The 144,179-nt window shown below is 40.4% G+C and overlaps 4 protein-coding genes across 12 annotated transcripts in view; 1 reads left to right on the top strand and 3 right to left on the bottom strand.

Annotated features, from left to right (window-relative positions):
• utp4 (UTP4 small subunit processome component) overlaps positions 1–1,901 on the top strand; it is a 15,400-nt gene extending 13,499 nt beyond the window's left edge. For both annotated transcript variants that reach the window (XM_039808915.1, XM_039808916.1), the window contains exons 14-17: positions 1–45; positions 324–509; positions 620–730; positions 1,582–1,901. The exon at positions 1–45 is cut by the window's left edge and continues 51 nt beyond it. In XM_039808915.1, the coding sequence (XP_039664849.1) occupies positions 1–45; positions 324–509; positions 620–730; positions 1,582–1,698 (459 nt within the window). In that variant the 3' untranslated portion in view covers positions 1,699–1,901. The remainder of the gene's footprint in view (positions 46–323; positions 510–619; positions 731–1,581) is intronic.
• Positions 1,902–12,550: 10,649 nt separating this feature from the next.
• LOC120564384 (interleukin-17F-like) lies at positions 12,551–17,733 on the bottom strand. 2 transcript variants are annotated; one of them, XM_039809292.1, is made up of 3 exons: positions 17,672–17,733; positions 17,340–17,563; positions 12,551–13,329 (listed from the first exon to the last, which is right to left on the bottom strand). In XM_039809292.1, exons 1-3 carry the CDS (start codon positions 17,684–17,686, stop codon positions 13,080–13,082), a joined length of 489 nt encoding a protein of 162 aa, XP_039665226.1. In that variant the 5' UTR covers positions 17,687–17,733; the 3' UTR covers positions 12,551–13,079. The 2 variants fall into 2 exon arrangements, with proteins under 2 accessions (XP_039665226.1, XP_039665225.1); XM_039809291.1 differs by having other exon boundaries at positions 17,340–17,717.
• Positions 17,734–41,413: 23,680 nt separating this feature from the next.
• LOC120564644 (interleukin-17C-like) lies at positions 41,414–44,203 on the bottom strand. Of its 2 annotated transcripts, XM_039809803.1 has the most exons (3): positions 44,142–44,203; positions 43,810–44,033; positions 41,414–42,094 (listed from the first exon to the last, which is right to left on the bottom strand). In XM_039809803.1, the coding sequence occupies exons 1-3, from the start codon at positions 44,154–44,156 to the stop codon at positions 41,845–41,847; spliced, it is 489 nt and encodes a 162-aa protein (XP_039665737.1). In that variant the 5' UTR covers positions 44,157–44,203; the 3' UTR covers positions 41,414–41,844. The 2 variants fall into 2 exon arrangements, with proteins under 2 accessions (XP_039665737.1, XP_039665736.1); XM_039809802.1 differs by having other exon boundaries at positions 43,810–44,187.
• Positions 44,204–64,982: 20,779 nt separating this feature from the next.
• zc3h18 (zinc finger CCCH-type containing 18) lies at positions 64,983–121,319 on the bottom strand. Of its 6 annotated transcripts, none has more exons than XM_039808302.1 (20): positions 121,257–121,319; positions 117,741–118,750; positions 110,402–110,486; positions 106,888–107,036; positions 106,276–106,371; positions 103,676–103,818; positions 101,325–101,354; positions 100,776–100,890; positions 100,248–100,516; positions 93,252–93,434; positions 83,718–83,843; positions 80,764–80,856; positions 80,136–80,414; positions 74,875–74,979; positions 73,477–73,485; positions 73,073–73,284; positions 71,674–71,891; positions 70,933–71,032; positions 70,211–70,307; positions 64,983–66,253 (listed from the first exon to the last, which is right to left on the bottom strand). In XM_039808302.1, the coding sequence occupies exons 2-20, from the start codon at positions 118,737–118,739 to the stop codon at positions 66,019–66,021; spliced, it is 3,543 nt and encodes a 1,180-aa protein (XP_039664236.1). In that variant the 5' UTR covers positions 118,740–118,750; positions 121,257–121,319; the 3' UTR covers positions 64,983–66,018. The 6 variants fall into 6 exon arrangements, with proteins under 6 accessions (XP_039664236.1, XP_039664235.1, XP_039664237.1 ...); XM_039808301.1 differs by lacking the exon at positions 121,257–121,319 and adding an exon at positions 121,086–121,250; XM_039808303.1 differs by lacking the exon at positions 121,257–121,319 and adding an exon at positions 121,086–121,250 and having other exon boundaries at positions 70,933–71,029.
• Positions 121,320–144,179: the final 22,860 nt, after the last annotated feature.

The raw sequence follows: 144,179 nt of genomic DNA, 5'->3' as shown, positions 1-144,179 counted from the left end.
AACCCAACAACCAGCAACCTTGTCGCGGTGCATGCTGACCAGCAGGTAAACACTGCACCAGGTTTTTTCAGACTCTTGTTATCCTATATTAAACTGTAAATCATCTGCTCGACGAGTACAACGTAAAGTTTCTCAGAGATAATATTGAGATGGAGGCACTCTACAGGTCTCATTACATTGGTGTGTGTGTGTGTGTGTGTGTGTGTGTGTGTGTGTGTGTGTGTGTGTGTGTGTGTGTGTGTGTGTGTGTGTGTGTGTGTGTGTGTGTGTGTGTGTGTGTGTGTGTGTGTGTGTGTGTGTGTGTGTGTGTGTGTGTGTGTCAGATCTTTGAGTTCTCTCTGGTGCAGAAGGAGTACACGGAGTGGAGTCGGAAGCTGCAGAAACAAGGACTGCACTCTCTGTGGTTGGAGAGGGACACACCCATCACCCGCGTCGCCTTCAATCCTAAAAATCCAGCTCACATCATTCTGCACGACATGTTCATGTTCTGTATCATTGACCAGAGTCTGGTATGTGAGCAGTTAAGCTGACACTTGTCTGCCAATGTCAATACTAAACCAGTGAAAGAAGGATGGTGATATGGGTATTGATATATTTGTGTCTTTGTTTACACATGCAGCCCCTCCCTGAAGCAAAGACTCCATTCTACAATCAGATGACACTGAGGAGTCTTCCTGAGCCACAGAGGCTCGTACACAGCCACGCCTTCAAGATATGCAAGAATTTCCAGGTACCATTATACTGAGCACAGTGGAGCTCTACTTTAACTGCTGCACTGCTTCTAAGCTGTGATTATGATTTTTGAGTTTTTATTTACCTCGAACAATCGACATACTGTAAAAGAAGAAAAAAAAAAAGAAATCAGAGATACCACAGAACTCACTTATTATTTTTAGTGTAGAGTTTCCGGTGATCTAAGTGTTTAGTAATATTGTTGAAGGTCTAAAACTCGTGAACATGTCCTGTCTCAGGTTTTTAATTGATCAGGTCAGACTCAATATGAAAGTAGGGGCGTAACGATACATCGATCTGGATCGATATATCGATTCAACGATCCAATATTATCAAAATACAAAGTAAAAATAGTGAAACATGTCATCTTAAAGATGCGCATATATTTTGAAATTCCCACTTCATATGTATTTTTTCATTATTAAAGAGTAGTTTGTTTTTATGTCTAGAAGAGCTTAGTAATGAAACCGTCAAATCATATTTTAGTTGAGATATATATATATATATATATATATATATATATATATATATATATATATATATATTAATATATATAAATAAATAAATAAATGTAACTGATTGTGTCAAAAGGGCTTATGGTATCATCTTGTATTGATCGCAGGCCCCCTAGTTGCAGACCAGTAAAAATGGTATCCTTTGATATATGTCCTGATAAAATGTGATTTACACCCCTATGTGAAGGTACACAGTATTAAATTCTCATTATCAAGCCAGTATAGACCCTGTTAACTACACTCGGATACAAGTTTATTTTTTGTAAGCGAACATACTTAATTTTCCCAATAATCTTACTGACGTTATTTGTTCTCCTAATATTTGGTCCTACAGCATCTCATGTGTGTGAGTTTATTGGAGGACCATTCTCTGGTCGTAGTGGAGCGGCCCCTGCTGAACATCACGTCTCAGCTGCCTGCACCTGTCCGGCAGAAGAAGTTTGCTACATAAATGAAATGGAGGTGTCTCAGCCGGAACGTTCATGTCAGAGGAAAGGATTGTTACCGCACTGTAACTCTTGCATCTAAAATCATTTTCAACAAGTGTTAATGTGTCACCCCTTTGTAAAATAATGCTTTGATAAAGTAATAAATTACACAAATTACAAAGTGTGTGGGTGTGGGTGGGTTCCAACACTTTCATGTTTCTTAAGGTAAAATCATATCTACAGTGTTTTTTTTCATCCACAACAAAGAAATTAACTGACATTTTGTTTCAGTTAAATTACAAATCATGGAGTCAACATGAACCCACAAATAGAAGTGGAAGTGAAAAGGATGTCAGTCATCCCACCAGTTGAAAAAACCTTTGTCAAAACAAATCCCATTGCTGTAACTTTAGCTCAACACTATTGCAGGTTTGTTTGGACAAATGTGTAGTAGTGGTGCAATGCCTATACGAAGCATTCACCCCCTTGGATGTTTCAGTCTTTTGCTGCTTTTATGCATGAAATCATGGTCAATATAATTTGGCTTTTTTTGACAAGAATTAAAAAAAAAAAACTCTTTAATATCAAAGTGAAAATGGATGTCAATGTCAATTAAATAAAAATATATAAAGTAAAGAAGATGATTGCATAAATATTCACTCACTTTAAAGTGACTGACCTAATTCAACAGAAGTCCAGCTAGTTGTTGCCAACAGTGTCACAATTAGTGAAATGGAGTTCAGCTGATGTGTGTCAAGTGATTGTAGTTTTAAAAAAAACACCTGTGCCTGGGAGGTCCAGTCTCTGGTTCATCAGTATTCCTACTACAATTGCAACATGAAGAAAAAAAGAACACTCCATGCAACTCAGAGTAAAGATCATTGAAAAGTACAAGTCAGGAGATGGCTACAAAAAGATTTCCAACTCACTGGACATCCCACGGACTTCAGTTAAATCCATCATTCAGAAATGGATGGAGTATGGCACTTGTTTAAATCTGCCTAGAGCTGGCCTTCCTAACAAACTCAGTGACCGGGCAAGAAGAATACTGGTGAGGGAGTCCTCCAAGACACGTACGACCACTCTGAAGGAGTTAAAAGTGTCAGTGGCTCAGATGGGAGAGACTGTACATACAACTGTTGCCTGGGTTCTTCACCAGTTGAAGCTGTATGTGCAAAAAAAAAAAAAAAGCTCATCTGGAATTCGCCCAAAGGCATGTGCTAGACTCAAAGGTTAATTGGAAGAAGGTTCTTTGGTCTGATGGGACAACAATTTAGCCTTTTGGCCATCAGACTAGACGCTATGTTTGGCACACTGCACGTCACCACAAACACCATCTCCACCGTGAAGCATGGCGGTGGCAGCATCATGCTCTGGGGATGCTTCGCAGCAGGCCCTGGAAGGCTTGTAAAGGTAGAGGGGAACATGAATGCAGAAAAATATCGCCAAATCCTGGAGGATAATCTGACTCATTCTGCAAGAGAACTACAACTTGGGAGAAGATTTGTTTTCCAGCAAGACAACAACCCCAAGCATACAGCAAAAGCTACACTGAAATGGTTCAAATACAAGGTGAATGTTCTGGAGTGGCCAAGTCAAAGCCCAGATCTCAATCCAATCGAGAATTTGTGGCTGGACTTGAAAAGAGCCGTTCACGCTCGATCCCCGAGCAACCTGACAGAGCTTGAGCTGTTTTGCAAGGAAGAATGGAGAAAAAATAGCAGTGTCCAGATGTGCCAGCCTGATTGAAACTAGAGATTGTCCGATACCATTTTTTGCTTCCTGATACTGATTCCGATACCTGAAATTGCGTATCAGCCGATACTGAGTACCGATCCGATACCAGTGTGTCATATATTTTATTATGTTTTAACAACTGTATACAGCTATCCCTGTATGGATGTGATATGATTTCTATCTTTGTTGTCGGTCTGGCTCAGGTTAAACTCTTTGTGAAACATGAACAAACACAAACAATGAATGCCACAGAACTTTCTTTTACTATCCAGTTTGACAGTCAGTTATAACGGAAAAAGAACATAAATAAACTACTTTAACGTAGATTTTCTGCAGGGCTTTATTACGTGGTATCGGATCGGTGCATAAACTCCAGTACTTCCCGATACCAATACCAGCGTTTTAGGCAGTATCGGAGCCGATACCGATACTGGTATCGGTATCGGAACATCTCTAATTGAAACATATCCACACAGACTCAGTGCTGTAATTGCAGTCAAAGGTGCATCTACTAAATAGTGACCTGAAGGGGATGAATATTTATGCAATCATCTTCTTTACCTTTATATATTTTTAATTAATTGACATTGGTTTGTAAAAATCTTCACTTTGATATTAAAGAGGGTTTTTTTGCAAATTCTTGTCAAAAAAGCCAAATTATATTGACCATGCTTTCATGTATAAAAGAAACAAAAGGGTGAAACATCCAAGGGGGTGAATACTTTTTATAGGCATTGTATATCCTGTGATGATGCACATCAAAAAGCTGCCAGTGAGTGTGTGGCCACACAGGAAAAAAATCGCATGTTATGTGCTCCATGTTATATGTGCTCCCAATGTGTTGCACTTAAATCACAGTGAATCTTAAAATATGAATATTATGTCTGTAACTAAGTTATGACTCAGAGAAGGAATTACATTTTTGATAAACTTGCAGCAATTGGGGGCGTGTTTATGTACCTTAACTGGCTCCATGCTGTCTTTCAAAGCCACTGCTGCAGCTGCCTGTTGGTGAGCAGACCATATCAGTGGGCCCAACTACAATAACTAACTTTGCGTTGTTTTCTGGCATGCACCTATCCCTTTCACCTCACACAGTATCTTTGTTTCATGTCTCTACCTCCACACGGAACGTAAAAAAGGAAACTTAAACTTAAGGTATTGCATTTATTTGTTTGACACACATAGAAATGTAGTCATTTATTTATTCAGAACTCTCAGAAATAAAACAATATAACCATTATCAATTTTGTTTTAGAACACTCAGAAGAAGAAAAAATATACATTTGTTTTATTAGTTTCAGGCCACTTATTACTGTACAATTTCAACCTTATTTACTTTTAGATGTTTTTTATCGATTTGTTTGTGTGTTTATTTTCAGAACATAAAAAATACTCAAAGAAATACAATACTGTTTTAACTTAAGAGGACATGAGCAATTGAAAACACACACACACACACACACACACACACACACACACACACACACACACACACACACACACACACACACACACACACACACACACACACACACACACACACACAAAACAACTCCCGGCTGTGTCAGACTATGCCAGTTCTGATCTTGTTTGAAATACAGGTTTGTAAATCCCACGGACTGAGATCTAAAAATAGCCGGATTTCTTCATCTTCTTCTTCTTCTTCTTCTTATTATTATTCATCCTCTCATGGTTTTAGTGCCAGCGGAATTTCCAGCAGAGGTTTATATAGCTGGCCCCATAACATTGCCAAGCATCCTTTGTAAGTGATTAGGTGTCAGCTATTATTAGCAAACCTTTGTGGCTATATGTCAATGGCACTGAAAGCTTAAGAAAGTCTTTGTTGTCGTCTTTGTATAGATTCTGCTGTGATGCGCTCCACGGTCATTGTTTGATTAGATTGTTGACTCTCTCTCTCTCTCTCTCTCTCTCTCTCTCTCTCTCTCTCTCTCTCTCTCTCTCTCTCTCTCACACACACACTCTCTTAAATCCACTTGATGTAACAAAAAACAAATTAAAATTTTTTTTTGTATGTATAAACATGTTTCACAAGCCTTATTTTATTTTACTTTATGTAATTTACATGTAATTATTTAAATTTTCAGAACAGAACATTTCATTGGCATGGGATGTTCTGTTGCTTAAAAAAGAAAGAAAAATAATAAGTTCTAAAAAATAATAGTTATTTAGTCTTTTATTTCCACTCACTGTATAAGGGTTTTTACTCTGAATTAATTTAATGTGGAAACATGGTTAAACATAATGGATAACAAAAAAACACCAGGAACTGCACACATACATGATACTTGTGTACCTGAATCTATTGCCCCATGCATGCTGGGATGCTTTCCAACTCATACGCAATCATAACAACTGCCTGTCCTGAATGGTTTCAACTCCCTACTCATTTTTCCTTTATTTCAACATAAGAGTGCACTGTTCTCCCAGTCCCTTTGGCATTCACTAAATGTTTCTACAATTATGCCACCAAACTGTGATCAGAAAACAAAACTTAACTTGAATCTCTGTTTAGAATTCATGTGATCACACATTTAAAAACATGTATGGGTGTCTTTTCAAAGTCTCAAAATAAGTGATTGATAAGTGCAATCTTTGAAATTATTTCGGAACATTATTTCACAAGCTGAAAACCATCCGCACCCTTTTGATTACAGTCGGTAGCAGACCTCTGTGTCTGACACAACTGTGGTTTCCATTTATCTCTGCTACAGGTGCTGTGAAGACAGGAGAGAGCACTGTTGAGTCTAATACCATTTCATACGAATCAATCAATCAGGCTTGGATATGTGGCTAGTAGAGCTTTTCAGCAGGTGGGGGAGTTTGTTGTTACAGTTTTTCTCGATTGCTAAGACACATTTCTTGAAACCCTCACCCATTTTCTCAAAACTGAAAACCAAATTCTCAAACTATATTCACAAAACACCTGACTCTGCAGGCAAAATCAAACAATGCTTTCAGATCATACACACAGCCAGTCAATAACTAAACACTACAGGGCATTTTTTTTATTTCATACAGAAAATACATTTTGCAATGAAAACAAAAAGTATATCACAACTTGTACAGTGAATATCTTTTACGCTGCAAGTACTACAATTTTGGATGTCTGTATATTGGGCACTTGTAGAACAATAAAGTAGTTCAACTGCAAAAGGCCAAAGAACAAAGAAAACGAAATGAAAAGCACATTGCTCAACATGCAATGCTCCTGTGCCACCTGTGCACTCTGAACTGGCTTATATTCTCAACAATTGGTTTGATCACCTCAGTAGAAACGTGTGTAGAATTTTGAGTCATCGTGTGTAGACGATGACAACTGTGCTGTGGTTGTATTTAATTTTATTTTTGCTGCCCGTGTTAACCATTTTGCAACACAAGTGCATCACAGTGTGAAATGTGTTTTAGCGAGAGAGAATGGCCCAATCCCAAAGTGAGCCCTGAGGACTAAGGACTAAGGACTCACAGACTTAATTGATCTCAGGTACTAAGTGAGTGAGTGTGTGAGGCCACATGGACTCAGATAGGTAGAAATGGGATCGGGACAGCACTTCACGAGATCACATGTTACCTTGGCGACGTTTAATAACAAAGATGTTGCTGACACTTGCCGGTTTGGGAATTTTCATTTTAAGTTTGTTGCTTTCCACACGGCCAAGGCCCAGGAGACGGCTACCTGATTCCAAACTCTTGTTTTACAAGCTGGACAACAGGTTGGTCCGTTCCGTGGTCGTGTGTCGTGCTGTTGTTTACCTTCGTAATTTCCGGATTTCCCTATCGTCTCCGCGGTAAACGTCACAACGCTTTGAACTGTGGGTAATTCCCTTTGGTAAAGTCTGCATCGATGCAGACTCACGGAAAGGGCTCGGTAAGTGTGCACTCAAACCCTCACGCCCTTTGAAATTCCACATTGGGACAACCCTAAGCCCTTACGAATTTCGCGAGAACGCGCACCAAAGTCCGTGAGTCTGTGAGTCCGGACTTTGGGATTGGGCCAATGTGTTTTGAAAGAACAAATGGGTTTAGGCCACTGAGCATTTGGTTCAGAGAATGGGGTTTAGTATTTTAGCAATATAGAAAAACTGTTAAGTAAAGTTTTAGTTAGAATTTCATTAAGTATAGCAGCTTTACAAAGCTTTACACTAACTGACAACATAACCTGCACTCCATTATTCAATTCAATTTCAATTAAATTTTATTTATAGCATCAAATCATAACAAGAGTTATCTCAAGACACTTTACAGATAGAGTAGGTCTAGACCACACTATAATTTACAACGACCCAACAATTCCAATAATTCCTGCAAAAGCAAGAATTTAGTGCAACAGTGGCAAGGAAAAACTTTCTTTAGGCAGAAACCTCGGACAGACCCAGGCTCTTGGTGGGCGGTTGTCTGATGGTGCCGGTTGGAGGTACGATAAACAGCGGCAGTTATAGTTACAATAAAGATAATGGAACTATGACTAGAAGTTTTTATATATATATATATATATATAATCTATGCACAAAAAGTAAGGACATTTTTGTTTGGGAGATTATTTCTTTGTTGTAACAATGATTCTTGCCAATAAATCTTACACTATTGGAAAGCCTGACTATTTCCCTTTTAAATGATGTCACATTTGTAAGGAACATGCATTTGTGGAATGAGCAGCAGAGCGGAGTATGTGGGTTGCGCCCATGAAAACTTTAGCAAATCGTCTCTGTCAATGCTAAACAGCTTTTCTTTGCTGTTGCTATTGACTCTTGTTTTGAGCTTCTGGTACCCCCAGGTGCTGACAATCAGGTACCTGATTCTGCAACCAGTGGCAATCCCATATCTCCACAGTCTGGGACCAAACTCTATCCTCCAAGATGACAACGCTCGTCCCCACAGAGCAGGGTTTATCAGAGACTATCTCCAGAATTTGGGAGTGGAGAGGATGGAATGGCCTGCCAGCAGTCCTGACCTCAACCCCATTGAACACTTGTGGGATCAGCTTTGGCGTGCTGTTCGTGCCATAGTGACCAGCACAATCACGTTGGCTGACTTGCGACAAATCCTGGTTGAAGAATGGGATGCCATCCCACAGCAGTGTGTGACCAGGCTGGTGACCAGCATGAGGAGGAGGTGCCAGGCTGTTGTGGCTGTGTATGGTTCTTCCACACGCTACTGAGGCTGCTGTTTGTTAAATGAATAAATTGTGAAATTGCCAATATGTCTTGTTACTTTAGACTTCAATCACCCAATCCACCAAACAACACCAAACAAGAGTCAAAGAAAAACTGTTTCTTACAAATGTGCCACCATTTAAAAGGGAAATAATCAGGCTTTCCAATGGTATACGATTTATTGCCAAGAAGCATTGTTACAACAAAGTAATAATCTACCAAACACAAATTTCCTTACTTTTTGTGCATAGTATATATATATATATATATATATATATATATATATATATATATATATATATATATATATATATATATTTAAGTTGTGATTTCACACTATTCTGAAAACCCAGATTTGTAAATATTTGCCTTTTCAAACTTTGATTTTAATTTCAATATTGTAAAAACAAATTCCTTAGATTAATAAGACATAAGAGGATATAGATCAGATGGTCCTTTATTACAAAAACAACATAAACTGAAGGAAGAATATTTTTGTTCCCAAAAAATTAACAAAAACATACATCCGACGCTGTTGACGAAGATCTGACGGTGTTGACGAAAAACTGACGGTGTTGACAAAAAATGTGTGCATTGCTGATTATTAAACAAATGTGCTCTTTAAACAATACTACTAAAACTACTCCTTGTTATTAGAGTATTGAACTTACTGGAAAGCAAACTATAATAAACATATTGCACGTACAGTTCCAACTATTATGAATTACACCGTTTCCAACTATCAAAAAAACAATAACGGAAACCAGGGGCCCTCCTCCCCCTCTGTTTTCATCTATCTCCCCTACACCACTTCCTGCTCTCCTTTTTCTCATCCACCTCTTCCTTTCCTCCTTTGGAATGGAAATTGATTTATTTGAAACGGGGACAATGCACAAATAAACATTAAACTTGTTAAACAAGAGAATATGTCTTGGGCCAGGTTATAGCAACAATTGCTAATTTCCACCTGTAGTCCCTGTAGTCCCTTTGTAAGTAGTCATTTACTTTAAAGTGGCGTGTGTGTGTGTGTGTGTGTGTGTGTGTGTGTGTTGGATGTGTGATTGCCCTGCACTGCCTACTTTATACTGGGTGTGATCTTACATTGACATTCCTTGATAACAATACTGCAACACATAATCTGTAGCTTAGAATCAGGTTCAATTAGCTTACTTAAGATTTAATTTTTGTCTAACCTGCGCTTATGCCTTGAGCAGCAGGCGTCGGACATGCTCACGCTCTATGAAGTCCATCACATCAGGAGCTATGTTGTAGATCTCTCGTGTTCTTAATTGGACTGGTGATGCATTTCCCATTAGTTTCACTATGATGTCTTCAACTGGGCAGAGACAGAAATCCTTTGTGAGAAGCTTTGGCTGATACTTTGCTGTTGGACCATGGGGTTGCAGAAACTCAACTTTCACATCTTGATGCTCAGTATCAACAGCAATGGTCTTGGTCTTGTGGTAGCCATGCTGGTTCAGTATGCCTTCAATATTGAATAAATCCCCAACAGTGTCACCAGCACTGCTAGAACTCTGTGTGGCATTCATCTGGTCTCTAATCTGAGCTGGTGTTAACTTGCGATTTCTGAGGCTGGTGACTCGGATGAACTTATCCTCAGCAGCAGAGGTGACTCTTGGTCTTCCTTTCCTGGGGCGGTCCTCATGTGAGCCAGTTTCGTTGTAGCGCTTGATGGTTTTTGCGACTGCACTTGAGGACACATTCAAAGTTTTCGCAATTTTCCGGACTGACTGACCTTTATTTGTTAAAGTAATGATGGCCACTCGTTTCTCTTTACTTAGCTGATTGGTTCTTGCCATAATATGAATTCTAACAGTTGTCCAGTAGGGCTGTCGGCTGTGTATCAACCTGACTTCTGCACAACACAACTGATGGTCCCAACCCCATTAATAAGGGAAAAAATTCCACTAATTAACCCTGACAAGGCACACCTGTGAAGTGAAAACCATTTCAGGTGACTACCTCATGAAGCTCATTGAGAGAACACCAAGGGTTTGCAGAGTTATCAAAAAAAAAGCAAAGGGTGGCTACTTTGAGGAATCTAAAATATAAGACATGTTTTCAGTTATGTCACACTTTTTTGTTAAGTACATAATTCCATATGTGTTCATTCATAGTTGTGATGCCTTCAGTGAGAATCTACAATGTAAATAGTCATGAAAATAAATAAAACGCATTGAATGAGAAGGTGTGTCCAAACTTTTGGCCTGTACTGTATACATATTAGAATTTTTTTCAATATCCATGTGTGAACACTTGTGGGATCAGCTTTGACGTGCTGTTCATGCCAGAGTGACCAGCACAACCACTGTGTTCACTGTTTTTGAACATTTTAATATTGTATATTTAATTGAGATCTCTCTACATAGTGTGAAATATAATTCCTTACCCCAATGATGCTACATGATTACCTAATCAACATCAGATGCGTAAAAAGGGTGTGGCCTATATAGTATCTGTGGATGTGTCTGCCTTTGATTGTTGCCCTTGGTTTGCGTTTCTTTTCTATATTACAAGACAGACGCCCCAACACAAGCCAACAATGCAGGATCTGTCTGAAAAGGAGCGGGATGAAGCCGAAGGTTGTTATTTTTCCCACCCCTCATTCCACTTTAAATAGTTCCTGTATATATTAAATAATTTGTACATGTATGTATCATATATTTTATATTATATATTCATAGCAAGACAACAAATATACTGTATCCTGTACAATCAGTATAATAACCCACCCTCACAGTCATCTCTCTTCAAATTTTTAAACTTTTTTTGTTTGCACAATGTTCTAGCAACTGATCCAAACCATTTATTCAATATTGCTATGGCCTTGACATGGTCTATGTGAGACTTCAAACTATTTTTCAAATTTTCCCAGCTAGTGTTATTTAGAGGGGTGGTATCTTTATAAGCCTTTTCTTGGCTTCTAACCTCCCCTTCACAATGTTTTACAAGCTATATTGCTTTTTTAATAACGTGTGAATAAACTGAACAAGATGCCTCATCCTCAGGAGCAGGCTTGCTCTTGTAAAAAAAGACTTGTATTTAGTGAGCTATTGGCTGACTAATGCTGTTACTGTACCTGCAGAGTTTGTTATTCTTGAAGAAGATTAATCGTGATTAGTATATTATATATTATAGTCTCTATTGTGTATTTACAGTGTGACTTACACATTGTGGTTGTACAATAACAAGTTCCCACCACAATTTAAAATAGTGGAAATTTAGGGATGTAAGCTGTATGTATTTATTTTATTTTTTTTCATGGATTTTTGACTTGGAGTGATTTTATTGAGGAAAACATACTGTAGGATGATGTTTGTTAGCCACCTAGACTTATGCATCTTTGGAAGCTTTACTGTAAGTCAAGGACCACAATAGAAATGTCTTGGACTTAGTTATGTAATCTGTCATTTTCATAGAGTGTGACTAGATGATGTCCTTCTCGTAATGTTAAACTTCAACTTAACTAAAATCTTAATTTTTTTATATCGTTCTTAGACTATACACACTCACACCAACCTACGAGGTTACTGGACAATTACCTGGAACCTACACATGCTGAATAAATATGTCTCACCCCACAGAGAAAATCATGCTTCTCTAACCAGCTACCAACCTAAGATCATTTTAAATAATCAAATTAACAAAACTCACTGACCATCAGTAAACCTGTCTTTTGGACCTTTGTCCAGTTAGAAATGCAGCCTTGCATGTTCCAATATCAAGCTTTGAAAATAAAAAAAAAAACAGAAGAATTTGTTTTCTTTCAAATATGTTTTCTTTATTTTGCTTTAAAGAAGCTGAACATTTAGTCTTCATCAGACTTATTAAGTCCCACTGGGACAAAAACCTGCAAGATATCATCAGATAACATAAATAAATATAAAGTTTTCCTCATTCACTCATAAGCATTCTAAAGCATTAAAATGCCCAAACATTTCACACACAAAACAAACAAACCAAATAAATAGATAATTATTAAAATATTATTGGCAGTTAAATTATTATTTTACAAAACTATACAATAGCTATTGACCTCGATGGCGAGGCCATCAATATGAAAATGCCCAGTTTACATAATAGCTGCACGCAGACCTGTAAACCTGTCATAATTAAGAGCAGGCAGCCTATAAAGACCTACAAAACACACATTAATAGATCTATTGATTATGATGTCATCCATTATGACAATAAATAAGCCAACAAAAACGAGCTCATGTACCTTTTGACTTTTTAAGCCTCGTAAATTATCCCAGGGGTGTCGGCTGTGTATTAAGGTGTGGCACTGTCATGAGTCCAAGTTAAACTCAGAGAATCAGAGAGCATGCTGGGCCATTGTTCCCTCTGCACCGATATATGTAGGACCTGACACCCCCTGAGTTAGACGTTCTAAAGAACTTGATGCATTTTAAAACAAACACAACATGAATTGTAGTGTGCCAATGTGACAGCAGGTCTGGATTGGATCCCTTCTAGGAGGACCTATTGGCTCTGACGCAGGTACAGCCCACAGCTACCTTAACAGTAACTGGCTTCAAATGGTATTTCTTCCCACTGTCGCAGGGCTCCTTCTTGAGAAACACCCTGCTCTGGGTTACGGGGTGTGAGTTGTAGTCGTGGCTCTCCATTGGGGGGCTTTTGTTCTGGATCAGGACGCATCCTGAACAGAGGCACTGAGCCTCGGCATAGGTGGAAGGAAAGTGATCCTTCTTTGTTACAAGTCTGAAAAGGAACAGGATGAGGCAGTGAGCAACTTATCCAAACACAGTGAGGAGATGTGACATCCAATAAGATTTTGCAGTTTTTTCCCTGAGGTTTGTGGAAGTATAGGGGCCTTCTCTCAAGAAAATGTTACATTTTTCAAAGAATTTTAAACCATTATTATTTTTAGAGAAAATCCTGCACACTGACCATTACACAAGCAATAATTTATTTAGAAGAAATGCGTAATGGTCAGTGTGCGGGATTTTCTCTTAAAATTTTGATCTGCTACTTTTGATCATATCCTACGCACCTGCCCGACAAAAGAGGTGTGCAAAAAAGCTTTCCTACGTTAAACCATGCTTTGCGGGGGGGCAGGGGGAGCACTGCCCCCCCTGGTAGCTGAAACGGGTAATTGCATTGTTTCAAAAATGAGTGGAATAATTACTTCTGACATAACCAGATATTTTATAAATACTTTAAAAACACAAAACAACTAAATGGGGATAGATAATACATCTGATTTCATATACTGCTTTAGTAAAAATAATATTTTTTCAGGGCTCTGCCTCTCACCTGAGACCATTGTCGACGCATATGCAGGACGCAAAAAACAATAATTTGTTGCACTAGTCGGGACATCTTACCGCGCCAACGTTACAATAAAGGTTGCCCAAATGCCATGTATATAATTTTGCTATCAGCTTACTAATTGAATGCGCGTTTTGTGTAGATTTGGACTTTGATAAGTTTTATTCCACTTTGTTTAAACGGCGAAGTTCACCTCGTTCACCTGTTTGGAGCTGCTGGTGAATGTGACGCGCGTATAGGCCTTGCTGGATACACCGGGACTCTGTTTGTGGATCTACTGATCGCTGTGGATGACTTGTTTTCATGTCATTGTATTACGGCAAAATACTGATCTTATTTCTTAACGTGTCTTAACGTTTTATGGTGCGATTGCGCTTGGTTTCTGCGTTTGGAGAGGTATCTCAACAGACTGGAGGTCCAACACTGATTGTTCACTGTTAGCCTACATGTTAGTTGAATTTAAGTGTCGGGGCATTCTGCCACCGTCTATTGTGCTCCAACACAGCCGTGCCCACTGGCGTCAGTTTGGTTTGAAATGTGCTGGGGACAGAGACGCATTCGGAGGTACATTTCCAGAAGTGCTGGGTACAATGACGCATACGTTTTTTTCTCTTTCGCGGAGGTCAGGTTTAATGTACGTAAACAATGACCAATGATTACCAAATTTCTCTCTAATATTGCTCCTCATAACCACGGAAAACTGTCAAAAAATAGAACCCAAAGTCCAATTATTATGGACGTTATCTGACATTTAGCGTTTCTGCTTCACATTTTCAGCAGGGCAGCGGAGCAGCTGTTGGTTGACTCCCAATGGTTCTCATGGGCTTTATAAGTCCTAACATGAAAAAGCTTAACGTGGTTTAATGTAGATAAACAACGATCAATCATCACCACATTTCTGGTTAGATTTTTTGACAGTTTTCAGTGGTTATGAGGAGCAATATGAGCGAAATTTGGTGATCATTGTTTAGGTACAAGCTTTTTCCTCGCCATAGCCTATCAAGTTCTTTTGACAGGCATAAGTGTTCATTTCAAGATATGGCCATGATAAATTTGGTAATCGTTGTTGAGGTACATTAAACCACGTTAAGCTTTTTCACGTTAAGCAGAACAGACAGCGTTGTGAACAGAGAAGCGTGCAGCCAGCGCAGCAGCAGAGCGGCTGTGTCTGTGCCTGCCCTGTGGGGACAGAGATTGTTGTGGATTTTTTGCATCTGTCGCTCAAGAATTATATGTGTTATGGACTTCTTTTTTTAACTAAATTGAGCTCGAGGTTTTAAATTGTTACAATGTAAATTCAAATCTGCTTAAAAAAATAAACATATGTTTATTTAGCATGTTTGTTTTGTCCATATGTGATCGTGCTGTGTTCCCCAGGTCTCAGTTGCTACAATGAGTTTTTTTTTTTTTTGCCCCCCCTGGCTCGAATGTCAAACTCCGCCTATGCGTTAAACCATTATTATTAACATATCTGAGTAAATATGCAATGTTTACATCATTTTTGGACCAATATTATTACCATATATGTGTCTAAAACTTTGGAAAAGCTAGAGTAGCTAATAAATAAACGACATTCGGAAAAGCTTTAAGACAAAACTTGCTTAAGAAATCCACCAACTACAATCATATCTGAGAAGTAATTAAGTTAGTATTGATGCTCACATTGATTTTACATTATTTTGGCTTAGGTGGTGCCCTAACAGCTTGGGTGCTGCGCCTAAGCCTTATAATGGTAAGGGAAAACACTGATACGCTTTCATGAAAATGCAATGAATTTCAATGTTAAAATACTTAATTTTCTACACCAAAAAATACATTAAAAAATGTTTTTATGTATTTTTTGGAGATACCAGGTTTTTACAACTGCACATTGTTTGTTGACACATTTAAAAAGCAGCTGAAGACTCACCTATTTAAACATGACTTTTGTGTTTGTAATTTTGTTTGTTTTTAAGATTTTTATTTTTATTTTCATTATTTTATCTCTTTTTTTGCTTGTTTATTTTACAGTTATTGGGTCTCATTTTAAAGCATTTCTTCTCATGTGAAACCCTTTTTGACATTCTATGTAAAAGGCACTATATTAAATAAATGTATTATATTATTATTATTATTATTATTATGTTCAAACCTAAAATAAAACCTGCACATTAAATCCCAATGATTTATGGCAATATTCTGAGTATAGCAAGAGTATATAGAGTTCATTTAAAACATTTTTGTTGATTTATGTTACTGTTTTTTTTACATTTATTGTTTATTTATGTACAGTAGGCCTATGCACTATTCCCCAAGGTAAATTCCTTGTATTACTTACGTGGCAATAAATCCTTTTCTGAATCTGATTCTAATTTCTCTTTGGCATGGCCGTAATCCAGATTAGGGCTGCAACTAACGATTATTTTCATTGTCGAATGAACTGTAGAATATTTTCTTGATTAAACGATTAGCCTAGTTGTTTGGTTTTATAAAATGGTGAAAAATGTACATCAGTGTTTCCCAAAAGCCCAAGATGATGTCCTGAAATGTCTTGTTTTGTCCACAACTCAAAGATATTCAGTTTAATGTCACAGAGGAGTGAAGAAACTAGAAAATAGTCACATTTAAGAAGCTGGAATCACAAAATTTCAAATATTTACAGGATGCAAAATTTATTTGAATATAGCTAATCCACTGAGTCACTTGCGCCCCCCTAAAAAGAGTCTAAAATCGCCAATGGTTGCTGCCCTACAAAAGTTTACTCACAAACTTTGCTAACCTTTTGGCTTTATGGTTACTGGACTATTAGACTTTAGAAAGCTTAGGGCCGCTGCAAGTAAACAAGAAACAAACTCTCCCGTCAACCACAAACAGACAATTACTAAAGTGCAACAGTGAAGCAATTCACGGTATTCCCAGCGGATAGGCTATGTGGCAACACAGCTGTAGTCAGACGGGGTGGGGCGCATATTAGCGCGTCATCAGCGCTCAGAGCCTAGTGACCAAGTGCACCTCACCATAAAGACTAATTAATAAGCTGCACCGACGCAAATGTTGTGCAAATATTAATTTCATCATTTCACAGAAGCTTAGGATGCTGAGTGATACCTGATCTGTGGCTGCACCATTCCATCACATGCAAACTCTTGCTTGAGCCTATCACGTTAGAAAGGTTTTCTCCTAACCTGACATATTTTGGGAGGCCTATGAAAACTTTAAGAACGTTTAGGAAATTTCCCAAGACAATCGGATTTTTTTTTTAACTTATTCTGAGCGAGTTCAAGTTCTTATCCAGGAAGCAAAATCACGGCAGCATCCGAGGTGAAATTTCATCATAGTTCCCTAAAAGCCTACGGGTTGAGAAGCATTTCCCCTCCTGTGCTGTGGGGCCTATCTGAAAAGGTTTTTATTTATTTATTTTTTAATCAAATAACTGTGGAATGCGACAGGATGCTACTTACACGTATCTCCAGGGGGACAGGGACCTGTCGTGGAGGTGCTGAGGCGACTGCTGAGGGAAATGCTCCACGGGGCAAGAGGCAGGTGAGTCAGGGGCCGCGGTAGCCGGAGGCTCCGCAGGCTGCGGGTAGCGGTTCATCAGCTTCTCTGCTGCCTTCTGCAGCTCGCGGTCGTCTTCATAGCACTTCGTCCACACGGGCACGAGCAAAAGCCCAAAGATGAGAATCTGTGGATGGGGCGGACAGAAAGTCAGAAGGCAGCTGAAGTGATGGAGAGAGCAAAGGAGAGAGCAGCCGGTAGCAGCAGCTGTCCTGTCTCTCCGTGTGTCACTCACCTGCTTCATGTACATCCTCGGTTTCTTCTTTGTGTCTGACTGACTGTTTACGAGGGAATCTCTTTTGGTATTCACTTGCAATCATCCTCACCGGTCTACTATTTATTGAGTCGGTGCACTTGGGGAAAACCACGGCATGAAGAAAAGGAACCTTTTTTTTTAGTTCCTGACTTCCTCTTTGTAAGTGAAAGTACAGTAGGTGTGAGGGATACTGCATGTGTTGTCATAGGAAGGTATCAGACCGAGGGCAAGCCTGGAATTTTCTGCACACACACACGCGCACGCACACACACACACACACACACACACACACACACACACACACACACACACACACACACACACACACACACACACACAACCATAGAGTGCAGAGAGGCTGATTGCATACAGGAAATATGCTGTGAAACACACTCTGATGAAACCAGAGACTGTTGCTCACAGTCTACTTTAAGAAAGCCCTCTTGATCTGAGAACCAGCATGAGGCAATAATCGTCATAACATCTCTACCAACTACCCTAAGACTTTCATTGGCTGTATCGTTTGTAACCTCTCAGGCGTAGATTTCAGTGGGGATGCCGAGGATATGTCCCCCTAATATTTAGAAGAGGTTGATTTGTCCCCCTCAAAACAATGAAAGACAACCCACTTCCCAAAAGAACTCAAAATAACAATTTATGGGGCTCAAAACATGTATGTACCTGTATGTTTCCCAATGATTTCAGACACCCCTGCAGCGAATTTGTTTTGTCCGCAGGTTGGGTAAAGTAGACATATATTGCATGCAAATAATATTCATAAATATAAAAATCAAAATCACTTAATGAAACAATGTAGCCTACTTGTGTATACCCATGGCCCACCAAACTGACTTCAGATCAGCAGTAATTTATTTTATATTTATAAAAAATTTCCACAGAAGATATTGTAGTTACTGTGTGTGATTACCATATTTACATGAGTGATACAGATCTGAGAATTCTTCAGAAGGACGCACATACAGACACAACAATCTACTTTTAAAAGGGGCCCCAAGGGGTCTTGGGGCCTGTAAGAGCAGCTTAATCCCTTATGTGAAAAATAAACATGTGATTTCTTGTCATTTTATGTAGATTCAAACTTTGGAGCTTATGGCTTTAACAAGGTCTAATTCTCTGTTGTTGAGATGTGATGATGATTCATAAAAAAAGACATCAAGAAATGTGATGTTTTGATATGTCTTGAATGTGATGTTTTGAATGTCTTAAACTATACAGAAGAATAATTAATAAAATAATAATAATTTCCTTTACATAAATAAATAGAGATATTAAATGAGATAATAAATATAGACATTTGCAGCATAAATTGATGCGGAAAGGATTTGTTGCATAAAAATACGCCTGGTTATAATGCCCCCATGTAGAAACAAAACCTATGCCATTGATTGTAATGCTCAGGACTCCGCCGCACGGCTTGCTAGCTAGCTGGATGGACACAGTGGCTGAAGTTTAACCGGCAAACCGTTTTTTATAGTGCGTTCTATTTACCTCGGAACTCGGAAGCCGGAGCTGGGAATGACGTCACACCCGAGTTGACCGCGTTCCTTTTAAAGAAGTTGGATTTCACAGTGGGGTTTGCTCAATTCAGGTTAGCCATTGTTAGCAATACCAGTTGATAACAACGCATTAGGCTGTTTTTTGTGCATACAAACAGCGTAACATGGCCATAGATAGAAGATGGACTAAGAATGATTTAATGATGAAAGAAGTGCTAATAAACTGCATATTACTACAGCTTTCACTACTGTTGATGCACCGAGCAGCCATGTTGGATTTTGAGGTTGGCTTGCTCGAGGTACTGTGAGGCTACATTTACATTGCTACGTTTTGGCTACGTGAGAGTTTGAGCCAAAAGCGTTTTTTTTTTAGCTCCAATAGAAGAACTTATCTGCGTTTAAACTAACAAGCCCAAACCGCATATCTCATCAACAACTAGTATACTCCCCCTGTTGCTGGTAGTTGCCATGGTAACGTTAGTAACTTTAGTCTCAGAGAACGAGATGTCATGACCAAATCAGGCGGTGAAACATTGCTCGGATTACATTGCTCGGATTACATTACTCGGAAAATTCTGACTTCCGAGTACAATTGGAACGCACCATTGTTACCCTAGCATACAGGCTAATAATGAAAGTTAAAAGAGTGCCCAAAACAAAAAAAGACTGGTAGCGAAAACTAGCTAGTTAGCTTTTAACTGGGGGTAACGTTAACGCCGGGGGTCCCTCTACTCAGTCTTTCCTTTCTCCTACTTTATTCTTTTAACTCTTAATCGCTTCTCTGCCCCTCCCATTCTCTGAACCTGACCTATAAGCGGAACTACGGGCTCCCATGAACTCTCCAATAGTTTCTCCCATGTTAGTTCTGCAGGGTCACTACAGTATTTATGGTCTGTGTTTTATATGATATAGGCCCTAGCTGTCGGGTGTATAGTCTCCTCAATTACTGAAGATAGACACAAAGGTTGATGATGTTGTGTGAATCTTTTCAACGTCCTATTTCCAACACTTTCATGTTTCATAAGGTAAAATCATATCTACAGATTGTTTTTTCATCCAAAACAAAGAAGAAATGAACTGACATATTTTGTTTCAGTTCAATTACAAATCATGGAGTCAACATGAACCCACAAGTGGAAGTGAAAAGGATGTCAGTCATCCCACCAGTTGAAAAAAACTTGTCAAAACAAATCCCATTGCTGTAACTTTAGCTCAGGATGACAGATTTTTAATAGCTGTTTGCAATAATCTAATTTTGTTCATAAGCGAAGGACTGCTTTACAAAAACACGGATGCAAATCAGCATTAGCGCATACTGTGGTTTCATTTTGTTTTTGTTGTGGTTGTCATTTAACCTTTTCAAACATGAGTATCTAGTTGGCTATCACATGCCCATGTCCTGTGGTTGTTTCAGATTACAGTCACACTCCTTATGAACACTATAGCAGGTTTGTTTGGACAAGTTTGTAGCTTAGCCACAGAGTGACAATTATCTCTCATAGTTGGCTAATGTTCCAGTGATGAGGCAAGGCAAGGCAAGGCAAGGCAAGGCAAGGCAAGGCAAGGCAAGGCAAGGCAAGGCAAGGCAAGGCAAGGCAGCTTTATTTGTATAGCACATTTCAGCAACGAGGCAATTCAAAGTGCTTTACATAAAAACGATAAAAAAAAGAAGTAAAATAGATAAAATAGGAGAATACATTTTAAACAATTATTTAAATTAAGGCAACATCAAAAAGAAAGGTCTTGATTTAAAAGAACTGAGAATTGCAGCGGACTTGCAGTTATACGGAAGTTTGTTCCAGATATGTGGAGCATAAAATCTGAACGTTGCTTCCCCCTGCTTAGTTCTGACTCTGGGGACAGTTAGCAACCCTGTCCCAGACGACCTGAGAGGTCTGGGTGCTCAAGGTCAAGGTCAAGGTAACTTTATTATCCCCGAGGGGCAATTAATTGTACAGCCAGCAGACACACATAAAGACAACAACAACAGCGAAACATAAAATACCCACAATATCTAAACCACAATAGTAAAATGCATACATTTAAAACAATTCCGTCAAATTGTTTAAAATGGAAATAGAAGTCGGGATAAAAGAGTTTCTGAGTCTATTGGACCTGCATCTAGGCATGGAGTACCTACGGCCTGAGGGAAGTAACTTAAACTGGCAGGACAAGGGGTGGCTAGGGTCAGCTGCAATGGATCGGGCCTTTTTTGCCACTCTGTTGGAGTAGATGTGGTAGAGAGTGGGGAGGTTGATGCCTGCAATCTTGCCACATGTCCTAACGATACTCTCTAGTCGTTTTTGGTTTTTCATGGACAGAGAACCAAACCAGCAAATAAAACAGAAGGTTAAAACAGACTCAATAAAACAGGAATAAAACATTCTCATAAACGTGGGGTCAATGTTGAAATTCCTCAGTTTTCGATAAAAGTACATACGCTGATGGGCTTTGGGCTTTGCTTCATAGTTTACTAGCAGATCAGAAATGTATTTTGGAAAAAATTTGGAAGTTTGGAATATAGTCCCCAGGCGATAAGGTTATGTCATTTTGTGTGTCGTTCGTTATAACTGTGGTAACTTATTTTGTTGTTTTCCATATTTTGAGCCAGTGGAAGCATGTAGATGTTAAACAGAAGAGGCCCCAGAACGGAGCCTTGGTGAACTCTGCACGTCATATTTGTATGGTCAGATGTATAATCAGGGACGGACTGGGACTAAAAAACAGCCCTGGACTTTCTCCCAAATAGGCCCATCATCCGGCCATTCGCACGTAGCCGTGCACGACAAACACTAGCCAGAATGTCCTGATACTATGCCACAATACTGTAGCCTATCAGACAAGGTATTCACAGCAAGTAACATCGCAAAACCAATGATGATAACTGTTGGGTTGTGTTTATTAATGAAGCCTCAGCCTTCAATGCCATTACATCTGCATTGAAAATAAAATACAAATAATGAAATGTCACTGGCTACAGAAACCCCAAATTACACAAACTTGTAATTATAAAACAGTACAGAGTATTACTGACAACACTTTCAGAGATAAAGTAGGCTACTTGCTGTACCTGAACATGGGGATTAGATTAGTGTAGTTTTAGGTCTATACCAAAACTACACTGACAGTGTTAGTTACTATATACTATAACTATTCAAATATAAATATATATAACATGTGTTGCTTTGTGTTAAAGGATTAGCATTGAATAACCTATTTAATATTTTTTCATTTTATTTAACACTTTTGATTCATATTAAGGCTGTGAAATGATGAAAATGACTAGCCCTATCAATGTTGTCTGTGAAGCTTTCACAACCAACCACCAGGTCTTTGCCAGTTCCACAATAGTAAACGCAAATATGAAAGACAAGGAAAAACTTCACTCTGATGGAAGACAGACAGAAAGTGCAAGCTAGGATGTTTTGGTTAAACTTTTGGTTACATTTGGTGAATTATTTAGCCCCCTTCCTATGGGATTAGTTTTGTGACTTTAATTCCAAGCAAAACTTCTCAAGTATCAAACAAAAAACACTAACTCAAGCAAAAAAACTGTCACCTCAAAGGTAAAACTTAAAACTTGCAAACAAAACATTTGTGTAGTTGTAAACTATTGGTCTTTTATTTGTTTGATATTATGTCCTTTTGTTTACAGTTCCCTCTGCTTCTTTCTCAATGATCAGTCTTTTGCTCTCTCCATCACGATTGCAGTCATGCTCTTAGCTTTCTCGTTTGCGCTCCCTGACTTTTTGCTTGCGATTCTGACACAAACATCTCGCGTGGGCGGGTCTTACAGGGGTGCGTCCCCATTGGCTAATGAGACTTAAGGGGAAAGTTTGAGTGACAGCTCAGCCTCAGTGCAGGTAAACTAACGTTAGAGACTCAGAGTCTGGTCTGGAGGACACACAAGCCACTCCACAGGGGATTCCTACAAGATTAATAAAGTGTAAGTATTATTAATATATATATATTATCTGTGATCTACGTTGCAAGCATGGTTACTAGACATTTGTTGTTTCGTTGTGTTAAGTGACTAGCTAGCTAGCTAGTAAAGCTTTTTTAAGTTAGCATTTAACATTAGCTATAGGCTGCTAACGTTATCTAAAACTTGTAGCTAGCCACCGGCTACCTTACTGAGCTAATAATTTACCATGGGAATCATGTATTCTTCGTGAGGCCTTACTCAATGGAGCTGTATTAATTATCGTCTTCTCTCTGTAGAGACCTGCAGGACCCGAGCAGAGCTACGATGCTCTCCCATGTAACCTAAAGGTTAGTAACGTAGCCATATTATGGTCTATTAGGAAAAATTATTATCCAGCTAACTACTAATTGTTGTGGTTGCTATTGGCCTGATAATACACAATGCTAGGGTATTGGTTAAGTTGTACAATGTAGAAGCTGTGAATGTAATATATATAGGGTTCGACACATACATTAGATAATGTTCCATCTGTACACACTGTTCTTTCTTTGCACTACCTTAAGATGGCAGATAACGGACGTATTTTTTGTATTTTTTAGCGCTGTAAATGTCAACAATATTTAGAATTAATGCATAGTGTTACTACTGTCCAAACTATGTACTTTAACTAACACACCAGGCCCTTGACAAATACTTTGCTTAGTGATCCTTATGGTTTGATGTGATGTGCATGTGTCCTGGTGGCTGGCCATATCTTACTTTACACATGTAGTCAACGTGGAGGTAGGAATCTAGAAAGTGTGATCAATAATATTCCAGAAATAAGTGTTCCAGTAGTGTTCAGAAAGCTAGAAAAATGTTTCTAGAGTGCATTACAATTATTTATTATTGAGCTAATTTCAAACACATTTTTATCATCCAATAAGGTACTTCAAGCTTTACAATAAGAAGTCAAGGAAGTGAAGGACTACAGCCACATCCCAGCCCTTCAGAGAACTGTCCTGCAGAAAAGGCTGTCGTCCAGACTAGAGCGGTGGGCCATCAGTGAGCTCAGGAGACCAGATGATCCCAGGCGTCCAGGAGTTGTGTGATATTCCTGCACCACCCTCAGAAGTGTTGTTGCAGACACAAGTCAGCAGAGAAATACAGCTTGCCTTAGGTGAAACTGAATATGTGAAATATATACATAACCCAATTACTCAGTATGTTTGTGTATTGTTGGTGATGAAAAACTGACCCTGACCTGTGATGTACTGCAAATAATGACTGACACTGAGTTCCAGCTTCTTCTACCACCGGAGCCCCAGCTAAATATGTTCAAATATCCATTATGTATGTGAAGTTTTATATTGGACTAAAAATAAAGCATTATAATAGTCTCAACCTTATTTCCTGTTTTATATAATGAACCAAACAGACAAGGGTGAATGTAAAAAAATGTTTTATATATTATGTGCATTTTAAAATATAATTACAGTAAGAAAATGTAAACACAAATTAAATTACAGGACAGTATACTGTAGTAGCATATATATTGACATACAATGGACTAAGAAACTACAAGTACACCAATGAAAACTTAAGAAAAAGGTTATTGTAAGTGTTAACTGAGTATCTGAGCAAAATATGATCAATACATACACTATTGGTCTATACCCTGGCTGTTTGAAGCCTTCGCACAGGTGTTTCCTCCACAGAGAGCCGAAGGCTCCTCTCCCTCTGCTGCTCCACGTCCTCCTGGTTGGTCTGCCTGCTGCCTGATGTGAGCTGTGATAGAAAATTATAACAAAGTTTCTTACACAAATCAAATGGTAACAAAGTTCTTACTGATAACTGAGGCTTCCAAGGTTGTGTGATTTACAATTAAAATAACTTGCTTTTAAGTAGCCATTAGCAAATGTGTAGCCTTTAAAAACACTATGAACATTTTCCTTATGCTGACCTGCTTGCAAATGCAACAGAAGACATGTAATTAGAGTTAGGATAGCCAGTCTTTGTCATAACTAGGAAAGTACAGATGAGCACAAAACTATAAAGATGAACCAGTTAAGCAGTGCTAACACTGCATTTGTACTGTACAGTATGTGTCAACCTCTAGATATAATACATTACATTCACAGCTTCTATTGTACAACTTAACCAATACCCTAGCATTGTGTATTATCAGGCCAATAGCAACCACAACAATTAGTAGTTAGCTGGATAATAATTTTTCCTAATAGACCATAATATAGCTACGTTACTAACCTTTAGGTTACCTGGGAGAGCATCGTAGCTCTGCTCGGGTCCTGCAGGTCTATACAGAGAGAAGACGATAATTAATACAGCTCCATTGAGTAAGGCCTCACGAAGAATACATGATTCCCATGGTAAATTATTAGCTCAGTAAGATAGCCGGTGGCTACAAGTTTTAGATAACGTTAGCAGTAGCCTATAGCTAATGTTAAATGCTAACTTGAAAAAGCTTTACTAGCTAGCTAGCTAGTCACTTAACACAACGAAACAACAAATGTCTAGTAACCATGCTTGCAACGTAGATCACAGATAATATATATATTAATAATACTTACACTTTATTAATCTTGTAGGAATCCCCTGTGGAGTGGCTTGTGTGTCCTCCAGACCAGACTCTGAGTCTCTAACGTTAGTTTACCTGCACTGAGGCTGAGCTGTCACTCAGACTTTCCCCTTAAGTCTCATTAGCCAATGGGGAGCACCCCCTGTAAGACCCGCCCCCGAGATGTTTGTGTCAGAATCGCAAGCAAAAAGTCAGGGAGCGCAAACGAGAAAGCTAAGAGCATGACTGCAAACGTGATGGAGAGAGCAAAAGACTGATCATTGAGAAAGAAGCAGAGGGAACTGTAAACAAAAGGACAAAATATCAAACAAATAAAAGACCAATAGTTTACAACTACACATGATGTCTTCCCGTTTAATTTAATACCATAATCTTCATCCTAGTAGCAAAAGTGAGCTCACTACAACCTCTCATATACAACCAAGTGAAATCGCGGTCAACCCGTGATTCATTTCTAACGCGTTTAATGTTTCAAATTAACCTAACAAAAATTATTAAACACGTTAAGTTTGACAGCACTAAATGGCACGATTATTTTCATAATCATGATGCACATGTTGAGCTGACCCTGCAATTCGCTAAGATAGGGATAAAGACAGCCTACAATGTTTCCTGCTCCTGGCACAATTAACTCACGTCTAATGATGTAGGCTGACTCTTCTTCTTCAGTTTTATGTTTACACGTAGCATATAAGTGATTGTATTTGTGCTCCCTGCTGTTGGCTGTTAATATCGCTTTAATAGACTTTGTTTTTTGTGCCGACGACCGTCGGTTGGACGGCTGTTCTGGACTTTTCCAGAACGCACAGATTGTCAGTCTGTCCCTGTGTATAATTACCTATAGATACAAAGTAGTCCCTATTCTTTAAATAGGATTCAAACCAGTTTAGTACTGAGCCAGAAAGGCCAACCCAGTTTTCCAATCGGTCTAGTAGCCTAATATGTCATGGTCGACTGTGTCAAATGCAGCACTGAGATCAAGTAATACTAAGACTGAAATTTTGCCACAGCCTGTGTTTAAGTTGATGTCATTAAAGACTTTAACAAGAGCCGTCTCAGTGCTGTGGTATGGCCGAAAACCCGACTGGAAGGCATCAAAACCATTGTTTAGTGACAAGCAAAGGTTGAGGTGTTGAAAAAACGCTTTTTTCAGGGCCTGTGGGAAGATAACTGAGAGAAGAGACGTGTTTACAATCTGTGTAAGATCAGAAGACAAACAATTTGAAACATTTTTGAAAAGGCCCGTTGGTAAAATATCAAGGCAACAGGAGGTTTTCAGATGTTGTATAATGTCATCCAGGATTTTATGGTTGATCATATGAAATTGTGTCATATTGGAATTTATTTTGCCTGGACACTATGACAACACATATCCTGTACTTGATATGGAGACACTGACAGTTTGTCTAATTTTCTGAATTTTGTCTTTTTTGCCACCTGCGTTCAACTTTTCAACACTCTCTTTTTTCTGTCATCACTCGTATGACATTTCTCCATGGAGATCTTTTCTTACCAGAGACAGCTTTGACCTTAGTGGGAGCAATGGCATCAATAACATTTGTGATTTTACAGTTGAAATTGTCTACAAGCTCAGTGACTGAGACCCCAGAGAGGGCGGGTGTGGAGGAGAAAAGCTGAATGAATGTTTCACTGGTGATTTCAGTGATATAACGTTTTCTGATTAACTCTGTTTGGACACCTTTGTGCACAGAGATAGTGCCGTTCAAGAAAACACAGGAATGATCAGAGAGAGCAGCATCAGTCACCACAACCTTGGAAATGTTTAGACCCTTGGAGATAATCAAGTCCAGAGTGTGCCCCTTATTTATGGAGGACTAAAAATGACAGAAGGAAAAATAAATAAAGAAATAAATAAATAAATGGAGAAATATAGTGAAAATAAATACATTTTCGTAACATAAATGGCTATTTCTGTATTTTCACATGTATTTATTTATTTATGCATTTCTATATGTATTTATTTATGTATTTATACATTTATTTATATATTTATGTATTTATGTATTTATGTATTTATATATTTATTTATTTATTTATTTCTACATTTCTTTATTTCTGTATTTCCACATTTATTTATTTCTGTATTTCCACATTTCTACATTTATTTATTTCTGTATTTCCACATTTATTTTTCCCTGCGCCTGTATGCTAATTGAGTGGTGGGTGCCAACATCAGTCTGAAGAAGGATTGGTTAGCTGGGGGCCGTGTCGCTAACCAGACAGAAGCAAACGATCCATCTATCCATCTCTGGACGCAGGCTACCTATGAATGCTGCAGCTAGTGTGTAATACGGTGTAATACAATCTATGGTAATGAGTCGGGCGGTGCTTAAAGAGCAATGTGCAGGTTGAATTCATAACTGAATTAATACGTAATGTTGTCTGAAGAGGTCTTTTAAAAACACATAAGTAGAAATCGCTATGTTACACAAACCCTAAAGCAGAAATTTTGATGAAAGGGTGCCCATTTTTAAGCTAGGCTCTGAAATAGCCTTTCCCGCTAGCAACGCGTCATATGACGTAGGAAGAGGCAAACAATAGGTTGTGCTCCCGCTTGCTTCTCACTCTACAGTGGTGAGAGAGGGCAAGATATAGAGGAAGTTTATGTAAGTCATAATGGTAAATTATTGTGTTTGTGCTGGTTGCACAAAGTCCAGTCTGTCAGGAAATCGTGTACATCATTTTCCTTGTAGGAAAAGCAAGGTTTTTCGTTTTTGGGTGCGTTTTGTGCATGTGAAGTGAGCAGACTTCACTGCCGCGTCTGTCACCACACACTCGGTCGTTTGTGGCGCTCATTTCACTCTGGAGAGTTATAGACCTGGAGATTTGTTGGAGTCTCGGATGGGATTTTGGAGTAAGGACAATGTGAGGCTGATTACCGATGCTGTTCCCTCGGTGCACTCGATGGAATCAAGTCCACCACCATCAAAGACTGGAGGACCAAGTGCTAGCACTTGCAGAAATTCCATGCACTGAAAAAGAGCTCTTATCAGAGTAAGTCTTACTTTTAATTCTTGTAACTCTTAATTTGGCTGATTTCGTAATGTTTTAGTCTAATAATTTCAGAATAAAGAAGTGATTTGAGCGTGTATGTATTGGGCAATCCACCATCTAACTAGTAACATACATGTTAACTTGGCTATTGCATTAGCAAACATTTGGTAGCTGATGATTTGATGACAGGAGTAGCTAAAATTGCGTCTGAAATCATTCCCTCATCTGGATTAAAAATGGGCTGACTGCAAATTCCTAGCATCAGGGCTTCAGTATACAGAGAGAGGGAGAGAGAGACTGAGCTTTAGAACAGGTTTCCGTAATTGTCTGCCTTGACATCAATGCAGTTTGCATTAAGCTAGCTATGAGCTGTTGGCAGCTAGCTAGCACAAACACCCCTGTTTTCCCCGCATTTTATTAAACTATTGTTATGATAATCTCTAAAAGACGTGATCGTTCGATTTCTGAGGACGAAGGAGAGGCTGGGGTCGAATTGAAAGTTAAGCAAAAGGTTTAATAAAACAACACGAAAACGACAGTCAAAACACAATAAAACATAAAACACTGCCAGCAGCAGACTGCAGACATGCTTCCCCTTGTGGGGACACAGATTGCAGCCATGCGACATGACAAAACAATACGCTGTAAATAGCGGAGTTCAACTTGCTTCCCTTGCGGGGTCACAGATTGAAGTCCCGAATCTTTCTCCTGATCCCACATTTATTCCTCTCTCTCAGGTTAAGGACACACCTCTCAATTTCAAGTTTACTACAGGTCACAGACAAAGGTCAATTATCATGGTAATGCTGATTATATTCAAGTTTACAGAGATACACATTTTCTTTGTTCTAAACAAGTCTGGCCCAACAGGGGGTGGCTCCCCCAAAACAGATACAATAGATCTCCATGTGTGGAGACAAGGAGCTTTCTCCTGTATGCTAAATGACTGATATGACCTCTTCTGATTCTCTAGAAGCTAGAGAAGGTGTGAGCCAGACAAATGCTGATTAGTGTAGTTACTTGGTTAGATTTAGCTGCAGGCCCCATTAAACAATGTTTTCAAAACATAAGTATGGTTTTAACTTTTTACAACCTAACACTATCTATGAGCTGTTGCCAGGCAGCTAGCAAGCACAAATACCCCCGATTTTGAAGAGACAGAGGGCTTCTCTCTACAGGATCCTGGACCATTAGTGCTTCATCGTGGGTCACAGTGCAACATCAGATGTCTGCAATGCTCATCAGGTAGTGTAACTTGTATCTATCATTAGCTGTATATGACACATAAACATTTACAAATTACTTCTAATGGTAGGAAGAAGACATTTCATACTGGACTGTATTAGGTTGTGCATGTGTTGTGACTACTCTCTTTTTATTTTTTATTTTTTCACCTAGCAGTTTTCCTAGGACTAGGGTGGCCCCTAAATCATGGCTGCAGCTGTCGCCGTGGTCCTGCTACACCCTGCTACGCTGTGCAGTTCCCTGCTACGTCCTGTAACGCCCTGCTACGCCATGAACTACTGCAACTACTATTTATAGTCGTAGTTCAATTATCTTTATTGTGACTATTATTGCCACTGTTCTTCACACCCCCGACCGGCACCGTAAGACACCGCCTACCAAGAGCCTGGGTCTGTCCCAGGTTTCTTCCTGAGAGGGAGGTTTTCCTCGCCACTGTCACACTGAATGCTTGCTCTTGGGGGAATTACTAAAATTGTTGGGTCCCTGTAAATTATATTGTTGTTATATTGTTATGATGTATTAAAGTTGATAAAGATGAGACTTTATTGATCTGGTGGTGAAATTCACAAGCTACCTGCCAAGTCAAACTTCTAAAAGTAATGCAAAAGTAGTGTAAAGCATTACAATTCAGAGACAGTAATATTGTAATATAACTAATTACTCTGAAATGACAGTAACTAGTAATCTATAATGAAATGCATTTTGGAAGTAACTTGCCCAACGCTCCTAGTTACTATCAATGAAATTATGAATACATTTTATACAACAAGACACTTTGTGATTGTGTTCAATTTGTGAAAACAAAATATATTTATTGATTGCCTCCCTTCCTCTGGAAACTCCTGATTGCGGCCACAACACAAGCTGGTATTGCCTTCCTGATCTCCCTGCCCAGAAACCCATATGTCTATCGGACCACCAGCCTGTAGGCTGTGTATCAGAATTGCCTAGAGAATGATAGGGGTGCAATGTTGATATTGATAATCCTGTTAACATAGTCAATATGATCAAGAGTGAGAGACTTATTGGATCTAACATTTTCAGTTATTCTATTCCATAAAGGTATGTATGCACATCAGAGTTTAAAAATCTGCTAATCCCTCAGCATCAATAATGCACATTAGATTAGATTAGATTATACTTTATTGTCATTGTGCAGAATACAAGTACAAAGACAACAAAATGCAGTTTGCGTCCAACCAGAAGTGAAAAAAATCAATTATGTATAACTAAGTGTAAGTAATGAACAACATGTACAGATATGTGCAATGTAGTAGGAGTAACATAGTAAGAATATAGATATATGCAGGGTATTAACAGAATATATTATGAGAAAAACGGAATAAATATGGATATTCAGTATGAACCACATAGACAGATATGTGCAGTGTGGTAACAGTACCATTGTAGTGCAGAAACGGTAACGTAAGAATAAGTGTACTGTATGTGCAGGAGGAATAGTATGAAGTGCAGTAGAATATGGCTATATATAAGTAGTTACAGTTTGTATATTAATTATTTTGATACAGTTTGTTATTTGTGTAGAAAACTGACGACTATAATAGAAGTGTATAATAATATAATAGTGTTATAAATTACTCTCATCTAAACATACTCTGGTCTGTTGGCTTGGAGAGGGCCATACTCCTGCCTGAAGTTGAGGTATGCTACCTGCAGCGAGAACGGTTTGAGGCAGCAGGCATCAAAGCCGGGATGGAGCGTCAGGCAGGTAATGTCCGTGGCCGGGACTAAACCCTCAACTAGTGCCCAGTAGGCATCCACCTCTCGACAACACATGCTGTCCACCGCCAACGCCATAGCCTCACAATGTCCGCAGAAGCACCCAGCCAAAAAAACAATTATGTGCTAGTGCTAACCTGCTTCTCTTAATACATCCATGGCTTGGATGGACTCCACAGTCCTTGTCTCAGCGTTAAAATCTTAGGTTGTAGAATATCACAAGACAAAACGTTGCTGGCTTAAATTAAGACAATCTACATGTATGTTTAATCTAAAACAAGGTCGAAAGTATGTTTGCTAAAGCAGATTTATTGTATAACACCGATGTACTAGCCTAGATGAACCAGCATTAGCCACCGTACTACACAGTAACTCACCAAGTCACTTGCCCTATTCGCCACTGGTTCGCCACTCTACTTCTCTCTTCTGCCCATTGTTCCTCCCCCTGATCTCCCCCTAATCTCCCCTTGACCTCTATCTCGCCTAGGAGGCTCATAATTAGGCCTGTGGGCCATCATAGGCATGCTCGCCAACGTTGGAGAGCTCGGTTTCTTCATCCACGTCCATTGTAATTTGAGCATGGACTTGACCAGACTCCCTGGCGTTACGTCACTTCCAGTCAGTGATAGATAGATGCGGATATTATTTTATCACAATTTTATCTCAGATATCGTTTATGGCAGTTATATATTCCTCCAGTTTTTTGAAAATCTAGTTGTTTATCATTAATATGCACTATGCTGTATAGGGGTGTTCAACCTGCACATAAGCAGCATTACCGAGTAGGCTTCCTTGTACCAGTGAAATCAAGGCAGTAGTAGTAGATTCGATCACATCGCTCTAACCAATCCTTCTTCAGACTGATGCTGGCACCCCCCACTCAATTAGCATACAGGCGCAGGGAAAAATAAATGTGGAAATACAGAAATAAATAAATGTAGAAATGTGGAAATACAGAAATAAATAAATGTAGAAATGTGGAAATACAGAAATAAATAAATGTAGATATAAATAAATGTATAAATACATAAATAAATACATATAGAAATGCATAAATAAATAAATACATGTAAAAATACAGAAATAGCTATTTATGTTACCAAAATGTATTTATTTTCACTATATTTCTGCATTTATTTATTTATTTCTACTTTTATTTATTTATTTTTCCTTCTGTCATTTTTAGTCCTCCATACATATTATGTGTGGGCTCCGTCACATGCTGAGTCAGTCCATAGTTCTCAAAAACACAACACAGTTCTTTAGTCCCTGGGGGTTGTCAACATGAATGTTAAAATCACCAGCAATAATTACAGTCAAAGTTAATACAGATCATAGACAGCAGTTCAGTAAAGTCATCAAAGAAAGCTGCACAGTATCTAGGTGGTCTGTAGATATTTAGAAATATAGCTCGAGGGGAGGACCTTAGCTGAAGAGCCACATATTCAAAAGAAGCAACATTTCCATAAGATATTGGAGTACATTGGAATGAGTCATTAAACAAAATGGCGACTCCACCTCCTTTTCTATTCACTCTATTCTCACTCAAAAAAAAAGTAAAACTGAAGTTAGGGGGAGCTGATTCGATGAGAACAGCAGCACTGTTATTCTGGTCTAGCCAGGTTTCAGTTAAAAACATAAAATCAAGATTGTGATAAAAGCCAATTAGCACTGTAACAGAAATGTCACATCTTTAAAATTATCTTTAATTTATTTAAATTTTCCCATGTTTTACAAGAAGCACAAAAGATAGCACTTCCATCACATTTTGGGAGGGCGTTTCTTTGCTGCCATAGAGCAGACATAAACCCAGACTGTGTGTGCGGAATAAGAAGCAGCAGGGAAGGCGATAAGGGCTGGATGGGATGGGGGAAGAGATGATTATTTTCAACCGCTTTCTGACAAAGCATCATGTAGACAGCATCTGTCCGCGAGGGGTTACCAGGCTATGTGGCAGATATGATCTGTGGTGCACTTACAGGACTCCCATGGTGAACATATGGTGTCTTCTGACCACATTTCTCTACCATAAGCTGTTTTAAAGACCGGTGTCTGAGAGGTTTTCGGAGGATTGATGTTGCTCGATACATAGATATATTTACATACATAGCTGAGTAAGACAATTTCTTTTACTGTGTGTGCGTGCGTAAGAGGACATGAGTAATTGAAAACATACACACACACTCACAAAACAGCTCCCGGCTGAGTCAGACTATGCCCATTCTAATGAAGTAATACATCTTGTTTGAAATACAGGTTGTAAATCCCACAGACTGAGATCCAAAAATAGCAGGATTTCTTCATCTTCTTCTTCTTATTATTATTAATCCTCTCATGATTTTAGTGTCGGCAGAGGTTTGTATAGCTGGCCCCATAACATTGCCAAACATCCTTTGTAAGTGATTAGGTGTCAGCTATTATTAGCAAACTTTTGTGGTTATATGTCAATGGCACTGACGCTTAACAAAGTCTTTGTTGTCATCTTTTTCTAGATTCTGCTGTGATACCCTCCACGGTCTCATTGTTTGAGTAGATTGTTGACTGATTTGATTAGATTGTTGAGTCAAGAACAAGATCAAGATTAACTTTATTGTCCCACAATGTGGGAAATTTGTCTTAGGCACTCAACCCATGCTGCAGCCATACTATAACCATTTTCTCTGAGAGGACAGTCTTGAACTCTTTTTCTCTCTCCCATTGTCTCATCTGTATTGGTTTTTCTCACCTTTCGAGATTTTTGTACTGCTGCTTACTCTTACTGCCCTTTCCTTCCTTGCCATGGCTCCTTTCTGGAGCCATATTTTAGCAAACATGCCTAACTTCTCATGTGAAAGCCTTACTGTCAATATTGATTTATTATCATTATTATTATTTCCAATGGTTTAGTTATTTTTTCTTCTAACTACAGGTAGTTATAGTTTGAGATGGCTGTGAGTCACCCTCACAGTCATCTCTCTTCACCATCATATCCTTTCAATAAGGTGTTTTCATACAAATGTTTAAACCTTTTTATGTTTGTACAATGTTCTAGCAACTGGTCCAAACCCCCAGAAATCACACCTTGTCTAGTCACTCTCCTCTAATTCTTGTGATGCTGAGGTTAGGACTGATACTTGTGCTGCTGCATTTTTCCATAGATCTATAGTCGATGATTTGGCTTTGTTAATCCTTGCTGTAGAGAGCTAAAGCATAACTATGTCTAGAAAATACGCCAACCACTGTTTTATACAAAGCGAGTGGGGGGGAGCCAGTGTTTTCTGTCTCCCAAGCAGCTGTAATTCAGAGTCATCATTAAGTAACAAAACAATCGGGTCAGTAGGAATTCAACATCCTATCACATCAGATATTACTGATGTTGTTTTATTCCAGAACTCATGCACCTGTTCACACTCCCAGACCATGTGCAGGAAAGTTCCAGTTTGTTCAGGTTGACAGAACGTGCAATAGGGAGTGGGAATGACTTTAGAGACGTATCTCTTCTGAGGAGTCCAGTATGTTGAAGTGGATCTGCTGGTGATATGGGTTCTTGGAACAATGGAAAATGTTGTCCCAAACTGTCTCCCAATTAACTGCGTTCACCCCAGGGCTCAGCCCTCGCTCCCATTTCCTTGCTATTGGGAGTTCTCCTATGGATACTTGCATCAGTTTAGTATAGATCTTGGACGCTAATCCTCTCACAGGAAAATCAACAAACCATTTAATAACTGGGTGCGGCTCAAAAGTGTTTACCCATGGCACTCCATAACATTTTAGGGCTGCTCTTAAAGTGATGGTTCGGAGTAATTCACCCTAGGGTCCTTTGCACCATGACCTCGAGCCAAACACCCCCCCAGAAGCTTTTTTCACCTGGGTCTAACATTGGGCGAGTTAGCGTAGAGTAGCGTTAGCCGCTGAATAGCTTAGCGCGGGGCTAATGGACCCACGTTTGTATCTCTTAAATGACCCCACTAATAATGCCCGAAATGATACCAAAGGTCTACACTAGTATATATAGGTTATGCACTCATAAAACGATGGATTGGAAAGTTTGTAAGTACACCAGAAGTTTATGTAAATAACACTTGCCTGCTGGCTTCTGCTCTCTGCTGTTGTTGTTGCTTTAAGTGCAGATACAAGAAGAAGTATGTCCTGGGGACCTAAAAACTAGCTCTTAAGTCTTCAAAACTCAACATACCTTTCTCATTGAATAGCTGTTTTACAGTATAAATGCCTCTGTCACTCCACTGCTTACAAGCAAAGGGTTTGTTACAAGACATTAAGTGTGTATTGTGCCAAATGGGGGTGTCCAGATGCCACTTATTGGTGTAGCATAGTTGCTCCTCCACCTGTTTAAAGTTAGTCAATGTGTTGGTGATAATACGGCCATAGGCTAGCATACACTTTTTTGGACACACCTGCAAAGGCAAGGTCTTGCAGTCTTAGACTTCCAGTGAGGTTTTTGCTCTATTTCTCTCCATGGGACTGTAGATGAGGGGTCCATCCACACTCTGAGGGCCCGTAGCTGAAAGGCTCTGTGATACACTTTAAGTTTAGGGGGGCCAAGCCTCCCGTGTTTGAGGTACGTTGCAGGGTAGGGAATTTTATCCTAGGTTGTTTATTATTCCAAATATATTGCCGAATTAAGGTATCATGTTTCTTCCAGAAATGTATTGGTGGGGGTAAGGGGATCATTGTACTTAAGAAATTCACACGAGGAACTATGTTAATTTTAACAACAGCAATCCTGGAGCGTACTGATGCCGGCAGCGCAGACCAATTGGCCAGATCCCTTTGAACACTACTTAATATAGTTTTATAGTTGTCCTGGAAAACTTGCTGTAGAAATGGCTGTATGGTGATGCCCAAATATGTAATTATGCTTAGTGTTGGTATTGTAACACTAATGATTGATGCCACATGCCTCTTGTTCAATAAAAGAAGGTTAGATTTATTCCAGTTTATTTTATAGCTGGAGATTGAGCCAAATTCGTTGAAAATTTTAAAAATTATTGGAATAGAGACCTCAAGATCAGCAATGTACAACAAAATATCGTCTGCAAATAATGTTAAACTGCTACTGGATTTAATCTGGATATTACAGATTTTATTTTGCCTTATGGCTTGGGCTAATGGTTCAAGAGAGACTGCAAATAGCATGGGGGAGAGCGGACATCCCTATCGCGAGCCCCGCTTAATGGCAAACGGCTGAGAGGGCAATCCATTGGTTGAGACTATAGCTGTTGGATTCACATATAAAGTACGCACCATGTCAATGAATTTGTCCCCCAAACCAAGCCTCTCCATTACTTGCCACAAGTAGTTCCACTCTAGGCGGTCAAAAGCCTTTTCCGCGTCCACTGATAAAACTGCTGCCGTTGTTGGAAGGTTTTTGGCTTCTTCTATTACATGAAATAGTCTGTGTACATTTTCTGCAGCCATGACGCTTGGGTATAAAACCTGATTGGTCGGGGTGGACTAGCTTCCCGATAAAGCGCTCTAAGTGGAGAGCCAGGACTTTGGAATAAAGCTTAATATCAGTCCCGATGAGGCTGATGGCCTGTAATTTGAGCAATCCGTAGGATCTTTGCCCTTCTTCGGCATTACGGAAATAAGGGCGGTGTTAGTTTGTTGGTGGAAAGTACCCTTCTCTATGGCTGAAGTTAAAGCTTGTAAAATGGTAGATCCTAATGTGTCAAAATACTGTAGAAGAAGTTCTGATGGAATTCCATCCAACTCTGGTGTTTTTCCTTTTTTAACTGTTTTTAATGCTGATTTAAGTTCCTCTAAGGTTATCGGTTAACCCAGTTCTTCTGCCTCTTCTGGGTCAAGAAGAGGCAGGTTTAGTTCTTTTAGGAACTTCTGGCACTGTGTCGGATCTGGGTTGCACGAGGACTCATACAACTTTGAGTAAAAGGATTGAAAAGTGGCGCTGATATCCTTAGGATTTGTTGCGATACCTTGGTCTGTGCGGATGCTGTTGATAGTAGCTCTGGATTTGCTTTGTTTTAATTTCAGAGCAAGCAATTTGCTTGGTTTACAGCCATTAAAATAGTAATTTTGCCTCACTCTGTGCATTATGAACTCAGTTCTCCTTCTTAGCAGATCATTCAGCGCTGTTCGACTTGTGACTAGAAGAGTTTGTGTAGATTTAGAAAAACAAGTCTACAACGATTTACAGCGTTCTTCCAACTCCGCTATCCTTGCCTCTCTTTTCCTCTTGAAATTGAATGCGAAAGAGAATGTAAAATCTCTAATAAATCCTTTGGTTGCCCTTTATATGCAGGGTCAGAAACTGAGTCGGTATTAATTGATATAAATTCAGCCAGTTTGATTCTAAATTCTGTATCAAAAGCTGTGTTCTGGAGAAGGGAATTATTAAATTGCCATCTCCTAGATCTTTCTCCTAACATATCACAACGCATTGTGATCAAACAGAATCGCTGGTTCTATTGTTATCGTGGGGGACATTGTCTTAAGCTCACTGGAGCACACCATATAATCAATGCGGGAGTGGGTGAGGTGGCATGTGGAAAAGAAGGTGTAATCCTTGCTAGCAGGATTGTGCATCCTCCATATATCTGTAAAAAGGTGGGATTCCACAAGTGCTTTAAACATGTCCGATATGCGTTTTTGAGCTTTCATGTGATTGACCCCTGATCTATCCTGATTTATATCAAGTACTGCATTCATGTCTTCCCCTATGATTAGTGAATATTCGTTGAGAGAGAGCAATTCATTGGTTAGGCATGGGAAAAGACTTTCATCATATGTAGCCGGTGCATATACTAAAACAAAGGCTAATTTCCTACTCCTTATCGTGGTACATATATAAGATATCCTGCCTGATAAGTCTTTACTGCTTTTGTCTACGGTGAGTGCGCATATCCGCGACAGCAACACAGTGGAGCCCTTGGTTTTGGTGTCGTCACTAGATGAGGCAGCACCCTTAAAGTATTTACAATTTACATCTCCTTTATGTGAATGTGAATGTCTATGTTTCTCCTTCTTAAATAGTCCAGGAATTTAGCTTTTTTGATCGGCCCGTTTAGCCCCTGGATGTTGACTGAAAGGATTGAGAGCTCAGCCATCTTCAAAATTTACACACATACGTGTCTCGAGTACCCTACCGGATTTTGCCAACAAATCTGTAGCGAAGGGTGAACTGTTAGCTCTGAGCAAGGTGTGACAAAAACATAAAAAGTAAAATAAATCCCCTAACGCAGACCCTATCCCCTATCTGTAAGATAACGCAGTTTGCGCAAAACTCCAGCTCAAAACTGCACTTCCTGTCTTAAGTCACAGCTTAAATTGAAACAGGTCTAGTGAATTCATATGTTAAACATGAAGAATATTATAAACACCATAGAACTAGGTCTCAACCAGTTGTTAAGTTCTGAAGTAGGCCATGTAAGAAACAATATTTGGAATAAGCTGTGTGTAAAACACACCAATCTAGTTGGACCAATAAGCAGACTACGAGCTGAACAGACAACATCCCTCATGTTCTTTCAGTCCAGCTAAATGTTAACAAATATAGACTGTAAACTGACCAGCCAGTATTTATCATGTTTTTTTCAGCCTGATTAAATGTCCAAAAAAGCATACTGTAGACTGAGTAGCCAGCATTCATCATTTGTTACAGTCAGGTTAGATGTCCCTTCAAAGGTTGGTTCCAAAACCTATACACAGCGTCCTCCAGTCAAACTCGGTACAGTAGCACAAATACCGTTAGTACAACGGTGCGGAGTCCTCCAGTCGCGGATTCAGCGTGTAGTTCGCGTTGACTCCCTTCAGGCACCCGCAGCTGCCGGATCGTGAATGTGTCGCAGTCAGATTGCCCCGGCTCACATACCATAATTTCCTGCATCTCAGGTTCTGCCTCGAAGTGTTGCTGTGAGGCATTAATTTCCTCCAACTGCGTTGTAGATCACTGATTCAAGCACACTTAGCTTGTTAGTTCACATCAGTTGCTCCATTAGCTAACGTTCCATTAGCCGCCGCCATGCTAACAAATTTCTCTGAACGAGCAAATACAGCGAGACCCGCTTTTTCGTGCCTGCAGGCGTTTCACTGCGTCACTGTGATAACAGACAAAGCGGTTTGGTGTCGAAGAAAAGGTAAAAGACCTGGTTATTTAATAAAATACAAAGGTGAGTGTGGGAGCCTCTGACTCTTGCAACCATAGTGGTAGCTGGTCACGTGATTCCCCCCCCACCCCCCCGTATTTTCAGCTTTTTAAACTTTAGTTCTTCTCTCAGATAACACCCACCCTGCCTTTCCATAAAAACATTTAGTTCTTGCTTTGAACATGATTTGTGTTGTCTTAAACTTAACCAGATCAATGAACTACACAATATGTGACTATAAGAATAATGGATTTGTCTGTTCCAGGTATCCAACTTTATTGATGATTCTGATTGCTCTCTTTTGTAATGTGCATGACGACTGAGAATGCAGTGATTAATTTTCTAAAAATATAGATCTTGATTTATTCAATATTGCTATGGCCTTGACATGGTCTATGTGAGGCTTCAAACTATTTTTCTAATTTTCCCAGCTAGTGTTATTTAGAGGGGTGGTATCTTTATAAGCCTTTTCTTGGCTCCTAACCTCCCCTTCACAATGTTTTACAAGCTATATTGCTTTTTTAATAATGTGTGAATAAACTGAAAAAGATGCCTCATCCTCAGGAGCAGGCTTGCTCTTGCAAAAAAGACTTGTATTTAGTGAGCTACTGGCTGACTAATGCTGTTACTGTACCTGCAGAGTTTGTTATTCTTAAAGATGATTAATCGTGATTAATATATTATATATTACAGTCTCTACTTTATTGTGTAGTTACAGTGTGACTTACACATTGTGGATGTAAAATAACAAGTACCCACCACAATTTAAAATAGGGTCAAATTATAAGAAAAGAAAAGAAATTTAGGGATGGAAGCTTTGTGTATAAATATTTTTTTTTTGATGGATTTTTGAGAGTGATTTTATTGAGGAAAACATAGTGTAGGATGATGTCTGCTAGCCACCTAGACTTATGCATCTTTGGAAGCTTTACTGTAAGTCAAGGATCACAATAGAAATGTCTTGGATTTTGTTATGTAGTCTTTTCATAGTGTGTGACTAGATGATGTCCTTCTCGTAATGTTAAACTACAACTTAACTAAAATGTTAATTTTTTTGTATCGTTTTTAGACTACACACACACACCAACCTACAAGGTTACTGGACAATTATACCTGGAACCTACAAATCCTGAATAAATATGTCTCAACCCACAGAGAAAGTCATGCTTCTCTAACCAGCTACCAACCTATAATCAAATTAACAAAACTCACTGACCATCAGTAAACCTGTCTTTTGGACATTTGTCCAGTTGGAAATGCAGCCTTGCATGTTCCAATATCAAGCTTTGAATATAAAAAAACAGAAGAATTTGTTTTCTTTCAAATATGTTTTCTTTATTTTGCTTCAAAGAAGCTGAACATTTAGTCTTCATCAGACATATTAAGTCCCACTGGGACAAAAACCTGCAAGATATCATCAGATAACATAAATAAATATAAAGTTTTCCTCATTCACTCATAAGCATTCTAAAGCATTCAAATGCCCAAACATAACAAAAAAAAAAACCAAAACAAATAAATAGATAATTATTCAAATATTATTAGCGGTTAAATTATTATTTTACAAAACTATACAATAGCTATTGACATCGATGGCGAGGCCATCAATATGAAAATGCCCAGTTTACATAATAGCTGCACTTGGCAGACCTGTAAAACTGTCATAATTAAGAGCAGGCGGCCTATAAAGACCTACAAAACACACATTAATAGATCTATTGATTATGATGTTATCCATTATGACAATAAATAAGCCTACAAAAACAGGCTCATGTACCTTTTGACTTTTGAAGCCTCGTAAATTATCCCAGGGGTGTCGGCTGTGTATTAAGGTGTGGCACTGTCATGAGTCCAAGTTAAACTCAGAGAATCAGAGAGCATGCTGGGCCATTGTTCCCTCTGCACCGATATATGTAGGACCTGACACCCCCTGAGTTAGACGTTCTAAAGAACTTGATGCATTTTAAAACAAACACAACATGAATAGTAGTGTGCCAATGTGACAGCAGGTCTGGATTGGATCCCTTCTAGTAGGAGATACTGGCTCTGACGCAGGTACAGCCCACAGCTACCTTAACAGTAATTGGCTTCAAATGGTATTTCTTCCCACTGTTGCAGGGCTCCTTCTTGAGAAACACCCTGCTCTGGGTTACGCGGTGTGAGTTGTAGTCGTGGCTCTCTATCGGGTGGTTGTTGTTCTGGATCAGGATGCATCCTGAACAGAGGCACTGAGCCTCGGCATAGGTGGAAGGAAAGTGATCCTTCTTTGTTACAAGTCTGAAAAGGAACAGGATGAGGCAGTGAGCAGCTTATCCAAACACAGTGAGGAGATGTGACATCCAATAAGATTTTGCAGTTTTTTCCCTGAGGTTTGTGGAAGACTTAGTATTTGGCGGGGGGTATAGGGGCCTTCTCGCAAGAAAATGTTACATTTTTCAAAGAATTTTAAACCATTATTATTAACATATCTGAGTAAATATGCAATGTTTACATCATTTTGGACCATATTATTACCATATATGTGTCTAAAACTTTGGAAAAGCTAGAGTAGCTAATAAATAAATGACGTTCAGAAAAGCTTTAAGACAAAACTTGCTTAAGTTGTAATTGGTGGATTTCACCAACTACAATCATATCTGAGAAAAGTCATTTAGTTAGTATTAATGCTCACATTGATTTTACATTATTTCGGCTTAGGTGGTGCCCTAACAGCTTGGGTGCTGCGCCTAAGCCTTATAATGGTAAGGGAAAACACTGATACGCTTTCATGAAAATGAAACAAATTTCAATATGAAAATACTTCTGTTTCTACACCAAAAAATACATAAAAAAATATTTTTTCAGAGATACCAGGTCTTTACAACTGCACATTGTTTGTTGACACAAGCAGCTGAAGACTCACCTATCTAAACATGTCTTTTGTGTCGTGTTTGTAATTTTTTTTGTTTTTAAGTTTTTTATTTTCATTTTCATTATTTTATCTCTTTTTTGCTTGTTCATTTTACTGTTATTGGGTCTTATTTAAAAAAAAAATTATCTTGTGAAGCACTTTGTGACATTGTATGTAAAAGGCACTATATTACATACATTTATTATTATATTATTATTTGTATTATTAATTATTATTATTATTAACTTTTTTATTTTATTTATGAACTTTTTTTAACTCAAACTCAACAAAATAATAGTAGAGCAGACCAGGGATGGTTGTAACACTTTTAGCAATTTTCCCAATAAATCAAGAACCATTTACACTACAATAGCCAATTTGCTATATTACACACTTCACTGTGTCACCTACTGAAAAAAAAAATGCATTTAAGTTGTTTTATGAAATAGTTACAGGATGCAAAATTCAATTCCCGGTATTACCAGCGGATAGGCTATGTGGCAACACAGCTGTAGTCATTGGATATAGCGTAGCTACAGGGGACTTTCCCTTTTTTTTTTTTTTTTTTTTTTAAGAGACGGGGTGGGGCGCATATTAGCGTGTCATCAGCGCTCAGAGCCTACAGACCAAGTGCACCTCACCGTAAAGCCTAATTAATAAGGTGAAAATGATGCACGGAAGCAAATATTGTGCAAATATTCATTTTCCCCAGTTACTTCATCATTTCACAGAAGCTTAGGATGCTGAGTGATACCTGATCTGTGGCTGCACCATTCCATCACATGCAAACTCTTGCTTGAGCCTATCACCTTAGAAAGGTTTTCTCCTAACCTGACATATTTTGGGAGGCCTATGAAAACTTTAAGATGTGATGTCCTTGTGATAGGGGATTTTTTTTTTTAGCTTATTCTGAGAGAGTTCAAGTTCTTATCCAGGAAGCAAAATCACGGCAGCATCCGAGGTGAAATTTCATCATAGTTCCCTAAAAGCCTACGGGTTGAGAATCATTTCCCCTCCTGTGCTGTGGGGCCTGTCTGAAAAGTTTTTTTATTTATTTATTTTTTAATCAAATAACTGTGGAATGCGACAGGATGCTACTTACACGTATCTCCAGGGGGACAGGGACCTGTCGTGGAGGTGCTGAGGCGACTGCTGAGGGAAATGCTCCACGGGGCAAGAGGCAGGTGAGTCAGGGGCCGCGGTAGCCGGAGGCTCCGCAGGCTGCGGGTAGCGGTTCATCAGCTTCTCTGCTGCCTTCTGCAGCTCGCGGTCGTCTTCATAGCACTTCGTCCACACGGGCACGAGCAAAAGCCCAAAGATGAGAATCTGTGGATGGGGCGGACAGAAAGTCAGAAGGCAGCTGAAGTGATGGAGAGAGCAAAGGAGAGAGCAGCCGGTAGCAGCAGCTGTCCTGTCTCTCCGTGTGTCACTCACCTGCTTCATGTACATCCTCGGTTTCTTCTTTGTGTCTGACTGACTGTTTACGAGGGAATCTCTTTTGGTATTCACTTGCAATCATCCTCACCGGTCTACTATTTATTGAGTCGGTGCACCTGGGAAAAACCACGGCATGAGGAAATGGAAACGTTTTTTTTAGTTCCTCACTTCCTCTTTCTAAGTAAAAGTACAGTAGGTGTGAGGGATACTGCATGTGTTGTCATAGGAAGGTATCAGACCGAGGGCAGGCCAGGAATTTTCTGCACACACGCACACGCGCGCGCGCGCGCATACACACACACACACACACACACACACACTGAATCAGAGAGTGCTGAGAGGCTGACGTCATACAGGAAATATGCTGTGAAACACACTGTGATGAAACCAGAGACTGTTGCTCACAGTCTACTTTAAGAATGCCCTCTTGACCTGAGAACCAGCATGAGGCAATAATCGTCATAACATCTCTACAAGTCTTTCATTGGCTGTATCGTTTGTAACCTCTCAGGCGTAGATTTCAGTGGGGATGCCGAGGATATGTCCCCCTAATATATAGAAGAGGTTAATTAGTAGACATATATTGCATGCAAATAATATTCATAAATATAAAACCAAAATCACTTAATGAAATAATGTAGCCTACTTGTGTATACCCATGCCCCACCAAACTGACTTCAGATCAGCAGTAATTTATTTTATATTTATAAACATTTCCACAGAAGATATTGTAGTTACTGTTTGTGATTACCATATTTACATGAGTGATACAGATCTGAGAATTCTTCAGAAGGACACATACAGACACAACAATCTACTTTTAAAAGGACAGTATGGGGCCTGTAAGAGCAGCTTAATCCCTTATGTGAAAAATAAAGATGTCATTTCTTGTCATTTTATGTAGATTCAAATTTTGGTGCTTATGGATTTAACAAGGTCTAATTCTCTGTTGTTGAGATGTACACAATTCATAAAAAAAAAAAATCCAGAAATGTGATGTTTTGATATGTAGAAAGTCTTAAACTATACATGAGAATAATTAATACAATGGTTAAATAATAATAATTTCCTTTACATAAATAAAGACATTTGCAGCATAAATTGATGCGGAAAGGATTTGTTGCATAAAAATACGCCAGAATGCAGGAAAGGAAGTGTCAAAATGTTCTGCGGGTATAACGCCCCGCCCCCCATGATGTCAGTCATCCCACAAGTTTAAAAACAACTGTCAAAACAAATACCATTGCTGTAACTTTAGCACAGGATGACATATTTTTAATACCTGTTTGCAATAATCTAATTTTGTTCATAAACAAAGGACTGCTTTACAAAAACACGGAGGCTAATGAGCATCAGCGCATACTGTGGTCTCATTTTGTTTTGCTAACCTTTTCAAACATGAGTAACTTGTTGGCTATCACATGCCCATGTCCTTATTGCCATTAAAAACCTCCACATTGGGGATGTTTCCTGTGGTTGTTTCAGATTACAGTCACACTCCTTACTAACACTATTGCAGGTTTGTTTGGACAAATTTGTAGCTTAGCCACAGAGTGACAATTATCTTTCATAGTTGGCTGATATTCCAGTGATGAATCCTAATAAAAGCCAATTAGCACTGTAAAGGAAATGTCACATCTTTAAAATGATCTTTAATTTATAAAGAAAATGTTCCTGCTACTCTGCTGTACGTGTTTCCCCGTGTTTTACAAGAAGCACAATGGATAGCACTTCCATCACATTTTGGGAGGGCGTTTCTTTGCTGCCATAGAGCAGACATAAATCCAGACTGTGTGTGCGGAATAAGAAGCGGCAGGGAAGGCGATAAGGTCTGGATGGGATGGGGGAAGAGATGATTATTTTGAACCGCTTTCTGACAAAGCATCATGGAGACAGCATCTGTCAGCGAGGGGTTACCAGGCTATGTGGCAGATATGATCTGTGGTGCACTTGACCACCATCAACACACACATTCAAAATTGCAAACATATGGTGTCTTCTGACCACATTCTCTACCATAAGCTGTTTTAAAGACCGGTGTCTGAGAAGTTTTTGGAGGATTGATGTGTTCGATAGATAGATATATTTAGATACATCGCTGAGTAAGACCATTTCTTTTACTATTTGTGTATGCGGGGAGGGAGGGGGGGATTATTTTCAGAACATAATAAATACTCATGAAGAAATACAATACAGTTTTAACTTAAGAGGACATGAGTAATTGAAAACAAACCCACACACACACACACACAAAACAGCTCCCGGCTGTGTCAGACTATGCCAGTTCTGATGATGTAATACATCTTGTTTGGAAAACAGGTTTGGATTATACAATACAGGTTAGCAGGATTTGTTCTTCTTCTTCTTCTTCTTCTTCTTCTTCTTCTTCTTCTTCTTCTTCTTCTTCTTCTTATAATAATAATAATAATTATTATTCATCCTCTCATGGTTTTAGTGCCAGCAGAATTTCCAGCAGAGGTTTGTATAGCTGGCCCCGTAACATTGCCAAACATCCTTTGTAAGTGATTAGGTGTCAGCTATTATTAGCAAACCTTTGTGGTTATGTGTCAATGGCACTGACGCTTAACAAAGTCTTTGTTGTCGTCTTTGTATAGATTCTGCTGTGACGCGCTCCACGGTCTCATTGTTTAGGTAGAATGATTAAATTGTTGACTTTCACCTCACCCATGTGACGACTCCAAACTGAGGATTACAACTCTCTCTCTCTCTCTCTCTCTCTCTCTCTCTCTCTCTCTCTCTCTCTCTCTCTCTCTCTTACATCCACTTGATGTAACAAAAAACAAATAACATGTGCATGTGCATATATGTATTAACATGTTTCACAATCCTTATTTAATTTTACTTTATTTTATTTTATGTAATTTCTTTGATTTTCTCTTTATTTACTTACATGGAATTATTAAAATCTTTCTCCCAGGTCCATTGTCAGGGAATGTTCTGTTGCTTAAAAAAGAAAGAAAAATAAACAGTTAAAAAAATGTATATAAATGTAAATAGTTATTTGTTCTGGATCAACGGATCAACGGATGTACATTTCCAGAATAATTGTCGGATGTTCCCCACCTTCCGCTCTCTGTGTGTGTTGCCGTTCTCAAACTCTGTTGGCTTCAGGAAACAACAACCTATCAAGCTAGCAAGCTACATGCTTTTGAAAAAAAATTTGGATCGAAGGCAGGCGTGCTTGGCTCTGAAAATTATTGTAAAGATTTACAAAGAATATATTTATGGCATTTACGGCTAAACGCCGACCTGTCAATCATATCATGTCTGCAGGACAGAGGCTTAGCAATGCTAACCATGGCACTGTGTACATTAAAATAGCTGTGAACTTGTTTTTGGGTGTTGTCCATGTTTTCATTTTAAACTTAAACCTCTCACTACTGTGTGTTTTCGGTCCGTGTACTTGGCGGCCAACGGATTTTCGTTTTGAAAGGAAAAAAACAAAAACGATAAAAACGGCCAGTTTCCCAATTACCATTAGTAAATAGGAAAAAAAAACGGAAAACAACCCATTATTTGTTTTTTGTTTTGATATTAAAAAACGGAAAACGAAAAACTATCTCGTTAACCGATTGTCTTTGATGTGTTTGTAGATGGAACTCGGAAATTAAAATGTGTGTATAAATCTTATTCCTCATTCATTTTTTTCGTGACCTGGAAGCGATTGGCTGGAACACTGTTTGTTATGGTTCGTGGGGCAGGTTGGCGCAGTTTGTTTTTGTTGCCGTTTGTGGAGCCTGGGCTGTCTTCAGAGACCGCGTTTTTTTACAGTGTGTTTAGGGGACATGCAGCTAGCGGAAAAATGTTGTAGCCTAAAATACACGTCACATCACTTAGAGCACCTTTAAGTAAAAGTACTGTTACTTTGTTGTTTACTCAAGTACAAGTAAAATTACTAGTAAAAGTAGCTAATTTAAAATGTACTGAGTAAGTTACTTAGTTACTTTTTTAACCTCCAAAAATCACATTTATATTGATTTTATATCTTATTTATACTTATTATAGCCCTGTTTGTTTGACAGATATTGTTGTATTAAATCGGAGTCTTTTGCGATTTGATAAGGGAAAGCCATATCATGGTTTCAATTTTAGTTTGTTTGACAGCTACTTTGCCAAAGCAATGGCGCAAAACCTTTAGAGACCTTTTATGTGAAAATGAGAAGTTTTGAAAATGTTTTCGCTTCATTATTATTATTATTATTAGACTATGATGGTTGTCTTGTTGTGTAGACTCATTTTTGATGAATGAGAGCGGTCAGCGCTAATCTCCTGTGACCACTTCATAATAAAAGTCAACTTGTGTTTCGCCACAAGTCCCTGCTGAGCACACCACCTCCGCACACTCCTCTCAGAAAACCCCCGTATCGTTCCAAACTGTGAACCCAACGCAGCTGCTATATCCCCACAAGACATCCCATTCTTTCGGTTTTGTAATATAAAACTAGCACATTATTTATTAATGGTAATCGGGAAACTGGGCGTTTTTCGTTTTCGTTTTTTTCCTTTCAAAATGAAAATCCGTTGGCCACCAAGTACACGGACCGTTTTCACTTCATATAACTGCTTGATTATGGTTTGGCAATGATTGTGGTCATGGTTAAAAAGGGAAAAAAAACAATATTGACAGTCGGTAGGAAACAGCACACAAACAGTAATTTTGGTTACATATCCAATCACCTCAACTTCCCCCTATGGACTTTGTGGCTCTATAACAATGTCCCACTACTTCCTCTTTTGCTTTCGATGGGCAAGAGCCATTTTGAATTGCAAAATGTGTGTAAAGCAGAAAATGTGTTTAGACTTTTGGAGACTTGAGAAGATGATTTTCTCTCTGTGTGTCAGTTTAAATAATTGTGCTTTGGATGTCATTTTACAGTTTTTTACAATCACTTTGGCACTAATTTCAGAACCTCAATGTCATTTTTCAAAACTCTAGACACAAAACTCACAACCAATGATCAAAATACACATTTTTTCAAAACTCTAACACTTGTTTCAATTGCTTGGATACAATACACATAAACCAAAGATCATGTGTTCATTTAACAAAGATCACCTGTTCAGTATGACACAACTTAACATCAAAGTACTACTATTTCAAAAAGCAATTCACACATTACATTTCAGATGATTGTCTATTCATATCATTACAACGATCTAACTATTAATCGATACAACTGGTCAAAATGATAAGTAACTGTTGCATTACTCTTAATGCATAGTTGTATGGAAACAGACAAACAATATTCCATGTTTAGATCATGAAAGTTTCCAGATAACGAGATTAATTGTCACCAATTAGCGTGGAGCATGAGCCAATTAGACTACATGATCTGTGGATGTAATATTTCATCATCATTATTTACAGTTTTTTACAATCACTTTGGCACTAATTTCAGAACCTTGACGTCATTTTTCAAAACTCTAGACACAAAACTCACAACCAATGATCAAAATGCAAATTTTTCAAAACTCTAACACTTTTTTCAATTGCTTGGATACAATACACATAAACCAAAGATCATTTGTTCATTTAACAAAGATCAGCTGTTCAATATGACACAACTTAACATCAAAGTACTACTATTTCAAAAAGCAATTCACACATTACATTTCAGATGGTTGTCTATTCATTTCATTACAATCATCTAACTATCAATTGATACAACTGCTCAAAATGATAAGTAACTGTTGCATTACTCTTACAGTTTTTTTCGATTGCTAAACGACAATGGGCACAACTGGAGTCACATGTGCAAAACTCTAACTACAGTCTGCACAGCAGCAGTTCATGTGGACCAAACTCTAGTTTGTTTTTCATTGCTTGAACTCAGTTTTCAAAACTCTACACACTTATCCCATGACTTTAACCACAATGTGCACAACACTGTAGATTTACAGCACTTTGTTCAAATGCTAACACACTGCTGTCAAAACTGTAAACCACACATTCAAAACAGAATAGATTTCAGTCTGGTGCCTATCAAACACTGCTGATTGCAATTTTAGCTGAAAGCCTAAGCAAGTGTCTTATTTTAGACTAGTTAGTGAACATATACAGTATTTATACAGAGAAAGCTCAGAAAGTCTTTTTTTGTATACAAACACCAAACAAGAATGAAACAATTCTACACTGTACTGTTTGAGAGAAACGGGTAAAAGAGCAAAGATACCAATATGTCCAGGTAAGATGTCTGAGGTTATGTACACAGCTATAAAAAAAGTGAAAAACACTATATCTTTACAATAGTAAAACTGCGTTCTTACTGTTTTTCAGAAAGTAATGGAGGTGAAAGCAATAGAAACACCACATTCATTTGTATTTAGAGATGATGCAGACATCCAATGTGATGAAGAAAACCTGCCACATGATGCTGGAGAGAGGCAGGATTAGTCACACTATTCGTTGGTACTGTTATGTACCTTTAGTTTTTTTTTTTTTTTTCAGTAATTCCATAAATTACTAGAGACAAAATACTTTATTGAAGAAAACTGCTGATTTTCATTCCTTCTTGTTTAACTTATGTAAAAATTGGTATGCTATACAATCTATATTTTTTCCTTAAATAAACTGTTGAGTAGTGTCAAGTCACTCAAATTGTTCAAACTGTAAAGATGAGAAAGTTTGTAATTTCTGTATTGGTGTTTGATGCTAGTGTTTTTACCCTCAGTGTGTTCTGAGTGACAGTGTGTGTTATCTCAGTGAGGCCTGTGCATACTGTTTGAGACATGTGTTACAGTTTTTTACTGTAAAAAACAGTAAAATATATATATATATATACTAAAAAACAGTACTGTAAACATTTTGTTACAGTACTGCACTGTATGCATGCAGGCCCTTGGAATTGCTTGTCCAATTCTGCCAACTCCTTACTGATGATTGAGATATATAATTTATATATACTATATATAAACTACTGTATATATATATATATATATTTGTTCTCAATCGACTTACCTGAATAAATAAAGGTTAAATATATATTTAACCTTTATTTATCCAGGTAAGTCGATTGAGAACAAATTCTCATTTGCAATGACGACCTGTCACATTCACACAGTTCCACATTCATACCTTTAACCTTTATTTATGTGTGTATGTATGTATATATATATATATATATATATATATATATATATATATATATATATATATATAAATTATATACTGCGACCCACATTGGTCTGTAGTATTCTCTCTACTACTGCAGTACTTTTACAGGGATGTATTTACATGTAGTACCATAATGAAACATGTATCACCTATTTTGTACTACAATATTTAATGATTGTAAGAACGATGACACAGTGAAACTATGGGTAGCTTGTGTGTGGGTGATCTAAAGTAATGTTTCAATGGTATTTCACAATAAATTAGTTTTTTGAACCAATGATTGTGCAAGTGCAAGATTTCTTTAAAGGGGTGATAGAATGCAAAACTGATTTTACCCTGTCATAGTTGAATAACGACAGTTCGGTGGGTAAATAGGACATACATAGAAGCTCAAAATCCCATTGACACCCCTTTACTATGAAAATCTCATATTTTGAAACTGCCGCTGAAAATGGGCGAATCTCAACAAAGCTGGAAGTTGACGTCAACCTCCCAAGACCAGTAACTTTGTCACGCCCATGGGTGTATTAAGAGAACATTCACGCCCCAACATTTACATGCTACAGGCATTACATTACAGGCTAACACAACTGACCTGAGATCAGGTAGTCTTCTGAATCTAGGTCACGCAGATCTCTGCTATTCCATTACAAAATTCACTTCTGAAACTTTTTTATGCAAGAAATCAACTATGTAAAGCTCAAATATGGGCCGCTTTACGAAAATGGATGGCTAATTGCAAATTTTGTCCGACTGTGTGTCGGAGTTCAGCGGCCGGTGCTGCCTGTGTTGTTGCCTCGCCGCCTGGCCTGCCTTCCTTCACAGACCCCGGCCTGCTATGAGGTACTTGGAGCTCCATCACGGCTGGCAGCCCACAGCACTCCATACCCGCGCAAAGTCACCGTCTGTTGGGCTAAAGGACAACCAAACGCCGCTGCTCTGACAGAGCTCCAGGGCCTGCAACTCCTCTCTTCCTGCTAGCTAAATGCCCGGTGTATGTGAGTGAGAGCATGGTCAGCGAGCTTGTTACGCCAGCAATCTCTTACCACAGTTCCAGTTAATCTTTTAATGTGTGTAATTATAATGTGTGGAGTTATTTAAACAAACGATTGGGGAAATAAACGCCGCGTGTCCGCAAGTCTCATTGATCGAGCCTGCAGCTGGATGTAGCTCTATCAATGAGAGCTAGCCAGCCTCCTCTTAGAATTCCTCTGAAATTCACAAATATTCATTAACTTGAAATCGGACACCGTTGTTAGCTTTATAATACTAGATGTTGTATACGTGGCGTGACGAAATTCAAACTGTAAATATACTCGAATTACGCCGAAAATGAAGCTAACTATCCGTGATTTGCTACAAATGTAGCTACACATCACGGGCTACATCCAGCTGCAGGCTCTATCAATGAGACTCGCGGACAAGTGGTGTTTATTTCCCCAATCGTTTGTTTAAATAACTCAACACATTATAATTACACACATTAAAAGATGAACTTGAACTGTGGTAAGAGATTGTTGGCATAACAAGCTCGCTGACCGCGCACTCGCTCAAATACACGAGCCATTTAGCTAGCAGTAAGAGGGGAGTTGCAGGCCCTGGAGCTCTGTCAGGGCAGCAGCGTTTGGTTGTCCATTAGCGCAAAAAAACAGTGACTTTGCGCGGGTATGGAGTGCTGTGGGCTGCCGTGACGGAGCTCCAAGTACCTCATAGCAGGCCGGGGTCTGTGAAGGAAGGCAGGCCGGGTGGCGAGGCAGCAACACAGGCAGCACCGGCCGCTGAACTCCGACACACAGTCTTACCAAATTTGCAATTGGCCATCAATTTACGTAAAACGGCCCATATTTGAGCTTTATATAGTTGATTTCTCGCAAAAAAATAATATCAGAAGTGAATAAAATATCATTCGGGCAATTTTCAGCCCAACCAATGTTACATACCCTATTAGGAGACCTTAAGGAACAGTGTAAAATACCCTATATAATCATTCTATCACCCCTTTAAAGATATGAATGCACAATGCAATGTTTTGAACATTGGACAGCCTGTGTTACAAGTGATGACCGTTGTGAGTTTTGTGACTAGAGTTTTGAAAAATTAGGTCAAGGTTCTGAAATTACTAGCAAAGTGATTGATAAAAACTGTATATGTACTATATATATACATATGCTATATACTGCTCAGTGGCCAGCAGATCAGACTGGGGTTGTACTGAGCATCTTCCAGGTATGAATGTGGAACTGTGTGAATGTGACAGGTTGTCGTTGCAAATGAGAGTTTGTTCTCAATCAACTTACCTGGTTAAATAAAGGTTAAATATATATATATATATACTCGTACCACATTGGTCTGTAGTATTCTCTCTACTACTGCAGTACTTTTACAGGGATGTATTTATCTGTAGTACCATAATGAAACATGTATCACCTATGTTGTACTACAATATTTAATGATTGTACAAACGATGACACAGTGAAACTATGGGAAGCTTGTTTGTGGGAGATCTAAAGTAACGTTTCAATGGTATTTCACCATAAATTAGTTTTTTGAACCAATGATTGTGCAAGTACAAGATTTATTTAAAGATATGAATGCACAGTGCGATGTTTTCAACATTGGACAGCCTGTGTTACAAGTGATGACCGTGTTGAGTTTTGTGTTTTGAAAAATGACATCAAGGTTCTGAAATTAGTAGCAAAGTGATTGTAAAAAACTGTAGTGTGTTAGCAATTGGAAAAAAAACTGTAATACAATACATAATTTAAAAGGCAACATAGCCTACAAGGACTGGTAGAGGGGCAGTGAAATGTCCATGTGGGTCTCTAAATCAGAGAATGTGTGTGTGTGTGTGTGTGTGTGTGTGTGTGTGTTGTATGTGTGTGTGTGTGTGTGTGTGTGTGTTTGTGTATGTAAGTATGTGTGTCTGTGTGTGTGTGGGAGGAGGGACCATATTTCCCTGATATTGGCTTCTCTTCACTGGTTACCAGTCAAATATAGAATTGATTTAATGTAATGTTACTTGTTCTTAAGAATTTACATGGATTAGCCCCTTTATATATTGCTGATCTCCTTACTTTACTTTTTTTATTACTCCCCTTAGATCGTCTAATCAGTTCTTTTTAGCTATTGCACAGTCTCGGATGAAAAGAAAGGTTGATCGTGCCTTTTCAGTTGTGGCCCTGAGATTGTGGAATAAACTTCCCATTCTCATCAGGTCCTCAACACATATTTATTCTTTGGCGTTCGACTCAGTTTAGGGGCATTTTTACTAAAGTGTGTTGTTTGAATCATGTTTTTTATTTTATTCTTTGTTTTTATAATATAATATAACTTTGTACAGCACTTTGTTCAGTTTAGGTTGGTTTTAAATGTGCTTTATACATAAATTGACTGTGTTGAATTGTGTGTGTGTGTGTGTGTGTGTGTGTGTGTGTGTGTGTGTGTGTGTGTGTCAAATACAAAAAACTAAAATGAAAGACATTCGTACATTCTTGTCACATTATGCCACGTTGGTAATTGAATTCAAAGTATATATAGAAGTTGTCATGAACGCTGCTCTGCTCATCTGACAGTACGGTGGTCGACAGGGGCAAACGCACTGCAACTTAATGAAACACATGCAAACAGACAAAACAGAAGCAAATTAAGAAAACATCTTCATAAATTTGACAACACATGCATTTACACAGCATTTAGCAAACGCGCTGCAAATACACATAACACAAGCAAATACACAAATGCACTGCAAATACACAAACAATGCAAAAAAGAAAAGCACACAATCCCCGAAAACAAATGACTGCATATTACACAACGGAAGTTCTCCAGGCCTCTAGGGGGAGCGCTAAGTGGAACAGCTTGATTTTCGACCCCACGGGGAGAGAGCGCTCTGCCTTTTTATTACCACGAGTTCACAGACACGTCTCTGCTGATTATCACCTGTGACCTGAGCCAACAAACTAGAGACACAGCCACCAAACGAGAGAAAACATATCTCAAACATAGACTTAATATTTACAGTCTGTGATCTCAAAGCAGTTGCACACCGTTTCACAACGGTGCACACTGATTGAACGTGCCCCGTCTCTCTCTCATTCTTTCTCTCTTTCTCTCTCTCTCTCTCTCTCTCTCTCTCTCTCTTCCAATTAGCGCTTCCCGTAGAGGCCTGGAGAACTTCCGTTGTGTAATCTGGATGCAGCGTTTTTTTGGGGGGATTGTGTGCTTTTCTTTTTGCATCGTTTCTGTTTTCGGAGTTTGCGTGCTATTCTTTTAGCATTGGTTCTTTAATTGCAGCATGTTTGTGTATTTGGTTATGTTGTGTGTATTTGCAGAGCATTTGCTAAATGCTGAGCATGTGTTGTCAAATTAATGAAGATGTTTTCTTAATTTGCCTGTGTTTTGTCTATTTGCATGTGTTTCATTAAGTTGCAGTGCGTTTGCCCCTGTCGGCCACTGTGACAGGGATCATAAAACACAGCAAATGTATGTATTGTATGCCAACATGGCATCATGACTTTGCGTAAATATATACGCCACTTTCATAAAGCCAAATGGCGTGTTATTTAATGCCATTTTCAGCTATCCACGTGTATGATACACGCTGGATACAGCTGATGTAAACAGACCCACCACGTGACCTCGCCACGTTGCGCGTTATCACGAGAACGCGACGTACTATCGCGAGAACAACGTCACACGCCTGTTAAGAAAAAAAAAATGGTTGAGTTTAGGAAAAGAACACTCGCTACGGCGGAAATGGACTCGCAATATAGGCCAATGGCGGACGATTTGCGTTGATATACACGCAAAAATGCGATTATGCGTCTTGATAACACGCAAAAACGGAATACAAATTGGCGTGTCATACATACGCCAATTCATGAGATCAGTCTGTACATGCAAACAATGGACAGCTAACGCAGCTCTGTCGCATGTCATATTTAAATGACGTTGCTTGCCTCAACTCCTCTCTCCTCCCACCTCTTCCTCGATTCCTCCGCATGAAACCTGTTTAAGACGCCAGGAGAGGAGGTGAGGAGAGGAATCGGGATGCATAATCTGGGAATTGGAAGAGGCTCCATGTCTACATGACTTAAATGCAGTTAGTTGCTGCCACGTAATTGGCTGATTAGATATTGCCGTTAACGACAAGTCCTTCAAACCATACGATGATATGAGTCGTTTATTCCTACCCTCTAATATGACCCGCAGGAGCATTTAAAAAAAAATACAAGGAAATACAACCTTATATCTAAACAAGGTGAACACGGTTTGAAACATGTCATTAAGGTTTTGAAACAGTCACAGTTTGGTTATGTTTAGGCACCAACACTAATCAGTTAAGTTTAGAAATGCACGGGATGCAGAACGTTAGTTAGCTCCGTTTATTCCATAAAGTTAAAAATAATCTTCCTGTTTACTTTTATTTTATTAACAGGACTCAAACCCTGGTCTCCTGGGTGAAAGTGAAAGCTAAAGCTTACATCTACAGCGTAGCAGTGGACAGCCCCCTGGCTGTCACAGTGTACGTGTGTTTGTGTGCAGTGGGATAGTTTGTCAATACAATTCCAGAGAGGAATGTCCTGTATCAACATAAGTGAGTTAGGGGCATTCATGGCTAACTTTCCACTGGTCAGTCCCTTCGGAGTGTACTGAACAGTGTGAAGCCTCTGCAGACACATTTGTCTTTTTGTATGCAGAGCAGGGACTTCTGGGAAACTGCTGGCAGGTAATGACAGGTAAGCCAATGAGACATTACCAATCAAAGGAGTAAAAGAGCACTGATATGTTTCAGTTTGCTCCACATATTAAAGCTAATGTGACTACTGCCTAGGACTGGCTGACATGTTCAGAAACAAACTTTTAAAAGACAACCTGCCTCCAAAATGTGAATATAGCCATGAATATTATGCAAATACAACTTCTGGTTTATCAAACTTTGAAAACCACCTTTAGGGATCATGTCAGCAAACATATCAGACTAGTCCGTATATTTTAGTTGTGTTGCCAGATTTCCCTCTGTTCAGAAAGTCTGTCTTGAGAAATATCTGGTAAGCTCATATAAATAAAATAAAATTGAATTAAATTGACAGACTATACAGACAAGAGGCAAGACACAAGGATACCGTTCACACAAGAAGGAGAGATGGTCAAAAATCACACCAAGATTACGCAGACTAGACCGAGAACATGAGGATAAGGCACCAAGGTTCTGCCTGATCGCTGACTGAAAGTTATCAGGGGCAAAAATCAAGACTTCAGTTTTGTCTGCATTTAACTGCTGAAAATTGTTTTCCATCCAGTTCCTAATTGCATTTAAATAGTTGTTCAGTACAGAACGTTAATGTGCCTCATCAGGTTTAAATAAAAAATACAACCGGATGTCATCAGCATACAAATTATATTATTGTCTAAAACTACTGATAATCTATCCTTGTTGCATCATGTATATAGAGAATAAAATGGGTCCCAAAATCGATCCGTGGGGGACACCACAGGCCAAACAGCAGTGTCCGACACAAACTCACCTACAAAGAAAAAGTCCTATCTGTGAGATAGGAGGTGAACCACTCCAATGCAGTCCCTGAAATGTCCAGATGATTTAGCATGTGCATTAGAATATGGTGATCAACACTATGCTGCACTAAGGTCCAAAAGACCAAGACTGAACAATCTCCAGCATCTGCAGCCATTAAAACATCATTAAAGTGATGGTTCGGAGTAATTCACCCTAGGGTCCTTTGCACCATGACCTCAAGCCAAACACCCCCCCAGAAGCTTTTTTCACCTGGGTCTAACATTGGGAGAGTATGAGTATAAGCGTTTTCAGCTGAATATTAGGCGCTAATGGACCCACTTTTGTATCTGTAGTTACTTCCACTAATAGCTCGAAATGATAACAACGTCTACAAGTAGTACAAATAGGTTATGCTTCTAAAACTGCATTGGAAAGTTTGTCAGTACACCAGAAGTTTATGTAAATAACACTTGCCTGCTGGCTTCTGCTCTCTGCTGTTGTTGCGTTATAAGACGAGTGCTTAGGGCCCATCTACAAATACAACAACCGAAAAGAGATGCAACAAAAATATTTTTAATTTAACTTTTTTTTTAGTAAGTGCTGTAGTATAACTAGCAGGAGATAAGTAATAATTTAGGTAAGTTTGGAGACATTACCTTATTTAATCATTAAATTAATAAATTTTTTTGTTGTATCTCTTTCGGTGTAGTAATTTGTAGACGGCCCTAAGCACTCGTCTAACTGCAGGTAGCAGCAGCAGCAGCAACAGAGAGCTGAAGAGAGCAGGCAAGTGTTCATAAACTTCTGGTGTACTTACAAACTTTCCAATCCATCGTTTTATGAGAGCATAACCTATTTGTACTACTTGTAGACGTTTGGTATCATTTCGGGCATTATTAGTGGGGTAACTTACAAGATACAATCGTGGGTCCATTAGCCCCTGCGCTAAGCTATTCAGCTGATAACGCTACTCTAGCTAACTCTCCCAATGTTAGACCCAGGTGAAAAAAGCTTCTGAGGGGGTGTTTGGCTCGAGGTCATGGTGCAAAGGACCCTAGGGTGAATTACTCCGAACCATCACTTTAAAGACCTTAAGGAGAGCTGTTTCCGTGAAATTCAGTTTATGGTAATGAGATTGAAATTTAACACCCTGCGCATTTCCAGTATTGAACAAGTTGCTTTTCAGCAACCTTTTCTAAACCTTTTTGAAAAGAAAGTGAGTTTAGAAATAGGCCTCTAGTTCTCTCAGGGTGGGTCCAGGTTGGGTTTCAATAGAGGATGAACAATGGCCTGCTTAAAATAACACACCCTTATAAAAGAGAGTGGTTTGAAATATTGATTGTGCATGTTTAGGAAGGCTTTAATATCATCTATGGACACAGTATAAAAGAAGTTTAAAATGGATGGATTTTCTTGCTGCAAGATATAAGATTAGAGAAGTAAGAATATCTCTCAGCCTTCACCATGACATTAAGGGTACTCATATATTCTCTGAGATGCAGTCCGTGTAGCTTTCCACATGTGTTCAGTCATTTGATATTTGCACTTTAAACACCGGATAGTTTCATTTATCCATGCAGATTTTTGGAGGGGATCTTTCAATGTTAAAGAGCAGCCACTTTATCCAGTACTAAAGAGCAGTGATTGTTACATGATTGGACTACAGTGTCAACATTTTCATCATTTGAAACAATATTGCTGTCAAACACCATAAAAGAAAAATTGAGAGCCACAGCCTCGTTTATGAAACGGTCAATTTAATTTACATTTAAACAGATACATAAAGCCTTGGAGCCAAAAGATTCAATATCTACAACTACCTGTATACAAAAAATGTCCAGAGTGTGCCAGAGTGTAGAGTCAAATATATAGTTTATATATGTAGTATATAATTTGAGGCACCATGGAATCAAAATCGTATGCTTCCGTAGCTAGCCAGCGCTCCGTAGCTGGTGCGGGCCAACACTGTAACTTCTGTTAGCAGTCCCTCGGCAGGCCCCAAGCCTGTTAATTAATCCTAAACCTACACTAAACTTTTAAGTTTGAAAGCCTTATTCTTAATCTTCTACATCCAAACATTACAGCCAATTATATTTGTTGTTGTTTACCCAGCTCCAGGTCCGTATTCTGAATGGCATCGAAATTTATGATTTAATAGTATTTCCACAGAATCCTTTATTATCAGACCATTCTTTAATAACTTTAGAATTCTTACTACCCGACTATACGAAATTAGATAAAAGCGTCTACACTAGATGCCTATCTGACAGTCCTAGAGCTAAATTTAAGGAAGAAATTCCAACAGCATTTAACTCAATGTCGTGCCTTAATATAACAGAGGACTCTTATGTTAACTTTAGTCAATCCCAAATTGATAATTTTGTAGAGGGTGCTACGACCTCGCTATGGACGACTTTAGACTCTGTTGCTCCCATCAAAAAGAAGATGATGAAGCAAAGTAAACTAGCACCTAGTACCCATGGTTAACACTTCATTACTAGATATGATCAATATGTCTTTATTAACAGGTTATGTACCGCAGTCATTTAAAGTAGCTGTGATAAAACCTCTTCTGAAAAAACCTGCCCTTGATCCTGAGGTCTTAGCCAACTATAGACCTATATCTAATCTCCCCGTTCTCTCCAAGATCCTTGAGAAGGTAGTCGCTAATCTGTTATGTGATTTTCTACGTAGCAATAGTTTATTTGAGGACTCAGTCAGGATTTAGAATGCATCATAGCACAGAGACGGCACTGGTGAGAATTACTAACGACCTAACTGCTTCAGAAAAAGGACTTGTCTCCGTACTTGTCTTACTAGATCTTAGTGCTGCACTATTGACCATACCATCCTGTTACAGAGCCTGGAACATTTAGTTGGCCTTAAAGGAATCACACTAAGCTGGTTTAAATCCTATTTATCTGATCAATCTCAATTTGTTAAAGGTCCCATGACATGGTGCTCTTTGGATGCTTTTATATAGACCTTAGTGGTCCCCTAATACTATATCTGAAGTCTCTTTCCCGAAATTCAGCCTTGGTGCAGAATTACAGCCACTAGAGCCAGTCCCACAATGAGCTTTCCTTAGGATGTGCCATTTTTGTGTCTCTAGCTATTGAGGAGGAGAGAGGGCGGGGCAAGGTGGAGGGTGGGGGTGTGGCCTTGACTAACTGCCACTTTTCTCGTTTGAAAGCCATGATGTCTCTCTCCCATGGGTTGGCCAAATTCTCTGGGCAGGCAAAGCAGAGAAAGGGGAGGTAACCTTGCTTGTTATGACCTCATAACAAGCAAGATTCCAGAACGGCTCATCTGAGCTTTCATTTTCTCAAAGGCAGAGCAGGATACCCAGGGCTCGGTTTACACCTATCACCATTTCAAGCCAATTGGGGACTATAGGCAGGCTGGAGGAATGCATATTAATGTAAAAAAACCTCATAAAGTGAAATTTTCATGCCATGGGACCTTTAATGTTAACGATAAGGCACGCTAAAGTTAGCCATGGCGTTCTACAAGGCTCAGTGCTTGGACCAATTCTATTCACCTTATATATGCTTCCTCTAGGCAATATTATTAGGAAACAATTAACTTTCACTGTTTTGTAGATGACACCCAATTATACATATCAATCAAGCTAAACTTCAAGCATGCATTAAAGATATAAAATCATGGATGACCTACAATTTTCTGATGTTAAACTCTGAAGACAAAACTGAAGTTATTGTGCGCCCAGCACCTAAACACCTCCAAACCTCATTATCTAAATATATAGCTACTCTGGATGGTATTGCCCTGGCCTCCAGCACTACTGTCAGAAATCTAGGAGTTATTTTTGATCAGGATATATCCTTTAACGCCCACTTAAAACAAACCTCAAGAACAGCCTTTTTTCACCTTCGTAATGTTGCCAAAATTAGGCACATCCTGTCTCAAAACGATACTGAAAAACTAGTCCATGCATTTGTTACTTGCAGGCTGGACTACTGTAATTCCTTACTATCAGGTTGCTCAAATAAGTCTCTCCAGCTGATCCAGAATGCTGCAGCGCGTGTTCTGACAAGAACTAAGAAAAGAGATCATATTTCTCCTGTATTAGCTTCTCTGCATTGGCTTATTGTAAAATCCAGGATTGAATTTAAAATCCTTCGCCTGACCTACAAAGCTCTAAATGGTCAAGCACCACCATATCTTGAAGAGCTCATAGTACCTTATTGTCCTAGTAGAGCACTGCGCTCCCAGAATGCAGAGTTACTTGTGGTTCGTAGAGTCTCTAAAAGTAGAATGGGAGCCAGAGCCTACAGCTATCAGGCTCCTCTCCTGTGGAACCAACTCCCTGTCTGGGTTCAAGAGGCAGACACCGTCACCACATTTAAGAGTAAACTTAAAACTCTCCTCTTTGATAAAGCTTATAGTTATGGAGTGAGGAGTTGCAGTGTTCGCCTAGACCGGTGGGAGAGGGTGTATTTCTACAGACACGGCACCCCTTCTCTTTCTCTGCTTCTCTTCATAGTCGTCAGATTCATCTACCAACCCCTATGGAACTGGCTCGGGTTTGCTTTGCACCAACTCTTAATTATGCTGTTATAGTTTTAGACTGCTGGGGGACTTCCTTTGACACACTGAGCTCCTCTCTCCTCTCTCTTTCTATCTGTGTGCATCCATGTCCCAGAAATGCTTGTTAATAACTTAGCTCTGGGGAGCTTATTATTTGTAAATTATAGAGTGTGGTCTTGACCTACTCTATCTGTAAAGTGTCTTGAGACAACTCTTGTTATGATACTATAAATAAAATTTAATTGAAATATTTGTTGCTTAAAATCAAAGGACTATGAGATATTCAGAGGCAGTATTACATGTGATGTCATCAATGTAAATATTAAAATCCCCAACCACTAGACCCTTGTCCAGCTTTATAATAGATGATAAAAGGTCTGCAAAATCTGATAAAAAGGGGCCTCTTGACACTTGCAATTTAAAAGAAGAGTAAAGTTCTGTGTTTTCCAGCTGCCATGTAAACTTGTTTCTAAAAACAACGACAAGTCCACCTCCATGGCCCATTAGCCTGGGTGTACTGATAAAAGAACAACATGCAAGACAAAGCTTGATCAGGTGAGAATAATTCATATAATATATAATAATCTAGAAGTGCAGAATAGTTTTTTTCTCAGACCACTTGAAGTACAATATGCTGAAAGATTATTATGTATTTTTTGCTTAATGACACCAAAAATAAAGTGCCTACCAAAGGTTTAAGTGATAATGACTTTTACTTATGATGGAGTATGTTTACATTGTTGTATTAGTACATATTAAAATGTAAAATGATAGCCTGATACTGTACTGCACTATCTCTGTGTAATGCCTTGACATTTCAGAATTATAAATTAAGCCATTGGATAAAATTGTATTATCAAATTTTAAATGGTCACACTGCAGCTGCTCTGTCTACGTTGGTTCCAAAACCCAGTTCAAGGTCCGAGCGCATTACGAGATCTGCTACAAATAGACTTTTGCCTTTACCGGCTTTTAGAAACTGTTATGGACAGAGATCTTTTTTCTATGTGCTCACTAAAGCCTGGAATGACATTCCACAGCACATTAGAACTTTAACATAAATAAGACTATTTAAATTAACATTTGCTCGCTATCTAATGTAGAGGTATACCTGTGACCATTGAGTCAGCTTTATGGCTTTGCCCTGTTGCTCATTCTTTTGGTCTGTCTGTTTGTTACTGTTTTGTCTAGGAGTTTTTGTTGTGTATGTGGTGTTTATGTTCTGCAGAGCAGGAACCTGCTGAAAATCTGTTTTATACTGAGTCAGGCCCGATTGTCTTTAATCTTTTCCTGTTTAAAAAAATAAAATAAAATAAAATTAAAAATACCTGAAATTAACATCCAACCACGCACCAAATTCAGATGAATTCTGCCATTGGCAGGTGAAACTGTCAATCTACCTGCCATGTTGGCAGGTAGCCAATGAGAATTGAGTGATTCATTGTTTTTTGCCACTGTTCTTTCACATTTCAACCAAGTCCTCAATTTCCTTGGATTTGAGCTAAAAAAATGTGTATTTATATTTATTTCATTAAAGGCAATTAAATGCGTATTATTAGCAAGTTGAAGAACAATGCTCATGCATGTCCTGTATTACACCTTCATGAGGCAAAATAATTGGCTTGTAAAAAGCCTGTGTGGCTAGTGGTTTTTAAAAAAAACAGTTACCTTCAATTACAGGCTCTGTCCAGGACACTCCAAATGGTCAACAGTGCATATTTGCATGTCACAGTTACCAAAGTTGAACTCCACACAAAAACACTGCATGGATCACTAAGTCTATGTCAGAGACTCTACTGTTTGGGGAGATTCCATTAAATTGACTGATTTTTGTACGCAATTTGTTGATTTCTTTACACACACAGCCTGATTATAGTATTGTATCCTACCGTAGTCTTTTTGAAAGGGCTATTTAAATTTTTAATAATATATAGTTAATAGAAAATGTGGTTGAACTGGTTACAGCTGGCTGACACCTTCATGGTGTGATGCACAACATATGACTAATATACATTTATGTATCATTGACTGGGTGAGGTGAAAAGGTTTCCACACACTTTGACTCAAAACTTGGAATGGTTCAGAATTCTTACATTTCAGTGTGCAATAAATGTGATACATCTTTCCGCTGGTAATGGTGTGCTCTTACAGGGAGGTTTATACAGTCATGTCAAACTTATGGAAAAATAAGCAAATTTGTGGCTTAGATAAAAGGTCACAGGGAAGGATTCCTACATGCAAAATGGGATGGGGATGTCTATCAAATGGGATGGGAATGTTTGTTTATCAAATTCATGACATTTTTTATCTAAACCCCAAATGTGAACCTTTTGGTGATGCAAAAGGAAAGGTTAGGGGATCACTAAGTCATTAGGATTCTTCGCCTGGAGATATTCCACTAAAAAACTGTGTGAGTGGGAGTTATTTTAGTCTGGCCAAAGTGGTGATAGACCTCAATCACACTTTCATGTCTAAGCTGTCCTGTCTACAGTAAACTTACTTAAACATATTCTTTTTAGTAAATATTTTCCACATTCTTAATTTATCTACATGCATCCAGAAACATGTGCAACAGTACATTTTTAAAAACCACCTTTGTCTTGCACAACAGCAGAGAAAAAACAGGCAACAGACCTTCGCTTTATCAAAATAGTTTATTTAGAAGGCTTTTGTCACAAAAGCAAGACATATCTTGTCTCTAAATGTCCCGTTCTACCTCTCACACTCCAACTAAAAATGTGACACAAATAAAACATCAGTTTATCACTTAAGAGCTAATAAGAAAACAAAATGCTGTAGATAAAAAAAAAAGAGCAATACTTCACATCACTGTTGTCTATAATCATAAGCTTGAAACAAGTTGATGACTTGCTATTATTGTACAAGGTGTGACAGTAAACACTGCCCTAAAACAGAGAAGAAGTCAATGGTTGGTGAACATTGGCCCCCTTTGAACAAAGCTTGGGCTCGTGATCGCTTACAGGGGCTGAATACAAATGCTCAAGAATTTGTAGATTTATACAAAGCGCTGTGAAGCCCTGTAGGCTGTCAGTACACTGTAGAGCTGACCCAACAGTCACACCACTCCACAAGAAAATATGTGACTACAAGACAATAAAGGGGAGCAGAGAAAGAAAGACAGAAGTAGTAGATTCAATGTGTATAAATCTGTTATCACACCAGATGAGGAAGATGCTTCCTTTTGACTGAAGGAACAGAGTGAGCAGCAAGTGATCAAGTGCTCCTTACTACCCTTCTGTTTCTATACTGCAAAGTCTACACAAAGTACACTCCATTCCTGAGATGTCCCTACCTCACCAAATGCCCAAATGCTTTCTCCTGTTTTTCATTGATGAGGCAAACTGTGGACATTCAAATACTTTTAAGGGGAGCTAAAGTCGGGCATATGGGAGTTAACAACACTCTAGAATGGAGCAGAGCCAAACCTCTCTGAGGGCAAACAATCAGAAGATGGTTTTTCGTGGCCGCCACTTCCTGTTTACTTACACAATGGCCTTTATACATGAACCATACAACATTTTTACATGTCCATTGAAGGCAGGGGAAAAACGCTCAATCCCATGGCCCTCACTGTTGCCCTGGCGCACAAAGCCAGACAGGCAGGCAGGCAGACTGGCAGGCAGGCGAACAGGCGAAGAGCGGGCTTCCGTTTATTTTGCAGGGATCTTTGCTCGTTTTCGGGCAATGGCGTCCTCCACAGCCTTCAGCTGTTTCAGCAGCTCCTCACGGCGGGACAGTGTGTTGCTGGGTTTGTTGGAGCCCGAGCCAGAGCCTGAGCTGGAGCCTGAGCCGGCAGCCGAAGTGGAGCCCGGGGCGGCTGGCTTGCCTGATGGCGCAACAGGGCCTTTTCCAGATGTCTTGGGTGGTGGTGACAGAGGACGTTTTCTGTGGAAGAGAAGCTAGAGTTAGGATCACATTTTTACTCCTATCAGTTCATAAAGGCAGATAGCATGACTCGATTTAGGACTAAAAAAGGAAATAGCCAATTATAACCATTATAACTGTGGAACCAGCTCCCAGTCTGTGTTCGTGAGGCAGACACCGTCACCTCATTTAACAGTAAACTTAAAACTCTCCTCTTTGATAAAGCTTATAGTTAGGGAGTGAGGAGTTGCAGCGTTCGCCTAGACCAGCGGTGGAGGGTGTATAGCTCCAGACACGGCACCCCTTCTCTTCTCTGCTTCTCTTCATAGTTGTCAGATTCATCTACCGACCCTTATAGAACTGACTCAGGTTTGTCCTGCATTGGGCTGGGCACTGAACGTCGATACTTTGATGGCACCAAAAAAAATCCTATGAGTATCCAAAAATTATATATCTTTCGGTGCCAAATTTCGGTTCGAAAAGCGTCTGAGCGCAAGCTTATCCGTCCTCTCTGCATATTGACACAGAGCGCATCGCCGACCGACACGCGCGCGCAGAGGTGCGGACGTAGTAAACTATGAGTTATGGCGATGCCGATAAAGTGGTTTCAAGTGTGGTTACAGTTTTTCAAAACTTCACACAGATAGCGTTTGCTTTAGCGTTAGTGTATGATATTAATGGCGAGCCGAAAGCGGTCGCATGCTGTTGTTTTACACTTCCTCTGAGAGAAGCAGGCACAACAGTGGTTTCTGTGCCCTGATGACTGACTGACAGGCTGAGGTTGTAAGGAAAGGCAACTTTACTTATACAGCACCTTTCAGCTAGCCTAGAAATCTAGACGCACCCTACCGGCAGCAAATGTAATTTGCAGCCAGGGTAAGTCTAGCAACTCTCCGTTGGCTTGCGAGCTGGAAAAACCAAATTCTGGTCAGGCCAACCACATCGTGTATAGAGTCGGTGGGCGGGCTTAACATAAGGACGACAGAGTTGCAACGGTTCACGTGAATTCCCTGCTACTTGAAAACAAAGAAGATGGCTGCTGCTGCTGGCGAACAGCGGTCTTTGGAATCAGCTTTGGCCGCGAGTTTTGCCGACCAGATACGGCAAAAGTTTAATCTATCAACTAGCGTTGCTCTGGTTGGCTATGAGTGCAGAAGGAATTTGAAAGACAACCGTTCATCCCGCCCCCCAGATTGAGCCCTGCGAATGGTGAATTCCCAGACCCAACATCTTGATGTGGGTCTGGCTTGTCAGGCTACCTTTCAGCAACAAGGCATTCAATGACATTCCTTTGCACTTAAGTTAGTTCTTCATTAGTTCAATGTTGACAACAGGGCAGTCACCAAGTTTACTGTTAAAGGTTTGTGTCATTATGCAGTTTGCTCTAAAAAGTCTTTGTTCTTTACATTCCTGAGCATTTTAGTTAGTTCAATATAGCCTGTACACAATGTAATTTGTTTATTTGTTTATTATTTATAATATGTTCATGTTGTGTCAAAAAGGTTTCTCTTTTTTTGTTAATTTTTAAAGTTGGGATGGATACCAATCCTAAGTAGTTTTATTAATGTTAATCTAAGTGAGCAGTGTTAAGAGAATTGGTTTTTTTTGGTGTTTAATGTATTTTTGTTGATGTTGAAATGGATTTTAAAACATATGGTATCGAAAAAAGTATCATTAAGGGAACCGCAATCGAAAAAAAAGTTTGGTATGTTTCACTAAATCGATAAGATTTCCCCCCCCCCTTTTTGGGGGGGGGGGTTTTTTTTTTTTGGGTTGCCTTGGTTGCAGCTGTAGCCGTGGTCCTGCTCTGCGGCATGCTATGACCTGCTACACCCTGCTACGCCCTGCAGTGCCCTGCTACACCATGAAATACTACAACTACTATTTCTAGTCATAGTTCCATTATCTTTATTGTGACTATTACTGCCACTGCTCATCACACCCACAACCGGCACGGTCAGACACCGCCTACCAAGAAGCCTGGGTCTGTCCAAGGTTTCTCCCTAAAAGGAAGTTTTTCCTCGCCACTGTCGCACTAAATGCTTGCTCTTGGGGGAATTACTGGAATTGTTGGGTCTTTGTATATTATAGTGTGAGTGAGTGAGTGTGGTCTAGACCTACTCGATCTGTAAAGTGTCTTGAGATAACTCTTGTTATGATTTGATACTATAAATAAAATTGAATTAAATGCAGCAACAACAAAAAAATAACTGTTAACATCAAATTTGGCTGCAAAAGTATGGCACAGCTGAAAATACCAGCGCCGTCGTTCCGCATGCACAGCAATACGTTGAGCCGTAATTGTTTTTTTTCAACCTGGATCCTATTTTACGGTTTTGTGCCTAAGCCAAAGTGATGGGAACAACAATCACTGACATCAGTCCAGTATCAAGCAAGACCGCTGCTGTCGAAATTGTACAATGTAGTTATTCTGCAATTGAGCACATTCAGTTTACGTTACAATTTTACAATTTACGTTCAGAAAAGTGCTTGTTTTGCCACTGACAGGCTCACAATATTATTCTAAGTATCTGACAACATTATGGAAAGCATTTCTGAGGAGGTTAACCTTTCTGTTTAGGAGTAAGATCCTTTTTTAAAGATAAAAACATCCGCAAAATTGCGTTCGCTAAAGCCACCAGACTCAATGTAAATAAACAGTAGTTTTAGCAATGTAAAATACACTTCATTCAAAGTCGACAGAAAGAAAATAAAACTATGAAAAGCCCTTTTGGGTCGTCTTTCCACTCTTCCAACAATAACTCTAGTTTTGGTTGAAATAAACAGTTTACAGATTTACATGTGAAAATATGTGGGCCGTATACACACAGTAAAAGGTATTGTTTTTTTAAATGGAGTTTGTTGGGTTTAGGTTTACCTTAGTGTTAATATACGTGTACCAATACCTGAGTATGAGCGCTTGTGGTTGTATATATGCTAGGGATGCATTATGTTTTATGTTTGTATTGGCCGAGTGCTTGTAACCAATAACAATCTACCTGTCCTCACTCTAATTTTTTATTTCCTTTTTGTTACATGTTTGTATTTGTGATGCTTTGCTTTCCCAAATATGTATAGTGTGCTTTGCTGTATATTGGTTGTCTAAATGATAATGTTGCACTTTTGCCTGTTTATTTGCATTTGGAAAAAAATGTATTTCCAAAAAAAAAGAAAAAAAGAGAGAGACTTCAAACTAGCAATTGAGACCATTAACTCATTATGAAAATGTTTACTGAGGTAATAAATCAAGGGAGAAGTAGGCTCATTTTCCCATATAAGCTTCTACCCAATTGGACTTTTGCAACCAGTGGAGTCGCCCACTGCTGGACACTAGATAGAATGCATTAACTTTTATGACCCGGAAGCTAAGTCCAGTACTTTCCCACAGAACTGACACAAACAATCTCCTGTTGCGTGCTAGGTAAACTCTGGACTATACTGGAACTTGATTCCTCAGACAGTTTGTGGAGTTCATATGTGAAAATGGCTTTATTAACAAGATGACAAATGCTGCCAACTACCACGGAACCTAATATGACTCGAAATTATGACAATAGTCTGTCTTCCCTCCATCCCCGGGATCTTAATGGAACCCATTTTCAGTGAAGCCCTATTACAAAGCACCTCTTTCATACTGGGAAATTTGTGAAAGAGCCAGTGCGTATTATTATTACGCAAAGGTGGTGTAATATTTGTGTGCTTCAACTTCTGTGCCTTGTTCCTCATTTGGGCTAAACACTAAGTTGTCAAGCAAACTTCATGCTCTGAAAACTCCCAAATTAACATGATCACTGTTGACGATATGGATGATGTGTCAGAAATAAAAGTCAACTTAAGAATTTCCGCACTCGAGCTTAAACACCCTTTTTTAAATTAGTTTTTTGTTGTTGCTACTTTTGACTGCTGATGTTGTATAATAAAATGTTAAAAATAAAGATGACAGTCCTACAGCAATAACATGCTTAAGGTTGCACAAACCTGTCTCCTTGGGGGGGCATGGGTCGGGGCCCTTGGCCTCTGGGCCGATCCATTCGAGGAGAGAGTGGGGGTCGGCCAAGAATCCTCTTATCACGGCCTGAAAAACACCAGTTTCAGGGTTATTGAGGCTGTTAATACTAAAGTGTTTTAACAGCTGTAAATCTCTTTAACAGCTGTTTCACTTTTCATGAAATGTCTTAGCTTCCACATTGGGCGAGGTATATTTGTAGATGGATATGTGTGAACATGAAGTAATGAAATCATGGAGACGTCTGTGACTTTTTTTATTTATTGGTGCAGCTCCCTGTAACCCCTTATGAGCCACTTAATGTTGCGGATTCATTTTTGGCCATTTAATTAATTGACTAATTGTTTTAGCTATACTTGCTGGTACACTATTTCCCAATATATACAGTACATTAAGCAAAAATGCAGAAATACAATGGTTTCAGCTTCCAGCTTAGTTTTAAATGTAGTATATTAAATATATTTGGGTTTTAGACAGTTGGTTGGACTAAACAAGCTATTATTTAGGATTTTCCCACCTTTTGAAACTATATTCTGCGTGACATAACCGGCAGACTAATTGATCTTGAAATATTCGTTAGTGCTATCTCAATTATGTCATTAATCAACATGAAATGCATTGGTTGCAGTGCTGAATGTTAACATTTGTGTTAGAGTGAACAGTTGTGGATGCCATTTGTCAACATGTTTCTCACCTCTGTCTGGAGACATGGCCATTCTCTTGCTGGCGGGGGAACCTGGCCTGTCTTTGTCTGAAGGCAGGTACCTCTTCCTGTTTCCCCTATCGCCCTGCTGCTGGAAAACGACAATGATAATAAGGAGTGACATTTAAGGAATGTAATTCAAGAAGCGAGGTCTGAGTCCAACTGATTTTTTTTCACATCAGAGTGCAAAAAAAGTCAAGTACAATTTCAAGTCATTTGCAGGTAGAATTACCTGGTGCTTTTCAGAGAAAATATGTTTTATCTTGTTTGTGTGATCCATACAAAAACCAAAGTGTAAAACAAGGGTTTCTACAGGTTTCACCAAGTCAAATTTAAGACCTGTTAAGACCTTTTTAAGACTATTATGAATGAAATGTAAGACCTATATCAAGACATCATAAAAGAAGTCAGAGAAACAATTCCCCAATTTCCTCATCGGAATTATAGGACTGGTGTCTAGATTGGCTGTAATATAAGTTGCATGTTGGTCTCATTTGTAGTCGTAATACAGCAAATTATATTTGGACTAGCGAAAGCAAGAACTACAACACCACAGAACTAAAAAAAAAAAAAACATTCTAAAGCGTCGTGGGAAAATTTCAATAAGCATTAGTGGTAGCGTTACATTTACGTGGTTTACTATTTCTTGCCTAGGAGCAGTGGCTTCCTAAATATGACTCTTGACAAGACAGAAACAGACCCTTTAAAATTGGAAAGAGAAGCAATAGAAACCTTATTGAGGAGGGTGAGTTTGATGTCTTTATGGGAACCTGAACCCCCGTAGCTTCCTGGGGGCCCCATGTTTCCAGGTGGGGGATGTACAGGGTGGCCACCCCTGCTACCAGGTCCTGATCTGGGCATGGGGTTTGCTCCTCTAGGTGGGGCACCAGATGGGTCGATCTTCCTACGGTCCTCCCTGAAGGGTTCATCTTTCTTTGAAGGTCTCTCTGCTATGAGGACAGAAGACATAAGAACTGACCAACCATGCAATGCTAATCATCTAACTATAAAGCAAGGAATCTGTTAATATGATCTACTTCATACTCAGTGGGTGTATTGTTGGGGACCCAATGACTTGCTTTGTGTCGAATTTGGTGCAATTTGGCCAGATAGTGTCACTATAGATCGAATCACGTGACGTTGCGCCAACACAAAAATCCCTTTTGGGTAGACTTCTGGCCGTTATTTAAATAACGGCGATACGCGCAATCTGGAAACTTGTTTGTTTCTGCTGTGCTTATTTTCTGTACTATGTTGCTTTGCTCATGACTTTGATAAACCAAATGTAGCATTAGGAAAAGCAACATATCCCTGTCGGTCAGACGTTTTATCAAACGGATGTTTTATACTAAAAGCCTTCTAGTCATGCAATGGGCATAAGCCCTAACTTTTCTGATAGGCTTTTACTTTGAAATATCTACAGCTGAGTTTAGTTGAGAGTAGCTCATCAACGATCATAAAAAAACACTGGAAAAGCCACTGGAATTAATTGGTGAATGAAAGTGAATGAAAAAAAGAGAGAAAAACAGCAGCACAGTGGTGACCAGTATGACAAGACACTGTTTTCTTATTAAATTAGTGCTATGGAAATACAGTACATTAAGCTGAATTAACCACAAGAACAGAAACATGGCCCATGCAGTTACACAAACCCAGACACTTTGAGCTACACAAGGTCGCGTTAACACTTTTTTTGCATCCTGTAGTGTATTACTTGAAAATCGTAATGCAACGTGAGCGCGAGTGCTGCAATTGGAGCGTTGCCGCTAGGGGTGCTATACCATGAAGCAACCCTTCCGTTTGGGTTAACTTCTGCTCAAAACTACCATCGCTGACCAGTTTACAAAAGAAACTTCATTCAGACAAATCCTTCTTAATCCCATCGTATGTTTTCTTTTTTTCTAGGTTGCGCGTTTGTGCCAGGTGTTGTGATTTGCGTTTGCATTCTTGCGTGGACCATGTTTCTGCCCTAGGAGCCAATGGGGTACAGGTAATTCAAGCCGCCTCCATGTTTTGTATCCCAGCCTTTACTTGTTTGTGGTGGCTATTATTTGAGACTTGGCCTTGAATACCGGTTTATTTGAGAATGTATGATTTGTGCTCTGTGTATCAGCCTGCTGCCCACACTAACCCCTGTTCTTGTCTCTGTCTCTGCCATGTGGAGGCCGGTCCCGCACGGCCCCTCGCTCCTTGCGAGGGTGATTTGGTGTGGGCGAGCGGGAGCTGGCAGAGGACACCGGACTGGCCAGGTCAGCATACATGTCATCTGAGTCGGCGCTACGCACTGAGCTGCTGCTGGACGATGCCGATGACACCGATGACACGCTGCTCACACTCAGCGACCTGCGGCAAGAGACAACAGGTTGACCGTGAGCTGCTGATTCTCAGTCACACAGGGAAGATAACTGAGGCACTGCTGACTGGGTGCTGTCAGCACAGTTGTATGTACACTGCACAACACGCCCACATGTCTGCACTCACACTACACATGCATGCACGCACACGCACGCACACCCTTAATAACAACTAGCATACCTGGATTTCCTGGAGGGTTGCCCAGAAGAGACAGCACATGTAAGCAAAGAACACAGAATGAAAAATATTAGGCTGTGTAATTTCAATAACCCATTCTACGGTATATACATTTAAAACCTTTATATTTTATATTTAGCTTGCAGACTTACACAGTGACTTAAGATGAATGCAACAGATCATTAGGTACAATCTGAAAACTCAAACTCGTATGAGCAGCTTGTTACTAAAATAGCTGGTCAACCTTAAAGGTCTGTCCACCTTAAGTGAGAAAAAGACACAGAAACTTGACTTCTTTCTTGAGGAGTTGGAGCATTTAATCACCGAAAAATAGCCTAAACTGTACACACACTGCCTTGCCATGTTTACAGCTATAGCGTTGCTACTAACTTCCTTGTCATCGCCACACACTCTCTTACAACACTGACCAAGGATTCTTCTATTCCACTTCTGTGTGTGGCAGACATCAAAATTCTACACAGACTACTTTTATCAAAGCTACGGCTGTTGAAGATGTTTCCTACAGTCTACCCCCTACGTGACTATAGAATATATGTTCAGGAAATGTCCTAGACTCTGTAATTATTGGGTCAATATTTTCCAAACTCTGTCTAAAGTTCTTAAAGTACAACTCAAAACCATTTACTGTAAAAAGTTCAATTCTCACTCTTTTTGATTTGTTTTTCTGCCAAAACAATCACAAGCCACAGACCACAAACTTATCAAACATTACAATATAAAGTACACCAGACCGATTCATTTATATGTAAAGTTTTTCAAGAATAGTCTTATAAAGATCCAGGGTCCTTTATCTCCACGTCCTATTTATAGAGGGCTGATGCAGCCCGTTCCATTGACAGTATATCCATGAAGTCCTTTTACCAATTGTCGATGCTAAAGCAATTGGGTTTATGAATTTTCCAATTCATCATAATTATTCGCTTAACTGACAAAGCGATGATACGCTGAATAAGTGTTGACTATATATTTTCTACCCTACTGCCTAGAAGGCAGATTAGCGGGCCGAGTGGTATTTTCACATTCAGAGTCGAAGACAATCTAGAGAAAACCTCTTTCCAAAAACCCTTCACTGAGAGCCACATTATGTGTATCCTGCCTCAACACAACCATGCCAACATAAATGTGAGCGGGCTTTGTCCATTTTCATTGCTGCTTAGGGTTATATAAGCACTGTGTAAACATTTAATTGGAAGAATTTTGTAGCTTACTTATTTAGATAAAGCTGAGTCTTAATGTTGATACCAAGATATCTCATACCTTGTTTCAACCCCCGCCAGCCCCCCCAAAAAAATGCAATATATGGTCGACAACATCTCTTTAAAAAGGATGTTTTTGGCAAACTGCAGTGCTGTTGACAGTGAGGATGTTCACAGCAAGTACCTGGATTTTCTGGATCCGGAGCGTGAGTTGGAGGAGGATCTGGATCTGGAGCTAGAACCAGTAAAACTGCTACCACTTCCACTAACACTGCCACTGACAGTTCGCCTGGAAGACACAGACACATAAGTGAGAACACAACAAGTAGTTTTTTATGAAAACTATAAAAATCAAGTTGTCCTACTGGTTCCACCAGCCCATTGCAGTAGCCCTGACCAATCACTAATACCCCTTTCACACCAATGGCTCAATCAGGGTTGTACCCAGGTCGACTGTGTGTTTGAATGGGTTAACCCTCCTCGATCTACTCAGCTTCGGGACCCAGGTAGCGAGGTGAGTTTGATCAGGGTAGTCGATTTCAATGTTCAATCGCGCACAACCTGGGTCGCTAACAGCCGGGTCGGGACAAATTATGTGATTGGTACGAAATGACAGTGGGGCAGTCGTCACAGGTCACCGCCTATGTTCAACGTACACTTTGAAAAAAAATTAAAAACAACCGTTTTGTCTCAGTGCTTTATGCTGGGTTTTGACTGTATAAAACTAAGATGTTCACAGGCAGCTTCAACAAAAGCAGAGCGGTTCAATTCATTTCTGAACGGTCCGCTGGCAGTGGGTGCCCGGATAGTCACTAGTCTGCCTTTTGCAGAGTGGTAGTGGTAAAAACCCAGCGTCAGAACGTAAACGTATGAAAATAAGTTTTGTTTAATTCTCTCTGCACTGCCGCTCTTAGTCCCCTCTATTGGCACGAGACACGTCTCCAGCATGCAGTTCAGTGCGGCTGATGGGTAGCACGAATCTTTCGCTTATGAGCAGTTCCTAGTGCTAGTTCCACTAAAAGTCAAACTTTGGACAATGATCATACAGCCCACCCAATCTAAAACCTACATTGGGCTCTTGAACAGAAAAAACACACAGCAAGCAAACCCACCAGACTCCATTTAAATAAATATAAAATAGTAATAATATTATAAATAGATGAAAGATGTCAGAAAGATGAAGAAAAAAAAACAGCTGCTTAAAGAACACAATCCAAATCTTTATCACATTGCTGAAAAATTGATGTCTGTTAAAACTTCTGCCTTAAGTATACTAAACTATACAACTTAAAAAACACAAACACACACAGTAAAGTTTAGTATACTTTAGGTAGAAGAAATTATGAAAGACTGCACTACAAAACATCAACGTGAAATCCAAAAACAAAAGAACAGGATCTTCAAATTGTCAACAGATGGCTGACAAATCGGTACCTGTTGAAAGTTTTCCCTTAAATATTTTACTACTGGATAACAATCCAAGATACAGCCACAAACCACAGGTATCGCTGCACCTGTACAGGCATGAGTGCGGGGGTGGGGAAGCCCTCGTATAGTATTCGGGATGTCAATCCGGGGAGCAAATGTGATGAAATTACTGCTCTTCTAGGTAGATGACACGTGAAGATACTGGGAAAATAGGTCAGTGGTATATCCTGCGATGATGCGCATCAAAACGCCTCCAGTGTGTGGCCACACAGGAAGAAATGGGTGCAGGTGCATTGACATGTTATGTGCTGCCAATGTGTTGCACTTAAATCACAGTGAATCTTAAAACATGTATGTCTGTAACTGAGGTATGACAAAGAGAAGGAATTACATTTTTGTCAAACTTGCAGCAATTGGGGGCGTGTTTATGTACCTTAACTGGCACCATGGTGTGTTTCAAAGCCACTGCTGCAGCTGCCTGTTGGTGAGCAGACCATATCAGCGGGGCCAACTACAATAACTAACTTTGCGTTGTTTTCTGGCATGCACCTATCCCTTTCACCTCACACAGTATCTTTGCTTCATGTCTCTACCTCCACATGGAACAAATTTGATGCTGGATCAGGGAGGTTGGAGTTAAGACGCTGGGCAGCCCTGGTGACAAAGGTTGCCCTTCTCCTCTGTGTACCGCATCCTGGGCAGCATAGTCTGCTTCCAAAGCGACCAAGCTGAACCTAATTAAATGTATCACATTGCAGGGCTTTTTTTTTTTTACTAGTAGCACTGTAGTCCCCCAACTGTAAATTTTAGGGGCACAGGGAGAAAAGTTAGGGCCGCACACCTTAAATCGACATGCAATGCAATTTTTAACTTTTTCCCCCATTTTAACTGTATTACTGATAAATGCTTTAGTAATAAATACAGAAACTACAATATGCTGTAATATTTTAGTTCACAGTCACATTTTAATTGTTTAAAAGCTGTTCTAGGGACAGGCATTGGAAATTAGCAATAGCAATAAATGCTGTGATGCTGTATATTGGAGATTTGTTGCACAAATGTCTATGTCTAAGCATCTGTCCCTATTCAAATAAACATGAAATGAATTGAATGGTGCTTAACAAATTCAGAAATGTAAACAAAGAATTATTATTGTCAATGTGCTGTATTTTTGCTTCTGCCTCATACAGGCGTTCCCTCCCTCCTCTCTGTCTTTTTTTGTTAACACTGAAATAGCAATCATACCTAAAGTGATTAAACGTCCACACGAGTGTAAATCACATACATGCGTTACCCACGCACTTGACTACTCACGAACCTGCCCCCTCCTACACACATTGGCCAACTCTGGCAGACTCGCTCTCCACATTTTTCTACATGAAATAAAATAAAAAGTTAACAGTCAGCAAATTTGCATGTCACACGTGTGCAACCAGTTGTAAAAAATACTCGCTCAGTCTTAAAAAAATTTGCGCAAAATGTGTTGCAGCCTGGAGCCCTGCATTGCTGCTCACATTACTAGTTGTGTCAATCTTAAGTGTGATTTATAGGGTTTGGTACCGGTTTCCTACGCAAACGGTGGTAGGTTTGATAACAAACGGTAGTATTCGGACCGGATTAGAGCGCAAATTTCGGTTCCTGATTTTGGTTCCGACTGAAATATTTTCCCTCTGTCGCTCCGGACAGCAGCAGACTCTTTTTTTCCTTTGTCCCTTTTCTGCCAAGTGGCGCACGTGCCCGCTCGCGGTGTGAAGCGTGTGTCTGCGCTATTCTCGGACATGCACTCTACAATCACTGCTGATAGACTGCTTTTTGTACACGCTCCGAAAGGGACATACAAATATCACACTTTCTCCGTAGTCTACCGTTAGCTACATCGTAAATGTAGGCTACTTTTAAAATGCCATATTTTCACTCTAGGCTCACCAAAACGGACGTAAAAGCATATTAACCATTCACTACATGTGTTCGCTAGTAAACATATTACATTTGCTCTGCTAGTGTATCTTTCAGGACAAGACCGTGTAGCCTGGTGGTGGGGGAGGCAGGACAGCGTCCCCAAATTGTCTGCCCTTTCAAACTCATACCTGTGTGTACAGGCCTCTTCGACACCATCTGAGAGAGGTTTCTCCTGTGCAGGACATGCCATAAATCAGGAGAGGTGTAGTATCTTGCCAGAGAAGGCAAATATGGTCATTTTTCTGCAAAAGAACCGCTAAAGTTTGAAGCTGGTTGGCACACCAACTCAACATTTATTTTGTTGTAATAGTGTAACGGTTATTTGTTAAATTACTGTAGTCATGTGTTAGGTGACTTAGGTTTACTTATTATATATATATTGAAGTACTTTAAAACGTTAATATTGTTAAATTTAAATAATTTCCAATAAAAAAATAAATAAATAAAAAACTCCATAAAAAATTCTTTGATGTAATTTTTCAGTTTTTCAAGAATCGTTTTAGGAATCTGAATCGTTGTAACGGTTCGGCATCGGAATCGTAAAAATCTAAACGGTACCCAACACTAGTGATTTATGCTTCTGCGTTAAATCAACGCTGTGGCTACGTACATAGGTACGTGGAGACACGGACCCTACGCCGTAGCATGACATGCACCTCTCGAAAAATTTAACTACACGTCGCTCGGCCTTGGTAGCGTTGCCTCCATAAACGATACCGATGCTAAAACGATACTTTTAAAAAGGTGCCGGTGCCTAAACAGATACTTAAAAAAATAGGGTAAGAGGGTATTTTACAATAACTTTGAATATACCATGAGGCTTACTATTTGTAGTCACTGTATGGTACAGCAGAATAAACATGCTGGAACTAGTTTTCCAGGATGGTTTCCACAGTGTGACCCAATCAGCCCACGCTAACACCCACACGTAGAGATTAAAAAAGTATCACACCCTTAAGGTTCTTCCCTGCCCTGTAACTGTTGTTCCTCTCTGGCGACACACACACACACACACACACACACACACACACACACACACACACACACACACACACACACACACACACACACACACACACACACACACACACACACACACACACACACACACACACACACACACACACACACACACACACACAACACAACGCGTTTTTCCTCGAGCCCTCCACCCACTCTCTCATCGATACCCAATCTCTATGGTCTTCCCCTGTGGGATACACCTGCAGTATAACTTTTTGCCACACACTCAAATATGCAAATGTAAATGTGTGGGGCAATACAGTTCTGCTTATTGCAAATTAATCTGTTCAACAATGGCATCCACTGTTGACATACTTCCGTGCAAATGCGACTCTGGCAAGCAAACATGCAGGAAGGCCAACATTCTTGCACAGACACGCACGCAACTGAAACAAATAACACAGCACCCAGACAGTTTTCCTGCATGCCCACGCTGTGATCACATTACACATTTTTGAACCTAGCCAGGCCTTCAGTTCAGTGTGACTAAAAACTTATTACATGTCTTTAACAAGATCTAGAGATTCATTAATTTCCCTGAAAACGAAGAGATTGTCTCCACCACTAAACTGTAACCGTTCAAAGAGTTCAGCAATGCTGTGGCAATCCATTTTTTAAGTCTACCTTAATCACATTTTGTGCTGATTAAAAAAAGATATATGTATGTTCGGTGTAGGCGTCCACAGTAGAGGTCAGCAGACTAATTGGTGCAGCAGATCAATCGGCGCTGCTTCCGCCAGTCACACGGTGTGCAACATGTCAACTGAAATGTGACAATGTCACAACTTTAGAGTGCCCCAAACAGTTGTCTAGTAACAGGCTCTCAAGTTTGCATAGACTAACTGGAACAGAACTTTGCCTTTTCCTGATTATTGCCATAAATCAAATTCCTTTCGCAACCTAATGTAATTCAAACAATTTTGAGTTGAATCTGACCCCGTAGGTGTTAATGTAAAAAAATCATCTTTTTATTTTAACAGCACGGTTGTACTGTTGCGTCAAAATGGGCCGAGCGCTTGAAGGTGAGGCACCTACCTCCGTGGAGGATGCTGCTGCCGCTCTTTCCGCCTGCCTTCCCTTGGGTTGGAAGGTTTTCCAGGTTCCCTTGGAGGCAGAGGCCTACCCGCTCCACCACTGCCTGTCCCGCCACCTGTACCTCCAGCCTCCCGGTGATTGGTGGGAGGCTTCCCTCCCTCCGGCAGGGGTTTGGAGGGCCTGCCCTGCGGTCCACCAGGTGGAGGAGGACTGGGAGCTTTCTTCATGGTAGGCTTGTCCCTGCGAGGAGGGGGCATGGCACCCGGCTTCAGCGGCATGCTTCGGGATGGAAAAGGCACTTTTTCAAGCATGCAGACAGTGATGGGCAGGCATGGGCTGGCAACTAGCATGTCAGCAGAGCACATGCAATGCTTTAGCTAATTATCAATAAATAATCAATAAACAGGCATGATGCAATGTGATGCCTGAGTAAGCCCAAACTACGGACTTCATTGTGCCTTGTTATGACAATTTATGACTTACATTATGTACTACCACGCAAAAAGAAAAGAGTGGACACTTATGATACTAATGAGAGAATATGCATTTAAGGAGAAACAAGGATAGAAGCAGATAATAGAAACATGGCTGAATATGGATTAAATGGATGTAAGTGCTTAAGATTTACCCTTTAGGTAACACAGGGGGAAGATCTGGTTTGTTCTTAGCATTCCTCTGTGCTGCTGGACTCGGTGAGGGGGATGTGGAGAACGACCGTGACCTATAAATCAACAGTAAAGTAGTCATAAAAATGACACATTATCACAAATCGCATTACACAAGAATACAATGGTTTTATAATGCTGCATTAGGTCACTCATAAAAAAGCATAAGTGAAAGACTTGCGCTTCGATGTGCTTTCATTTTCAAGTGTGAGCTGAACTGAGCAATTGAAGAAATAAAGCTCATGTGTGAAGTCAACAAACATGCTGAGTTTATTGTTTGTGCAGTGTGACTATTATCTACAACTGCTTAAAGCAACACTAGAGAACTTTTCCCTCTTCAGTCCCCCTACAGGTTGGAAGCGGAATTGTCCATTACATTACATTGTCCAGTTCATTCGAACTACAGATCCGCTACCCAATCTGGCAAACTTGCATAATGTAATGTAATGGACAATTCCACTTCAAACCTGTAGGGGGACCGGAGCGGGAAAAGTTCTCTAGTGTTGCTTTAATGCTCCACTATGTTCACTAGTTGCTATCTTTGTCTGTGTGCCTTTCAGGGCTAAGCAGGTAGTGTACATTAGGTTTTTAGAGGTTTACACTGAAAACAGCTGCCTGCTGTGGCCGAAAATTGCGCTTTGAGAGTGAATCAAAACCGTTAAGTTGTGGGCTGGACAATGAGGACAATGAGCTGAAACATTTTCACCAACTCTAAAGCTCACTAATGAACAAGTTATATCTTGTTTTTTTGTTCAAAATTATTTGCCATCACTCTGATTTATTGCTTGCCCTGAAGGGTTCTGTTTCCCCACCCTTGCAGGTGTAAAGGTACTTTATTGTCACATACACAACAAAATTCATTCTCTGCATTTAACTCATGCTTCAAGGGCAGCCATTTACAGCCCCTGGGGACTAACTTGATCAAGGGCACTGACTGGAGAACCTAGTACATGTTTTTTGATGGTGGGGGAAACCAGAGCATCTGGAGGAAACCCACGCAAACATGGGGAGAACATACAAACTCCACACAGAAAGACCCGGAACAACCTGGATTTGAACCCAGAACCTTCTGGGTATGCTGTGCCGCAAGTGCAATAGCTTTGCCTTTGTTCTTTACAGGAAAGTTCTCTCTCTCTAACAAAAGATACCATTACAATTAGAAGTTCTCTTATAACTAACTTATATACTAAGAAATAAATAAGAAAATCATTTGCCTTTCCAGAAACAAGCATTTTGACAGTTACTGTATTTACCACAACCACACATTTCATACATGGTTTCTTATTAAGGACATGACATAGGATTATAATAACTGTTGATTTTCATATTAATACTTTTGCCTCATTTACTCAACTCAAAAACTTGAATTTGGATGACCACCCTCCCACATTACGTTCCAATTAAGTCACACTTTTGAAATATATAAACCTCCAATTTTGTCTACAGGTGTTGTCAGTGCCAGTCAGACAGTAAGAGCCTGATATGCAGGTTTGTAGATTTGTTTTCAGTTGAAACCGCAAGGCCCCAGGACATTTGTTTTTGTACGGATTAAAAAAACAAGATATAAAATAAAATGTCTTAATATTCCTTAAACTACGCTAAACAAACTATAGAGTAGCAGAACATTGAGTATGAATAATTTCATTGTCATACTGATGGAATTGGTGCTATAGAAATGTATTATACTGAATTTGTCGAGACAAATTGACACAGGGACAAATCAGAAAACAGCTGGGCTTCTTCTAAAACATGTTAAAATACACTTGTCTCTCATATCAGCCTGTTTCAAAGAAAGGCCTGGTTCTCTCTAGAGAGGAGGTAGATAAAGGGCACCACCACAATGAGAATTTACGGTACAGTTTCTTAATGCCAAGAAATAGTTTAGTAGCATTTAGCTTCCACCCCCCGTACAATATCAACTTTATTTTATTGTCATTTATGCCATCCGGTAGGCTAGCTGTTTTCTTCTGCTTATAGTCTATAATTTAACATGATTAAGTGTCTCCTGGCTCTAGTAAATATGAGTCATCACGATCTTCTCATCTAACTCTCAGCAAGGGGGCAAATAAGCAAATATTCCAGACTATTTCTCTAAGTGCTTACTCACCTATTACCGATCTATAGTAACCTTTACTTAACATTAGGGCTGAATGATTAATCATTTTCAAATCGAAATTGAGATTTGAAAGAATGCAAACAGCTAATCGTGAAGACCGCAGTTGAATGTTTGGTGTAACATTTGGTTTCACATTTTTTATTCCTCTTTATTATTATATTTATATTTTTTTCATGAGATAAATGCTGGAATAATGTCATATCACAGATTGTTTCCAGAAATGTCCTATTTTCAGCAGATATTGTAATAAAAAATGTTATTCCTTTTTTAACATGATTGTAGAAGGTGCAATATGTAGATGCTGCCATTATTGAACTGAGGCATATCAGACATTTCAGTTTACAGGAAAGTACTGAATTTTTTTCATTTGATTTTTTTTTTTTATTTAACTTTTGTGATAAATGTTCTGTGTTTGACTATTCAATGTTTCATGCTTATTAAAAGAAAAACACTTATTGCTGGCAATTAATATGTATGTTCTCATCCTTGTTTAAGAATATAGAACCGTTTTGATGGGGTTTTATGTTATAATGCTCAGTGACATGTTTTATCTATATCTATATCCATCTATATCTATATCTCTCTATCTATCTATATATGTGTGTGTTTATTTATACACAGTGAATATTGAACTTTAGCCAAACTTTAAAATAAACAATAAAAAAAAAAAAACTCTGCATAAACATGTCTGCAGGTTGTACAGAATAGAGGAAAGACTGTATTACTGTGCAAATTCAACAGCTAGGTGTAGTGAGATACACAAACAGATATACACAGACAGACCAACAAACATTTGCGTACCTAGAGCGGCTGCCACTGAAGGAGCTGTGCTGGGAGGAGTGGCTGGAGTAGGAGCTGAATGAGGAAGAGCGGCTGCGGGAACGAGATGACCCAGAGCCTGTATAGGATGAAGAGCGAGACGAAGACCTGCAACATATACACACAGCACATGTAGTTAGGATTAATGAACAGCTTCTTAAACAGACCTCTCTAGAGTAGTGAAAAAGAAATAAAACTAAAACTAGAAAATGCATTTCCCGCGGAAAATGTGTGTGAATGCTGAATGTGAAGCTAAACTGGATTAATAACTTAAATCTGTAAGATTAAGTTGAAGTAGTGAGAATAGTTGGAAAATTGGGAATTGTTTTAATTGGTATGAATTTCATTGACTAGTTGAATAACACCACTAATGTGTAATTTTTTTTTTTTAAAGCTTATGCTAAACTGGATTGCTGGTTAAAATGTGTAAGAAGAAGGTGAAGTTGTAAGAAATGTGTAAGTGATAATGGTTTTAATGAATATATCTTTAAAAGTTGAATAATAGCCATATTGTATGAAAGTTGTAGGTGTTACAACAGTGGCACAGCAGTGGCAAGCGAACAACATACAACAATTTGACTGACTGGCGAAAATGCTGCGTCATGCTTACTAATAAGTGGCCATGTTTGTAAACAGAGGAGATCGCTTTGATTTCTAATGTTTACGGTGGCCCTGAGAGGCCACAGCACACAACTAAAAGAAAACACACGCAAATAAAACACAGCACGCAACTAAAAGAAAACGCACGCAAATACACCACAACGGAAGTGTTTCCAGGGGACACTTTTAAGTGATGCACACATGCCTCAACCATTGATGTTACCAGTAGACAGACAGACCAACAACAGGACCATTTTAACCATTTTCTCCAATTTATTCATCACTAAATTCACTTCTGAGAACGTTTCAGGCGAGAAATAAACTGTTTACATTTCGAATATAGGGTTTTGAAAAAAGGTTGAATTTACCTTTTTCCATGTTTTCGGAGTTGAGAATCTCCATAAAGTGACGGGACAGCCAGCAGGCGCCTGCCAGGGATGGCAGCTCGTCGCTCGGCCAGGAATGCTCAGAGACCCCGCTCTAAGCTGGAGGTCTCTCAGACCGCTCTCGTAAATGAGAGGCTTTTATTTCGCCGTTGATGGATCGTTTGTTTAAATATCACAACACATGTCCATCATAAGATCAACGGGAACCTGTGGTTAACGGTCTTTTCGGTGTTAAACTCCACAAGTGCCTGCAGGCTTAACAACCTCGCTGGCTGGCTGGGGCCGGCCGATGCACACACGCACATACACACACAGCCACAGAGCAGCAGGCGCGGGAGAGAGAGATACCCGTTTCTCATCGGGAGACTTGTTTAAATTATGACATAGGCTATAGATTTGGTATTTAGTTCATACTTTTATTGGTGTGTTTGTTTTCTGATTTATTAGAAGTTGAGTTTGTTTGAAGTTGAGTAGGCCTGCACTAGGTGTCCCTTATGTGGAATTATCATTTCTATATTATTGTAGTGCACTATATATGCCCAGGGACAACCAATGGAAATTAGCAATTCAAATTAGGTGGGTGTCTTCCCTTTAGTCTCCATAACATGCCATAGCATGTTACCACTTTATGTACCACTGTTTATTTATCATACAGACTGAAACTCAACTTCCAATAAATCAGAAAACCAACACACCAAAAAAAGTATGAACTAAATACCAAATCTAATGTACTGTATATAGTCTATGTTATAATTTAAACAAGTATCCCAGTGAGAAACTGGTATCTCTCTCTCTCCCCCGCCTGCTGTGGTGTGTGTGTGTGCGCGCGCGCACGTGCGTGTCGGCCAGCCAGCCAGCGAGGTTGTTAAGCCTGCAGGCGCTTGTGAAGTTTAACTCCGAAAAGACCGTTAACCACCGCCTGCTGGCTGTCCCGTCACTTTATGGAGATTCTCAACTCTGAAAACTTTGAGGCAAATTGTCAACGATTTTCACAAGCCTGCCTATGTTCGAAATGTAAACAGTTTATTTCTCGCCTAAAACGTTCTCAGAAGTGAATTTAGCGATGAATAAATTGGAGAAAATGGTTAAAATTGTCCTATTGTTGGTCTGTTTATGTACTGGAAACATCAATGGTTGAGGCATGTGTGCATCACTTAAAAGGGTCCCCTGGAAACACTTCCGTTGTGTTGTGGTGTATTTGCGTGTTTTCTTTTAGTTGCGTGCTGTGTTTTAGTTGCGTTAGTTGCGTGTTGTGTTTTAGTTGCGTGCTGTGTTTTAGTTGCGTTAGTTGCGTGTTGTGTTTTATTTGCGTGCTGTGTTTTATTTGCGTGCGTCGTCTTTTAGTTGCGTGCGTTGTCTTTTAGTTGCGTGCTGTTTTATTTGCGTGCTGTTTTAGTTGCGTGCCGTTTTATTTGCGTGCGTTGTCTTTTAGTTGCGTGCTGTGTTTTATTTGCGTGCGTTGTCTTTTTGTTGCGTGCTGTGTTTTATTTGCGTGCTGTTTTATTTGCGTGCGTTTTCTTTTAGTTGCGTGCTGTGGCCTCTCAGTAGCCTCGTGAGACCATCCTGATCTCGCGAGCTCCAGTTTTCCACTCGCAGATCAGTCTGGCATCTTGAGATAGAGAAAATTTGGAGCAGTTTGCCAAACGAACGGGCCAATCAGCGTTGTTTTTGAGGCGGGTTAGGTGGTGATAGACAGATGGTTTATCCAATCAGCTAACCAGTATTTTCAGCCAGCAGTAGCCCTAATTCTGTTAGCCGCTCGCTAATGCTTTTTTCTCTTGGATCCTTCTTTTGGAATATGGACCGGGAACCTGAAATGGTGTCTTTTATTCCTAAATTCTCGTTACACAAACGGCAAATATCCTTTACCGACATGTTGCTTGCATGCTGAGCTAACGAGCTATGCTTTGCCTGCAGCAGCAGGGGCGGGCCTGTGGTTGTATTTTCATACGCTTCGTGGATCTGATTGGTTGATTTGGCCCGTCTATCACCAACATAGGTGATAGACAGATGGTTTATCCAATCAGCTAACCAGTATTTTCGCCCCTTCCCAAAAGTTCTCCAACGGAAAGTTCCCAGATGGATATGCCGAGCAAATGCGAAGCAATCCATCTGGCGGAGTCAGGTTAGCCTCTCAGGACCACCGTAGATGTTTGTAATCAGCTAACGACCTATCACCTGTGTTAAACTGCTGCCATTAAAAGTGGTTACACACCAACCAGACGGCCGACCCTCGGCAAAAAGGCCAGTGGAAATGATCAGTCGCGTCCCCGAGGTCCAAAAAGTGCCTTAGTTAGTTTGACTTCACTTAAATCCATCGCACAGGATTATGAGATTTTAGCTATGGTGATGATTTTTTTAAAAGACATCATGGTTAATTAGTGAACAAGTGATGTATCTTCTACTTCCTCTTAATGTTTTAAGTAGGCATACCGCATACCTAACTTAGCGTACAATGCAAGATAACTAATTTACAGGTATGCCTTGGGCATGTTTTATTGTTTTACAACTTTGTATCACGGTCGATGCGATTAGGCTTTTGACATTAATTAACAGAAATAGAAGAACTGATCTTAATTAATGACTAATACAACGGTGTTGCATTCCAGTTCTCAAAAGGGTGTCATTAGAAGGACGACTGCTCTTCAGCAGCCACATTTCAGTATCGTTTTGTGTTTTTTTGCTGACATTTTAAAAAGCAAATTGAAAACATGTTTGCAGCTCATTTATGACTGTAGTTTGTAGCTGTACTTTACACATTTTCTCCATCTGTATTTTGTATCTGTATTTCCAGAATAGTTTGTGTTAAGAAGTCTTTACTTTTGCTGGATGTAGGTAAAGCCAGTAAAGGAAGAGTAGAGGAAAAGCCTCATAAAAGTACATTGTATGTTACTGTCAAATATATACAGTGGGGCAAAAAAGTATTTAGTCAGCCACCAATTGTGCAAGTTCTCCCACTTAAAAAGATGAGAGATGCCTGTAATTTTCATCATAGGTACAGAAAATCACATTGTAGGATTTTTAATGAATTTATTTGCAAATTATGGTGGAAAATAAGTATTTGGTCAATAACAAAAGTTCATTTCAATACTTTGTTATATACCCTTTGTTGGCAATGTTTTCTGTAAGTCTTCACAAGATTTTCACACACTGTTGCTGGTATTTTGGCCCATTCCTCCATGAAGATATCCTCTAGAGCAGTGATGCTTTGGGGCTGTCACTGGGCAACACAGACTTTCAACTCCCTCCAAAGATTTTCTATGGGGTTGAGATCTGGAGACTGGCTAGGCCACTCCAAGACCTTGAAATGCTTCTTACGAAGCCACTCCTTTGTTGCCCGGGCGGTGTGTTTGGGATCATTGTCATGCTGAAAGATCCAGCCACGTTTCATCTTCAATGCCCTTGCTGATGGAAGGAGGTTTTCACTCAAAATCTCACGATACATGGCCCCATTCAATCTTTCCTTTACACGGATCAGTCGTCCTGTTCCCTTTGCAGAAAAACAGCCCCAAAGCATGATGTTTCCACCACCATGCTTCACAGTAGGTATGGTGTTCTTTGGATGCAACTAGGGCTGCACAATTAATCGAATTTTAATCACGATCACGATTTTGGCTTCCCACGAATTTGCGTGATCGAACGATATTTAAAATGCGTCATTCCCTTCATACAACAGTTTTTGCAAAGCCAATCTAGCGCTCCATAAACCACTGTCTGATCACATGTCTCCATGAGCCAATCAGAGCTGTTCCCTGCCTGCACCGCGCAGCTTAGTTTCTAGATGTAGACAGTCACAGAGGACAGAGTAACGTGAGGAAAATTCCACAACAGGTAGCAGTCGGTAATCATAAGCCGGTCACAATGTTTACCAGTTTACGCAACATTTTGTCCCGGCTGGGTTGTTTTTCAGACAACAGCAGTGACCAGTGCTAGTTTGTGTCTTTTAGCTCATAGCTTTAGCAGCAGACTGTTGGACGTCCCGCTGTTGGAATCCTACAGTGAAATTCAGACACACTACACTGTTTAGCAGTCAGCATTTTAGCCGCGTTTTAATCCAGTTACTACTGTGGCTAACGGTAGGCTAACGTTACCTGCTGTGTAACGTGTTATTAGGGTTTACTAGCATGACATGCAGTGATGTTTATGTTGCCTCTAACGTGGGTTTCGGAGCATCAGAGCGTAACGCAGACATGTAAGTGGCAGTGTAATGAGCCACAGAAATCCGCGTAGCTATTTCGTCTGGTAGATACCAGGCACCACATGCGTCGTTAACGTGAACAGAAAATTGCGTTGCCTGTATCTTTCACGGCAAACATGCATGTGTGGAAAGCAGTCGCACAACACCTGAAATGGCATACTCCTTCACAGTATCCTTCAATAAAGGAGGAATGTAGCACAATATGGATGTATTAGTAGGAATGTAGCACAATATGGATGTAAAAGCAGTTATAATTATATAATTATGTGACAATAAAATTTGTTTTGGCTAAAATCAACAAATAATCGTGATAATTAATCGTGATCTCAATATTGATCAAAATAATCGGGATTATCATTTTGGCCATAATCGTGCAGCCCTAGATGCAACCTAGCATTCTTTCTCCTCCAAACATGACGAGTTGAGTTTTTACCAAAAAGTTCTATTTATAAGTTTTCGATTTTTTTTCTCATTTTGTCTCTCATAGTTGAAGTGTACCTATGATGAAAATTACAGGCCCCTCTCATCTTTTTAAGTGGGAGAACTTGCACAATTGGTGGCTGACTAAATACTTTTTTGCCCCACTGTACATCTTAGGTGATAAACACCCGAACCCTCTACAAGATTGTTTTGAAATATCAGCTTTAAAATGTAGCACTCTGGTGTACTCTGAGAAGACAATTAAGGAGGACAATATTTACTTCAGGCAAAAACATGTATTATTCAGTGTTTATTGCAGCGTTTCTGCGCTTAAGTCACTTTTTTGTTTTAAACAATTTTATCAGGAATTTTTTTTAAACATAATGAGCTGCAAACATGACAGTTTTTCCCATTGTTTGCTAAAAACTGTGCAAAACAACAGATGCATAACCTTATCAAAAGTGCCACTGAAATATTAGTTTATCTTAAATAACAGTGAATACAAAAATTCCAGATTAAGGATAGGCTTGATTATTGGCTATATGTTCAAATTTAAATTAACAGTGATAAATTAAAAATGTAATAACAATAACGACAACTTGTTTCACCAGTCAATTTCTGTTAAGGGGAGACACCCCATGTGAATAAGGACATAAATTAAGTGATATCACCATAAAACTTCCCCAGTTGATTGCTGACATTAGGACAAATATATTTTGTAAAACAAGTTTTCTGAAATTGTTTAAATATGAAAATGATGCCTTATCTTGCTAAATATGTGCTAATTTGCATACATTTCAAGAAAAAGAAAAAAATCTGAAGATTGGATTAAGCCAGATTCAAACATCTTGAAGTCAAGAGTGGAGGCATAAAAACGGGTCAGGGGTGAAAAGGGTGAGAAGGATATTACCCCTCTGGGGAGGTCTGGGGGCATGCTCCCCCGGAAGAAAATTTTAAATATTCAATATTTTAAAGTATCAATCTGATGCATTTTGAGATGCATTTTTCGCCAACCAACAGTGTAATATTTCAATATGCACTCATTAAAGTTAATTTGACTGGCAAAACAGTTAAAGTCCTTCTGACATTACACAATAATAAAAGTCATAATTTTTAAAAACAAAAAAGTTTGGGATCAATTTTTGCTTCTTCCAACCATATGTTAAATTAAGAGTCAATGTGGATTTACATATTGCAATAATATAATCCTACAATGATTCATTGTGAAAACTAAACTTCACTACTTTGGCCAGGTCATCATCAAAAAAGCGAATTAGTACATTCATGATTTTGTCCATGTTGATATTAGCTGCTTTATTTACAAATTTAAAAAACGTCTTATTGTTTATCTTTTAATATAGCTAGCTAGACGTCTAAACTCTGGGACAAGGCCGTTATGTTTAAATACCTGACATGCTGATTCCAAACAGACAGCTTTGTCAAGGCAGTTTGGGCTTCAGATAGCTTTTACACAGTGGACATCGTTAATGACAAATCATGTTCCGCTATGAACGTGCACACACGTATTGTTTGTATCATGGTCGGTCAGTGAAGGCGCAGTCGCAACGTTAGCGGTCGTTGCCAGTAACTTACTCGTATTACAGAGTGCACAGACCGAAGCTTTGTGACTAGCAAGCACTTTCTTACCGCTGCTGCCGTACGGTATCTTCCTTGAACATTCGCTCCCGAAGCAAGCACCCGGCTCCCTCAAAAATGAGGCACCAAGTGCTAAACGGCTTCCCGTCTCCACCGTTTTCCTCTTGTCCTCTATTCATGCCCAGCGCCATTTATTTTAACTACTTTCTCAACTAAAGCTGCCTGTATCTACATGCTCCAAGTTTGATAAACTTTCCCTCCATTCTTTTTAGCCACGTTACCACGGAGACCACACAGCACTCTCATATTTTGGCCCTACTTTGCATCTCATTGGCTAGAACTCGTTTCACTGGTAGGTGGAAGTTCGATGATTAAATTAAATCCAGCGCATCGAAACAAATCCCATGTGGACTCTAAAATAGTCATACGCCAGAAATCGGGCACCAGGCCTGAGTACTTAGACCCCCTCCCCCACCCCACCCTTAAACATTTTCTCATTGAATCTACACAATTCACGTAGGTCACCTATTTTGGTTTCAAAACGGCGTATTTCGCCGAAAGGTGACTGATTTTCATGTCTGAGAGTCGCCAGAGTTTTGTGAACCGGGTTCAGGTGTTCTGATTTGACAAAGCAGGCAAGAAAGTTGGTGAAGACTTGCAGTTAATTGTCATGCAGTTTACGGACGAGTGTATGGCTGCTCTGTAGGGCTGTAACGATATGCGTTATGAAACCAAAATCGCGACACTCGGACCCATGAACCTGTGTTGCTTGTTAAATTAATTAGTATTAGTCGTTTTGGTGCCTTATCCCCCTTTTGTCGGGTAAGTTTAGCTAACTGTAAAGACGGATAAAAGCGAGGGGCTAGGGGGTTAAACACTGGTAACGCTAACAGAGGTGTAACGTTAGGATTGGCCGCTGTTCTGACTCGGGTGCCTGGGTCGGTTTCCTGACGGTTCAGTAAACTGCCGTTAGTGTCCTTAGCACCGGAGTTAAGTGCTGACCGGGTTTGGATTGCTGGCTGGCTGCAAGCTGGCTGGGGGCTGACTGTGGATATGTCCCCGGGCCGGGGCTGTTGTCAGCTCTCATCCCGACTGAAGCCTTGCAGCGCCGGGAGAGTTAAGCAGACAGACAGGGGTGTGCTAGCTGGCTAAATTACCATTAGATTAGTCGTCTATCTATACAGTTAACGTTACTGATGAATTTGTGGGTTAGCTCAGAGTTGTTAACCGTGGTCAAAACAATCATACTAAAAATAACTGAGCATGTTTAACGATCGTCGTAATCTTATGAGAAAGTCGCCAGATTTGTCTCTAGTCGCTTTTGTGAAAAAAAAAGTCGCTAAGGGGGTCTGAAAAGTCGCTAAGTTGGCAACACTGCCCACACACGCCGGCTCGACACACACCAGCACAAAAGTATAAACATCAGACCACTTACGTAGGCTACGGTGAAAGCTCCGAACTTCTTGTCGAAAGCATAGTGTTTGTGTTTAGTCCGGGGTCTGACTTTTAATAAAAAATAAAAAAAACTTATGTTTGATACCAATATAGGTCTTACTGAAGGCATTTAATGGTCAAAATAGTATTAATAAATATTCGAATATATTCGAACTTCGAATATGATTTTTGGGCAAAAGTCAAAGGCCTATGAACCACTAAAACGATTTTGGAAACATTATTTAGAGGTACAAAAGAATCTTTGGTGTTGGATCGATCAATATTGAAATCAATCAATCAATAAGGTTTTACTGGGTTTATTACCCTTGTAAATTTGTCACTGACGCTTTTCCAGTCCGCTTTCTCACTGCGACCTCTCTCCAGGCATTTTCAACGGTATTTTATTCGAGTGTAATTGCGATCAACTATAAATGTGGATATATAGATATAAGCTTGCATAAGTTTTCCTCTTTGCCCACCATTGTATTCAAACCTATATATACACTTGAAATAATGTACAATACTTGCAATGTCGCCCCCACCGACAACGCATAGTATTGCGTGCATCAGCGCGTCGCGTAACAAAAACTGGGACGACACATTTTGCTACGCATAATGGCGGCCAAAGCGTAGCCTTGCGGATGCGAATGGGCACCGATGCGTGGACTCTGCAACGGCCCTAATAGTTTTTAAAAGTTACGTAATTAGTTGAATGTAAATAACTTGGTCACACAAGAATGAATCTGAGAACTTCAAAACACAACATTTGTTCCTCCATTCGAGGGAAATAAACTTTTAAACTGTTCAAATAAAGGTGGGTCATGGCATTCACATATAATAATAATAATAATAATCATATATCATCATAAACATATCTCCTACCTGGAGGAGTGGGACAGAGAGACTGAGGAGCCTGAGGGCCGATGTCGCCGGCGGCCTCGTGGTGGGGAGCCCAGCCCGGGGCGTCTCCTGGGGGATTTGGACCGACGCCATGGGTCCTTCCACTCATCTGGTCGTCTCATGACTGGAACAACCTCCTTCTTTGAGGGAGGCTCCATCGGCCTGCTGAGTAGATTGAAAATCAAAACCAATGTCTGATAAGAGACAAGTGTCTTTTTTTATCATTCTAACATGTGCTGGTCTGTGATATACTAGATGTCCCTGAGCAGACATCTAGTATAGATATATTAAAATTTTAAAAGTGTTGATTTGTTCAAGCCGACGGAGTTAAAAATGGAAACTGACGGATACCAATTGAAATTCTATTATGAATAATGAAAGTTAAGAGGGGGTAGGGGTGGGGGAAAAAAAATTCAATACAGCATAGTATCGCAATATTTTCCTAGGCAATACTGTAACTATACGCAGACGCCAAGTATCTTTTATTATATATGTGTTAGTGAGTTTGTCTGCTTGACAATCTCAGTTTAGGTGGTGATAGACAGATGGTTTATCCAATCAGCTAACCAGTATTTTCAGACAGCGGTAGCCCCAATTCTGTTAGCCACTCGCCTGAAATGGTGACTTTTATTCCTAAATTCTTGTTACACAAACGGCAAATATCCTTTACGACATGTTGCTTGCTTGCAGGAGCTAACGAGCTATGCTTTGCCTGCAGCAGCAGGGGCGGGCTTGTTGTATTTCATATGCTTCGTGGATCTGATTGGTTGATTTGGCCCGTCTATCACCAACATAGGTGATAGCTGATTGGATGAACCATCTGTCTATCACCTATGTTGGTGATAGACGGGCCAAATCAACCAATCAGATCCACGAAGCATATGAAATACTAAGCTTCGTTAACTCTGATAACGCAAGCATGTCAAGAATGTTGGACGTTATAACAGAATCTTAGGAATAAAAATCACCATTTCAGCGAGTAAATAATTGCTAATCTTGATGGATGAACCATCTGTCTAACCAGTATTTTCGCCCCTTCCCAAAAGTTCTCCAATGGAAAGTTCCCAGATGGATATGCCGAGCAAATGCGAAGCAATCCATCTGGCGGAGTCAGGTTACGTTCATTCTACAACTTAGCAAGATTAGTAAAGAAATATAGGCAGAATTCTTTGTGTTTGCAGCCTTTTGGAAATTCTCTTTCATCAAAAAATGATAAACCCTCCTATTTCCTCCTCACAAATGCTAAAAAAAAAAAAAAATCAGACATTTTCACAAATGGTTGGAATGACGTTAGATTGATGACAAAAGAGGCGCATGAGCAAGCGCAAGGCACCTTCCTGTAAACTCAGCAGCAGGGGGGAAAAAGCAATTAAAAAGGTTTGTTGAATGACAAGAAAAATAGGCTACACTATCTATACATTAACTGCTAGTTAAATTGCAAGTGCAAACTCCGCATTAGCCCTAGGCCCAATGGTCCAGCCAAAAACAAAACAAGATAAGAATAAGACAAATATATATATATATATATTTATTTATATGTCCATGATGGATAATTGCACATGCACAAGATAATATCTAGAGAACAACATTGTGAACAAAAGGACAGAGTTATTCTCAAAGTACACCAGATTGATGCATTTAACATTTTCTTCAATGAGAGCATGACCCCTAGAGGGTAAAAATTCCGTTAGGCCTTTTTTTCCAAGATCGTGCAGTCCTACTCATGACTACCATTTACACGGGAAATACAGTAGAATTATGACAGATATTGCAATGGAATAGACTCACCATCAAACCTTTTTCAATATTTAATTATCTGTTAAATTAAAAAAAACACCATCCGCTTATGGCAGCAGATTTGTGGTGCCATGTTTTCACATTGTACCGCTCTGCACAGTCCAGTCAACGATATTGTTCACTGGAGAAGCCACTTCTTCATTTGTTGAGCTGAAGAGTCACGTGACTGGTTGAGAAAGAAATTGCCACACCGTTTGACCTTCACCAAACTTTTTTTGCACTTTGCACTGCTGCAAATATATTAACAAAATTGCAGTTGCAATTGAAGACACCCACACAATCTGTGGCCTTGTTTCGTTTTCACGGTTAAGATAGGGCCCTTTGTGTTAATTAGTTACCCTAGATGGAACAACCAATTAATCCTCCAGTACTTCCTGCACCATTACACTTCCAAGGTCAATGACAAACTCTCTGACGGTGGACACATTTATATCATCTGGGGCAATTTATCGAGAACATAATCTACAGATTAATTAACAGTGAATATAATAGTTAGTTGCAGCCCTAGTTTGATTTATAAAATGTCAGAAAATATAAGGAAAAATGGCCAAATATTTTTCCAAAGCCCAAGGTGATTATTTCAAACTGACTTTTTTACCCCAACTACAGTTCAAAAATCCGAACTACAAATTAATTTCCTGTTGATTGATTAGCAGACTCATTGTTTTATCTCTAATAATCTTAATTTAGGCTTCATCATGTCATCCAACCCTAGAGCAAAGGATTAATAGTAATAACCTGCTTACAGGATATATCACATTTACACACATAGGAGCTGATTTGCAATGAACCTTGCGGATTATTCACAGCAATGACGTTTACAATCAATGTGTATGGGAATTTCCATAGTAGAGAGGCCATTGTTTGCATTTGTAAAAAAGTCAGCAAGATTAAAATGTTTATGTTCAAGGGCGTATTTAAATATTTGTTGGAGGAAATTAACAAGATGAGTGGATATTCCCACTGTGAATGGAACGGAGCTTTATTACAGAAACATTCAATGAATGCCTAAATGAGTCCTGTCTCTGTTGCTGCCTGATATAGGCATTAAAACTCATTTGGAGTATGTTTTGGTTTACCATTTCAATATCAACTGCCTTTGTCACAATATGCTTAATATCACATTTAAAAAGCAATAATTAAACTAACACCAATATGGAACAGGGATACATACTTGGAATTACATAATCATCTGCTCAACCACAATGTGTCCTTTAGTGCAAACATAAGTCACATACGCCCCAGTGAATGAGAAATTCCAAAGGTGTGATGCAAGAGCCAACAAGTGACCCAAGGCAAAGCTCATAGTTTAAAATAGAATCACAACACAGGAGCTATTTTTAGCTCTCAAACATGTTCCTATCAACAGAATGTTTCCTTTGAGGAAATAAAAAAAAAGGGAAGTGGGGGCAAACCCATAAGGCACATTAAAATGGCAAAAAATAAGAAGCAGCAGCAACAACAATACCACCTTGTATTAAAGGAAGTTAATCAGCTGATTGATGGGCGATAGCGGAGGCAACACCTGTGTTGCGCCAATACAGTTGAAAGGGCAATGGCCAATGGGGAAACACAAACACCGATGTAATCACACTCATTCCAACAATGGTGGAACTTCATTTTTCTGTTACAGAAGGGAAACTCTGATCAACAGAGTAGTGTGTCTTGAATATATTGTTGTAGTGACAAAGTGAGTGACTGAGTTTGCATTAAATGGGGAAATTAGGAATAGGCCCGTTTCCATATTAGGAATACAAGTCTGTTCCAAATAAAGGCCATGCCTCTCCAGTTATTTAACATTTATGGGTAACCTGTAGATTAGTACTGAGGTCAGCTATTGTGTATCAATATCATGTACTATACACAGTACATTTCTTAAATCTTTCATTAAAATTTTTATTTTTCAATGGGGGCAAATCATAAAACAAAACGGCAAATAGGAACAGACTGACTTTTAACAGGAAGGAGAGGTGAAAAACACAGAAAAGCGCCTACTTTGGCTTTAAGTTATACTTTGACCCAACATCTTGATGTGGGTCTGGCTTGTCAGGCTATCTTTTCACGGCAACCCTCCATAGAGATGTATCAGCCTACTTTAAGTAACAGCGACAGTAAACATTTATTTTAAACTATTCTTATTTTTATTATTATACTAAATTAATCCACGGTTCACATGCATTCCAAATCGTGAGTGTTGATCCATACAGACCACGGTCATACACCACTAATTACTATTGCAATATAAATTAAATGTACCGTGATAACAGAATTTTATACATTATCATCCTTTAACATTGACCTGCACTTATAAAGCCAGACTAAAATATGAGATTCATACAGCTTACATTTCCGTAGTTTTAAGTTAAAACGGGGAAAAAAGGGGGAGTTGCAAAATTCCTACAAGGCTCATTGATTGCGGTTCACTGGCTACCAGTATCATGCAAAAAAATCATCCGCCCAAAACTGATTGCTGTCTAACTACATGCAAATGATGAAATTAATCGTACACAAACACGTTAGATGAACTCTTGGGTTAGGGTTAACCCTCTCCAGCACGTTGCCGGTTGTGCACATTTCTCTCTTTCTCTGCGCAGTAGCAGCTTCCCCAGCAGGCTGAGCCGGGCTCCCTGCTTCCCCCGCCCGGGCCAAGTCGAATGAGGAATGAACAGGACATGGGACACCTATGTCATCTTTGCAGCAGTTAAGACTTTAACCATTACCCTTTTTAATTTAACTTAAAAGAACTACAAAGATGTCAAACTTTGCCAATGAGCAGACCTCTTTTCATGTATTGGTCTTGAGAATGGCACGACTGAAAATGCATTGTTTCGGTGGTGTAGTTCCCTTCAACTCTCCCTGGCATATGTAAGATTGGTAGATGCCTGAAAGTTTTGGGGGCGGTAGGTTTCATTTCATGTTGCTGCTCCTACCGGAAAGTAGCACACCTAGCGTGAATAATAATAATGGTTGTGCTTTTCAACTTCCAACAGACCGCAAGTTTTACCATGTATAATTAAGATTCTTTTGCTTTTGAAGAGGACCCAACAATAACAAATCCAACAGGACCAACAGGGTAGTTAACTTTTGTGTCACTTCCCATCACTATTAGGGAAGACATTTACACAGGGTTGGCAATGCTTTTATTTTCTTTTTTTCATCTTGATTCCTGCAAAGCTTTCTACACATGTACAACACAGGCTTTCCTCAATCGCCTTCAATTAGTTCAAAATGCTGATTCTGGGATTATAATCAATTCAAGAAAAAAAGATCATATAACTCCAATTTTGGCCTCCCTGCATTGGCTCCCCATTAATTACCATATTGATTTTATGTTATGTTTGACCTTCAAGGCTTTAAATAACCAGGCCCCTAATGCATGTCTGTCTGTGTCAACCCCAGACCTAATAATTACAAAGATATACAGTGCCTTGCGAAAGTATTCGGCCCCCTTGAACGTTTCGACCTTTTGCCACATTTCAGGCCTCAAACATAAAGATATAAAACTGTAATTTTTTGTGAAGAATCAACAACAAGTGGGTCCCAATTATGAAGTGGAACGAAATTCATTGGCTATTTCAAACTTTTTTAACAAATAAAAAACTGAAAAATTAAAATTAAATATTCAGCCCCTTTACTTTCAGTGCAGCAAATCTCTCCAGAAGTTCAGTGAGGATCTCTGAATGATCCAATGTTGACCTAAATGACTAATGATAATAAATAGAATCCAGCTGTGTGTAATCAAGTCTCCGGTATAAATGCACCTGCTCTGTGATAGTCTCAGAGGTCCGTGTAAAGCGCAGAGAGCATCATGAAGAACAAGGAACACACCAGGCAGGTCCGGAGATACTGTTGTGGAGAAGTTTAAAGCCGGATTTGGATACAAAAAGATTTCCCAAGCTTTAAACATCCCAAGGAGCACTGGGGCAGGCGATAATATTGAAATGGAAGGAGTATCAGACCACTACAAATCTACGAAGCCCGGCCGTCCCTCTAAACTTTCAGCTCATACAAGGAGAAGACTGATCAGAGATGCAGCCAAGAGGCCCATGATCACTCTGGATGAACTGCAGAGATCTACAGCTGAGGTGGGAGACTCTGTCCATAGGACAACAATCAGTCGTATACTGCACAAATCTGGCCTTTATGGAAGAGTGGCAAGAAGAAAGCCATTTCTTAAAGATATCCATAAAAGTTCGTTTAAAGTTTGCCAAAAGCCACCTGGGAGACACACCAAACATGTGGAAGAAGGTGCTGTGGTCAGATGAAACCAAAATCAAACTTTTGGCAACAGCAAGCCAAACGTTAGGTTTGGCGTAAAAACAACACAGCTCATCACCCTGAACACACCATCCCCACTGTCAAACATGGTGGTGGCAGCATCATGGTTTGGGCCTGCTTTTCTTCAGCAGGACAGGGGAAGATGGTTAAAATTGATGGGAAGATGGATGGAGCCAAATACAGGACCATTCTGGAAGAAAACCTGATGGAGTCTGCAAAAGACCTGAGACTGGGACGGAGATTTGTCTTCCAACAAGACAATGATCCAAAACATAAAGCAAAATCTACAATGGAATGGTTCACAAATAAACATATCCAGGTGTTAGAATGGCCAAGTCAAAGTCCAGACCTGAATCCAATCGAGAATCTGTGGAAAGAACTGAAAACTGCTGTTCACGCAAACGCTCTCCATCCAACCTCACTGAGCTCGAGCTGTTTTGCAAGGAGGAATGGGCAAAAATGTCAGTCTCGATGTGCAAAACTGATAGAGACATACCCCAAGCGACTTACAGCTGTAATCGCAGCAAAAGGTGGCGCTACAAAGTATTAACTTAAGGGGGCTGAATAATTTTGCACGCCCAATATTTCAGTTTTTTATTTGTTTAAAAGGTTTGAAATATCCAATAAATTTCGTTCCACTTCATGATTGTGTCCCACTTGTTGTTGATTCTTCACAAAAAAATACAGTTTTATATCTTTATGTTTGAGGCCTGAAATGTGGCAAAAGGTCGAAAAGTTCAAGGGGGCCGAATACTTTCGCAAGGCACTGTAACTGTGTCAAATAAAATGAAAAATCATAATGACTGGGAATTACTGTTCTGGCTCCTTACTGGTGTATCAAGACATGACGTCAAAAAATTCTGTAAAATAAATCAACCTAAAGCCAACTGAAATTTCACTTACTTGGGTGGCAAGCTGAGGGGCGAGCGTGGTGGTTTCAGTTTTTCCTCGTCTTTCTTTTCCCTGGCGTCCCTAGGAGGACGCATCCTTGGTCTCTCCTTATCATCCCTCTTCATCCGGTCCCTCTCCCACTCTTCTTTCCGCCGCATCCTCTCCTTCTCGCGCTCCCGCTCTCTCTCCCTCTCCCTCTGCCGGCGCTCCCTCTCACGGTGATCCCTCTCCCTCTCTCGGTCCCGGTGCCGCTCCCGAGGGTCGCGGTCACGTTCACGCTCCTGTCGGAATGGATATTTTGAGTTTTACAGCAAAAACTTTTTGGCTTCCCTACCCTGTCAGTGGCACTCAGCCCCAGAGCCATTTTTTAAAATACAACTGTTACGACTCACAAATACTCTGTTTAATTCCTAAAGAAAAGGTCTCAGTAATTTTCGGGGAAAAGCTGGCGACGAACAGGTATAGTCCACAATTTATTAATTTCGTGTTGTTGAGGTTGTAGTACTCACACATTTTGAGCAGATTGTCGAGGATACTCACGTTGTAGTGGTAAGGAAGAGGAGCTTCTGTGTACTGCACTCGGAAGTTTTCATACTGGCCTCCTCGCCATAGGGCCTCCATTTCATAGTCGTAGTATGGATCAGCATATGGGTCACTATTGAGGGAAACACATAGGGCAAAACCATTTTCTGGTTAATTTTCTTTCATGTTATGGTGTATTTAAAAACTTAAGACATTAAACATTACGTTAAACATCATATTTTACAGTATGATACAGAATTGTGAACATATTTCTGAAAGAGATATTTCAGTTCAGCATTTTCAGTTGTTCAAATTTCAATTCACTGAATGGTAATCTGTGAGTCAAACAGAGACCCTATACACTACTGTTTTGTGAATGATCTCACTTGGATTAGCAATACTTCCATCTCTGACAAGACATGGACCAAAAAGCTGTGCATAAACCAGTAATGGTCTTTTTAATCATGGCAAACATTGAGCAGTGTTACAGCACGTTACATTTACATTACATGTCTACACCACGGTCTATTGAAGAGTTTAAGGCTATTTAAGTTAGTCTTCACTTACCCGTATACAGGATCTCTGAAGTCCATTTCTCTGAAAGAGGAAAACAGAATAGTTTCAATGACAAAATCTTGTATTACATTTGGTACATTTACGACACACTAATAGCGTGTATGCTACACTAGGTTATAGTGTGTCTGTTGGTGGCCGCACAGGTAAACACACACACCAGCCTGCAGTTCAGTGTGCCAGCACGTTTTCATCAAAAAAAAAAAAAAAAAAACTGTACTGAGACACCATCAGAAAATAAGTTTTAACTTATTTTTTTTTTAAGGCACCCTTGGGTTTTCTCTCTCTCGCGAGACACACGTCTACAGCCTGCAGTTCAATGTGGGTTGCCCAATCGCTATATTTTTCTCGCTTTATTAAAATAAGTTGGAAAGCCAACTGCAAAGCCTAACTTTACTTTTAATTAGGGGTGGGGGGAAAAAATCGATACAGCATAGTATCGCAATATTTTCCGTGGCAATACTGTATCGATACACAGATGCCAAGTATCGATCTTTTGTTATATATGTGTTTGTCTGCTTGACAATCCCATTTTGCAGCAATACAATTGAAATGAGATGAACAAACAGAGACGTATGTATCTTTTTAGACAAAACAGATGTTGACAGTTTTCTTTTGGGGACATAATTTGAAATTTGGAAAAATTTGAAGTTGGAAAAAAGGTAATAAATTGCAATATATCGCAGAATATTGCAATATCTTTAAAATCGCAATAATATTGTATCGTGATGATATCGTATCGTGAGGCCTGTGGTGATTCCCACCCCTACTTTTAATGTTATCAAACAAAGAGAAATGTTCTCATTGCTCATCTCTTGCATAACTCCAACTGATAAACCATTATAACAGGGATCTTCAACAGGGGGTCCGGAACCAATTCTCTCTCTTTTTCCTTTTTTGTCAAAATTGTTTTGTTTCATTACAGAACACCAGCATTTACAGATGGACTGGTGTGATTTAACTAGTACGGGAGGTTAATTAAACTAGTGCAGTGCCCATTTAAAGTGAAGTGAATTTGAAGTGTGCCTGTTCGGAACGGGGCAATCGCTTGGTTCCCCGTGTGTATTTTTTTTATTTTCTTTTTTGCACTGCTGAAATCATGATTTTATACAACATCATCTGACAAAATCACCAAACACAGAAGTTAAAGACAACACCTGTGCTGCGAGTTTGGCTGCACTTACATGATCACACAGAGAGAAAGTTAGAAGCAATAAAATGTATTTCTTACTTTTCCTCCTGCACAGCGCACAGACCCCATCTGCAGTACTACATGACACGGCCACTACATAATGCGCCCTTTGGCTCGCTGCTGCACCTCAGTCAGTGACAGAGAGAGGTGATAGTAGAGCCCCTAGATTTGTCGCTAGTTGTTTGTTTGTTTGTTTTTTTACCCGCCCCCGCTGCTGTACTGCGTATGCGTGAGACACCCACACACATTCAGAGAGATTCCTCGATTTATAGTTCAATATAAAAACGTAACCAATTACAAAGGCATAAGGTGGTAAAAGCATCAGAGATGTTCATTGGCTTATTCCTGTGAGAGGTGTAGCAAAATAAAGCGGTTATGTAACTAGAATGAATGATGTAGTGAAATGAAGATTAAACACAACAGCATCTCTTAATAGACTACAAAGCACAAAAAGTCTGGACTATATTAAAAAGGTCTTGGGAGTTATGTTGGACTTTAACTACAACCCTGTTATGTATGGTCTACAAAGAAGCCAGTTAAACAACAACAAAAAAAGATCTGTTCCAACTGATAATCAGTATTGTATGTGAAAAATGGGGCCTATACACATTCACACAGGTTTTTACTGACTGGCCATTAAGGACACAGACTTCTCTATGTACTTTATTACTTTGCCCTGTATATTATCACTTAGTAATTGTAACTTGGTTTATGTGTTGTCAATGTGTTTCATTTCTGTAAATTCTAACCTTATTATACTCATAGATTTGTTAAAAAAAAGAAGTTTCTCTCTACTTCCTTAAAAAAGATATTAGTCAGCTACCAGCATCCTCATAAAGTCTTCCGGCTGACTGAAAGTTGTAACTAGTGGTGGAGTCACCCAAGGGTCAAATAACAGAAGGGAGGGTTTCCTCCCTCTCGTTTCCCATTTTTGTGTGTATTTATTTCAATTACTCTGTAGTGTGTCATCTCTCCAAGCTTTACTTAAATTACGCAAGTCTGACGTGATTGTTTGACTAAGGATTTAAATAATTTAAAAAGGTAAACGGAGAAAGAAGCTTTTCGCAAAGCATGTACTTCAGGACTGGAGGTGCAGGCAACTGCAAGATAAACAAGGAATCAGAAAAACTGTTTTAATTTAAGAAGGTAATACTCTCGGATGATGCGGTAGCTGCGTTCTCTGAGGAAATCATTCTCTTTGTCAAATTCTCTCTCGTCTTCTCCGATGGTCACATTGAAACGCTTCTCTTCAAAGTCTGGCTCCTGCTCCTTACGGATGGTGGCCTTCTTCAGCACCTATGAGACAGAGCCAGATACAGAATGTAAGGCACGGCAACTGTTTTATACCATGATCTGGGTGAATACTTGAGTCTGACTGGCTGCAGGGTGTCCATTTAAAAAGGGATATAGGACACCTACTAAGTAGTTCCAGTGAAACTGTCTGTTTACTGATGTAAATGAATACGATACATTAAATGGAGAAAAAAATCTTTCACGCTGAGTTTAGTCCTTCCATGCTTCGTCCTCTTGAATACCACAGGATGGCGCTAACACAGAACGCTGCAGGAAGTACGTTACACTGCCCTCTGAACTTACCTTGTATCACATTTAGCAATCATCTCATATCTCAGTTGCTGTTCAGCGCTCTACTTCAGGCAGCGGCTGATAGTACACGTGGTGTAGTATTTGTTCGCAAAAGTCTTGATATTGATTTGGGGACAATGGCATGGCTGGATAGCTAGCTTGTCTGGTTGTGAAATATACTGTTGGATTATATTTACCGTTTTGCAATGGTACGTAACGTTATTGACTTTGAATTTTGCTAGCATAGCGTTCGCTTTCTGGCTCGTAGCTGAGCGAGCGTTCTATGAGCTGAGCAGACTAGAAATATCTCAAGTTTCCAAGTCGTCCAGGTCCGTCCTATTTATTGGAGCAGTGAACTTTAAGAACCTTAAATGGGACAGGAATGACTGTTAGGAGGTATTAGTCAAACCCTCAGGTGTTACCAGGGAAACATTTGAAAAAACTTCAGACTTTGATTTCATATAAATGAATGGCCTTGAAATAATGTTCGTTGGCAAATGACCATGGTATAAGCAGGTTTATGCCCTTCAAGCTGTCCCTTATCAGGTAATAATGGGCTGTGGAGGAGGCAACTGTTCTGGAGGGTTTGGCCTCCCCGTCATCCATTATTTTCTGATAATGGACACTTGTCGGGCATTAAACCTTGAACAGCCAATCAACTCATAGCGTAGTCCGCTGGTCAAGTCAGTTACAAACTGTCAACTGGTCGAAATGACTACATTTTGGATGGAGGCTCAAAGAAAGAGCAGCGGTGGTTGAGTGAGCTAGAGAGTGAATGAAAAGAGGGAGCGACGTTTGAACAAAGCAGCGAATCAAAGAAATGAAGCATTGTTTTCACTACTAGAAATGCAACTGTAGCAAGTATGTCACTATTCTCATTCATACTTTAAGACACCAAAAATTAAATCCAGCTACAATAAAGCCTAAAAAGTTGTAGGTTAGAACCTATGTACAGAGGGTCGTTGCAATTGAGATGATATACTGTCTCGTCGCATTGGTGTGATCTGGCAGGTTTCAAAAAAGCTGCAGACCAGCCCACTGCAAGTAGTTGCAAGTTTCAACTGGTCTCGTCGCAAATCTTTGTTCTGATCTGGACTTAAAGGGTAACTACCGTTTTGTTCAACCTGGACCCTATTTTCCTATGTTTTTGTGTGCAAGTGACTGACAGGAAAAACAATCTTTGAAATTGGTCCAGTACTAAGCGTGAACGCTGCAACCGGCAGCCACAGACCGGGATGCAATGTAACCCTATGGGGCAAATGTGCATCGCCAATTTGGTCCACTAAAAGTGCTTGTTTTGCCACTGAAAGGCTTAGATTATTATTAACATTATGGAAAGGATCCCTACAGAGATGGGCCTTTTTGAAACCTGTTTAAGAGCTTGCTGTTTAACCAGAAACAGCGCTGATGTCGCTAGCGCTAAACCCACCAAATCCATAAAAAAATAAAAACTATTTAGCGTGTATAGAGCCAACATATTTTATGTAAATCAGTACACTATGCGTTTAATTCAACCAAAACTAGAGTGGTGATGGTTGGAAAAGTGGAAAGACGACCCAAAACAGCTTTTCATAGTTTTATTTCGTTTCCGTCGACGAATTAAGTGTATTTTACGTTGCTAAAATTAGTGTTAATTTACATGGAGTCCAGTGGGTTTAGCGAATGCAATTTCGTGGATGTTTTTATGTTTAAAAAAAGGATCTTACTCTTAAACAGAAAGGTCGACCTCCTTAGAAATCCTTTCCATAATGTTGTCAGACACTTACAATATTAATCTGAGCCTGTCAGTGGTAAAACAAGAACTTTTGCAAAAGGTAAATACAAGCTGCACAATTGCCCCATTAAATTACATTGCAGCTTGTTTCGCTTAGACCCAAAAACATTTCATCCAGGTTTAAAAAAAACAAACAACAACAAACAAACAAACAAACAAAACAAACAAACCGGTAGTTACCCTTTAATCTAATGCTGGTCCTATTTTTTACATGAAAAAAAACACGTTTATAATATATGAATAATATAAAAACATATTTAAGCTAACATCACAGAGAATCATTACACTAACAGGTATACGGTCCAAATTAGTTTACACACTCCGAGCAGCATGACAGTAGTTCCATTTGGCACAAGCTCAGTTTGGTTTCCTATAGAAGCAGTTAAGTGGTTTACCTCTTTGGCGTGCCTTAGGCCTCGCTCCCAGGCACTCTCAACAGGAGGCTCCACTGGGGGAGGTGGTGGAGGGAGCTCCTCCACTGCAGGTCCAGCCTAAAACAATGACAAATTGATTCAGTAGTTTCTCTTACTCAGAGATGTAGCAGCCAATGCTAGTTGGTAGAATTGCAGATGACATAGATCCAGTTCCTGCGCATTTGTACTAGGGCTGGACAATATAGTGTTTTATCGCCATTGCGACACTTTTTCTGTCAGTTGAAAGGAAATCTCAGTAGAAAACTGCACTTCAAAATGTAACTGTCATTTTTTTTATTTTCAATTCAATAGTCAATTTGTTCAATAAAAGAATGTTAGAAACAAGCAACAAGCATTTTGATGTGTTTTAGCAGAATACTGTAAGCAGCAGAAATGCAGAACTGAGTACACTTTAATATATTTTTATCGCAAGCAATATTATTAACATTATATTGTGCAGCCCTAAATTGTGCTTTTTATCTTTAGGATTTATCTGTATTCATGTATTGAAACAACATAACGGCAGTCTGTACACTTCAAAATTGCAGATATTATACACCGTTTGAACGGTTTCACAAAAGTAAAAAGACGTACCCAGGGATTATTGGGTATGAGTGGGTGTGGTCCTCCAGGAGGCGCTCCATTAGGTGAGAAGAGGTCTGGTTTACTGATCAGGGAATAATTTCCCTTGTCATTGACGCCAGGGTGGATGAACCTACAGTTCATACCCCAAGTGCAATTTCCTGGAGGAAACAAAATGTACCAGTGTGGTTTAAATCATTTGCAGGGAGGTGATAACACAGACACAGGTGCCAAGAGTAACAAAAAATAAATAATTTTGGGGTACTTTCTTCGATTAAAAAAGGTGCCGTAGGTAGGATTGCGAAGATCCAGGACTTAACAACTTCCCAGTCCCTCCCCTCTTTCCGTTAAAGCCCAAAACGGTCTCCTAAGCCCTTCCCCTCACAAGGGAGAAGGACTGTGTGTGGATGAGCAGTGATTAACACGCAGTTAGCCTTCGAGAAAATGAAAGCTCAGATGGGCCGATCTGGAATCTTGCTGCGTGCAGTATACCAAAAGTAAACAAGAAGTAGAGGTAAACAAGGCGAGACACAGCACAGCACCACACTTTTGGAGTGAGTAGGAAACCAATTTCTTCATTAGTGTGGTGAAAACCATGAATATAATGTATTTTGTTGACGGCAGAAAGTACCGAGATCGTGAGATTTATAAGAAGGTGACCGAAAAGTTACGCGAAGCAGGGTTTGTCCGTGCATCCAGACGCTAACCGTGCGTCGCCGTTTACATCGGGATATTGCCAATTGATTACAAATGCCATGTATACAGGAGTAACTCTCTCTGCTCACGCATGTAAACGGGTTATTCCGAATGTTTCAGAAACCCAAATAGTGACCTTAACCCGACCATAACCCGAAAATGTACAGCTTGTAAACGTAGTCACAGAAATGGCACATACTAAGGAAAGCTCATTGTGGGACTGGCTCTAGTGGCTGTAATTCTGCACCAAGGCTGAATTTCGGGAAAGAGACTTCAGATACAGTATTAGGGGACCACTAAGGTCTATATAAAAGCATCCAAAGAGCACTATGTCATGGGACCTTTAAGACAAATACCAAAGAGAGAAATTATATCAATATGCCTTCTTGTAAAAATCTTGGTACCAATTACCACCAATGAAAAGGGCATTGGGCCCAGACAGACATTTATAGTAGTGCTGTATCCCCATTGTCTATTCTTTACCTAAAGATCAGAAGAACAATGGTGGACCTTTACATTTGTTGCTAAAGGACTATTAAACTGCTTTTTAAAACTACTCTGTCTATATGTTGTTGTTTTGTTGAGTGCATATCTTACTATCAGCAATAAAAAAAGAAACTGAAATGTATATTAAGTACAACAACTCCCCCTGCTGTAGAACAACTTGCATAAAGCTGACAAACCGTAACATTCCTCACGTTCTTCATCATGGTAATAAAACAGATATTATTACAATGTTAGATTGTTATATATCTCTAATTATACAGATAACCGTTTTATAGTTATCATTAAATATTGAAGAGGTTTGAGAATTGTAGTCATTGTTCAGAGTGAAATCATTAATTATGTCTGGTCACTGTGTCTAATCTTAAAGATCCAACAGCATTATTTGTGTTCCTGTGTTAGCAAACTTAAAGCGTAACTCTCGCCAAAATGCAACCTAGAGTCTTTTTGTGAATGTACCTGTGTCAAACTTTCTTTTAAAAGCATATCGTTTTTCGGTCAAATGGCCTTTTGAATGGGAATGGTAGGGACACTTTTATGCTAGCCTCAAAATAGCTATTTTTAAAACATTAAGAAGGCTCGACACAACATGAAACTATGCTCCAAGTATCACCAGGGGCTCTACACCTTAAACGAAAGCATTGACAACATTGTTTGTGTACCCAGAGTTTACTAAAAAGAAAGGTTTTGAACTCAGCATAGCTCTTGTTGTTTCCGGCCGCAGCCATTTTATCAGTCAAAAACAATTGATTTCCGGATGCAACGTAACCGGGAGGAGAGTAAAGACGGAAAGCTCCTAAAGCTTAGTTCCATAGAAATGCACGGATAAGTCGTTTTGTCGTTATTGAAAAACAATATTGACCTTGTAGTTGAAAAAGGAGCCTCATATAGAGTCTGTTCATTCACATTCGGATATCGACTCGTTTTGACTGCCGAGGTGGTATGGCTGGAAACAACAACAACAGCTGCGGTGAGTTGCTCAAAAACTTTTTTAGTAAATCTGTGTACACAAAGAATGTTGCCAATGCTTGCGTTAAGGTGTAGAGCTCCCGGTGATACTTGAAGCTTGAAGTTTCATGTTGTGTCGAGCCTTCTTAGTATTTCGAAAATAGCTAGTTTGAGACTAGCATGAGAGTGCCCCTATCACTCCCATTCAAAAGGCCATTTGACCGAAAAAACGAGAATACGGTGAATCTTAAAAGTGGCGATTCGGTCCTAAATATGCTTTTAAACTAAAGTTTGACTCACGTATATTCACAAAAATACCCTAGGATGCATTTTGGCGAGAGTTACGCTTTAACAGAAGTCAAAGCCTGTTAGGTTTACTTTTGGCACTTCCGCATAGGCTTCATTTTCAGCACCGGAGGGTGCCGCTTGGTAGGGATGTTAATTTTGACCGATTATTACTATTAGTTAAACAGTTTACAAACAACATTACAAACAACATTTTAAGTAGCTAAAAAAAAAATGCATGGTAAAAGAAAAATTGCAATTTATTTCTTAACTACTGGATAAAAGTTGCAAAGTTTGAACTAGCAAGTTGCGTTTTAAGCTCCTTTTGTTCCGGACAGCAGCCACATACATGTTGAGTGAGGACTGCCGGCAGTCCTACACACAGAGCATGCCAGGCAGACACAGAGATGACTAGGGCTGGGTATCCGTGACTAATACATTACACGTTACGTTTGTAATTGAAATTGGGTATTGAATAACCAGGCATTTTTCGATACTCAATACTTTAGAGGCAAATGGGTCAGTGCCTAAAAAGTATCGAATTCAGTACACAGCCCTACAGATGACACTGACAACCTCGCGGTTCCAGGAAAACGGCTGCATGTGCATGCAACATCTGGTTGCGCGACTTGTATTAGTGTCCGTGAGCATGTCCGAGCCTCCAGGACAGGTAAACTGTGACTCAGTTGCCTGCTTGTCGGTTCATGGTCAGTTAACAAGGGTCGGCTTTCGGTCAGAAAAATAAATCAAAATTAACACCCCCTACACATAAGCAAAACTATTTTATGAATATACAACAGCATCAGTTGTAAAAGCTTTTATTCTAGTGGTGTCCCACTGTAAATATCAGGAATAGAGTGGTTATTAAAAGAATTCTGACTGAGATATGTACTGAGTGAGACATTTTACTGTAGAAAAATTAACTCATCAGTGCTGCCTGGTGGTCAGTGTGGCACTGCAATTACTGGTTACTTACCAGCTTAAATACACATACTTATGTATCTGTCATAAGTTAAATTTGGCAGATAATATCAGCCATGCTTATATATATATATATATATCTCTGGGATGAGACCTGCTCAAGACCACCTACCTTTGATGAAGAACCTGCAGATGGGACGTGGTCTGATCTTCCTGTCCGAGGGATCTTTGACTTCCCCCTCCTCCAGGTCATCATCCTGCCCAGACATACAAGAGGCAAATCATGACACCTTAGATCATTTAATTGTATCGTATAAAAAATAAGGTATCTAGAGAGTGGGTTATTTGTATTTAACTAGTGTAGTGCCGGGTCAAAACGTGCCTGTTGGAACGGGCAGATTGCTTGGCCTTCTGTATTGCTACTTGCAGCTTTCTCCAGAACCATTGTACCCCCAAATAACTTACAGAAGGCCCCCAAAGCACTTAATATAAAGTAATATGCATCCCAACTGTACACTACTGACTTACTATATACTTCTTCCTCAAAGGAAAACACTGTACCACTACATTTTCCTGACAGAGAAATATTACTGGCTACGTAGACTCAGATTTTACTCAGAAAATATAACAATTAAAATATGGTGCATTATTATTTATTAAACTTTCCAGCATTATATTAGAATTTAAAGCTCCAACTTGAACGACATTTTAAATAAACTAGTACAGCTCCCATTCAAAGTATGCCTGTTTGGAATGGGCCGATTGCTTGGCCTGTGGTATTGCTGCCTGCAGCATTCACTAGAACCATTGTAGGCCTACCCCAAAGTTACTAACAGAAGGACGCCAAAGCACTTAATATTAGCCAAGCTGGATCCGAACATTCGTTCGATGGTTAGGTATTTGATTTTCAATTTTGGGATTCAAATATTCGTTTTGTTCTTGCATGCAGGCTGAAATTTACTCTGGTGTTTTGTCGGTATCAAGCTACGTTCAGACCAATAAAAGCGATCCGGCAATTTGCCACAGGGTTGTGTGTCCCTTAACAAACAGCCCATATGTGTGAAGAGTGTTTTGTTGTTGCAGGAAACATTCAGCGGTTACACAAACCCCTGGGCAGTTCAGTGCTTGTGTATCGTTTTTTTACCCTCATAGTGTTTTAAAACCTTCTTGTGATAGCGATAAGTTATAAGTTAGTGATGTTTCCCGTTTACTGAACGGGATTATCACACCGACCTCAAAACACAGTGACAAGTCTGATCGCCGGTTCCACGGTTGGCCACTGCAGCGTGAAGTGGGGTTGTGTTTCTCCAAAAGTTAAGTCTGTCTCAAATTTTGCGTTTTTTTGAGTCCCCTCTGCGGCAAACTCCGCCGCAGCCTAACTGCACTACCCCCATTTAAAATGAATAGAAAGACCTGGCAGGCTGTGTGTATGAGGCCTTAAGCAGCTAGCTCCTCTGCTAATTTATGTAGCGCTAGGTCGTCCATCTCAGCCAAGAATGAGAAATGTTGAGTTACAAAGCAAGCAGTCTGATGTGTGTAGAGGTCTGTAATGGTTATACTGTATCATCCTGGGGTCGTTTTCAGGCGATTTGATTAAAGGTAAAGATAGTACGACCGTTCATAACGCTAATGCTCTAGTGAAACACCGGCTTGGCTGAGCATTCATTCACAGACACTGCGGCGGAATTCACTCGTCAGACAGTCCGGCAAAAACTCAGGTCTTTACATTTATTTTGAATGCCTAGAGCAAAAAGTTAAGACCGATTTAAGTTTTGGAAACAAAGCAACTGGACGTCCCCCTGCGGTAGACAATAGTGTAACCGGAAATCAGACTCGTCAGTCCATATCGCAGCATTAGAGACTCGTTAACGTACTGTAAACAGGAAACATCACTGCCACAAAAAAAGTTGCAAACACTTTGAGGGTAAAAAAACATAACACAAGCAAACAGCCAAGCATCTAGCATATATATATATATATATATATATATATATATATATATATATATATATATATATATATATAGAGACACACACACTCTGTTGTCCCTGTTGTAATGTATTGTTTGTGCTAGATGCTTGGCTGTTTGCGCATGGCTGCCAAGGTTCACCCCGTGGGGCGGGGTCTGGGTATGGGAGCTTAACATGTAGGGTTGGGATGATTCGCCGACGTAATCGATAATGTAAATGATGGCTTGTTGATCAAGCATTTGTGTTTTTATTAATCATTACTTTATTAGCCTAATTGGGTGGGGAGAAAGCTATGCCTCTCCAGCTTCTCCCGTAGCTCTGGGTGTATGTGTTAAATCGTGTCTCCCCCAACTGTAGCACTGTCTTCGATAATTGCGCAACCAGGCCAGATTGTTTCAGAGATCTCACGAGTCCTTTATTATTATTATTAACATTAACAAATATTAACAAATTGTTAAAATCGGGCTCAGGCTCATAATTCCAGTTAATGTGTTGGGCCGGGCCGGGCTCGGACATAACGTGCACGGGCTCGGGTAGGGTCGGGCTTGATATTTTGTGCCTGATCTAAGCGTTACACCCAAGCATGTGCGATTATGAACATAGTGACACGCAATGTGTTCCCACTAGAAGCCCAAAGGTATGTTAGTCCGTTGATTCGTTTTAATGCCCCGCTATGACTTAACATTAAGCATCATCAAACGCTGTCAGGCGGTTGAGTTATTTTTTTGGTTTACCATCATCATGAGTGACTAGGCCTGTCACGATAACAAATTTTGCTGGACGATAAATTGTCCCAGAAATTATTGCGATAAACGATAATATTGTCGTTGAGAGACCAATTTGCATCTAATGATAATGGAATAATAATGCAGGTACACTTTTTCAAAGATCAATACACTTTTATTTCTAAAGAATATTTAACACTAGAACTGGAAGACATTTTAAATATCCACAATATGTCTTTGATCTCCTTTAGTATGTCGTCTTTCACGCTGATGTACGGAATTGCCGTTTGTGACACGCATGTTCTCCCAGGCAATTCATAGCCTACTGGCTGTCAAAAGTTTGCTGCATTCCTCAAGTGTTTGTGCGATAGACTACAGACTCTGTACTACATTTTACAATTATTTAAGACTATATTAAATTTAAATAATATATAATTAATAAATTTAATCTATCTATATGGCTATCTGCCACACGGCGAGTAAATGTTTGTACCAAAATAGTTCTGTTTTTCAGTCTTCATTTTGGCGAAGGTCCAGCTTCTTCGTGGGGGCAGGCGGGCCGACACACACAAACACGCACACGCTCACTCCGTGTCCGCGGACAGCTGTAGGCTTGTACCGTTAATGTTCTGTGCATTGTCTGACACATGCAGCCACTTTCCTGAAACCGCTTGTATGTCCGAGCCTGTCTCCACCGCCTCCACCTGCAGGTTGTCAGCTGTGTGGTTTGAAATGAAAGGGAGAAAACGGGACGCCGAGTAACACGGTTGATATCGCTCATATACTTTTTAGTTTTTTGACGGCGCCTTAACTGCAAAGTGCTGCAGGAAACCCTGCCCCAACTCTCAACTAGCGTTTTCTGTCTCTGTCTCTCTCTCCGCCAGGAGTACCGCCCCCACAAAGACCATGTGACTGACAAGAGGGTTCACTCCTCGTTACGCTAAGGAACCGAGAGTGGTCCTCCAGTCTCTTTGGTAGAGAGAGACGAGAAAAACAAACAAGCATGCAAATGGAAATTATCGCGGCCGGAAAAATTATCGAGCGATTAATTGATTTATTGACTATCGTGACAGACCTATGAGTGACCCAGTCGATTACAGACTGTTCTATTAGACACTCTGCAACTTGCCTTATGTTGGATTTATTTGATACATCTGATTTCATATGTTGCTAAAATTGCACTTTTTCTTACTGTAAGATTAAAGGGAGAAGAGCCTGGATGTTAAACAAGAGCTTATTCATTATTTTACCTACTACTGTTAAAAAATAAAAGCAAATACAGGCTATTCTTTTTGCACTTGCTCGGTTTACTTTAAGTTTTTATTTTTGTATTCCTCCTGAAAGTGACTATTTTGTGGTTGGATTGATAGCCTACATCTGGCTTCAGGTTGCACTACAAATTAATTTTTCTTGAACAGTGCAGTGTTAAACAATTTTAATAAATAGAGATTTGAACCTTATTGAAATTTGTTTTGTGTAAATAGTTAATAATTGAGCAATGGGAAAATAATCGCGAATTGAAACATTGCAGTGCGCTGCTCATGTAATGTGGTCATGAATCTGTAAAATGTTGATGTAATATATATTAGTACACAATGTATCTGCTGCATGATTGTGTAACTCACACTATGTAGTTCTTTAAAAAAAAATTATATTTGGATTATCTTTTTAGAAAGGCCTGACCAGTGAATGGGGTTGCAAATTAGCCTATTGGCTAGAAACATTTTATGCAACACATCTACACATATTATTATGGCTTTGACTGTGATAATTGTGTATGTAATAATGTGCGCTGCCTTGTCCCTGACAAATAAACAAATAAAAAAAAAAGTATTTTGAGGACAAAATAGTGCTGGGCGGTATACCGGTTTATACCGTATACCGGTGCATTGACTCAGAGAGCTCTAGGGCCGAAGTAATCTGCGAGGGAATTGAGAACGGGAGCCTGTCAACTGTTCTCACTCATGGTAGTAACTATGGCTGGGCGATAGGTTGAAAATCAGATATCACGATATTCTTGACCAAATACCTAGATATTGATATTGCGGCGATATTCTAGGGTTGACAATTGTTGCTTTAACAAAATATCTTCACACTTACAACACAACAACTAACAACCCACAAATAACTCTCTTTAACAGGATAAAACACCATAGCACACAACAATTTCTAACACTAATAATTTTACATTTATGGGTAACATTATAGCTGCTAGCTAGCCAGGTAGCATAACAGTCTGTTTTTCCAAAGGTTTTTGTTTCTAAAATAAATCGGACATAATTTAGCCACTGTTGTTGCCCGTCGCTCTAACATTACTTGGTTGCGCTAACGTTACTCGGCCATGCTAACGTTAAAAACATGTCACTTCAAGCATGCAGCAGAGCAACATTACGAACGCAATAACAATCCAGCTACGGTCCCGCTACAGACCGTTGAGAAAGACGGGTTCAGAGCAATGATTAAAACACTGGATTTAAGATGTCTGCAAGTGAACATTCAAGAGTGCAAGTGCATAGATTCATAGGAGCAAAATCGGATTTACGTATATGCAATCCCAATAGTGTGCATGTTCGTTTCTGAGTCTGCTCTCTCAAGTTTCTTCTGCTGTTTTTTGCAGCTTCTGGGCCCTTGAGATTGCAAGAATTCACTTACAAAAAGTGCACCTTTTACAATCTGTGACAAGACACCCTCACATCCTGAGATCAGTCATGTCTTTTCATGTTAAAGTCGGCACAAGGAAAAAAGTTTTTTTTAATATACTAGTGCAGTGCCTGTTCATTACATTTAAGATTTAGATATGAAAAATATTGAATTATGTTGCTATTTTAACACATTGTAGCCAAAAAATAACTCACAAAAGGCCTCCAAATCACTTATTTATACTTATTAATATGCAACTTAACTGTATACTATTACTACTGTGTACTTTTACTACGGACAGAGAAATGTTGCAGATTCAAAAGATAATTAAAACATGATGCACTATAATTCATTAAGCTATCCAGCATTATGATGTTAATATTTAAAGCTCCACCTTGAACAGACATGGAGTACATTTCACTCTGCAAGACTACCCACTAATACCCTTTTTCCACCCAAATTTGTGTATGTATGCAGGTTTATAAAACACCTGTAAACTTGTTTGAAAAAAAAAAAAAAGGAGGCGGGGGTTAACCTCCAAACTGCGTGATATGTTGCTTCTCCACCACGGTATGAAAAAAATCTAGACCCTCACAGCCCTACTTGCCGCTCCACCAGAAACATCTGTAAATGCACAGTAGGGTGCAGAGAGATTATTTTTCATAACATCAACAACTCAGTTCTGATAGTAAGTTGTATAGTTAGTCACCTTAATATCGGTGTGGAAAAAACAATGGGCGATCACCCCTCTAATCGATGATATATACGATCTGATTCCCAATCGCCACAAGCCTATAGAACATACAGTACAGGCCAAAAGTTTGGACACACCTTCTCATTCAATGCGTTTCCTTTTTATTTTCATGACTATTTACATTGTAGATTCTCACTGAAGTCATCAAAACTATGAATGAACACATATGGAATTATGTACTTAACAAAAAAGTGTGAAATAACTGAAAACATGTCTTATATTTTAGATTCTTCAAAGTAGCCACCCTTTGCTTTTTGTATTAATAAAGGTAATAACTTCCACTAATTAACCCTGACAAAGAACACCTGTGAAGTGAAAACCATTTCAGGTGACTACCTCATGAAGCTCATTGAGAGAACACCAAGGGTTTGCAGAGTTATCAAAAAAAGCAAAGGGTGGCTACTTTGAGGAATCTAAAATATAAGACATGTTTTCAGTTATTTCACACTTTTTTGTTAAGTACATAATTCCATATGTGTTCATTCATAGTTTTGATGCCTTCAGTGAGAATCTACAATGTAAATAGTCATGAAAATAAAGGAAACACATTGAATGAGAAGGTGTGTCCAAACTTTTGGCCTGTACTGTAAATCAACAGCTGCAGCAAAGAAAAAGCTGCAGGTGTGTCTGCAGCTGCAGGAGGGCACATAGAGACTTTTTTTTTTTTATATGTCTAATTTGCCTGCTCAACCGCTGCTCTCGGTTTTGCTCAGCACCACTCCTCGATTACCATTTTGTATTGATGGTCATACACCTAGTTATACATTCATGTGAAATCACTGTAACATACATATTCTGATAGCCCGGTTTGTCCTGAAAAAAGGTGATATAACATGCTTGTGCATTACAGTATTAAGGTTATACACGCATTATAAGAGCTATTTAGTAATTGTGCCATTCATAATCTGAATAGTCCATTATACATTTCTATAATTGATAGATTATTCGACTATTAAAATAGTAGTTAGTTGCAACCCTAGTTTTGTGCACTGCACGGGGAAAGAGAGATCTAGGGTAGAATGTTAACAAATCATAAAGTCTTTTTTGCCAAACTGGACGTCAGAATTCGGAGTCACTCGCAATCACACTGTGCCCAAATTATTCTTCACATTACCAGTACTTTAATTTTCACTGCCCAGTGCAGGAGAGCAGGAGAGCAGTGTGCAACACCAGCGGGCTAAGTTGGATAAAACACAGTAAAGTGCAGTAAAGAAAGTAAAGCCGATGCCAACACATTTAAATGTGCCCGGATCGGCCCCGATACGAATGCTTTAGACCGGTCTCTATTGTCCTGCCATAACTGCAGTCTATACATTTAAGAGCTACTGTTTTACAAAGTTTTGTATTGATGAATTTACCTGCACCCAGCCAATCACCTCACACTTAACATATAATAATTATTTAATAACTACGATCACTTACATCAATCTCTCCTTCATCAATCTCTCCATCATCCTCATCCTTCTTCTTGTCTCTGAAGGAATCTCTGCGCATCCTCTCAGGCCCTTTGGAGTCACCTGTCCTCTTGAATTCATTGTCTTTAGGAGATGGGGGGAGGATTGGTTTCTTCTCTTTTTTCTTACTGCTCTTGTCCTCAATCTGCTCCCGTTCTTCTCCCTCCACTTTTGTGTCTTCTTCATCTTCCTCTTCCTCGAGTGCAGGGATGCTGGGCTCCTCTGGGACCTCCTCGTCATAATCCAGTTCGTGCTCGTCCAGCTCCCGGGAAACGGATGCTGAGTCATCCTTCATCTCCCTCACCGCGACAGCTCTCCTCCTCTCCTCTTCCTCAGCTCTCATCCTTCCGTACATCACGGCCTTGCTTTTGTCGTCTTCTTCCTCCTCCTCCTCCTCCTCCTCCTCCTCCTCGTCCACCTCAGCAATCTCAGGATCTGGCGAGTCGTCCTTTCTGTATTCACCATATCCTCCCTCCCCGTCCTCTCCATCCTCTTCAGCAATGAAGCTCTTGCTCTGTTCTGGCTCTGAGTCTGGGGACTGTGGGGTGTCAAAGATTCTATCCTCTTGCTCCTCTCCTTCCTTCTCGTCCTCTTCATCAAACTGGTCCCGCTGTGGACCGTCTTCATCCCCCTCCATCAGCAAAATGGCCCCATCCTCCTGTCCCATCCCTTCTGTTTCTCCTACAGGCTCCTCATCTTCTGTGTCAGAAACAAAGTCAGGGACTACCTCATCGTCTTCTTCCCTCTCCTCCTCGAATTCCGAACCTCTTCCTCGGTTTTCCACCATCTCCTCCTCCTCCTCCTCATCAACAAGCCCCCCATTCTCCTCTTCATGGACTATCTCACTGTCTGAGATGACCCTGCCCTCCTCTTCATCAGGTGAATCCAGCAGCTCACTGTCAGAAAGGCCCTTCTCCTCTTCCTCAGGAGACTGAGGGGACTGGGTAGGGCTTTCAGGAGTATCCATAAGAGAATATTCTGTTGTAAAAAGAAAAAACAGTAGTCTGTAAGAAACATGAATGAGAGCCTTAAGATTTGTAAATAAAAATCACTTATAGAGCACCAACTAATTCACTTTTCATCAAAATAAAAACACTACAATTCTAAAATATTGTTGACTTTAAAACTGCACAAATCATGTACAAAGTAAATAATAAACAGCTATTGAACAGTATCCACGGATTGTTTCAAATGAGAGAGAGCAAAAAGAGGAACTTTTATATTTCAAAAGAAACTTATAAGAACAAATGCTAAATATCACTGCATCACAACAAAAGGACTTAACTTATGGAACAGCTGCAGTGAAGAGATGAAATAATGTCAAACAATGAGCAATTTTAAGAGACTATTTAAAATTAATATATTGAATGGATAAAAAAAAAAAAAAGGACTTGAGGTGATAGTGTTGTATACTGACTGTATGGTTTCTGGGATTATATACCAAGTCTAGTTTGGATGGGTTATTATTTGGTTTGATGTAGATGAAAAAGAAAGAAATGTGTAAGTGTAAGTGTGTGTGTATGCATGTATGTATGCATTAAGGGTGTCACGATTTCGATTATAAATCGAAATTAAGTCACAATCTTGAATATCGAATTTAAAAAATGGAATAGTCAATACTGCCACGCCCCCATGTCACGTCCAGTCGACTTGTCAAGCGAGAGAAAAAAAAACGAGTCAGTTAATCTCCTGTAACTTAGCTAGAGCCTGTCAAAAGATAGCATGGCAACTGCAGATGCTGGACACCCATGGACAGAACTTGAGCCCCCTCCTCTTTCACTGAAGTGTGTGAAAGTATTTGGGATTTCCTGTGAGTTATGTTGACAATGTTCACATTGTCGACAAAAAAGCCACAGTTTGCAAGCTCTGCTATGTGCGTGTACCATATTCTGTGTATTTAACATTGCACATTAGCCTAGCAGCTAGCAGATATTCCTTCTGCTTATAGCTTTATCCCAACAAAACCACACGGTTGAATTTCAGCCTGCATGCACGTTTTGTAGCCTAAACAGAGCAGCTCATACTGGTTATATTAGAGAGGGCAACAAGTTTATTGCATTATATATATATATATTTTTTTTAAACAAGTCTAAAATAAATTAAACTAAGAACAACATGTTATATCCTTATGGAGCCTACACTTTGATAATAAAAGGTCTGCTTTCCTGTATCAAGAAAAGAACATGTTATTCTAAAGAACTGTCAACTTAACATATTTACATGTCCGCCAGGTTAGTTACCAGGTAGGAGTTCAGAACATTAACTTACCATTAAAGTTGTTAAAATATAAACACACACACACACTGAGAAAATATATATAAAATGATTTTCCAACTACAAACCACAATACTACTTCGGAAATGTACGGTATTGCGTATTCAAGAGTATTTAACTTACACATAATCAACCTAATACTGTATATATCTTAACCGAATAGAAAGAATAAAATAATTGCCTTGCCAGACGTTTAAATAAGTTTGGCATATGAAACTCTTCATTATACAGTAGAGCATATATCGGACTAAATAACACACACAACGCAAACTCTAAATGTTTTTTGGGGGGGTGATTTAGACTTTGCCTGAGCAAGGACAAACTAGCTAGCTAGCTTCCTAACGTTCTGGCTATCTCAATGGTGAAGACAAAAAATGTAACTCTAGAAACACTTAATATGAGATTTAGACATAATATGTTTATAAATGACAACAGGATTTACTTCATTAAAGTTAACGTTAGCTTCCGGCGCTCCAAGATCAACAGCAAAGAAAACCCCTAGCAATAGCAGACCAGCTAGCTAACAACTAACGTTAACCCATATAAATAAGTGAACTAACCTTATCTGCCAATGGTAGGAGCTAAAACCTCATACACTTCAAATGTCTCGTAAGAGTTAGCTACATGGTTTAAGCTACCTAGCTACTAATGTGAAGATAATTTGACAACAAGTCCGTTTTTGTACATACAAAAGTTCACCTGCAGCTTAACATCACTGGTAACCAACACTTCTAACAGCTAGCTAGGTCGTGCTAGTTGGCAACAAGGCCCATAACTTCAACGTCAACGCGAAGAGAGCCGGCTAACCAACGAGCACACTGCCCCCACCGAACAGCAAATCTTCCTTTAAGAATATAAACCAGTAAATCGGTTGTCTTTACGTCATAACTAACCGAACATAGCCGCTTCAGCAATGCGCGGACATTATAGCACACCCGTCTGTCTTTCAATTAACAATGCAGCCTCCGCTGAAGCTAACTTTAAGCTAAAAGCGCAGCTACACTTTGCTAACTGCTAACAACCACACATTTATATTCACCTTGCCGACCCGGAGCTCTTCAAAGACAGCACTACTGCGGTAAGAACTGCCCTCTCTCCTGCAGATGTTCTTTTTTTTTTACAATCTACAGTAACTATTATACGGTTTAATTTAACAGCTATGGTGGAGAAAATAAAACACTCCTCACGGCACAGCGAGAGCGGCCATTACCTTAACGTCATCAACATACGACAGTCCAGCGGAGGCGGGGGAAGCGAAAAAGCGGGGTTCTCCCATATATGTCAATGGGTTCTCCATGGGTTGGAGTATATATATATATATATATATATATATATATATATATATATATATATATATGGGGTTGGAGGAGCAAAAGGGGCAGATCATGGAATGCCGTTTTATTTAATAAAAACATAAATGAATAATTATGCCTATGAAATACATCCTGAAATAAGTAAATGAGGCAATAAATATATAAATAAATATAATATACATAAATATATGAGTCGATATAATTACATACATATTTATCTATTCATATATGTATTGCCTCATTTATTAATTTCAGGATGTATTTCCTAGGCGTATTTTTTCATCTATTTATTCATTTATTTAATATTGAATAAAACGGCATTCCATAGATCAATGGCAGGGGTAGCCTATGGTGTTGATGGTAAGTAGTCACATTGCCAGGCCATCCTCCACAGCGCTGCAGACAAGAGTCTGGCTAGTCCACACAGCATTCCGGGATGGGAGAAAAACGTACTTACTACTTATGCCTGACACCCCTTGGTGGGTATAGGCCATCGACAAAGGACCTCCACAGAACTGGTCACTGGCTTTCTTTTCTATCTGTGACCAGGTATATCCCATCTTTTTTATGTCTGTCTGAAGCTCCCTCTGCCAGATGTTTCTAGGCCGACCTCTCTTTCTCTTCCCCTGGGGGTTCCACGTCATTTAATAGGTAAATGTTGAAATAGGAACAGTTGAGCCAAAGAACTCCAGCTTATTCTCTTATCTCAGGTTAGAATTTATTAAACCATAGTAAATTCAGGGTGGGTGTGATATTTATTGATGTTTAACAAGCTTTGGCAGTAAATAAAAAGTGCGGATGAAACCCTGTCCCGTCAGAATTGGGACATTTGCATCAATGAACACGTTGAGACTTCTTAATTAAAAACATGTTGGATTTGGAAAAAAAGATTACCTGGAATAACGTGATCTGACAGTAGCCTTTTGCATTTAATCATTTAAACTAGCCATTTCAACTTAGAAAATAAATAAACTGGCTCTCGGAAAAACCACAACACGTTTCATCTCACCTGGTTATCGATAAAGTGCTCGAAGTTGAACCTTCCAGACTCTGTCACCCATTTTACTCCTGATGTTGCACATCTACAAAACATTACAACTTTCCCCTCCTTTATATACTAATGACATTTGTATACAGAATATCTTCTTTTTTTCTTAACTTAAAACTCGGAAACTTGGAAACGTTACAGTAATGTGTAGCCCTCTGCTGGCATGAAGAAGAAATGCATCATTTTGTTTTTTTGGGGGGGGGGGATTTCTGTGTGTGTGTGTGTGTGCATGTGTGTGTGTGTGTGTGTGTGTGTGTGTGTGTGTGTGTGGTGCAGTATGATTTGTATGACAGACCCACCCTTGATTGCATGCACGTAGGTTTCCTTAAAGCAGAGGTAATGTGAGGTATTACATTTATTAAATACCTGTCTTTACCAGTAATGTTCTTTGAGTAATATTGGATTGTTATATCCCTCACCAAACCCTCATTTCTTTTGGTCTGCTCATTTTTCCAGTTTTGGAAAGGGTTCAAACTGCTGTCCATACAGAAAACTGCACTTTTGGGCTCTGCCTTCAGTATCTCTGTGCATTATTTGTGGGAGGCTAGAAGGGGGCCTCATATATTGAAGTTACATCCAACATTTTCAGAGGTCAAGTAGTTTACCATGATGTGCCTGGTGTTACGGTTTTCAGCACACTCTAAGAAATGGCTGTACTTTTACAGTACAGCAGAGCAAAATCCTACAGAATAATACCGTATTATACCATTAAAGCACGGTACTGGAGCTAATATTGCATTCTGGGTAATATTCGTGAAGCGGGAATCTTGTACAGTACCCTATAGTACATTTCTTGCTTACTGTAACTCTGCTGCTACCTTGCTGTAATATACTGCCCCTCTACTGTAAGTTACTGTAAGTTCAGCCACCTGACGTCATGACACGCCCCTCCTCGGAGATAGTAGCTGGAAGATGCATCGATCGTGGAGAGACCAGAGACATTGAGGAGTTCTCGTCATTGACATATATAAAATGGACCAACAGAGCCCGTTGCTCTGGATGGAGACCAGTGAAGGCTATTAGAAGCACTTTTCTGGTGATCACTTGCTTTACTGCGCAGCCTCCAACTGACAGAGACAACGTAAATGTGACGTGAGCAACGTGTCTGAAAGTTCTAAGTCTTCTGGTAGCTGTGCCAAGAGAAATCTCAATCATTCCCAATCTTACAGAGACGGAGAGGTATATGTAAGGAGATAACATGGCACAGGCTAATTATTGATCACTAAGGCTACGTTCACACCGCAAGTCTTAATGCCTAATTCCGATTTTTTGCTCAGATCCGATTTTTTTTTTTATGTTTATGTTTTTAAAATGTGGCCTATATCAGATTCCAGTGTGAACTGTTTGCGGTTTTGAAATGACCCGCATGCGCAAAAGAACAATAACATTGACATCAGACGCAGCACGCTGTTGCACTAAAGTTAGGCAGGTTATGAAGGAAGTCAGCATTTTCACTTTTATTTCAAAACGTTTGTGTAACGGCAGCCATAACATTGATGAGCAGGTGCTGAGGAGGAGAAGAATGAAGAGACAAATCGGCTGTTTTGGTGTTTTGTGGGGTTATGGCTGCAAATTCACTACAGAGGTCTGTGTGACCGGACCACCGATTTGCACATCAGGACCGCTACGGGCCTCCACTAGAGTTTCCTCTGGCTTCGCCCTCGCACGCGCTCACGCTCCACTTCCCCGGCGGTGCGGGTGAGATGGGCCGGTAGTCCGCCCGACCCCAAGGGACCGGGATCCCACCTCAGACGGCGCGCGCCGGTCCTCACTTCCATATGGGAGCAGAGGGCCCCGCCCCTCCCCGTGAGGAGAGAGGGCACAGCGAGGGTTATTGAGGTAAAAGTCGCATCAAATCCGCCTTGGTTGTTCACACTGCGGCCGCATTGAAAAAAAACAGATCTGGGTCTGATTCAGGACCACATATGGAAGTGGCCTGAATCTGATTTGAAAAAATTTGATCTGGGCTAGATTTCAGTGTTCACACTACTTCTGAAGAAGCCTGACCTGGTCACTTGACCCCAAAAAAATCGGATTTGGGCCACTTTTGCCTGCAGTCTGAACGTAGCCTAACATGCTAGTTAACATTAGTAATTAAACCTAAACAGCTAACGTAAGTCCAAACTGCCTGCGACCTTCTCCTGTACTATACGGTAATTCCTCTACTGTGCGACAGTAAGTCGCTTGGTTATGACACAATCGTTAGCCTATTTTTATAAAAGCGTCTGCTACGGAGCCATAACGTGAGGTACAAGGTAATGGAGCCTTTTATACATTGTCGTGTTTCTTTAGAAATAAACAATGGACAAATAGAGTCTTTAAACGCTTCAAATGTAAAGTTTTTCGCTGTCAAAGTGGCACCAAAATGTATGCTAGTTAGTCGAATGCTAACGGGAGGTGATCTCTTTGTAGCGTCAAAATGGCGCCATAGGAGGTTCGAGTTCTGAAGCGAAGCTTACCCCATTGGTTCTCATAGGTGAGTTTGATTTTTTCACTTCATCCATCAAGGCTTAACAGGATATTGTGCAATGGTACGCTCAAGTTTACACCAGTAGCATGTGAGAAGGCGAATATCGCCAGCAAGCAGACAATTTTCCAGTAGCGCTAGCACTACCCAGAGTGATCGAGAATGGCTCTGGCACTAGCAGTGAAGCTAGCAGCTGAGCCAGAACAGAATAGGCTACTTGCAGTGTATAACTAGTATAATACTCCCTTTCTTTTACCCTCTTTCAGGGAAAGAAATAGTAGAAAAAATATAGTGCCTCTATAGAATCTCAATGTTGCAGTTAAAAAATCCAAAATTAGCTTGCTCTTATGTAGCAAACCAAAGCTAGCTTGAGAACATAGGCTATTTAACGTGTAATAGAGTCAAATAACCAAGGTTTGTAACGGCGGGCTTTATCTCGCTCTAGCTAGCTAGTTCATCACGTTTGACTGACCGCTAGTAGTTTGACTGACAGATTGTGCTTATCACAGCTAGAGTGAATTAATTACGCATACAGTTAAACTGAAGCATTTCTCTGTCGATAGTTATGCAGGCTACTTGTCTTCTGCTCGAGATGCATTGAAATGTAATACATGCGGTGTTGAGGTTACAGGTAGCAAGTTAACTTTCCTCCAGTGTCTGTGTGTGTGTGTGTGTGTGTGTGTGTGTGTGTGTGTACTCTTTTAATTTCTTTGCGTAAATGAAAAGTGCACTGAACACTATTGTGTTTTGCCTAATATATTTCTTACATGTCTTTGATAGTAAAACATGATGTTTAGTGCTCATAATGAATGCACTAGGAATCCTTTTTTCCTAAAATAGTCTATATTTCCATTTACAATTGTTTTATACACATTACACAAAAGGCAAAGAAAATACAATCACTTTTACCTATTTTGGCGATACACAGTCATATTGACCGCTCAGATTTTCGTGGTATTGTTTTTTATCTTTTCGCGCGGTTGATGCACAAGTTACATTTGTAATAACCTACCTAAAAATAATCATATTGTACTGTTAAGAAAAGAAAGAACTAAATATTTAATGGACCAGCACATTGGCTAAGTTGTCAGAATGTGTGACCCCACTGTAACTGCTTAATAAAGGAGTTAAACTTCAAAATATTGTTTGTTATGTCATCTCTTCACACTAATGTGGACACATATTTTCTTATTTATAGTCTTCACAGAGCCAGTACCTCAGAGGTCACCATATCTGACAAGTAGCAGCCGTCAGAATGTGTGACCCCACTGTAACTGCTGAATTAATGAGTAAAACTTCAAAATATTGTTTGGGGTTGTTATATCATGTCTTCACATTACTCTGGACACATATTTTCTTATTTGGAGTCATCACAGAGCCAGTATCTCAGAGGTCACCATATATGACAAGTATCAGCCGTCAGAATGTGTGACCTCACTGTAACTGCTTCATTAAGGAGTCAAACTTCATAATATTTTCTGGTGTCTCATTAATTAAGCCGTTACAATGGGTCTACTTGACACTTTGTAATATATTGCCCCACAACCGGTCATGTGTTGATCCCATGCAGTTGGTGTTACTCTGCAGGGAGGAGGACTTCCATTTCTTTGGGCAAGACAACATTTTCAATCCACTTGTATCTGATTTGAAGGACATTGAGGAATTTGGCTTTGAAACAGAAGTTGGCAGCAATCTGAAAGGAGTGTTGATAGCAATATCAGGGGATAATCTTGGGTCACATTGTGTGGGTGGATTCACTGAGAATTTTAGCAAAAGTAAGAACTTCTGTCGTTACGGTTCAGTAGACAGGGAGGCATTTCAGAAGCAACCTGAAAAGGTAGGCCTCAAAAGGACCGTGGAAAATTACAAGGAAAGTGTTTTGCAACTCAGAGATGGGCAATCTATAGTCAACGGAATAAAATTTGATTCTGTCTTCAACAGCCTGAAACACTTCCATGTCTGTAATCCTGGTCTCCCTCCTTGTTTGGGGCATGATTTGTTTGAGGGGGTTGTGTCATATGACTTGGCAGTTTACATTCGACATCTAGTGAAAGTTGAAAAACATTTCACATATGTCCAATTAAATAGGTCCATATCACAATTCTCTCATGCTGGAAGTGATTCAAACAACAGGCCATGTGAGGTGAAAGAAGGTGGAGAGAAACTTGGGGGCCATGCAGCACAGAACTGGTGCTTTTTACGCTTGCTTCCTGTTTACATTGGAGATCGTATTAAGAATCCAGTAGACAACCAAGTGTGGCAATTGTGCTTAAAATTGAGAGAAATTGTTGAGCTGGTTTGTGCAGCAAAAATCAGCCATGGACAGATTGCTTACTTAAAGGTTCTTATTGAAGAATACATTCACTTGAGACACAACTTGTTCCCTGAACATTCGCTAAAACCCAAACATCATTATTTATTGCACTATCTGGACCTTATTCTCCATTTTGGTCCTCTCATTCGATTGTGGACCCTACGCTTTGAAAGCAAACACGCTGTGCAAGGAGGCTGCACAATTTCAAAAATCTGTGCAGCTCATTGGCAGAATGACATCAGTTGTTGCAAGCATACTTAAGCACAGGGCAACTGTTTTCTTCAGATATTCAAGTGGTAGGTCCAGCAAACAATTTTGAGGAGAAGCTCTACAGTCCCTTGATTCAGCAGGCATTGGTCTTCAAAAAAGACACAACAGAGATGACTGCAGTAGTGTACAAGAACAAAAAATACTGTAAGGGACTGATTGTGGCTATTGCACATGATTCTAATGGAATTCTGTTTGGCAAAATTGTGTTGATTTTGCTTCATCAGAGCAGAGTGTATCTGATGTTGGAAAAATGTGAGTCTGTTTTGCTCATTGATGTTGGGGTTCATTGGCTGACTGTGCAGGGGGAATACATGAAATTGTAGAAGAAATTCTTCATAGAGAAACCAAAACCCAAAGTAGGCTATATATAGTATGAAAGCATTCATAATGAAACTAATTGCGTATTTGCCTCAGTGGCAAAGTTGGCAGCCTTGCAGTGTGCATTTGATTTTTGTTGGCTTTTGGAAAAATAACTCCAAGGCTGGGTTACACTAGAACGGCCAGGACGGTCATTTTGAACCGTTTTGATATTTATGTTTAATAACTTTGCTAAATAAAAAGAAATATCCTGCTGGTACCTGACTTTTCCTAAAAGAGTCTGTATTTTCATTTAAAATAGTTTTTATATACTGTACATTACACAAAAGGCATAGAAAATACAATCACTTTTACCTATTTTGGCCATACACGGTCATATTGACCGCTCGGATTTTCGCGGTTTTGTTTTCAATCTTTTGCGTGGTTGAAGATGCATCTTGGTTGCTTAGTAATAATCATAGTCTCTGTCAGAGAAATGTAACTAGCGGTCTCGAGTAACAAGTGTGGGCAATGCATCACCGATGGGCCGAAGGCAAAGCCAGAGTCGGTAACGTAGGCTACGGCGTGGATGGACTCGGTTCTGAATCAGAAGAAAAGCACAGGGCGATCGCTCTGTGAAAGGCGCGGTACACGTCGTAGATGGACGGTAGCTGTCTACGTGTTCATTTAACTTTATACATGCTACAACTGGCTGGAATCATTGCACACATCCTCTCCAAGGAGTGCACCAGCTGTAAAATGTCCCGGAGGAAGTTCATGCAGCAACTGGCAGAGGAGCTGAGAGCGGAGTTTATGGAGGAAAAAAAGGAAGCGGCGCACGGTCCGAGAAGTGCTGCGCACCACAGCCAACACCAAATCGGAGGCAGTGCCTGCCAGGTTAGGTTAGGTTATAAATGTTCAAATAACTAAAGTTTAGTCTACTATGCCATGATATGATATCAAGGGCGTTGTATTGAATCAACAGCCACGTGCAATTTAGCTAGCAGGTGAAGGTGAAACTAAAAATGTGCAAGAACTATAGACTAATACAGGCTTAAATTAACTGACAATATAAGTTATACGACTTACAGTTGTCAAGGATGCACACATGCCATCTCAACCGGGTCCTCCGGACAGCCTGTCTCTTTTTTCTTTCTCCCTTTTCTCCTGGCGTTGTGAAGCGCGTGTCTGCGCTATTCTCCGTCGACGTGCTCTTTACAATCACTGCTGATAGACGGCTTTTTCTGATACCGTGTTGGGGGAAATCTAACCGTGGCGGACCGCCACTTGCCAATAAACATAGAGGAAACACTGTGTGACCTCAGTGCTTCCAAGAATAGACGGGGAGCGGCTGCAACATTTAGTTGAGAATTTACTGATAGTTGTTGGCATAGAAGACATTGAGGATCTTTGTTACATTAAGGAGGATGATGTGAAGGACATCCTGACACCCTGTCAATGCCGAAAACTTCTAGATGCCTTTCAAAGAAGAGGTATGTAAAATAATTCAATTGAGTTGAAGGTGCATTTCCTTGTGCAATTTTGTGTTATACTGTATTATGCTGTTACATGTTCAAATCAGACCCTTTCTTTAGTTTCAGACTCATGTCAAACTTGTCAAAAATTTCAAAAATACATAGTTTTTTAAGAACATTATGCGCACGCATACACACGCACATGCACGCACATCCACATCCTCAGCCTGCCCTTACGCAGGCACATTCACTCACCACAAGTCTATCTCTCCACACACACATAGTTCAACACAGACACCCAACATACATGCTCCACATCACACTCAAATGCAGCCCGCACACACAAAGGGGACACCCACATGCACACATCACTGTACTCTCTACACCCTACATACATACAATCCCCACAGCATTCACAGATCCATCTCACACACACACACACACACACACACACACACACACACACACACACACACACACACACACACACACACACACACACACACACACACACAAACACATCTATACACAGCCCACTCCACAACACTCCACACTCACCCATTACACACACTTCACACAAAGTCCAATACCAACAGACACCCAACACTCACACACTCAACACACACCATTGCACCCATACCCACCATACAAATACCTCCCTACCTCAGAAACACCATACAAACATACACAGACAGCACAACGCCGACCCCTCCCTCCCTGCCTCCCAACAACACACACAAACACAAAATAAAATATCCTAACTAAAGCCAATTTTTTAACATGTTCTTATTTTTTTTCTCCCCAAGATTCTACAACGCAGCCACATCCTAGTTCTGCAATACTGCCAACTACTACACCCCCCACATCGGCTGCACCATCTTCTCCTCCCTCTGCTGTTGTTTCTTCTCAGTGGGTCCGTGACTTTCAAATCCCTTGGGAGAAAATGCCGGTAGGAATCAGAGATGCCACGGTGAGAGAACAAAGGGCGACCCACTCTGACCAACTTCAGATGATTAGGGTTATCGTTGACGCAGTCAGATTGCATTGCATGAACCCGACCAGAGCTCAGTGCGCTGAGATAGCCAGGGATGTTGTTGCCCAGTACCCCAAATCATTCGGGGATGTGACTGATGAGGGAGATGTCTTGGGATGTGGGTACACGTCCCTACTGAATCAGATAAAAACCAGAGTTGAGCATGTAAACCGGAACAATACTCTTTCTAAGATCCGCAAACCCAAGAGACCAAACTCTGACAGCACCCCCCACAGGAACGCCTTTATTCAGCTGGACAGTTATGGGTGTGTACATTGGCAGCCTCAAGACCTGCCGGAAGGAGAAACCCCAGATTCTCTTGAAGTGAAACGGCAAATACTGATTACTCTGTACACAAGTGAAGGTCCTAGACGGGCGGACATGAGCAGAGTTGATGAGCTCATGAAAATTACATACTGCAAGCAACGTGAACTCATAAACTCCAGTCCACCTCCTCAAGTGTCGACCATAGGAGAAGAGTGGCCCTTTCTGTTCGAGAAGAGATGGCTGTGTTCCCATTTTGAAAATCTCACTGGTATTGACGTTCTCACAAGATTGACAGAGGCCTTCCTGAGTAAGGGCAGGAGAGTCATCAACTTCTTTCTGCAACAGAGGTTGAAATGGAAGGAGAGTATCCAGTCCCTGTTAACAGAGATGGAGAACGATCCCAGGACACCAGAGGACACCAATCTGATGGCAACTTCAGCAATCCTATTGTTGATGGCCTTCTTCAAAGAGCCAACAGAATCCCTTTTCATTCTGGCTGATGTAAGTATTGTTCCATCACAAACACATCTAATATTAAAATACACTACCTAGAGCAGGGGTTCTCAAACTTTATGGGGACGGGGACTCTTCACTTGGCAGAAACATTTCTAAGGACCCCCTCTTTGCCACTCAGTAGGAGTAAGTGCCATGTGGCAGGCCACTGTGACATCACATGTGCATACCTTCGATGTGTTGTCCTCTCTAGCAGCAGTTAATTGGATTGGATTTAATTTAACTTTCAGTAAACATTTTCTGTGGCCACCAATCCTCCTCTTGTCTAATTTAAATAATTGCTGCTCAAGGAGATGCCACAAGCTATTGATTTCAAAGGTTGATTTACATTTGTAAATGTTAATTATTTGTATTTCTGAAAGGTGTTCTTAGAAATTGTGTGTGTTTTTGTAAACGTGATACAAAACATTCAACAGCTAATGTCTACTCATGACCCACTAGCTCTCCACGCCCTCAATATTTTGTAAATGAACTGTGCTCATTGTTTCTTTTCTAAGATGTCTGGCTCTATCTCTGCTATTTCTTTGCATCTTACTTTTGTTTTTTGATACAGGTCTCGGCAACCACGGCTGACATTGATTCGCAAGAGTCAATTCCAAACACCCTCAGACTCATTATGCTTGGTAAGTTTGTGTTTTTCCTCTTCATTCACACACAGAGAGAACTGTGGTGTTAACATTTGTATCCATGGAACAAATCAAGTCCGTCATTTACATTCATGGACATTTGTATTGGCACCCCTCTGGAAATCTTGTTTTTTAAGCAAAATGTACACACTTTTGGAAGGGTTTTTGATAAAACCAACAAACCAGGACAATTTCAATAGCTCAACACAACTAAAACAACAATTGGTTTCCCCAAATTAAACACAAAATACCACAAAAATGTGTCTTTTATACTGATAAAAACACACTTCTCAGTATTATAATCTAGTTCTAATGTTATGGGTAGTCAGTCAGCTCAGGTAGCATTCCTGAAAAATATAAGTCAAATTCTAAAGGACAATAGGCTCCAGTTAACTAACATCACAGGTCAATGGATTTCTATCCTCAGTTTTGTAAATATTTCAATAAATCAGTCTTCTCCTTCACATTTTACTGATTTACAGCACTAGAGGAAGCAAAATAGCCCTGGAGCATTACCTGGTCAAAATCTTAATAAATATATCTCAGTGACTTTTCTTGTCTTTTTCAGGACGCTCACTGATGACGTCAGGCAGATGGATGGTGTCCATTGAAGGACAAGTTGCCGTCAACCCCGTGATGGTGGTTTTGTCGCTGCCTTCACAGCACTTTTTGCGGCGTACTATGTACTCAACATCGAGTACCAGGAAGATGCTGCATGCACCCTGGAAGTAGTCCAGAGGCAAGTTATTTTCTATATTTTCAGTATTTTAATCAATTTTATAAGTTTGAATGGAAACTAAAAGTTATTCTTCAATTACAGATTCCTCGTCAGAATACAGTTAAGAATAAATGTAATAAGAAGTATTGATTAAATAATAATTACACTACAGTAGCCTAATCTATAGTTACAGTAATACATAAATTACAGTAAACTGCAGTAATCTGTAATGACAGTAATACATAAATTACAGTAAACTACAGTAATGTATAATTACAGTAATACATAAATTACAGTAAACTACAGTAATCTGTAGTTACAGTAACACATAATTACAGTAAACTACAGTAAACTATATTACAGTACTGTGTTGTATGTGAAGAATACAGTAATGTTCTGGCAACTGTGCTGCCTGTACTGTACTGTAATTTTACATGACAGTTCTTAACAGTGCAGCGTATAGGGGCGATAAGGGAATAATGTTTCAGTATAATCACAACAAATATCCTAAGGACATTTGACTGCTGCTGAAAATAATGTAATACAATCATCTTCATGGTTTTTGTCTTTCCCTTGTGTATGTTAAGGCCCACTTGGGCTGATGTTTCTGTAAGTAGAGTCGTCTTCTCTTGTATCTGATGGTGATAGTGTGAAAGTAGGGCCAAGTCATCTGCGAATTTCAGGTCTTTTAGTTGTGTCCATAATGTCCACTGGATTCCATTTTTTCCTTCCTTCAGTTGCAGTTTTCATTATCCAGTCGATGCCTGAGAAACAGGAAAGGGGATCACAGGCAGCCCTGTCTAACCCCCATCTTGATTGCAAACTGGTTGGTGAGTTGTCCCTCATGTATAACTCTACAAGTCATTCCCTCATAGCTGCTTTTAATCATGTTCACAAGTTTAGTCGGCACTCCATGATTTCTCAATAGTTTCCAGACAGTCTCTCTGTGTATGCTATCGAAAGCTTTTTTCGTAGTCCACAAAGTTGATATACAACAGAGAGTTCCACTCTAGGGATTGTTCAATGATTATGCAAAGGGTGTCAATCTGGTCCACGCATCCTGCTTGTTGGTCTCTTAGTTGTTGGTCCACTACATCTTTCATAATATCCAGTATTATTCTATTTAGCCCCTCCCTGGTAGTGTGATCCCTCTATACTTGTCATACTTTCCAAGGTCACTTTTCTTGCAGATCTTGTCAATAAAGCCCTCTTTCCAGTCTGATGGCAGTTTTTCTTCATCCTTTCTGAAGGGTGGATATAGCATCTCTACGGTAGTGTCCAAGTCCGCCTTTAATGCTTCTACTGGAATATGATTTGGCCCTGTGTAGTGTACGCTGGTGAAAAGAAGAACGCCGTAATGTTCAACAAGTGCCGTTTACTTCAACAGGAAGCATTATATTATTACAACAGTTCTTAATAGCGAGCATGCTAGCAAAGCACGGTACATTCAGTAGTCGCCATCTTCTTCTCTCACTCTCTGTACTCAGGGTCTCAACTTATAGCTGTTTTACAACAGCCTAATGGTAGAGTGCAGCAGACATACAAATATAGAACACAACATCTCCCTTTTCTGTAAAAGATTACACTCCTAAAATAAGCGTCAGCAGTAAAGAGCAGATAAAAATAAGGCAAAACTGTAGCTGTCCTATACTGTATAACTTAACAAAAATATACCCATATTATACCCACTAGATAGCATTAGCACAGTATATTGGGAAGCTTATCATAAGGCACATTGAACATGTAAACAGTGCACCTACGTGTAAACATAAGAATTACCCTTCACTTGTATTTTAAATGTGTCTGGTGCCTAACCAGTAATACTTTGAACTGTAACAACCAATCATCTCAGCTCATTTTCAAGCTACGGCATGACATAGTCCTTATGCCACTTAGGCTTGTATTTAACACGTGGCTGTTCGTTAGAGGGTTCAGGAGTGACTCGGGTGTCAGAGTGTGGCAGGCAAGATGTGTTACAGTCTTGTTCAGCCACAGAGGGAAAGCGGGCAAGGTGCGATGCATTCCAAATCTTTCCATCACTCAGTAAAAAAGAGTTAGGACCTATTCTCTTCCTCACAGTTACTGGGTTAGTGAATCTGGGATGTGCTTTAGGGACATGCTGAGGTTTTCTTATCCTCACTTTCTCTCCTGGTTTGAAAAAAGGCGGGCGTGCCCGACGTTTAGCATCAGTGTAACGCTGCATGGTATGCTGCCGTCTCTGGACTGAATCATGAGCAAAAGCATCCAGTGGAGATGTGACAGGCAGCAGGGGAAGCACATCCAGTTTGGTTTGCATTTTTCTTCCGTAAAGGAGTTCATGAGGTGTTGTGGAAGTTGCTGCATGTGGTGTTGCACGGTACACCTGAAGCCAGTCCAGTACAGTCTCTTTCCATGGCAGGGACTGTTGGATTGCGGTTGAATGCAACTTCTGAGGACGCGATGGAATCTCTCAATAGCTCCATTAGCAGCTGGATAGTAGACTGAAGTTCTGCTTTGAGATATACCTCAGAGGAGCAGGGTGAGTACTGGCTGTTTTATCATTAGACTGGCAGAGTACACACGAAGCTATGCAAGACTGCATTTGCGAATCCATTTTTGGCCACCAGTACAGGTCTCGCAAGCGTTGCTTTGTGCGGACGACCCCTTGGTGACTCTCGTGTGCAAGTGTGATCAGAGTGTGTCGTAGGGAGAGTGGTGCAATGAGTCTTGAGCCTCTCAGGATGTAGTTATCTTTGACTGAGAGTTAATCTCTGATCTTGTAGTATGGAGACAATGTTTCACTAACTGACTTAACGGAGAAAGGCCAGCCACTTTCCATTTGTGAGCGCAAGGCTGACAGCTCAGGACAAGCAGAGCAGTTAGTGTCAAAGTCATCCACTGGGAGGGAGCTTAGGATAGCAGAAACTTGTGCCACCATTTCAGGTTCTGCATCAAGGGTAGAATCAGCAGGCGCATGTAAGGGGAGACGTGAAAGGCAATCAGCTGTATAGTTCTGAGAACCTGGTCGGTAGATGACATCATAGTCAAAACAGAGCAAGCGTGCGGACCAGCAGGCAATACGCATTCCAGCCCGACCAATTCCTTTTGTGCTGAGTAGTGTTGTCAATGCCTGGTGGTCTGTGCGGAGAGTAAAGCGACATCCCCACAAGTACGTTCTCCATTTTTCTGCAGCCCACACACAGGCAAGTGCTTCTTTTTCAACTTTTGAATATTTCCGCTCTGTTGCAGTTAGTGTGCGGGAAGCAAAAGCCACAGGCTTCTCTGTGCCATCAGGTTGTACTTGTGCAAAGACAGCGCCAAGTCCATAATCACTTGCGTCTGTGGATATTACTGGACGTAGAGAAGGGTCAAACAGGGCAAGGGCAGGACTGTCCACCAGAAGTTGTTTAACTTCTTCAAAACTGATTTGTGCTGCAGGAGTCCATGTAAAGGTGTCTTTGTCACTGGCACATGCACGTATAGGGGCCACAACTGTTGCAAAGTTAGGCAGGGACTTTGAGTACCAGGTTACTAGGCCCAAGAAGGAAAGCAGGGCAGCAATGTCAGATGGAGGCGGGGCTTTTAGAACAGCATCGATGTGCTCCTGGTCAGGAAGAATGTCATCTGCAGTAATGACATGGCCTAGGAAGCGTAGAGAAGGCTTCCTGAAGTGACATTTGTTGTCATTAAGCAGTAGTCCAGCCTCTTTCAGTTTTTGGAGGAAAATGTTGAGGTTCTGGTCATGTTCAGCAGGAGTGTTGCCATAGACAATGAGGTCATCCAAATAATTCTGGACACCTGGGAGGCCTTTGAGGATGTCAGCCATCATTTTCTGAAAGGCTGAAGGGGCCGATGCAAGGCCATAGGGAACCCTACAGTATCTGAAAAGACCCTTGTGTGTGATGAATGCTGTGAGGTCTCGGCTATCTTCACCTGCTGCAGCTTGCAATATGCATTAGTGAGATCAATTGTAGTGAATACCTTCGCACCTTGTAGGTTTGCGAACAGTTCATCCACATGAGGCAAGGGGTAGCAGTCTGTAACTACCGCTTTGTTAGGTTCACGGAGATCTGTGCACATTCTTATTCCACCAGTTTTCCGTCCTGTGACTACGATAGGTGAAACCCATGGTCATGCATCAATCTTCTCAATGATGCCAGCTTTCAGCAAGCGGTCCAGTTCCGCTGAGACGGAAGCCCTTACAGCAAAAGGCAGGCGTCGTAGTTTCTGACGTACAGGTTTGACAGTATGGTCGATTTTCACCTTATGCACAAAATTGTGTGCACAGCCGATGTCAGGAGCAGCAGGGATGCAGGATGCAGTTGTAGAGTCAGTAGTCATCACAGGAACAGGAGGAGCAGTGGACGGAGGTAGGACAATACTGCCTTGAATGCAGATGTTTAAGGCAGCCATGAGATCTCGTCCTAGGAGAAGGGTGCCCTTCTTCATCACAAAGAACATGGCTGAGGAGGTCGAAACTCCTCTACTCACTGTGACATGTATGCATCCAAGCACTGGAATTCTTTTCCTTGTGTAGGTCACCAGTTGACTTGTAGGTGGGAGCAGTGGTATGTCACTGAAGTACATATCGTAGATGTGGCGTCGCAAAATGGATACTGCAGAGCCTGTATCCACAACTAGTTCAAGCTCTTTGGCAAGGGAAGCAGGTGTACTGACGGTAATTTTGCACAAAAGTGTATCTGGTGCATGGCAAGAATCTCTCAAGTACAGCACAGTCAGTTTAGGCATCTCTATCTCATGTACATCACTGGTTTTGAGTGAGCGGCAAACACGTGCAAAATGTCCAACTTTATGACAAGATTTACAAGTTGCCTTGGCTGCAGGGCACTTGGGGAAATTAGCTACATGTTTGTCCGAACCACATCTGAAACAGCTACGTGAGGACGTAGCAGGAGCATTGGCAGGCTTATTTGGGCAGGTTTGACGTTTGTATTTCTTGTATGGACGGGGCTGTACAGCTTGCACTGAAACACTGTCACCTGCTGCAATCGTTTTAGCTTGCTGAACAGCAGATTCCACTTGAGTTGCAATTGTAACTGCTTTATCCAGTGTCAAATCCGGTTCTAACAGAAGCCTTTCCCTAATGCTTGCGTTGGTCACATGTTCAATTAGCTGGTCACGGATCATTTCATCCGTTTTATCATCAAATCCACATTTTGAAGCAAGGTTGTGTAATGCAGCCACATACTGTGTAATAGTCTCCTGAGGTGCTTGTGTGCGCTTTCTGAAGGCATGACGCTCCACGACAACGTTAACTTTGGGCGTAAAATGTTTCTCTAAGGCAGCAACAGCAGAGGTAAAAGTGTCACCTGTCAGGGCCCCACGTCCCTGAGCTGTCTCCCCTTCCCTTTTGTGTGTCTCCCTTGCCTCTGCCCCTTTTGTGTCTGTGTTGTTTGTCTCCGTCCGTTTTTTTTTTTTGTTCCTCAGTTTCCTAAATTCCCACTACCACTGAAGGCACCCCGGCACCATGCTGCTGCAATCACTACAATCTACTACACCTGCTCCAGTCCACGCACCTGGGGCTGATTGCCACTCTCCCTATATTAGGGAGAGGTCTGCTTTTAGTCCCCGTCAGATAATTGTTTCAGCCACGTAACTATCACTTGCGTTCCTGTGCATTATTTAGCTATCTCCAGTTCTAGTCATTATCCTGAGTTTCCTATAGTTTTGCCTTTTTTTTTCCTCATCGTGTTTTTGTGTTCTGCCTCCTAGACGCCGTTCTCCCTCCACCGCCGGCCGCTGCCTTTGTTCCCTCCTCAACTGGATCTTCTGTTTGGACTCCCCGTGCCGACCTCTGCCTTGCTCTCCGTGTCTCTGGACCCCCAGCCTGTTCCCGACTATTCTCGCCTGCCGTTTTGCACTTCTGCTGAGCCGCAACCAACCCATACTCATTCCCATAACCTCCACGACAGAACACCATCTACATTATTCATTTTCTAATAAACAGTAATATTATTGAACTCGCCCTGTGTTCTGCTTTTGTGTCCTACCCCGTCCAGAGCGTGACAGAATTATCTGGCCAGTATGGACACAGCAGGCACAGGCGATCGCCGTGAAGCCGTAACCCACCAGGGAGTTCTGATCGGACAACATAGCACCGCTCTCCAGGAGATCATGGCTAAACTCCTGGAACTCTCACACAACGTAGTGGCTCTGGGAACCCGTCCCGATCCACCTGCACCTACAGCCCCTCCTGTCCCTCCCCCCGCTGCTGCCGCAGCAGTCCCTGCATCCACCGGACCCTGGGAACCCTGGGTATAGGCACCCTCCAGGTATGCTGGGGATTTGGGGGTCAGCCGATCCTTTTTGTTACAGTGTGGACTGGTGTTTGACCAGCAACCCACCACATACGCCTCAGAGAGGGCAACGATAGCCTATGTTATCAGCTTGTTGGATGGCGAGGTGCTACAGTGGGCAGGAGCAGTATGGGAGACCCTGGTACCAGGTACTGAGTCCTACACCGCCTTCACGGGGGAGATGCGTAAGGTGTTCGACCACCCCTTACATGGTCAGGATGCTTCCAAAAGATTATTTTCCATAAAGCAAGCTAGTCGCAGTGTAGCGGAATATGCCATTTCTTTCCGTACACTGGCAGCGGAGAGCGGCTGGAACCAAGATGCGCTATTGGCGGCTTTCAGCAATGGTTTGAATGAGGGCATTAAAGACGAGTTGGTTTCCTACCCTGAGCCCAATACCCTTGATGGCTTAATAACTTTGTCTATGCGTATTGACACCAGGATGAGAGAGAGACGGAGAGAAAGACGGAGCAGGAGGAGTCAGTCACCACCACCGTCACGATCTCGAGGGGGTGACCACGGCCCCTGTTCGGATCCCCATTACACTGGAGCCGAACCCATGCAACTCGGGCGATCTCGCCTGACCGAGATGGAGAGAAATAGAAGGATGGACGAGAGACGTTGCCTTTTATTGTGGGGAGATCGGGCATTACATCTCCACCTGTCCAACACGTCCGGGAAACGGAAGGGCTCGCAGGGAGTGAGGGTCACCCTTGCGAGCCAGACCACAGCCACCACCGGATCATGGACCCGCACCACTCTCCGGGCTGTCATCAGCCATAAAGGTCAGTCCTATCCTTGTCTTGCCTTAATTGATTCGGGGGTGGATGACAGTTTTATCTCTGATTTGACCAGGCAAATGGGGCTGAACACAGTACCTCTCCAGAGGAGAATAGAGGCCAGGGCTGTAGATGGACGCCTGCTGTCTAATATCACCACTAGGACAGAACCCCTCAAACTCCAGTTGTCAGGCAACCACTATGAGAATACCAGTTTCCTTGTTACTCAGTCACCTCAGACACCAGTTATCCTAGGCCATACCTGGTTAGTGCGGCACAACCCACAAATTGACTGGGTCTCGGGAAAGATAACGGGATGGAGTACACCTTGTCACTCTCTGTGTTTACAGTCAGCCTCTCCCAGTGTTAAGGTCCGCATAGACACACCTGAACCCCCTGTAGAACTCGCTACCATTCCCAAGGAGTACCATTGCATCAGTAAAGTGTTCAGTAAAGACCAGGCGCTTACCTTGCTGCCTCACTGTCCATATGACTGTGCCATTGACCTGATTCCCAACGCCGCTTTCCCCAAGGCAAAACTGTATAGCATCTCTAAGCCAGAGAGGGAGGCATTAGAGGAGTATATTCAGACAGCACTTACAGCGGGTCAAATCCGCCCGTCTTCATCACTCCTGGGGGCGGGGTTTTTCTTTGTGGGGAAAAAGGACGGGGGTTTGCGTCCCTGTATTGATTTCCGGGGCCTTAACGATATTACTGTCAAGAATAAGTACCCACTACCGCTTATGAACACGGCTTTTGATTCCCTACAGGGGGCGACCATTTTCACTAAACTAGATTTACGAAATGCATACCATCTTGTCAGAATGAAGGAAGGACATGAATGGCTTATAGGTTTCAACACTCCCCTCGGCCACTTTGAATATACCGTCATGCCTTTCGGATTAACCAATGCTCCTGCAGTGTTTCAACATTTCATAAATGACGTCCTGAGGGATTTTATTGGGAGAAGCGTGTTCGTGTATCTGGATGATATATTGATTTTCTCACCAGACTACTCCACCCACGTTCAGCACGTCCGTCAGGTTCTCGATCGTCTCTTGGAGAATAGACTGTATGTCAAGGCGGAGAAATGTGTTTTCCACACATCCACCACTTCGTTCCTGGGATTCATCGTTTCCAAGGGGGCAGTAAGCATGGATCCCGCCAAGGTACAGTCCGTCCTAGATTGGCCCACACCAAGCAATCGTAAACAATTACAAAGCTTTCTGGGGTTCGCCAATTTCTACAGACGTTTTATAAGGGATTACAGTCAACTTGCCTCTCCCCTCACAGCGCTCACCTCCTCTGCTCAGCCTTTCCTTTGGACCCCTGCAGCCGACCGGACCTTTCAGAACCTCAAACAGCGATTCACCACAGCCCCAGTGTTGACGTTACCTGACCCTACGCGTCAATTCATCGTTGAGGTGGATGCATCCGATACGGGACTTGGAGCTGTCCTTTCCCAGCGCTCCGCCACCGATGGTAAGGTCCATCCATGTGCTTTTCTCTCCAGGCGTCTCCTACCGGCCGAAAGCAACTACGATGTGGGCAACAAGGAACTGCTAGCGGTCTTAACCGCACTCAAGGAATGGCGTCACTGGCTGGAGGGGGCCGATCTGCCTTTTGTGATATGGACGGACCATAAAAACCTCCAGTACCTGCGCACCGCAAAACGTCTCAACCCAAGACAAGCCAGGTGGGCTCTGTTTTTTGAACGTTTTCAATTCACTATAACATACCGTCCAGGTTCCAAGAACGGGAAGCCAGACGCCCTGTCCCGCATGTACGCGAAGGAGGATAACTAATGCCCATCCCCTGACAACATCATCTCCAGCCAGTGCGTCATCGGGGCCATTACATGGGAGATAGAGAAAGAGGTCATGGAGGCACTTAAAACCGAGCCCAACCCTGGTAACGTACCACCTAACCTCTTGTTCGTTCCTGCTACTGTCAGATTCTTCTGTTTTAAAATGGGCCCACTCCTCACGCCTTACCTGTCACCCTGGCATTAAACGCACCCTGTTTTTCCTCAAAAGGAGATTTTGGTGGCCCTCCATGAAAAATGACGTGACTGCTTATGTTTCTGCCTGTTCTGTTTGTGCCCTCAACAAGACCCCGAATCAACCCAGTTCTGGTCTCCTACGCCCACTACCCATTCCCAAACGACCATGGTCCCACCTGGCCCTGGACTTCATCACCGGCTTACCTCCATCTGACAGTAACACTGTTATCCTTACCATTGTGGATCGTTTCACCAAATATGCTGTATACCTACCTCTACCTAAACTACCCACTGCTACAGAGATGGCGGGCATCCTGGTCCGTGAGGTGTTCCAGCGTTACGGTCTTCCTAGTGATGTCGTCTCGGATAGAGGACCTCAATTTGTGTCCGCCGTCTGGAAATCGTTCTGTCATGCCATTGGAGCCACGGCAAGCCTCTCCTCCGGATTCCACCCACAGACCAACGGGCAGGCGGAACGCGCCAATCAGACACTCGAAACCACCCTGCGTTGCTTGGTGTCCACTGAACAACAACATTGGTCATCGCAACTGCATTGGGTGGCTTACGCCCACAACACCCTGCCTACAGCTGCTTCCGGGATGTCCCCTTTCCAATGTCTTTTCGGGTACCAACCACCTCTGTTCCCCTCTTTCGAAAGAGACTTGGCGGTGCCCTCTGTGCAAGCCCACATTCGCCGATGCCACAGGACCTGGCACCGTGCACGGAGGGCGCTGTTAAAGACCTCCGCTCTGTACCAACAACACGCCAACAGACGTCGTACCCAGGCACCCTGTTACACCCCTGGAGACAAGGTTTGGCTGGCTTCCAAAATCATCCCTGTCAGAACAGAATCCAGAAAACTCCAGCCCAGGTACTTGGGCCCTTTTGTCATTCAAGACGTAATAAACCCTGTCACCATGAGACTGAAACTGCCACAGACCCTCAGAGTACATCCTGTGTTCCATGTCTCCTGTTTGAAGCCTGTCCGTCTCTGTCCCCTGTTGCCCCCGCCTCCGCGACCTCCGGCCCCGCGCCACCTGGACGGTGATCCCATCTACACCGTCCGCCGTCTGATGGATGCCCAGCGGCGGGGGCGTGGGATCCAATACCTGGTAGACTGGGAGGGCTACTGTCCCGAAGAAAGGAGTTGGGTTCCTCGTCGCCACATCCTGGACCCCTCTGTCATTCGGGATTTCTATCAAAGCCATCCTGATGCTCCGGGTGGACCGCCCGGTGGCGTTCCTAGGAGAGAGGGTCCTGTCAGGGCCCCACCTCCCTGATCTGTCTCCCCTTCCCTTTTGTGTGTCTCCCTTGCCTCTGCCCCTTTTGTGTCTGTGTTGTTTGTCTCCGTCCGTTTTTTTTTTTGTTCCTCAGTTTCCTAAATTCCCACTACCACTGAAGGCACCCCGGCACCAAGGCTGCTACACCTACACCTGCTCCAGTCCACTCACCTGGGGCTGATTGCCACTCTCCCTATATTAGGGAGAGGTCTGCTTTTAGTCCCCGTCAGATAATTGTTTCAGCCACGTAACTATCACTTGCGTTCCTGTGCATTATTTAGCTATCTCCAGTTCTAGTCATTATCCTGAGTTTCCCATAGTTTTGCCTTTTTTTTTTTTCCTCATCGTGTTTTTGTGTTCTGCCTCCTAGACGCCGTTCTCCCTCCACCGCCGGCCACTGCCTTTGTTCCCTCCTCAACTGGATCTTCTGTTTGGACTCCCCGTGCCGACCTCTGCCTTGCTCTCCGTGTCTCTGGACCCCCAGCCTGTTCCCGACTATTCTCGCCTGCCGTTTTGCACTTCTGCTGAGCCGCAACCAACCCATACTCATTCCCATAACCTCCACGACGGAACACCATCTACATTATTCATTTTCTAATAAACAGTAGTATTATTGAACTCGCCCTGTGTTCTGCTTTTGTGTCCTACCCCGTCCAGAGAGTGACATCACCTGTATCTGGCAAAGAGTAGAAAGTCTGTTGTCTCTCGACTCCGAGGCATTGGAGTAATGTAGCTCTCTTGCGAGCCTCAGGCCAAGCATTCCCTGTCGCATTAATCACCAGCATGTAGTTGTTGAAAATCCGCATCCACATGTCGAAAGGCCTCGGCGGCTCTCCAGGGCAAGGCATGGTGGGGGCCTGTTACACAGTTCTTCAAAATATTCCGCCCATCGATTGAGTTGGCCCTCCTTTGTATTGATGGTGTTGCTTTCTTTATGTTTAACTGGTCTTTCTGGCTTGGTGTATTTGCCTGACAGCTTTCTGGTGGTGTCATATAGCTGTTTCATGTTTCCGTTTCTTGAGGCTTCTTCAACCTCCGCTAGTTTGTTGATGTATTTCATCTCGTCAAACTTGATGCTTTTCTTCACAATTCTGTGGGCATTGCTGTATTCTTTTTGGGCCTTAGCGTTGGATGTTCTAGTGTGACTGTTTGTTACTGCAATTTTCTTTTCTTTCCTTACTTTGACCTTTTGTAATGTTTCAGCAGATATCCATTATTTTTGCTGGTATTTCTTGTAGCTGATGACTTCCTGACACGTTGATGTTACAGTGTCTTTGATATGTTGCCACTGCTTGTCAATGCTGTTCTGCTGTTCTAGTAGATCTTGCAGAGCTTCATATTTGTTGGAGAGTTTCATGCTGTAGTCTTCTCGAATTTGTTCTTCCCTTAGCAGGTTCACGTTGTATTTGTCTGGATTTACCCTGCAGAGATCTGA

The sequence above is a fragment of the Perca fluviatilis genome, chromosome 8 (assembly GCF_010015445.1).
Source record: "Perca fluviatilis chromosome 8, GENO_Pfluv_1.0, whole genome shotgun sequence".
NCBI lineage: Eukaryota > Metazoa > Chordata > Actinopteri > Perciformes > Percidae > Perca > Perca fluviatilis.
This window is presented reverse-complemented; position numbering and strand designations above follow the sequence as displayed.

Bases quoted from the DNA above. Each gene is read 5' to 3' on its own strand.
- LOC120564384 (XM_039809291.1), bottom strand. From the start codon at position 17,686: ATGTACATGAAGCAGGTGAGTGACACACGGAGAGACAGGACAGCTGCT. The intron at 13,330-17,339 runs GTAAGTAGCATC...GTTCCTTTTCAG, and splicing joins CTGTCCCCCTGGAGATACGT to ACTTGTAACAAAGAAGGATC.
- LOC120564644 (XM_039809802.1), bottom strand. From the start codon at position 44,156: ATGTACATGAAGCAGGTGAGTGACACACGGAGAGACAGGACAGCTGCT. The intron at 42,095-43,809 runs GTAAGTAGCATC...GTTCCTTTTCAG, and splicing joins CTGTCCCCCTGGAGATACGT to ACTTGTAACAAAGAAGGATC.
- zc3h18 (XM_039808302.1), bottom strand. From the start codon at position 118,739: ATGGATACTCCTGAAAGCCCTACCCAGTCCCCTCAGTCTCCTGAGGAA. The intron at 101,355-103,675 runs GTATTACCTTCT...TTCCTCTTTCAG, and splicing joins AGCTACCGCATCATCCGAGA to AGAAATGGACTTCAGAGATC. The intron at 83,844-93,251 runs GTAGGAGATATG...TATATGTTGCAG, and splicing joins TCTCTGTCCCACTCCTCCAG to GTCTTCGTCTCGCTCTTCAT.